Genomic DNA, 144,179 nt, shown 5'->3' with positions numbered 1-144,179 from the left:
ATACTAACACACGACCTGTAAATACCACAGACACGCCGCCATTATACTAACACACGGCCTGTAAATACCATAGACACGTTCCCATTATACTAACGCACAGTCAATAAATACCATAGACACGTCCCCCTTATACCAACACACAGCCTGTAAATACCACAGACACGTCTCCATTATACGAACACACAACCTGTAAATACCATAGAAACGTGTCCATTATACAAACACACAGCCTGTAAATACCACAAACACGACCCCATTATACTAACACACAACTCATAAATACCAGAGACTGGTCTCCATTATACTAACACAAAACCTGTAATTACCACAGACACGTTTCTACTATACTAACACACTGCCTGTAAATACCACAGACACGTCCCCATTTTACTAACACACAGCCTATAAATACCATAGACACGTCCCCATTATAGTAACACACAGTCTATAAATACCACAGACATGTCCCCATTACACTAACACACAGCGTGTAAATACCATAGACATGTCTCCATTATACTAACACACAGTCTTTAAATACCATAGACATGTCTCAATTATACTAACACACAGCCTGTAAATACCATAGACACGTCCCCATTATACTAACACACAACCTGTAAATACCATAGACACGTGTCCATTATACAAACACACAACCTGTAAATACAACAAACACGACCCCATTATACTAACACACTGCCTATAAATACCTTAGACATGTCTCCATTATAGTTACACACAACCTTTAAATACCACAGACACGTCCCCATTATACTGACACACAGCCTTTATATACCACAGACACATGTGAATCATACTAACACACAGCCTGTAAATACCATAGACACGTGTCCATTATACTAACACAAAACATGTAAATACCAAAGACACGTTCCTATTATATTAATTGACAGTCTATAAATACCATAGCCATGTGTCCATTATACTAAAACACAGCCTATAAATACCATAGATACTTCCCCATTATAATAACGCACAACCTGTCAATACCACAGACAGGCCCCATTATACTAACACACATCCTGTAATACCATAGACACGTTCCTATAATACTAACACACAGCCTGTAAATACCATAGACACGTACCCATTATACTAACGCACTGCCTATAAATACCTTAAACACGCACCCATATTATTAACACACAGCCTATAAATACCACAAACACGTCCCGATTATATTTACACACAACCTGTCAATATCACAGACACGATCCCATTATACTAACACACAGCCTATAAATACTACAGACACGTCCACATTATACTAACACACAGCCTATCAATACCACAAACAGGTCTCCATTTTACTAACACACAGCCTATAAATACCACAGACGCTTCCCCATTTTAGTAACACACAGTCTATAAATACCACAGACATGTCCCCATTACACTAACACACTGCGTACAAATACTATAGATACATTTCCATCATACTAACACACAACTTGTAAACACCACAGACACGTCCCCATTATACTAACACACACCCTATAAATACCATAGACACACTCCCATTATACTAACACACACCCTATCAATACCATAGACACACCCCCATTATACTAACACACGACCTGTAAATACCACAGACATGCCCCCATTATACTAACACACGGCCTGTAAATACCATAGACACGTTCCCATTATACTAACGCACAGCCTATAAATAAAATAGACACGTCCCCATTATACTAACACACAGCCTGTAAATACCACAGACACGTCTCCATTATACTAACACACAACCTGTAAATACCATAGACACGTGTCCATTATACAAACACACAGCCTGTAAATACCACAAACACGACCCCATTATACTAACACACAACTCATAAATACCAGAGACACGTCTCCATTATACTAACACAAAACCTGTAATTACCACAGACACGTTTCTACTATACTAACACACTGCCTGTAAATACCACAGACACGTCCCCATTATACTAACGCACAGCCTATCAATACCATAGACACGTCCCCGTTATACTAACACAAAACCTGTAAATACCACAGACACGGCCTCATTATACTTACACACAACCTGTAATTAAAACAGACACGTCCCCATCATACTAACACACACCCTATAAATACCTTAGACATGTCTCCAGTATACTAACAAACAACCTGTAAATAACACATACACTTCCCCATTATGATCTAATGTACAGCCTGTAAATACCATAGACACGTCCCCATTATACTAACACACAATCTGTAAATACCACAGTCACGTCCTCATTATATTAATACACAATCTCTCATTTCCACAGACACGTCCCCATTATACTAACAAACAACCTGTAAATACTACAGACACGCACCCCTATTATACTAACATACAGCCTATAAATACTTTGACACGTTTCCATCATACTAACACACAACCTATAAATACCTAAGACACGTCTCTACTATACTAACAGACAACCTGTAAATACCACAGACACATCCTTATTACACTAACACACAGCCTATAAATACCATAGCCAAGTACCCATTATACTAACACACTGCCTATGAATACCATAGACACGTCTCCATTATACTAACGCACAACCTGTAAATACCATAGACACGTCCCCATTATACTAACACACAATCTATAAATACCACAGACATGTCTCCATTATACTAACGCACAACCTGTAAATACCATAGACACGTCCCCATTATACTAACACACAATCTATAAATACCACAGACATGTCTCCATTATACTAACGCACAACCCGTAAATACCACAGACACGTCCCCATTATACTAATACACTACCTGTAAATGCCATAGACACGTTCTCATTATACTTACACACAACCTGTAATTACCAGAGACGCGTTTCCATTCTACTAACACACAACCTGTAAATACCACAGACACGTCCCCATTATACTAACACACAACCTGTAAATACCACAAACACGTCCCCATTATACTAACACACTGCCTATAAATACCTTAGACATGTCTCCATTATAGTTACACACAACCTGTAAACACCACAGACACGTTCCCATTATACTGACACACAGCCTTTAAATACCACAGACACATGTCAATCATACTAACACACAGCCTGTAAATACCATAGACACGTACCCATTATACTAACACACAGACTATAAATACCACAAACACGTCCCGATTATATTTACACACAACCTGTCAATACCACAGACACGATCCCATTATACTAACACACAGCCGATGAATACCATAGACACGTCTCCATTATACTAAAACACAGTCTGTAAATACCATAGACACGTCCCCATTATACTAACACACAAGCTATAAATACCACAGACATTTCTCCATTATACTAACGCACAACCTGTAAATACCACAGACACGTCTCCATTATACTAAAACACACCCTATAAATACCATAGACACTCCCCATTGTACTAACACACAGCCTTTAAATACCATAGACACGTGCCCATTATAGTAATACACAGCTTGTAAATACCATAGACACGTCCCCATCATACTAACACACGACCTGTAAATACTACAGACACGCCCCCATTATACTAACCCACGACCTGTAATTACCATAGACACGTTCCTATTATACTAACACACAGCCTGTAAATACTACAGACACGTCCCCATTATACTAACGCACAGTCTATAAATACAATAGACACGTCCCCGTTATACTAACACACAACCCATAAATACCAGAGACACGTTCCCAATATACTAACACAAAACCTGTAAATACCACAGACACGTTTCTATTATGCTAACACACAACCTGTAAATACCATAGACAGGTCTCCATTATACTAACACACAACCTGTAAATACCATAGACACGTGTCCATTATACTAACACACAACCTGTACATACCACAGACACATCCCCATTATACTATCACACAGCCTGTAAATACCATAGACACGTTCCTATTATTCTAACACACAACCTGTTAATACCATAGACACGTCCCCATTATACTAACACACAGCCTATAAATACCATAGACACGTCCCACTTATACTAATACACAACTCATAAATATCAGAGACACGTCCCCATTAAACTAACATAAAACCTGTAAACACCACAGACACGTCCCCATTATACTAACACACACCCTATAAATACCATAGACACACCCCCATTATACTACCACACAAACTTTAAATACCATAGACACGCCCCCATTATACTAACACACGGCCTGTAAATACCATAGAAACATGTCCCCATTATACTAACACACACCCTATAAATACCATAGACACCCCCCCATTATACTAACACACGACCTGTAAATACCACAGACACGCCGCCATTATACTAACACACGGCCTGTAAATACCATAGACACGTTCCCATTATACTAACGCACAGTCTATAAATACCATAGACACGTCCCCGTTATACCAACACACAGCCTGTAAATACCACAGACACGTCTCCATTATACTAACACACAACCTGTAAATACTATAGAAACGTGTCCATTATACAAACACACAGCCTGTAAATACCACAAACACGACCCCATTATACTAACACACAACTCATAAATACCAGAGACACGTCTCCATTATACTAACACAAAACCTGTAATTACCACAGACACGTTTCTACTATACTAACACACTGCCTGTAAATACCACAGACACGTCCCCATTATACTAACGCACAGCCTATAAATACCATAGACACGTCCCCGTTATACTAACACAAAACCTGTAAATACCAAGACACGCCCCCACTATACTTACACACACCTTGTAAATACGATAGACACGTTCCTATTATACTAACACACAGCCTGTAAATACCACAGACACGTCGCCATTATACTAACACACAACCTGTAAATACCATAGACATGTGTCCATTATAGTAACACACAACCTGTAAATACCACAGACACGATCCCATTATACTATCACACAACCTGTGAATACTATAGACACGTCCCCATTATACTAACGCACAGCCTATGAAAACCATAGACACGTCCCCGTTATACTTACACACAACCCATCAATACCAGAGACAAGTCCCCATTATACTTACACACAATCTGTAATTACCACAGGCACATCTCCATTATACTGACACACAACCCATAAATACCATAGACACGTCCCCACTATACTAACACAAAACCTGTAAATACCACAGACACGTCCTCATTATACTTACACACAACCTGTAATTAAAACAGACACGTCCCCATCATACTAACACGTCTGCATTATACTAATGCACAGCCTGTAAATACCATAGACACGTCCCCATTATACTAACACACAATCTGTAAATACCACAGTCACGTCCTCATTATATTAATACACAATCTGTCATTTCCACAGACACGTCCCCATTATACTAACACACAACCTGTAAATACTACAGACACGCACCCATTATACTAACATACAGCCAATAAATACTTTGACACGTTTCCATCATACTAACACACAACCTATAAATACCTAAGACACGTCTCTACTATACTAACAGACAACCTGTAAATACCACAGACACATCCTTATTACACTAACACACAGCCTATAAATACCATAGCCAAGTACCCATTATACTAACACACTGCCTATGAATACCATAGACACGTCTCCATTATATTAACGCACAACCTGTAAATACCATAGACACGTCCCCATTATACTAACACACAATCTATAAATACCACAGACATGTCTCCATTATAATAACGCACAACCTGTCAATACCACAGACATGCCCCCATTATACTAACACACATCCTGTAAATACCATAGACACGTTCCTATAATACTAACACACAGCCTGTAAATACCACAGACACGTACCCATTATACTAACGCACTGCCTATAAATACCTTAAACACGCACCCGTATTATTAACACACAGCCTATAAATACCACAAACACGTCCCGATTATATTTACACACAACCTGTCAATACCACAGACACGATCCCATTATACTAACACACAGCCTATAAATACCATAGACACGTCTCCATTATACTAAAACACAGTCTGTAAATACCATACACACGTCCCCATTATACTAACACACAAGCTATAAATACCACAGACATGTCTCCATTATACTAACGCACAACCTGTAAATACCAAAGACACGTCCCCATTATACTAAAACACAGCCTATAAATACCATAGATACATTTCCATTATACTAACACACAACATGTAAACACCACAGACACGTCCCCATTATACTAACACACACCCTATAAATACCATAGACACACCCCCATTATACTAACACACAACCCTTAAATACCATAGACACGCCCCCATTATACTAACACACGGCCTGTAAATACCATAGACACATGTCCCTATTATAATAACACACACCCTATAAATACCATAGACACCCCCCCATTATACTAACACACGACCTGTAAATACAACAGACACGTCCCCATTATACTGACACACAGCCTTTAAATACCACAGACACATGTCAATCATACTAACACACAGCCTGTAAATACCATAGACACGTTCCTATTATACTAACACACAACATGTAAATACCAAAGACACGTTCCTATTATATTAATTGACAGTCTATAAATACCATAGCCACGTGTCCATTATACTAAAACACAGCCTATAAATACCATAGATACTTCTCCATTATAATAACGCACAACCTGTCAATACCACAGACATGCCCCCATTATACTAACACACAGCCTATAAATACCATAGACACGTCCCCCTTATACTAACACACAACTCATAAATATCAGAGACACGTCCCCATTAAACTAACATAAAACCTGTAAACACCACAGACACGTCCCCATTATACTAACACACACCCTATAAATACCATAGACACACCCCCATTATACTACCACACAACCTTTAAATAACATAGACACGCCCCCATTATACTAACACACGGCCTGTAAATATCATAGAAACATGTCCCCATTATACTAACACACACACCCTATAAATACCATAGACACCCTCCATTATACTAACACACGACCTGTGAATACCACAGACACGCCGCCATTATACTAACACACGGCCTGTAGATACCATAGACACGTTCCCATTATACTAACGCACAGTCTATAAATACCATAGACACGTACCCGTTATACCAACACACAGCCTGTAAATACCACAGACACGTCTCCATTATACTAACACACAACCTGTAAATACCATAGACACGTCCCATTATACAAACACACAGCCTGTAAATACCACAAACACGACCCCATTATGCTAACACACAACTCATAAATACCAGAGACACGTCTCCATTATACTAACACAAAACCTGTAATTACCACAGACACGTTTCTACTATACTAACACACTGCAGTAAATACCACAGACACGTCCCCATTATACTAACATACAGCCTATAAATACTTAGACACGTCCCTTGCTACAGACACGTTTCCATTATACAAACACACAACCTGTAAATACCAAGACACGTCCCTATTATACTAACAGACAACCTGTAAATACCACAGACACGTCCCCATTATACTAACGCACAACCTGTAAATACCATAGACACGTCCCCATTATACTAACACACTGCCTATGAATACCATAGACACGTCTCCATTATACTAACGCACAACCTGTAAATACCATAGACACGTCCCCATTATACTAACACACAATCTATAAATACCACAGACATGTCTCCATTATACTAACGCACAACCTGTAAATACCATAGACACGTCCCCATTATACTAACACACAATCTATAAATACCACAGACATGTCTCCATTATACTAACGCACAACCCGTAAATACCACAGACACGTCCCCATTATACTAATACACTACCTGTAAATGCCATAGACACGTTCTCATTATACTTACACACAACCTGTAATTACCAGAGACGCGTTTCCATTATACTAACACACAGCCTGTAAATACCACAGACACGTCCCTATTATACTAACACACAACATGTAAATACCAAAGACACGTTCCTATTATATTAATTGACAGTCTATAAATACCATAGCCACGTGTCCATTATACTAAAACACAGCCTATAAATACCATAGATACTTCTCCATTATAGTTACACACAACCTGTAGATACCACAGACACGTCCCCATTATACTGACACACAGCCTTTAAATACCACAGACACATGTCAATCATACTAACACACAGCCTGTAAATACCATAGACACGTTCTTATTATACTAACACACAACATGTAAATACCAAAGACACGTTCCTATTATATTAATTGACAGTCTATAAATACCATAGCCACGTGTCCATTATACTAAAACACAGCCTATAAATACCATAGATACTTCTCCATTATAATAACGCACAACCTGTCAATACCACAGACATGCCCCCATTATACTAACACACAACATGTAAACACCACAGACACGTCCCCATTATACTAACACACACCCTATAAATACCATAGACACACCCCCATTATACTAACACACAATCTGTAAATACCATAGACACGCCCCCATTATACTAACACACGGCCTGTAAATACCATAGACACATGTCCCCATTATAATAACACACACCCTATAAATACCATAGACACCCCCCCATTATACTAACACACGACCTGTAAATACCAACAGACACGTCCCCATTATACTGACTCACAGCCTTTAAATGCCACAGACACATGTCAATCATACTAACACACAGTCTGTAAATACCATAGACACGTTCCTATTATATTAATTGACAGTCTATAAATACCATAGCCACGTGTCCATTATACTAAAACACAGCCTATAAATACCATAGATACTTCTCCATTATAATAACGCACAACCTGTCAATACCACAGACATGCCCCCATTATACTAACACACATCCTGTAAATACCATAGACACGTTCCTATAATACTAACACACAGCCTGTAAATACCACAGACACGTACCCATTATACTAACGCACTGCCTATAAATACCATAAACACGCACCCGTATTATTAACACACAGCCTATAAATACCACAAACACGTCCCGATTATATTTACACACAACCTGTCAATACCACAGACACGATCCCATTATACTAACACACAGTCTATAAATACCATAGACACGTCTCCATTATACTAACACACAGTCTATAAATACCACAGAACACACAAGTTCCATTATACCACACTCCATTATACTAACGCACAACCTGTAAATACCAAAGACACGTCCCCATTATACTAAAACACAGCCTATAAATACCATAGATACATTTCCATTATACTAACACACAACATGTAAACACCACAGACACGTCCCCATTATACTAACACACACCCTATAAATACCATAGACACACCCCCATTATACTAACACACAACCTTTAAATACCATAGACACGCCCCCATTATACTAACACACGGCCTGTAAATACCATAGACACATGTCCCCATTATAATAACACACACCCTATAAATGCCATAGACACCCCCCCATTATACTAACACACAGCCTTTAAATACCACAGACACATGTCAATCATACTAACACACAGCCTGTAAATACCATAGACACGTTCCTATTATACTAACACACAACATGTAAATACCAAAGACACGTTCCTATTATATTAATTGACAGTCTATAAATACCATAGCCATGTGTCCATTATACTCAAACACAGCCTATAAATACCATAGATACTTCTCCATTATAATAACGCACAACCTGTCAATACCACAGACATGCCCCCATTATACTAACACACAGCCTATAAATACCATAGACACGTCCCCCTTATACTAACACACAACTCATAAATATCAGAGACACGTCCCCATTAAACTAACATAAAACCTGTAAACACCACAGACACGTCCCCATTATACTAACACACACCCTATAAATACCATAGACACACCCCCATTATACTACCACACAACCTTTAAATACCATAGACACGCCCCCATTATACTAACACACGGCCTGTAAATACCATAGAAACATGTCCCCATTATACTAACACACACCCTATAAATACCATAGACACCCCCTCCATTATACTAACACACGACCTGTAAATACCACAGACACGCCGCCATTATACTAACACACGGCCTGTAAATACCATAGACACGTTCCCATTATACTAACGCACAGTCTATAAATACCATAGACACGTACCCGTTATACCAACACACAGCCTGTAAATACCAAGACACGCCCCCATTATACTTACACACAACCTGTAAATACCATAGACACGTGTCCATTATACAAACACACAGCCTGTAAATACCACAAACACGACCCCATTATACTAACACACAACTCATAAATACCAGAGACACGTCTCCATTATACTAACACAAAACCTGTAATTACCACAGACACGTTTCTACTATACTAACACACTGCCTGTAAATACCACAGACACGTCCCCATTATACTAACGCACAGCCTATAAATACCATAGACACGTCCCCGTTATACAAACACAAAACCTGTAAATACCAAGACACGCCCCCATTATACTTACACACACCTTGTAAATACCACAGACACGTCCCCATTATACTAACACACAACCTGTAAATACCATAGACATGTGTCCATTATACTAACACACAACCTGTAAATACCACAGACACGATCCCATTATACTATCACACAACCTGTGAATACTATAGACACGTCCCCATTATACTAACGCACAGCCTATGAATACCATAGACACGTCCCCGTTATACTAACACACAACCCATAAATACCAGAGACAAGTCCCCATTATACTTACACACAATCTGTAATTACCACAGGCACATCTCCATTATACTGACACACAACCCATAAATACCATAGACACGTCCCCATTATACTAACACAAAACCTGTAAATACCACAGACACGTCCTCATTATACTTACACACAACCTGTAATTAAAACAGACACGTCCCCATCATACTAACACACAGCCTATAAATACCTTAGACATGTCTCCAGTATACTAACAAACAACCTGTAAATAACACATACACGTCCCCATTATACTAATGCACAGCCTGTAAATACCATAGACACGTCCCCATTATACTAACACACAATCTGTAAATACCACAGTCACGTCCTCATTATATTAATACACAATCTGTCATTTCCACAGACACGTCCCCATTATACTAACACACAACCTGTAAATACTACAGACACGCACCCATTATACTAACATACAGCCAATAAATACTTTGACACGTTTCCATCATACTAACACACAACCTATAAATACCTAAGACACGTCTCTACTATACTAACAGACAACCTGTAAATACCACAGACACATCCTTATTACACTAACACACAGCCTATAAATACCATAGCCAAGTACCCATTATACTAACACACTGCCTATGAATACGATAGACACGTCTCCATTATACTAACGCACAACCTGTAAATACCATAGACACGTCCCCATTATACTAACACACAATCTATAAATACCACAGACATGTCTCCATTATACTAACGCACAACCTGTAAATACCATAGACACGTCCCCATTATACTAACACAAAACCTGTAAATACCACAGACACGTCCTCATTATACTAACACACAGCCTGTAAATACCATAGACACGTTCTCATTATACTTACACACAACCTGTAATTACCACACACGCGTTTCCATTATACTAACATAGAACCTGTAAATACAACAAACAAGTCCTCATTATACTAACACACTGCCTATAAATACCTTAGACACGTCTCCATTATAGTTACACACAACCTGTAAATACCACAGACACGTTTCCATTATACTGACACACAGCCTTCAAATACCACAGACACATGTCCATCATACTAACACACATCCTGTAAATACCATAGACACGTTCCTATTATACTAACACACAGCCTGTAAATACCACAGACACGTACCCACTATATTAACGCACTGCTTATAAACACCATAAACACGTCCCCGTATTATTAACACACAACCTATAAATACCAAAGACACGTCCCGATTATACTTACACACATCCTGTAAATACCACTGACACGACTCCGTTATACTTACACACAGCCTATAAATACCATAGAGACATTTCCATCATACTAACACACAACTTGTAAACACCACAGACACGTCCCCATTATACTAACAAACAGCCTATAAAACACCACAGACACGACCCCATTATACTAACACACGACCTGTAAATACCACACACACGCCCCCATTATTCTAACACACGGCCTTTAAATACCATAGACACGTTCCCATTATATAAACACACAGCCTGTAAATACCACAGACACGCAACCATTATACTCATGCACAGCGTATAAAGACCATAGAACAGTCCCCGTTATACTAACACACAACCCATAAATACCAAAGACACGTCCCCATTATACTAACACACATCCTGTAATTACAATAGACACGTTCCTATTATACTAACACACAGCTTGTAAATACCACAGACACGTTCCCATTATACTAACGCACAGCCAATAAATACCATAGACACGTCCCCGTTATACTAAAACACAACCCATAAATACCAGAGACACGTTCCCAATATACTAACACAAAACCTGTAAATACCATAGACACGTCCCCATTACACTAACACACAATCTATAAATACCAAAGACACGTTCCTATTATATTAATTGACAGTCTATAAATACCATAGCCACGTGTCCATTATACTAAAACACAGCCTATAAATACCATAGATACTTCTCCATTATAATAACGCACAACCTGTCAATACCACAGACAGGCCCCCATTATACTAACACAAATCCTTTAAATACCATAGACACGTTCCTATAATACTAACACACAGCCTGTAAATACCACAGACACGTACCCATTATACTAATGCACTGCCTATAAATACCATAAACACGCACCCATATTATTAACACACAGCCTATAAATACCACAAACACGTCCCGATTATATTTACACACAACCTGTCAATACCACAGACACGATCCCATTATACTAGCACACAGCCTATAAATACCATAGAGACACTTTCATCATACTAACACACAACATGTAAACACCACAGACACGTCCCCATTATACTAACACACACCCTATAAATACCATAGACACGCCCCATTGTACTAACACACAGCCTTTAAATACCATAGACACGTGCCCATTATAGTAATACACAGCTTGTAATTACCATAGACACGTTCCTATTATACTAACACACAGCCTGTAAATACTACAGACACGTCCCCATTATACTAACGCACAGTCTATAAATACAATAGACACGTCCCCGTTATACTAACACACAACCCATAAATACCAGAGACACGTTCCCAATATACTAACACACAACCTGTAAATACCATAGACAGGTCTCCATTATACTAACACACAACCTGTAAATACCATAGACACGTGTCCATTATACTAACACACAACCTGTAAATACCACAGACACATCCCCATTATACTATCACACATCCTGTAAATACCATAGACACGTCCCCCTTATACTAACACACAACTCATAAATATCAGAGACACGTCCCCATTAAAATAACATAAAACCTGTAAATACCACAGACACGTACCCATTATGCTTACACACAACCTGTAATTACCACAGGCACATCTCCATTATACTGACACACAACCCATAAATACCATAGACACGTCCCCCTTATACTAACACACAACCCATAAATGCCAGACACACGTCCCCATTATACTAACACAAAACCTGTAAATACCACAGACACGTCCCCATTATACTAACACAAAACCTGTAAATACCACAGACACGTCCTCATTATACTAACACACAGCCTGTAAATACCATAGACACGTTCTCATTATACATACACACAACCTGTAATTACCACACACGCGTTTCCATTATACTAACATAGAACCTGTAAATACCACAGACACGTCCCCATTATACTAACACACAACATGTAAATACAACAAACAAGTCCCCATTATACTAACACACTGCCTATAAATACCTTAGATATGTCTCCATTATAGTTACACACAACCTGTAAATACCACAGACACGTTCCCATTATACTGACACACAGCCTTTAAATACCACAGACAAATGTCCATCATACTAACACACATCCTGTAAATACCATAGACACGTTCCTATTATACTAACACACAGCCTGTAAATACCACAGACACGTACCCACTATATTAACGCACTGCTTATAAACACCATAAACACGTCCCCGTATTATTAACACACAACCTAAAAATACCAAAGACACGTCCCGATTATACTTACACACATCCTGTAAATACCACTGACACGACTCCGTTATACTTACACACAACTTGTAAATACCATAGAGACATTTCCATCATACTAACACACAACTTGTAAACACCACAGACACGTCCCCATTATACTAACAAACAGCCTATAAAACACCACAGACACGACCCCATTATACTAACACACGACCTGTAAATACCACACACACGCCCCCATTATTCTAACACACGGCCTTTTAATACCATAGACACGTTCCCATTATATAAACACACAGCCTGTAAATACCACAGACACGCAACCATTATACTCATGCACAGCGTATAAAGACCATAGAAACGTCCCCGTTATACTAACACACAACCCATAAATACCAAAGACACGTCCCCATTATACTAACACACATCCTGTAATTACAATAGACACGTTCCTATTATACTAACACACAGCCTGTAAATACCACAGACACGTTCCCATTATACTAACGCACAGCCAATAAATACCATAGACACGTCCCCGTTATACTAAAACACAACCCATAAATACCAGAGACACGTTCCCAATATACTAACACAAAACCTGTAAATACCATAGACACGTCCCCATTACACTAACACACAATCTGTAAATACCAAAGACATGTCTCCATTATACTAACGCACAACCCGTAAATACCACAGACACGTCCCCATTATACTAATACACTACCTGTAAATGCCATAGACACGTTCTCATTATACTTACACACAACCTGTAATTACCAGAGACGCGTTTCCATTATACTAACACACAACCTGTAAATACCACAGACACGTCCCCATTATACTAACACACAGCCTGTAAATACCATAGACACGTTCCCATTATACTAACACATAACATGTAAATACCAAAGACACGTTCCTATTATATTAATTGACAGTCTATAAATACCATAGCCACGTGTCCATTATACTAAAACACAGCCTATAAATACCGTAGATACTTCTCCATTATAATAACGCACAACCTGTCAATACCACAGACAGGCCCCCATTATACTAACACAAATCCTTTAAATACCATAGACACGTTCCTATAATACTAACACACAGCCTGTAAATACCACAGACACGTACCCATTATACTAATGCACTGCCTATAAATACCATAAACACGCACCCATATTATTAACACACAGCCTATAAATACCACAAACACGTCCCGATTATATTTACACACAACCTGTCAATACCACAGACACGATCCCATTATACTAGCACACAGCCTATAAATACCATAGAGACACTTTCATCATACTAACACACAACATGTAAACACCACAGACACGTCCCCATTATACTAACACACACCCTATAAATACCATAGACACGCCCCATTGTACTAACACACAGCCTTTAAATACCATAGACACGTGCCCATTATAGTAATACACAGATTGTAATTACCATAGACACGTTCCTATTATACTAACACACAGCCTGTAAATACTACAGACACGTCCCCATTATACTAACGCACAGTCTATAAATACAATAGACACGTCCCCGTTATACTAACACACAACCCATAAATACCAGAGACACGTTCCCAATATACTAACACACAACCTGTAAATACCATAGACAGGTCTCCATTATACTAACACACAACCTGTAAATACCATAGACACGTGTCCATTATACTAACACACAACCTGTAAATACCACAGACATATCCCCATTATACTATCACACAGCCTGTAAATACCATAGACACGTCCCCCTTATACTAACACACAACTCATAAATATCAGAGACACGTCCCCATTAAAATAACATAAAACCTGTAAATACCACAGACACGTACCCATTATACTTACACACAACCTGTAATTACCACAGGCACATCTCCATTATACTGACACACAACCCATAAATACCATAGACACGTCCCCCTTATACTAACACACAACCCATAAATGCCAGACACACGTCCCCATTATACTAACACAAAACCTGTAAATACCACAGACACGTCCCCATTATACTAACACAAAACCTGTAAATACCACAGACACGTCCTCATTATACTAACACACAGCCTGTAAATACCATAGACACGTTCTCATTATACATACACACAACCTGTAATTACCACACACACGTTTCCATTATACTAACATAGAACCTGTAAATACCACAGACACGTCCCCATTATACTAACACACAACATGTAAATACAACAAACAAGTCCCCATTATACTAACACACTGCCTATAAATACCTTAGATATGTCTCCATTATAGTTACACACAACCTGTAAATACCACAGACACGTTCCCATTATACTGACACACAGCCTTTAAATACCACAGACAAATGTCCATCATACTAACACACATCCTGTAAATACCATAGACACGTTCCTATTATACTAACACACAGCGTGTATATACCACAGACACGTACCCACTATATTAAAGCACTGCTTATAAATACCATAAACACGTCCCCGTATTATTAACACACAACCTATAAATACCAAAGACACGTCCCGATTATACTTACACACATCCTGTAAATACCACTGACACGACTCCATTATACTTACACACAGCCTTTAAATACCATAGAGACATTTCCATCATACTAACACACAACTTGTAAACACCTCAGACACGTCCCCATTATACTAACAAACAGCCTATAAAACACCACAGACACGTCCCCATTGAACTAACACACGACCTGTAAATACCACACACACGCCCCCATTATTCTAACACACGACCTTTAAATACCATAGACACGTTCCCATTATATAAACACACAGCCTGTAAATACCACAGACACGCAACCATTATACTCATGCACAGGGTATAAAGACCATAGAGACGTCCCCGAAATACTAACACACAACCCATGAATACCAAAGACACGTCCCCATTATACTAACACACAACCTGTAATTACCATAGACACGTTCCTATTATACTAACACACAGCCTGTAAATACCACAGACACGTTCCCATTATACTAACGCACAGCCAATAAATACCATAGACACGTCCCCGTTATACTAAAACACAACCCATCAATACCACAGACACGTTCCCAATATACTAACACAAAACCTGTAAATACCACAGACACGCCCACATTATACTAACACACAGCCTATAAATACCATAGACACGTCCCCATTATACTTACTGACAGCCAATAACTGCCATAGACACGTCCACGTTATACTAACAGACAACCCATAAATACCAGAGACACGTCTCCATTATACTTACACAAAACCTGTAAATACCACAGACACGTCCCCATTATACTTACACACAACCTGTAATTACCACAGACACATCTCCATTATACTGACACACAACCCATAAATAGCACAGAAACGTCCCCATTATACTAACACAAAACCTGTAAATCCCACAGACACGTCCCCATTATACTTACACACAACCTGTAATTACCACAGACACGTCCCCATCATACGAACACACAGCCTTTAAATACTTTAGACATGTCTCTATTGTACTAACACGCAACCTGAAAATATAACAAACACGCCCCCATTATACTAACGCACAGCCTATAAATACCACAGACACGTCCCCATTATACTAAAACACCACCTGTAAATACCACAGATATGTAATCGTTATACTAACACACAGCCTATAAATACCATAGACACGACCCCATTATACTTTCACACAACCTGTAATCACCACAAACACGTCCCCATCATACGAACACACAGCCTGTAAATACCTTAGATATGTCTCTATTATACTAACATGCAACCAGTAAATACCACAGACACGTCCCCATTATACTAACGCACAGCCTATAAATACCAGAGACACGTCCCCATTATACCAACACACAACCTTTAAATACCACAGACATGTCTCCATTATACTAACACACAACCTTTAAATACCACAGACACGTCCCCGTCATACTAACACAAAGCCTATAAATACCATGGACACGTCCCCATCATACTAACACACAGCCTATAAATACCATAGACACGTGTCCATTATACTAACACACAGCCTATATATACCACAGACACGTCTCCATTATACTAACACACAACCTGTAAATACCACAGTCACGTCCTCATTATACTAATACACAACCTGTAATTTCCACAGACACGTCCCCATTATACTAACAAACAACCTGTAAATACCACAGAAACGCCCCCATTATACTAACAGACAGCCTATAAATACCATAGACACGTTTCCATCATACTAACACACAGCCTATAAATACCTAAGACACGTCTCTACTATACTAACAGACAACCTGTAAATACCACAGACACGTCCCCATTTTACTGACACACAGTCTTTAAATACCATAGCCAAGTGCCGATTATACTAATACCCTGTCTATAAATACCATAGACAAGTCTCCATTATACTAACACACACCCTGTAAATACCATAGACACGTCCCCATTATTCTAACACACAATCTATAAATACCACAGACATGTCCCCATTATACTTACACACAACCTGTAATTACCATAGACACGTTCCTTTTATACTAACACACAGCCTGTAAATACCACAGACACGTCCCCATTATACTAATGCACACCCTATAAATACCATAGACACGTCCCCATTATACTAACACACAATTTATAAATACCACAGACATGTCTTCATTATACTAACGCACAACCTGTAAATACCACAGACACGCCCCCATTATACTTACACACAGCCTGTAAATACCATAGACACGTTCCTATTATACAAACACACTGCCTGTAAATACCACAGACACGTCCCCAAGATACTAACACAAAACCGCTAAATACCACAGACACGCCCCCATTATACTTACACACAGCCTGTAAATATCATAGACACGTTCCTATTATACTAACAAACAACCTGTAAATACCATAGACATGTCCCCATTATACTAATTCACAGCCTGCAAATACCATAGACACGTCCCCATTATACTAACACACAATTTATAAATACCACAGACATGTCTTCATTATACTAACGCACAACCTGTAAATACCACAGACACGCCCCCATTATACTTACACACAGCCTGTAAATACCATAGACACGTTCCTATTATACTAACACACTGCCTGTAAATACCACAGACACGTCCCCATTATACTAATTCACATTCTATAAATGCCATAGAGACGTCCCCGTTATACTAACAGAAAACCCATAAATACCAGAGACACGTCTCAATTATACTTACACAAAACCTGTAAATACCACAGACACGTCCCCATTATACTAACACAAAACCTGTAATTACCACAGACACATCTCCATTATACTGACACACAACCCATAAATAGCACAGAAACGTCCCCATTATACCAACACAAAACCTGTAAATCCCACAGAGACGTTCCCATTATACCAACACACAACCTGTAATTACCACAGACACGTCCCCATCATACGAACACACAGCCTTTAAATACCTTAGACTTGTCTCTATTATACTAACACGCAATCTGTAAATACCACAGACACGTCCACATTATACTAACGCACAGCCCATAAATACCACAGACACGTCCCCATTATACTAAGACACAACCTGTAAATACCACAGATACGTCCCCGTTATAATAACACACAGCCTATAAATACCATAGACACGTCCCCATCATACTAACCCACAGCCTATAAATACCATAGACACGTGTCCATTATACTAACACACAGCCTATATATACCACAGACACATCTCCATTATACTTACACACAACCAGTAATTACCACAGACACGTCCCCATCATACGAACACACAGCCTTTAAATACCTTAGACATGTCTCTATTATACTAACACGCAACCTGTAAATACCACAGACACGACCCCATTATACTAACGCACAGCCTATAAATACCACAGACACGTTCCCATTATACTAACACACAACCTGTAAATACCACAGATACGTCCCCGTTATACTAACACACAGCCTATAAATAACATTGACACGTTTCCATCATACTAACACACAGCCTATAAATACCTAAGACACGCCTCTGCTATACTAACAGACTACCTGTAAATACCACAGACACGTCCCCATGTTACTAACGCACTGTCTATAAATACCATAGACAAGTCTCCATTATACTAACACACAGCCTGTAAATACCATAGACACTTCCCCATTATACTAACACACAATCTATAAATACCACAGACATGTCTCCATTATACTAACACACAACCTGTAAATACCACAGACACGTCCCCATTGTACTAACACACAGCCTGTAAATACCATAGACACGTTCCCATTATACATACACTAAGCCTGTAATTACCGCAGACACGTCTCCATTATACTAACACACAACCTGTAAATACCACAGACACGTCCCCATTATATTAACACACAACCTGTAAATACCACAGACACGCCCCCATTATACTAACAGACAGCCTATCAATACCTTAGACACGTTTCAATCATACTAACACACAGCCTATAAATACCTAAGACACGTCTCTACTATACTAACAGACAACCTGTAAATACCACAGACACGTCCCCATTTTACTAACACACAGTCTATAAATACCATAGCCAAGTGCCGATTATATTAACACACTGTCTATAAATACCATAGACAAGTCTCCATTATACTAACACACAGCCTGTAAATACCATAGACACGTTCCCATTATACATACACTCAGACTGTAATTACCACAGACGCGTCTCCATTATACTAACACACAACCTGTAAATACCACAGACACGACCCCATTATACTAACAAACAACCTGTAAATACCACAGACACGCCCCCATTATACTAACAGACAGCCTATCAATACCTTAGACACGTTTCCATCATACTAACACACAGCCTATAAATACCTAAGACACGTCTCTACTATACTAACAGACAACCTGTAAATACCACAGACACGTCCCCATTTTACTAACACACAGTCTATAAATACCATAGCCAAGTGCCGATTATACTAACACACTGTCTATAAATACCACAGACAAGTCTCCATTATACTAACACACAGCCTGTAAATACCATAGACACGTCCCCATTATACTAACACACAATCTATAAATACCACAGACATGTCCCCATTATACTTACACACAACCTGTAATTACCATAGACACGTTCCTTTTATACTAACACACAGCCTGTAAATACCACAGACACGTCCCCATTATACTAATGCACAGCCTATAAATACCATAGACACGTCCCGTCATACTAACACACAACCCATAAATACCAAAGACACGTCCCTAAGATACTAACACAAAACCTCTAAATACCACAGACACGCCCCCATTATACTTACACACAGCCTGTAAATACCATAGACACGTTCCTATTATACTAACAAACAACCTGTAAATACCATAGACACGTCCCCATCATACTAATTCACAGCCTGTAAATACCATAGACACGTTCCTATTATACTAACACACTGCCTGTAAATACCACAGACACGTCCCCATTATACTAATTCACAGTCTATAAATGCCATAGAGACGTCCCCGTTATACTAACAGACAACCCATAAATACCAGAGACACGTCTCCATTATACTTACACAAAACCTGTAAATACCACAGACACGTCCCCATTATACTTGCACACAACCTGTAATTACCACAGACACATCTCCATTATACTGACACACAACCCATAAATAGCACAGAAACGTCCCCATTATACTAACACATAACCTGTAAATCCCACAGAGACGTTCCCATTATACTAACACACAACCTGTAATTACCTGAGACACGTCCCCATCATACGAACACACAGCCTTTAAATACCTTAGACTTGTATCTATTATACTAACACGCAACCTGTAAATACCACACACGTCCCCATTATACTAACGCACAGCCTATAAATACCACAGACACGTCCCCATTATACTAACACACAACCTGTAAATACCACAGACACGTCCCCATTATACTAACACACAGCCTGTAAATACCATAGACACGTCCCCATTATACTAACCCACAGCCTATAAATACCATAGACACGTCTCCATTATACTAACACACAACCTGTAATTACCAGAGACACGTCCCCATCATACGAACACACAGCCTTTAAATACCTTAGACATGTCTCTATTATACTAACACACAACCTGTAAATACCATAGACACGTCCCCATTATACTAACACACAGCCTGTAAATACCACAGACACGTCCCCATTATACTAACACACAACCTGTAAATACCACAGACACGTCCCCATTATACTAACACACAGCCTGTAAATACCATAGACACGTCCCCATTATACTAACACACAGCCTGTAAATACCATAGACACGTCCCCATTATACTAACACACAACCTGTAAATACCACAGACACGTCCCCATTATACTAACACACAGCCTGTAAATACCATAGACACGTCCCCATTATACTAACACACAGCCTGTAAATACCATAGACACGTCCCCATTATACTAACACACAAATCTGTAAATACCACAGACACGTCCCCATTATACTAACACACAACCTGTAAATACCACAGACACGTCCCCATTATACTAACACACAGCCTGTAAATACCATAGACACGTTCCCATTATACAAACACACAGCCTGTAATTACCACAGACACGTCTCCATTATACTAACACACAACCTGTAAATACCACAGACACGTCCCCATTATATTAACACACAACCTGTAAATACCACAAACACGTCCCCATTATACTAGCACAAAACCTGTAAATACCACAGACACGTCTCCATTATACTTACACACAACCTGTAATTACCATAGACACGTCCCCATTATACTAACACACAACCTGTAAATACCACAGACACGTCCCCATTATACTTACACACAACCTGTAATTACCATAGACACGTCCCCATTATACTTACACACAACCTGTAATTACCACAGACACGTCCCCATTATACTAACACACAACCTGTAAATACCACAGACACGTCCCCATTATACTAACACACAGCCTGTAAATACCACAGACACGTCCCCATTATACTAACACATCAAAAGTTTACAGACACTCCCCATTATAAGCACACAGCCGCTATCATTATGACTAACACACATTTACCTGTAAATACCACAGACACGTCCCCATTATACTAACACACAACCTGTAAATACCACAGACACGTCCCCATTATACTAACACACAGCCTGTAAATACCACAGACACGTCCCCATTATACTAACACACAGCCTGTAAATACCATAGACACGTCCCCATTATACTAACACACAACCTGTAAATACCATAGACACGTCCCCATTATACTAACACACAGCCTGTAAATACCACAGACACGTCCCCATTATACTAACACACAACCCTGTAAATACCACAGACACGTCCCCATTATACTAACACACAACCTGTAAATACTAACATAGACACGTCCCCATTATACTAACACACAGCCTGTAAATACCATAGACACGTCTCCATTATACTAACACACAACCTGTAAATACCACAGACACGTCCCCATCCATTATACTAACACACAACCTGTAAATACCATAGACACGTCCCCATTATACTAACACACAGCCTATAAATACCATAGACACGTCTCCATTATACTAACACACAACCTGTAAATACCAAAGACACGTCTCCATTATACTAACACACAACCTGTAAATACCACAGATACGTCCCCATTATACTAACAGACAACCTGTAAACCATAGACACGCTGTAAATACCATAGACACGTCCGTGTACACTCAGACACAGTCTGTATTATTTTTAAGCACACGCTACCGTTACAAACTGGCACGGCCTGTAGATATACGCCATTTTTGTTACGCACAAGACATCGTCTACACACGACCCTGTTACACTCGGACCCAGTTCGTACAGATAGAAATGCCACACCACGCCCAACCCTAATGACTCTTCAACCCCCAACATAGACATTTTTTTAAAGACAGCTTTGATCTCGTCAGTTTATCATAGCCCACGCATCTAAACGAATTTTGACAAGGCGGTGTCCTAGACATGCATTTACGCTCTCAACGTGTAGTTTAAGGGATACGTATCATAGACCTGCAGGTACGATGCAAAAACTACAATACTGATTTGTCCTTCTGGTTTATACAGTACATTCTTTAGGAAAAGCACAAGCTGGAATGTTTGCGAGAGGCAGTACAGACAGGTGTGAAAGAGAGGGTAGCACAAGCTGGAATCGGTGCGAGAGGCAGTACAAACAGGAGTGAATGAGAGGGGAAACACTGACAGGTGTGAATGGCTAAGGCAGCACAGACCAGGGTGAACAAATGGCTGTGCACTGATTTGAGTTTTAAATGCGTTTTTTTATGTCGCCAGTGTATTGGCCGAACGTCTACAGTTGGGATTGATATGTTGCAGTTGAAGTACCGCATCCTAGTTATAGGACATGATGCTCCCACAGTTTGACACAAGGTATGTTTTCCATGTTCTACACATAGTGGTTTAAGTTGTACAGACAAATATATGGATTCATTCCTGAAGGTGTAGCTTAGCCGTCCCTTGCCGCCCCGTTTCAGAGGTTCTTAGCTCAAGGTGCATTGTGATATGCAGAAGACTCGGGAGAAATTTTCATTCATGAAATTCACATTCAGGAAAATTACGAAAGATAGATGAGATAAAATTTCAAATAAGACATCAATACAAAAAGATAAAAGTGCACATTAAATACTTTAAATAAACAAGCGCACAGCGCGTGTGCAACCAGTGACCCACCCGTGTACCATATATCCTAAACCGGATCGGGCTTCACACATTGTACCCATGTGGGAAATCGAACCTGGGTCTCCGGCGTGACGAGCAAATTCTTCAAGCACTATAGGCTGCCTCACCGCCTCTTGGGTTGAGGAGTGCTCACTGGCCTATGTTCACCAGAACATGAACACAAGGACAAGCCGTTTTAATTAGTGTTGTCCAAAGGTTTAGTCAATTTTATTAATTCAAGTCATCGTGCTTTGAATATAGGTAGGAAATTAAAGGATTGTTCAATTATGTTTTCAGTGACAATGTAATCTATATATGGATGCATGTTGGGGTCAGTCAGGTTGGCCACGCTTCTCTGCGTCTGAGTAACGATGAATATGTAAGCTGGTGGCCCCAAGAAGGGACATCAAAATGTGGGTTTATGAAGAAAAGAAATAAATGCAACGGCAGCCTTCAGGATGACATTAGAGAGGAGGGCATGGATCCTGACTACACCTTCAACATACCCTCCACACACCTGGACCTTGTTAAAATGACAACGTATTGGAACCAACAGAAAAGCACGGGGCACTATTCCCTTCTGGATCAAAATTGTTGCTGGGTGGTGTATCATGTCCTTCATGCGGGCGGCGCCCCAATGAGCCAAACAATTCTCTGGAGACCAGAAACTTTACGTAGGTACTTGGTTATTTACCTGGGTGGTGGATCAAGTTTTAGGGCTTATCTGAACATGCCAACCTTCGATTCCTTCTTTCAAAGGTAAGTGTCATCATTATGTTTCGTGTCTTGTGATGATTTCACAAATACCCAAATTTCGACACATCAAGAGCAGAGAGTTCTAAACTGTGGAACTGACATTCATTTTAACATGTTCAGTATGCAAGTAATGAATTACTTCTTGAAACGCACATCGTCAGGACCTGATAGTTTCTTGTCTATGAAGTCCATACATTACCACGAAAAAAAATGTCATCAAAACATACCAACAGTTTAATACAAACTAGGTAGATGACAGAGATGAGACGGGCTTTTACTGCTCTGACTGTAAGTGTCAAGTACGAGGTAACTGAATAAGGTTTCAAAACATGAAAAAATGACTACTTTATGGTACAAGCTAAAACGTCCGTCGCACTCTTTCTGTTTCAGAGAAAATCATTTTGTACACATGGAAGGCCCGAGATGAGACTGAATGCCACTATTCACTATTGCTTGATTACTCAGTGTACGTGAGCTGGTGGCCCCGTTGCTCTTCGTCATCAGAACATGCTGCGTCCAGCTTAGAGGAAGATCGAAGAAACATTGGCAGAGAAGAAGATAAGAGATGTATCCTTCCTGCCTATGCGCTGGAGTACCACTTCATGAGGAGACGTTGGAAGCAAATGATGGGAGAGGATCTTTCTCAAATGTGGGGTGTTTCGTCGGAAGGGGTGATACGACAAATTCTGACAGCAGGCGGCGTTTCTACTTACCTAATGTCAACAATAATAGTGCATAAATTTTAGAAATACTCCACGCGATCTAAACATCATCCATACTCAATTGACCATTACCATTGACCAATGACGATTGGATGGTGTCCATTATCCAAACTTATTGCAGGTTCTGGTTTAACTCATGGACTTTGTCATGCACGCTGAAAGAAAGGAAAACAGACACTTTACTCAAGTCAGTATCAGATCTGGGAATTTTAGACAATAAAGGCAGACAGAGCGGAACTGAAGCGTTTGGACACGGTGGCTTGTATGTTTATTTAAAGTGATATTCATAGGTCCATGATAATCGAATCTTGACCAGACAATAAAGTCTGGACCAAGTCAGCAGGTCGGACCACCCCAATCCAATCTTATGACAATCATGGCTTCCAGAAGATTGTAAACCAGATCTTCACGGTTACACACATAACTATTTCATTAAGAAGAAATGCAAGTGTTGATCCTTTATAACATATTCCAAAAGGTTGTGATTTAATATATTTCTTTTAACATATATAATCATGTCATAATTTCCCATATTATATGGGGAACAAATTATTTCGAAGCCATTGAAAATGTCCATGCATCCTATTTTAAAAGATTTCTTACAGTAGGTACATTTGCCTCCTATAAAGCCATATTTGGCGAAACGGGAAGCTATAACATGCATATTGAGAGTCAAATGAGAGTTATTAGATACTGGATTAAACTTATAAAGTATGCCTGATTATCGCTACCCCCATCAAAGCTATCAAATATTGTTACCACTGGATAAATGTTGAAAGTATTCATGGGCTTCAGATGTGAGAAATATGTTATTTTCAAGCGGGTTTTCTTATGTTTGGTTTAAGCAAGATGTTGGTGATATAAAAATGTTTTTGTCACCATTTTTAACAACGAATAAGTATTTAAAATGCACTAATGATGCCCCCAAACGATATATAATGTACTTAATTCTAATAATGCTGATATTATTAAACCTGTTGCCATTTTCATGAAACATTTGATGTCCGTAAATCACATGTAAAACCATAATTTCATGCCACATGACCAATAGTTGTAATTAAGTAACTTCAATTGTACTCTGGGCCACTCGGCCTTAACTACTGAATAAAACATGTGTGACTATCTGTCTGCCTGTCATTGTCCAGGTACTCCATCAATGTCGGGTGGTTATTTGCAAGCCTGAACTTCAAGGTATCTAGTCGATCCTCCAAATCTCGGTACTTCTTTTGGGGAAAGTCTTTGGCCGGCATTGTACTGAAGCATCTTTGCCTCGTTCAGTCCTTGTTCATCTGCCAAGAACTTTGCCATCTCGCATAGGTTGGGATGTTGTTTTCCGACAACCTTCTTGAGACGGCCATGCCAATTGCAACCCCGGGGGTTTGTGCGGTTTGTGCGGGGGCCGTCAGTATTTTTGGTACAGTCGAAAAGATTCACTTTGACTTCGCTGTGTACAGGTCCGTGGCTGTGGTCTCCAGGCATTTGGGAAATTATGTCGTTCACTGTTAAGACTGATATGCAGTCGTTCTGAATGCATCTCCACGAGATCCATTTCCCCTTTTCTTCTTGTTCACAATAAACATATAACCATTTACATATATGTATGCTCCACCACGAGAAGTATGAAGAAACCAATTGTGCATTTTCCATAACTGAATTTGTGGAAAAGATGATGAAAACTGTCAATTCCAACATTCTTATAGCTTGCAAGTTGGCATTTTAGAAGATGATATTTGATGAACATAGAGATTTTTCTGGGTTACATCTTCTTTTATTCTCGAGTACAACGTTTCAGGGCTTGTTCTGGCCCCATCATCAGGTAAACTGAACAGTAACTGTTAACTCTGGCCGTGACGTCACAATGCTTATGACGTCACAATGCTATGACGACGCAATACATGTGGTGGTCAATAGATACAGATGACATGGCTAATAGAATACATGTTATTATGAATATATAAGATGTCATTTACTGCAAAATTAATGGATCAATTTAGAACTGTGCAGATACTTATACAAAATTGTTGATTGAATTAGAAATGTACAGAGACGTATTTATAAATGTATAGAATGTAAAGTAATAGCAGTGTATACATAGAAATTATGCTTTATACATGGGAACAGTGACGAGGGTAGGGTATTGTCTTATTGTTTTATGTACCATGCATTTGGGAGGTAGACACCCTGGTCCCTGTTTATTGCTGGTTTTGTGCGTTTGATGAAGATAGCCTCAATCAACTTGCGTTTACGCCAGTCACTGATGTTTTTTTGAGAGGACTTCAGTTTCCCAGTCAATTTCATGATCGGGATTAATCATAATGTGTTCAGAAACTGCAGATTTCAGATCTGATTTGTCCACTGAAGTTTTGTGTTCTTTCACACGTGTAGCTACTGGTCTGCCTGTCTCAAACCACCATCCCCAAATCAAGAGAGCAATTGTTGCCACACTTGCGAGACGCGCGAAAAAGATTTGTAGCCCTGACCTACTGCAACAAGAAACAGACCACCTGATGACAACATTCATCACATACAATGGTTATCCAAAGAACCTTGTTGAAACCACCATAAAGAAAACACTACAAGATCAAGTTCAGCCTCCTCCGAAACCTGAACCATCTCCCATCCGCATCAACATCCCGTATGTTGGGCCCATCAGCCACCAAGTCAGCAGACTCCTAAAGAAAATGGCCAGCATTGACACCACTTTCTCGTCTGGCAAAACCCTTAAAACTTTGCTACGTGCAAATGGTAAGGGGTGCAATCACGCTATATCCAACCCTAAAGGCTGTGTGTATAAACTGAAATGTGACTGTGGTGACATCTACATTGGTGAGACAGGCAGACCAGTAGCTACACGTGTGAAAGAACACAAAACTTCAGTGGACAAATCAGATCTGAAATCTGCAGTTTCTGAACACATTATGAATAATCCCGATCATGAAATTGACTGGGAAACTGAAGTCCTCTCAAAAAACATCAGTGACTGGCGTAAACGCAAGTTGATTGAGGCTATCTTCATCAAACGCACAAAACCAGCAATAAACAGGGACCAGGGTGTCTACCTCCCAAATGCATGGTACATAAAACAATAAGACAATACCCTACCCTCGTCACTGTTCCCATGTATAAAGCATAATTTCTATGTATACACTGCTATTACTTTACATTCTATACATTTATAAATACGTCTCTGTACATTTCTAATTCAATCACCAATTTTGTATAAGTATCTGCACAGTTCTAAATTGATCCATTAATTTTGCAGTAAATGACATCTTATATATTCATAATAACATGTATTCTATTAGCCATGTCATCTGTATCTATTGACCACCACATGTATTGCGTCGTCATAGCATTGTGACGTCATAAGCATTGTGACGTCACGGCCAGAGTTAACAGTTACTGTTCAGTTTACCTGATGATGGGGCCAGAACAAGCCCTGAAACGTTGTACTCGAGAATAAAAAGAAGATGTAACCCAGAAAAATCTCTATGTTCATCATGATTACTGCCGATATGTTAATGGTGATAAACAATTTCCAAAAGAAAATACATTGATTTCTACTGATGATGTATTTTGTCCATTTGCGATTATTCAAGCATTCGTTACTAACCCTTGAAGTATTCACTTTAATTTTAAACCTTCCTGGGAACGTGTTTATTTCAGATATATGCGCATAGAAATGTTCTATCAGAAACACGTCGCCTCTATTAAAAATATAGGTTCAGTTGAGTGATTTGGGATAAATGCAGGTTGATTTCAATGTCAGCGTGGTGAGCACGTTCAGATAATAGGCGACGTCTCCTATTTTTTTTAAACAAATGAGCATGGCTATATTGCTGACACACCTGCAACCATCAACAGGTTAAGTTATGGTTGGGATATTGTCTCTTTAAAAACAGGATTCTATCAGTGGGACCACAACACTTTACTGGCGTCTAGATACATAACTACATTACTTTGCACCGCATGGATAAGTTGTTCAGCCTCTCCGGCCATTCTGATGTTTTATCGACATGAGATGCCTGGCACTACTACACAAGCTGAGTACAGCGGACGAACTGCTCAGGTTCAGAAGTGCGTGAATGAGGGAGTGAGTGAGTGAGTAAAGTCACGTTTCGGCCATATTTGGACTTAATCAATACAAGACACTTGATATGGATGTGCAACTTCTTTATTATTTACACACAACGTTTCTGTGATAATACTTGCCCCATCACCAGGTGAATGACAGTGAGTAGTTACAGAGGTATGTATAGTATGTACATGAAGCCACAGAGTTGATATTACAACAGATTGGCGAGGGGATCAAGTTAAATATGGTATACATACTGTTTGTACAACATGTTTACTTAGAGTTTATATCCATAGATGGAAGCCAGTAACGGATATACAGTGATAGAGATTAGGTGATTGGGATGTACAATAATAGAAATTAGGCGATGGGATGTACAGCATGTTTTGGTAAACACTAAAAATCAACAGCATGAGCATCGATCTGCGCTGTTGGGAACTGATGACATGTGAATTCAACCAAGTCAAATCGAGCCTGACCACACGATCCCGGCTTCCTGTTATGAACCCAAGCTGGATTTACACCATCCTTTCAGATGTAGACAAAAAGCTAGTCATGCATTAACATAACACAGATACTACTCCTACAATTATAGATAGCGGAAGATCTAAAGTTACTTGCGTATCCCATCGGGAGGACAATAATTTTACGATATTTTAACCCCCTCTGAGGATACAGCCACTAACAACCTCAGCTGCTAATTTAAACTACCAGTTATAAAAAATACACCTATCTACAAAACATATTAATCAAAATCTATCAATCAGTTCTAAATCTTTTAAAAGATCAACAATTAAACGACAATTGACATTATTAAAAAGATATCTAACCGTTGTTACACTGAAATATTTATCCCCTTTGGTGTACAAGTCAACACAGTCAAGCAGTCTCTCATCACAATGGATACAAAACAGAAGATCCTCCCTTTAAATAAACTTTCAAGCGTGTATCTTGTGTGGTCAATGCGGCATCGTCGTCAGAAGCTATGACGCCATCATTGCCAGGCATCAGAACCATCTTTCAATAAAGCTTACAATTGGACTTCTAAACATGGCCTTAGAAGGGAAGAAAATTTCCGATTCGTCGATATATCCAAGACTCCTCCCCTCCAACAAAGTTGACCATGTATCGTCGTATCATCCCGGGTCGCCATGGTGACCACACGTCTGCCAAAGGAGCGCCTCCTGCAAGAAGAACCTTGTACACTACCCAGCAGCAGTTCTCCCTTTTGGGGTCAAATTTACGAGCTGAAAGAACAGAATACCAGAAGTCTTTCATTTTTTGTAGATCCAAACGCTCTAGAGGTATCTCAAACACATGGTTATACTTGTATCCCATGGTCTGTATATCTTCTTCTACATCGGTACCATTTGATGCCGGTATGGTCTGCTGGGTAAAGTCAATCTTTGCTACTTCAAAGTCTTTGCCATGCTGTGGCCACCAACTTATGTATGTTCCATCGTGGAGTTGCAAAGACACATGACCCCCGATCTGCAAATGTTGTCTTGGCAACCAAATGTAAACCCTGTGGACACTGGAAATTGAAAGAAAATTGGTGAAATCATCTAATGAATTGTATCGTGCATGTACAATGGAAATTATATTATAAACCTGCAACACTTCCGTAATACATCAATCGTGATATTGCTGGATTACTGCTAAAAGCGGCATAAAACTAAATTCACACACTCATTTAATAAATCAATAAGCATGTTTTTTTACCTATCACATCAACTCGTTTAGCAATATTTTCTAATAAAATGTCTTTCATCTTTTAAGATATGCCTCCAAATGTGTTCTCGAGAAAAACACTCACAGAGAATACCACGAATTGTTAATTCGACGGTGGCATGACACCTACACGGCTGCTTCTGTAACCACACTGAACAGGACCTACCTGATCCCGGACGCCATTATCTGTTACGTCTCTTCTTGGCGTTCCTGTAATATACATTCTACGTTAACCACATGTCTGTCCCGTGATCTATGAAACGCGTGGTAAGGCGGTATGTGTTGCGAGGCATACTAAGTATACCGCCGTGCTGCGTGTATCGAATCGCCTGCATTTATGTTTTGGTTTGCAATACAGATAGCTGCAATTGGTCTTAAGAAGACATAGTGAGTGAGTGAGTGAGTGAGTGAGTTAAAATTTATAGTCACTTGGCAATATTTCACCACATCAGACCGAACATCAGCTATTCCAGACAACGTCATCAACACATCACACGTGACAATGCATAAATATTATTTTAAAAAACACCAACAGAAATCTGACAGAAACAGATCAAATGCGCTGACACAGGTCCTCCATAACAAGAGACCAAGGATAGCTCATCCCATCCGCCTAGAATGAACTGGTAAATCAACAGAGCACTCTATTTATCATGGTTTCTTCATGTTATTACCTATGTTTAACATATTTTATTGCGCCTCACGAACAGTTGGCTTTCTCTGTTTGTTTCTGCAGTAATTATTAAATGTCCATTGTTATCCATTTCATGCTATCATTATGCTATCTTTTTTAATCCCTTTTAGTAAGTGAGTTAAAATTTAAAGTCACTTTGGCAATATTTCAGCCATATCGTGACTAAAACGAGTTATAGATTAACAATAAGTAATGATAGATTTTTTTAATCCTGTCAACAAAGGACAGTAAAGCAAACTAGAACATGCAGGATATAAATGTAAAACTAGCAATTAAATCTAAAACATTTTTACTATAGAGGACAACACAATATAAATAGGCTATAGATCGCCAACAACTGAGGGTAGATCACCATACCAGGGACCATGGGGACTTACATTACCTTTGCCACCTGCATGGACCCTTATCCCTGTTAGATGTATATAAGTCTGTACTGTTCTGTAGTACTTCACTATTGCTTGATAACGGTATAAGAATCTATACAGAAACTTCGCACCATAATATAATAAAGTAGCTGTCATCCATAAAGTATCATACTTTCCTTATTTCTCATAAACTTCTAAAATGCCAAACAGATCAGTCTCCAGCATATACTTTAGTTATAAACGCCGTGCAGTGCACACAAGTTGTAAATTACTATAATACTGAGACAGGTTTAAACTTGTGAGGAACGAAATGTGTCCTTACTATTTCTTTGGACTGTTTCCCGACTGTCCGCTAACTGAGGCAGTCATATGGCCTGAGTGGTGGTCGCCAGTGGCTATGTTACCTACGCTGCCCTCATTGGTGATGTACGTTCCTCCTGAAAAAAGTCAAAATCTTTGGTCTTACTTCTGGTTTGTTTCCATTTTCTTTGCATTCAGCAATAATCCAGATAAATGACGGCTATATGTAAATAACTTAAAACAACACATCGAAAGAATCTTTTATCCACAAAGTTTGTTCTATACAATGCGTTTTAGTCAGGCATCAAATGATGAGAATCAAATTATGTATGCCATTCCTTTTCTTTACGGTATTGTTTACACACCCATTACATTAGTCATGTGACGCCTACTTAATTATACAAACGTGATGCATGTGTATATACTAGTATATGGGTGTATGTTTATCTGTATCTATTACAGTCAGATTGTGAAATGACTGAAAATTTCAGCAATTTCGCTTGATAATGGTACATCAGGATGACTTAAATAAGCTTTGCCTATTGAGACCACGGACAACTAAAAGTAGCTGCTGAAGTAGCGTTGCCCCGGTGATCCTCCAATCTGATAATGGATCAGAGTTCACGTCACATGTATTATAGAAATTCAACTAGTCTGGACAGAACTAGCACGAGTACATAGTAAGCCACGCCATCACCAAAGGCAAGGATCAGTTGAAACGGCAAATGACGACATAAAAGACATGCTGGTTATGTGGATGAGTGAACACATGACTAAACACTGCTCGAAATGACTGATTTCACAATCCGACTGACCATATCTACGGGGGGTGGGGGGTTGGTGGGGTTGTGTGCGGTTCAAGTCTAACCAGATCTTGCAGCATCAGAGAATCTATTGATTTCATGCACTAAATGGATGTGTATATGTAATTGTGACTACGCATGTCATATTCTGTAACAATATATATAAACATATCAATGTGGACTTGTCACCTAGTACAAAACCCAGTCTTTAAGTGACGTGTTGGTGTTAATGAACAAGGGATATAGTTATGTGGACATAAAAATTTCACCGTAGCTTATGTAACACCATATCGTCGTAGTTATTGCAATAAGCAAGTTGTATACCCATAGTGACTGAGTAAGTGAGTTTAGGTTTACGCCGTTACGGTGTAACTAATCGAACCTTGACCAGACAATCCAGTGATCAACAAAATTAGCATCTATCTACGCATTTCGGATACGATGACATGCGTCAACCAAGTCAGCGAGCCTGACCACCCGATCCCGTTAGTCGCCTCTTACGACAAGCATGGGTTACTGGAGTTCAGTTCTAACCCGGACCTTTACGGGTCGGATATCCATAGAACCCTATCTTTGTTTAATAAAGCATAAAATGAAGATGCATTGGCGTGCATATTATTTACCTCTTTGGTCCGGACTATTGACGTTCACTTCGAATTTCGGACCCCTTTTCTTTCCCTGGTTTCGCGCCCATTTACGTTTACTGTCTGCTAATGGAAAAACAGTCAACTCACATCGAAAACGGCCTTGTCACTCTGTATCTGCAGTGTCGCCTCAATTGAGTGAGTGAGTGACTCTAGTTTAAAAAACAGAACTCAGCAATATTCCAGCTATATGGCGACGGTCTGTTCATTATCGAATCTGGAGCAGACAATCCAGTGGTCAACAGCATGAACATCGATCTACACAATTGGGAAACGATGACATGTGTCAACCAAGTCAGCGAGCCTGACCACCCGATCCCGTTAGTCGGCTCTTACGACAAGCATGGGTTACTGAAGTTCAGTTCTAACCCGGATATCCACGGGTATCTGGGTCATTTTCACATAATTTCAAGCAATTTCGGAAATAAGAATAAAAGAAAATCATTTCATCTGAACATGACAGGAAACTTTGTAAATACGTCATTACACATACCGTCCTTTGTGTGCCCCCGTGCTCTACAGGTGTAATCACTTCCTGAAGACAGAGTGACTTGAGGGATCGAAATGCTGTTCATATACAGGTGCAGCAACGTGAGTCAGTGTGTTCAAACTGGAATACCCAGTCCTTTGTAAATACATTTGTATGTACGAACATGTATGCAATGCACAATATATCCTACAGACGTACATGATCTCAGGTAGAACAGATCTGCACTTATGTGATCTATCTGTTGCACACGAAGAGAGTCCTGGGTTGAAATGGCAACAATACCGCGGGGAGAGACTACGATTAATGTGAATCCATTATCTAGATTGTATTGAAGACAGAAATAATAATACATATGACACTTTAACACTGGAAAACAAGATTTATAATAAAAAGTTTCAATCAAGTACGTTTAATATAGATGCACCTGTGACACAAATGAATGAAAGTCCACTTCTCGGTGTTTTTCAGAGCAAAACAATTAATGTGTGACGGATAAAACCGAACTCTGAAGATACGACTGAAATTGAATGAACCTTGGTGAGAGCACTGACACAAGGAAACATAGAGGTCGACGACTAGAGTAAAGCCGGGAGTTTTCTTCCTGAGTGTTTTATTGTTTGTCTGAGGAATTTATCTGATAAAGATGTGTTAGAAGAAATTGTGCAAACATTTGAAATAACTACTCGAATGCAAGCAATGATTCATCTGCACAAATACATATAGAGCTGGTGTGTGCATGCGTGTGTGTGCATTCGCGCGCGTGTGTGTGTGTGTGTGTGTTCGTGTGTGTTGAGAGATGGAAGAATCTTGCCATTTATTTTGCAGAAGAGATTTGCAGTAATACCCAACACCTCTCACGGTATTACACATTCATTCTGACAGATAATTTGAGTGGCACTATCACCTTAACACATTTCTTTGGTTACTGATTTAACCGACCTAACAACTGCTTAACACGATATGCATTGTTTCATTATCGAGGGGCCACGTGGAAATATAACCTAGACAAATGACGGTATCGCAGGTTTCAACTATATCTCAGCTGCAGTCCACACTGCACGCGACAACGGATTTTTTATCACCAGAAGTTACATATTTTCCGATCCCTTGAATAAAGTATTTGACTTCCTGGTTTCCTGGCTTTAACGAAGTCAAACGTAATTGAGTGACTGCACAATACATTTATCATCGACATTATTGTCCAGCCAAACATTATTATAGATCCTGTATATACACGCCAAATATAGGCCGGACTATGAAACGATGAAAAAACATACGTACCTCTATAATTCAAATCTGTCTGTAACTTGAACAGCCGTATGACAGATTGTACTGTGCGTTCAACACCCACGCCGTACATCTAGCCTCAAGAACACACAATACTACTGTTGTTCAACCCGGATTCAGGCAACAGAAACATTTCCTCATGACGAAACCGAAGCGCGTTTTCCTCGATCATAAACAGTAGTTTCGAGTTGACGTCACTACTGAGAAAATAGGATTAACTTGTTTAAACTTCGGAGATAAATTTCAGTTCAAGTCTCCATTAAGAAATACTCCCAGAGACACTTTCATGCATGTGAACATTTATTGAACATTTTAGAATGCATTTTGTTTAGATTGTTATTTCAGTACAGTTATAACAATGAACAGTTTTAAAACGGAAACAAGGACATAACACGACATAATATAAAGCATATGAAGATAGCCGAAACGTATGGACTATTTGTGTAATAGGAATTACAGGTGTTTATGGATGATCAGCTTCTGTGTTGTAATCTTATACACCCCTTAACAAAACCATGTTTCATGAACGTTTGCATACAAAGGGTGGTTTCAACATCATTTAGGTGTCGATATTCGGACGGAAGGAAGCGGAGCTTATCTTGTTTTTATGTATTCACGTATTCATGTATGAATATATTCAAATATAAAAAACTATATACTTATATAAAGCAATCAACACATAATGACAAAACTGGACATTTCCTTCCTCGCACTTCAACATAGCTTCTGGGAAAATCATCCCGCGTCCAGAACAGCAAGTGTTCAAGTAGCGTATATAAATTGTGTATCATCTAATGAATTCGCGATTCCCCAACTAAGCTGGACACATACTGCCGTATCATCCACGGTCGCCATGGAGACTGCACATCCGCAGATGCAGCACCCCCAGCCTGTAACACGTTGTAAACGACCCAGCAGCAGTTTTCTTTCATTGGATTAAATTCACATTTCAAAAGAATAGATGACCAGGAATTCTTCATTTTCTGAAGCTTTAAACGTTTTGTTGGTATATGGAATTCCACGTCGTATTTGTACCCCATAGTCTGAATGTCGTCATCAAGATCAGTGCCATTTGTGGTTTCTGTTCCACTCACAGCATGATGAATTCTGCCATTCTTCAGTTCTTTCCTGTGCCGTGGCCACCAGCTTATGTGGGTTCCATCGCTCAACTTCAGAGACACGTGTCCGGTCTTCAAAAACGGTGTTGGCATCCATATATAGACATCGTGGGACCTTCAAATACAACATAGTTTACCAAGAAAAGAAACACTGAAATACTCAAAGAGGGGGTCGCAAACTTCCATGGGCCTTTAGCAACCAGACTGAGGTATTGTCGTCTACAGTCATGTTTAAAAAAATGGTGAATCCAAAGCACAGGCGTTAAGATGTACAACTGTACATAGACCTTCTTTGGTTCAGACAAACTGGTGATCTATAGCATGAACAGTGTCCTAGTCTGTGGTGTACGATGATACATAATCAACCAGCTCGCTCAGAGAAACCTGACCACCCAATCCACTACGTTGCCATATACTATAAGCGAAGACTGAATGGGACCTAATTATACAACGCAGAATGTGCAACGTTACATATTTACATATATATTTTAGATGAATCAGGTTTGACTAATTATATGTTGACGTTACAAGAACGTTACCCGTAATATGAACCAAGAAGCATATCTTACTTTTTACCTCCTGCCATAACAAGTACGTCTCTTTCCTCGAAGGTTGCAGTTATTGGTACGAACGGCTCCGAGTCTAAACAGAAGCAGAGACTCCATTGTACATGTGTCCGTCACACACTCACATTCAGCTTAAATAGTCGCGATCTGCAAACAGGGCCTGTCTGTCACTGGTAGTATATCATGTGAACATTGATTTGCGACTAGTGGAAATCACTGTGGGGGTGTTTTATCCCATTTACTGTCTACAAGTAAACACAATGATCAACGTGACAATCACTGGCATTTTACTCACAAGGTTGGGAAAATAAGACAAAATTGACTGCTTACCTAATGCCAAGTAGAGGACTAAACCTCACTGAGACCCGGGGCATTGAATAACATGTTCAGTTTGTCAGCGATACGGGTAATTATAAACTTGGCATTAGTTTCATGGCGCACTCTTGTCACATTGTAGAGGCGTGAACCACATGTGTGTGAGATGACCTTGTATAGATGTTAGTATGTAAGTGCATACACAGAGGCATTGTTGACGTGATTATCTGAACCTCTTGAATACGTTTCTGCATGGCTTCATACTGACCTTAGATCAACTGACAGACCCTTTACTCGGTGCAGGTAGGACAGCAGGGATATCAACCAGATCACAGCCCTTCACAGGAAGGAATCTTTTCACTTTTGCAGGGAAATCAAACACAGCTAACACAGGAAGGAATCTTTATTTTTTGTACATACATACTCTTATACTGAAATATAAATGGCGGCTGCTACTGGCTGATAAAGAAATGGCTTTAGAAAACGTCATGGGTCAACAGTGATGCATTCCTACCCCCGATATTCAACAGTAAGTGTTCTCCAGCTTTTGGACACATAATCTGATTTGATATTTTAATCAAAGGGAGTCGTCCCTTGTGTGTAGAGTTTGCGAAGCACCCGACATTCGGGTATTTCTGAGTGTACATAGAAGACTATATAAACGCCACACTGTTGTTAAGGAGAAGTATTTCGACTACCATTGCCAGAATAGCATTGAGGCCGATGGAAAGGCGGTGATGGAACTTACTTCTTAACGCGTTGAGAGGTCACGCTAGGCGTCATGGGTTCCGTCCCTCAAATCGGTACAAGTCAAGTTCATGCCGAGTCTGAGTCGGATTGGCAATATTGGATGTCACCCCGGAACGAGTAAAACAGCCTCATGGTCTTCATACATACACGGCAGTGAATGAATAAAGTGTTTACAGTAATACATCTACCTCGTATACAAAGTAAGTGGTAGGTTGCTTAGGTAATCTTGGGGAATACAGTAATAGCCAAACTGTTGGGCGGAGAACTTTACAAAACTAAACATCTGCCAGGAAAATTTACTGTCTCGGGTATTTTACACACGGAATACTTGCAATTGAATACTTTTTAAAGCCATGTTCAATCCAATTGGTCCATATACTCTCTCCCTGAGAATTTTCTCTCAGTTGTGTTCATAGAGGCTTTTTATTAATAGAGTTTAACAGCGGGGTAGACACCACTCTGCGCTACAGAACACAGCGTTTTGAAATATGCGAGAGTGCATTCAACGAAGGGAACGTGACTCATAGATATGACACGATAACAACGTATTTTGATTCTTTATACGACATTTGAAGATTAGTCTTGCTCCTTCATCAGGTGTATGATGACTAATATATTTGTAGAAATGCTGACGTCAATCTGAATATAAACACATCATACACTAGGGTACTTGGATGTACATATTTTCATATCCTTCTCAAAATATATGTGTGACAAAACATTTCAACAAAGATATTGTGGACTGGTATTGCTAACCGGAATGAAAACCTATTGGCGGATCCAGAGGGGGTTCAGGGGGTCGCCCAACCCCACCCCAACCCCACCCCCACCCCTTTTGAAAATGACTTAAGACCACATTGAAGATTTTTTTGCGTTGGCGGAGCCAATGGGGGATTCAGGGGGTTCGAACCCCCCTTTCAAATTTCCTGGATCCGCCCATGAAAACCCAGTTTTATTCTTACATGTATATTAAGCATTTTCAACGTACACCACACTTCACTAACGTACACATGCATAAGGACACACATTTCCCCCGATGAGTATCTGTTGATAAATTGTCTACGATACAAAGATACCAGAGTGGGTTGTTAAGCCCTCGTACACAGACATACCTTGGAAACTGATCCTCTTGAGATCTCTGATAATGAGCTGTAACCAGGTGCTGTTTGTTTGTTGTTCAACAACGTGTTATAGTCAAGTATAAACGAGATTGTGAAAAGAGATACAATTGGAAGTACATGTTAATTTATGGCATTATGGTCGATTGGAAATTAGAAACAAAACCATATGCTAGGTCATTTAGTAGGCGGTGCAGATTTCGTTATACATGTTTTTATAGGAGTCACAGTTAGGAATTGAGGAATTATGTAAAAGCGATCACATGCTACGACGTCTGGTTCAGACAAATGCCTGCGCTGAACGTTTGACCACTTTCCTCATATAATTGTAAATTCTATAAAAACGTTTTATATGATATATTAGAAATTGAATACATTGTTATGATTGTTGTTGTCGTTCCAACAAATGTCAGTAGTATTTGGAAGTTAACCGAGATTTAAAACATTCATTTCAAAATATAACCTCCTCCATGTAAAGGGCGTTGGTCTCTTTTAATTTGCTTTTGTTTATTTGTTTTTGCTTTTTATTATTATTAAGTTTGTTTGTTGTTGTTCTTTTGTTTTGTTTTGCAATCTTGTTTATTTCGGCCTGTCGTTGACTCTATGAGAAACCATTTGTTACGTCGACACCCAAAGGTGAGACGAATGTATGGAAAGGTGAAATCTATGGGTGTTGTTTGGGGTGCAGGTTACAGCTATAAAGCACAACATGGCGGCCTGTACATCATCAGGGAGAGAAATGTACAGTAAGCCACGGGATGCGACACGACCACCCTGACCTTACAGTGTAACTACTTGACACTCAATGATCTACAGTCATGGCAAACTTTTGGATAAACTGTCCTATGGAACTGTGGATACTACCCGAGGGTATTAGAAGGGAGGGGTCACAAATGGGACTGAGAAAGAGTCAACACTACACGTCAGCATAGATTTCCGAGAATTCTGTTCGTCAGCTGAGGTATGGTAGATAGAGCGTGCCTAGTTAAAAGCTCTTCTTACGCAATCGAGCGCTGTACAATAGCATGTATGGGTCATGAGTGAAAAGAGCAACAGCCTTAGAGAATGCACGTTAGGAAGTCCCTCTCATATGTTTTCTCCTCCTCTCGGCTTGATCACCCGATACTGATACCGGCATTACGTGTCCTCTTAGATATTTTTCCTATACTTAAAAATCTTGAAATTATTTTTTTAAACATTTTTGCGAACGAGGTGATGTAGGAAAATTTGTGTATGCCTACAAGTTGAAGATTATGAAGCTGATACGTTTGTACCAAGTGAAAGTATCCAATCACAAAAATTAATCTGTTCTTCAGGGCATGCCAAAGAAAATACATGATAATGGTTGTGGACAAAGGGAATTCACATTTATCTTTGATATCTTAAATCACCATAAAAAGTATCATCAACACATTCACAAGCTAGTTCATCAAAACTCCAGTTTGGAAGCTTTTCAAGTAATTCAGTTCCTTTTATGAATTATGGCCCATACATGGTCATGAGACCGACACAGGTATGTAACGTTTTGCTCATTCGATAACACATTACATACGCGGAACAAGCCCGATTTGAGAGATTACACCTACAATTGTTCAATAGGAGGCCATGGGAACATTGTGAACCTACGTATATTCCCCGAGCTGACTGTAAGGAAAGGCATATTTATTAATCTTGTGGTTACCCTCGTTGACTGTTGATCGCTTCAGATACACCTGACGGCGGAGCTGTAGCGTGTGATATGATTCGTGGCTTCGTTTGGAGAAGACTGAATTCTATGCACCATTGTATATCTTGAATATGCATCGGAATATACTGTTATGACCTAAACATTAGCAACAAACAGTATCCTTGAACAGCACGATGCAGTTCTAACTTGCATATTACATTCGGTCCGCTGTAGTTAAACTACTATTTGTGCTGCTTTCAGCAATGTCCCAGTATTGTCATGGCGAGGAAGTCGGTAACAGTATCACGGGGTGAATTGGCACATACATTCGGCGTGACGAGCAGACGCCGTAAACACTGGGCTGCACCTTACTATCACTGTCAACTGCTGCTCAGGCGTGACTGCCCAAGAGCTATTTCACTGTTCAGTTCAGACTGCGTCATTTATGTCTTAAATGGATAGTCTGTCATAGTTTGGAATCCATATCTTCTGACGCAGACTTTTTCCATTGTTTCGTCAGCATTTATGGTCTCTAACCGAAATGTCTCCATAAATAGCTTTCAAATTTTGTTTTTAATTGCATGCACCTACTTTATGTCATTTTATCTTCGCGTATGATTACATACATCTATGACGGTGACATATTGTTTCACAATACTGGGATACATGTTATAGGTTTGAAATCCTATTTCGTTTGAACGATTTTTCTTTCACATATACCCAGATTGAGTCACGCTTGTAGCGACGGTCGATACACACACACTCATATATATACTGCTCGACTTGCTAACTTTCACTCGTTTTACTCGTATTACTTATGCATGTGTATGATTGTTGTGAATAACAATAATAGTTACATATTTGATCAAAACATTTAGGTATGCCTGTCTATAATCGAGATATCGGCACAAACGTATTGTCTCGATTAGGCTCGGCTCGACCTGACACGAGTTTTAGGAAATCCCTACTTTCAACACCACAAATATCCTGTCTGCACCAAGCGAAACAACGCGGGTCGCCCGTAAGGTCACATGTGTTCAAATACCTGAAAGTCGTCAGTGAATCTAGGTCATCTGATGGCGGACGTTGGCGGTAGGTTTCTTAGTTCCATACATGTAAGGGTATTCCTGTCGAAACTACTCAACGACAGTCATGTCAAAGTTCCGCTTTATCAGCACAATGATATTAGCACTCTCTCACTTCCTGGTCGTGTGAACATGAGAGTGCGAGGTACTTAATTTGTTCTCGCAATGGGAATTGTTGTTCCTCGCAATGGGAATACGGAGATGTTGGGCAAAAGTGTCTCTCTGCGTCTGTCTCTCTCTCTGTATCTCTCTCTCTCTCTCTCTCTGTTTTCTCTACATTTCTCTGTGGGAGCGCTCTCTCTGTCTACCTCTCTGTACGGATCTCACAACACACTTCTATTAACTCTCGCTCAGGCACGTGAGTCTCTCTCTCTCTCTCTCTCGTACGCTGGTCGATCATTGTACTATTTTAAATATACGCTTTCATGTTGCATATTGCAGTTATCAACCAATCATCACAATGTGATGGAGAACAGACACAAGAGGAGATTTAGAAATGGTTCCTTTAAGGTGAGAAATTGTGAATACTTCAGAGTCAGGATATCGAAACAACGATGTGTAATGCTTGAATTACGCCAGCATTACAGGGGATGCATAGGATCTTCAGCAACCCAGAGGGGCATCCTCGATAATCTCCAGGATCGTAACGTATACCCTGGATTATATAGTGGAGAGTGATCGTAACGTATACCCTGGAGGTTATCGTAAGGTATACCCTGGAGATTATCGAGGATGGGGATAGTCTTCAGTCAGCTTATCACAAATGTGTATATCGATGTTCAGGATGTTTCTTTGTTTGTTTGTTTGTTGTTATCAACACCATGAGCATCTATCTACGCAATTGGGGTACGATGATGTCAACCAAGCCAGAGAGCCTGACCACCTGATCCCGTTAGTCCCTCTTACGAAAAGCATGGGTTACTGAAGATCAATTGGAACCGACATTTTCACGAGTCTGTTGAGATTTCAATCATTGAATGTCTGGACTTATTAATTTACTGCATGCCGTTCTACAGCAACAGTGAAACCACTGCAACCAACACCACTGCCGACTTAAATGGTGTTATTCAAGCTTAAGCAACGACTGGGGATGCACTTGATGCATAAAGAGGTAAAAGCACAGAAATTGCAAGGAACCTGCATTCTTTGTCATCTCTATGTATCACTTTGCAGTTACAAGGAAGAGAACACCCACTCACATTCCGAAAGGTAAGTAAAAGCTGATATATTGTTATATTGTATAGCTGGGAAGACGTTCTTACAAAGAATGTTACACCATTCCGGTGTTATATTATACGCCCTTGTCCGGCTACGATAAGAGTGTCATTGTGTGGGGATGCTTCTGTCAACAAGGAGTAAGAATGGATGTACGTGGTCCAGCAGCCAAACAACTCGGTGCTTGATTGAGTCCAAGGAGCCATGACTGCAATATGGTTGGATCCGCCTTGTCAGTGATTCTCAGTTAGTTCGACAATATATGCTGGAGATGTACGGACTTCTCAAAAGCATTACATGTTAGTGACTAACATCACATCATTTCCGTTATGCGACTGCGTTGTACAAAACTTTAGGATCTCCTCTACATTATTGTCCATTCAGGATAAAACCATATGGTGTGTTTGATTATAACAGTTCACATTTCGTCGCTTTGACAATTAGCTTTAACAAGTCTTTGACATTTTACCGTCTGTCAGAAACAAGTCCATTCAGGATAAAACCAATGGTGTGTTTGATTATAACAGTCCGCATTTCGTTTTGGTGTCTTTGACATTTTATTGGTGCATTTTCAAGTCAGTTTCCATTTTCCGAAGGACAGATTTTACTAAGTTGGAAAAAAAACAGGATTAATGTGGTTACTAGGTTAATAATATCTGGAAAATGTTAGGATTGTCATCAGAAACTATAAAGAAAATAGTTTCATCAAAGTAGAGTATTGTATTGGTGTAAACCTTTTCTCACTCACCCACACTGCAATTTGTTTCAGGTTTCATGTGGTATATATATGGATGCCCAAAAAGAAGCAGGTCGGACACGCCTCTCTTGTGTTGAGTAATGGAACATACGTCAGCTTATGGCCACATGACAAGAAAAAGAAATGCGGAGTGATGAAGAAGGTTCTGGGTAAGAGCGACCGTCCAGAAGAAGACATTTACAAAGAAGGATTCGAGGCAGATTATACTTTCAAGATACCTTCTGAAAAGTTAGATGTATCCAGAATGCAAGCTTTCTGGGATAACTGGCAAAACACCGGTCACTATGCTTTACTTTTCCGAAACTGTTGTTGGATTGTATACAAAGTCCTTCATGAAGGCGGAGCCCCTGCAAGTGCAACAATATTTTGGCGTCCAGAAACATTGCGAAGGTATTTGAGGATCTATGAGAATGACAGCCATTGGATCAGGGCCTTCATTAATCTGTGGTGACAAAGTTTCTGGACGAATGGATAATGTTTTTGGTTCGTGACCTCTGCTAAATTGTTGGGGCAAATATCAAGACAAGTTGAGGCCTTAATATCCAGTTCCTTGGATCGTCAGCTTTAACGTTCACCAACAAAGGTGCTGCCTCTATGCCAAGACTCTGGTATCTCAGTATTTATCATAAATTGATTTTCACCTTGTGCTGTAATCTTCCCGAAACTGTTCATATGTTTCCGTGGTATTTCCAGATCTAATTTCTGGCGCACAGTAGTACCACAATCTCACACGTTGTCAACAGCCAATCCGGGAGTAGCTGGTTTACAGTTTGTTATCGAAGTTGATAAATTGTAATACAGTAAACGTTTGACCGAATTAATTACAACCCACATTTCTTCAGCATAAATTTCCAGTTCATAAAATATGTAGAGTTGATACGGGATACGTGAAATGAAAAGTGAAAAATGAGAGATGACCCTATCAGGCTTTAGGTCACGTGATTGTGTTTATTGATGACATCAGCAAGCAGACGAGCGATGTTTGGACAACTTTGAAGCTGATAAGTTTATAGAAAATGTGTGCAGGATCGCACAAAACATGCATTACGTGCTAGACATAAAGTTGCATTTGTTTTGAAATAGAGATGACTGTACGTACGCAAATTGATGAAAGTCTGAACATGTTTTGCTCAGACCCGTGCCGATCAACTGATGAACGTAAACAATCGATAGGTGGCGCATTTTGGCGAGTGGCTCGTGAAAAATTATGTCTTTAAAAATACCAAACGTAAGTACCAGAATCATATGACGGCATGGTACACCTTAGACGGGTTGTCTGTACCTGACTCTGAGGGTGTGGGTTCGAATCCCGCATGGTATTCAACACAAAAGTACTAGAATCTGTACTTTACTAAGAAAGTGTAATCCCAAATATAACATATGTTACATTTGACCACTTTCTAGACTGGCATTGTGTATTTCATACCTTTCGGTCGTGGGAGCCGTGCCAATTAACGCTTATCAGAGGGGTACACAAAGTCTGCAGTCTAGACTACCAGTTGTCCCACTTCCATTTTGTAGAAGCCGCGGTGGTTGAGCGGTCTAGGCGTCTGACTTTGTGTGCTGGCGATTAGGTGCCCGACTCTGAGGGTGTGGGTACGAATCCCGGATGGGACTCAACTCAAAAAGTACTAGAATCTGTACTTTACTAAGAAAGTGTAATCCCAAATATAACATATGTTACATTTGACCACTTTCTAAACTGGCATTGTGTATTTCAAATATAATACATGCAATAAAATATGTCGGTTACACCTACATGGGTTGGCAGTCTGATGCGTAGAAAGATGTTGAGAAGATATTTTATCGATAAACAAATACGTGTATGATACTGTTGGTGTTTCAGTTTTGTTTTTGTTTGTTTCTTTTCTGTTTTGTTTCTGTTTGTTGTGTTTGTTTCCTTGCAAAATGCGATATTCATCTCAGGTCAGGTCCTAGATAATGGAGTCTGATCCAGACAACCCAGTGAAGGGCATCATGAGTTGGATGTAAGCCGTTGACATGCACCTACCATGCAAACCTGACCATCCTATCCTTAACATGCATGGGTAATAGAAAACTAACTCCAATCCGAATCTTACTGGGGTTTCGTACATATTGTTCCTTGGTTTGTCACTAAGCTGTGTAACATTTGTAAAACAATTATGAATCAGTTTTCTGTGTGTTCCTGAATAATCTAACATAACAAATCTGAACCTCACGACGTTTGCGACTCATCATGTTCATCACAACAGTCAGGGTCGGTGGAGTAGCATACTGGTTAAAGCCTTCGCTCGTCACGCCGAAGACCCTGGTTCGATTCCCCATATGGTTACAATGTGTGGAGCCTATTTCTGGTGTCCTCCGCCGTGATATTGCTGGAATACTACACTCACTCAGTGTCCATGCTACATGTACATCTACTGACTGGCATTGTGAGCATGGATCTTGGCAAATGGGGACGTGAATCAACCATGCATGATCGTTTCTCATATCCCAACTTCCATTCTAAGAATAGAGTTATTTTGAAGATTGAAAGCCACTTGCTGTAATTACGTTCCCTCGGTGAAGCAGATAATACAATATGTTTGTGTAGGCTAATTTGCACTTAGTACTTTCTGGTGTCTTTATATATCCTCAGCCCTAACCTTAACACACACAGTAAGGCATGAATTTTCTCAACCCCAACCTGAAGTCAGTGATTACAATATCACTCCGTGCTGTATCTGCTCATTTGATATGCAGCCATGATATTGCTGGACTGTTGTGAAGACCGGCGACAACAAAGTGCTTTAGGATCCACTTAAGACACTGACTTCATGTACTCTTCAGAAAAGAACCGCATGAGGGAGAATGAGAATGTGTTTTATTTTATCTCTTTATTTCTTGTTGAAAGGTACAGGGTATTACATGATTATATACACAATCAAGTGAATAATTTGAGATACATGTACATATAATATTGCATATAATATATGATTTAATATATTTTCATTTGTACATTGAGCGAACATAGAATGAAAAAACATTAAGTAATTTCTTTAATGTTTTCACATGACAGCCAAGGATTGATGAGTAATTTAAATTTATCATATGAAGAGAATATGAGAATGTTGATTTTGTATATGCATGAGACATTCAGTATGAATACAATATATTGTTCGACCGATCGTTTTCACATGCTTATTAACTGGCGTAGTGCGCAAACGTACCGGTTAATTGCTTTGGGGGATTTCGATACTGCAAGTTTTTAACACGTCTCATTGGAATGGCAAAATGCCTAACCTGAATGGTACCAATAGCATCATCACCACAATATATTTTGAACATGTCTGCACTCTGCAGCCATATTTTGGCGTCCAGAAACATTGCGAAGGTATTTGAGGATCTACGAGAATGACAGCCATTGGATCAGGGCCTTCATTAATCTGTGGTGACAAAGTTTCTGGACGAATGGATAATGTTTTTGGTTCGTGACCTCTGCTAAATTGTTGGGGCAAATATCAAGACAAGTTGAGGCCTTAATATCCAGTTCCTTGGATCGTCAGCTTTAACGTTCACCAACAAAGGTGCTGCCTCTATGCCAAGACTCTGGTATCTCAGTATTTATCATAAATTGATTTTCACCTTGTGCTGTAATCTTCCCGAAACTGTTCATATGTTTCCGTGGTATTTCCCTCCGATCTAATTGCGGGCGCACAGCACATGTCACAATCTCACACGTTGTCAACAGCCAATCCGGGAGTGTCAGTGTAGGTTTACAGTAATATCGAAGTTGATAAATTGTAATACAGTAAACGATTTTGTAGAATTAACACAACAGACACATTTCTTCAGCATAAATTTCCAGTTCATAAAATATGTAGAGTTGATACGGGATACGTGAAATGAAAAGTGAAAAAACAAGAGCTGACCCTATCAGGCTTCTATAGTTTAAAAAATAGAGCTGGGATTCCCCCCGTTAGGTCACGTGATTGTGTTTATTGATGACATCAGCAAGCAGACGAGCGATGTTTGGACAACTTTGAAGCTAAGTAAGTTTATAGAAAATGTTTGCAAAGATCGCACAAAACATGCATTACGTGCTAGACATAAAGTTGCATTTGTTTTGAATAGTAGATGACTGTACGTACGCAAATTGATGAAAGTCTGAACATGTTTTGCTCAGACCCGTGCCGATCAACTGATGAACGTAAACAATCGATAGGTGGCGCATTTTGGCGAGTGGCTCGTGAGAAATTATGTCTTTAGAAAATACCATGGGAACGTAAGTACCACGGAATCATATGACGGCATGGTACACCTTAGACGGGTTGTCTGTACCTGACTCTGAGGGTGTGGGTTCGAATCCCGGATGGGACTCAACACAAAAAGTACTAGCATCTGTACTTTACTAAGGAAGTGTAATCCCAAATATACTGTTACTTTTGACCACTTTCTAAACTGGCATTGTGTATTTCATAGGTTTCGGTCTTGGGAGCCGTGCCAATTAACGCTTATCAGAGGGGTACACAAAGTCCGCAGTCTAGACTACCAGTTGTCCGACTTCCATTTTTGTGGAAGCCACGGTGGCTGAAAGGTGTAGGCGTCTGACTTTGTGTGCTGACGATTAGGTGCCCGACCCTGAGGGTGTGGGTGCGAATCCCGGATGGGACTCAACTCAAAAAGTACTAGAATCTGTACTTTACAAAGAAAGTGTAATCCCAAATATAACGTATGTTACATTTGACCACTTTCTAAAATGGCATTGTGTATTTCAAATATAATACATGCAATACAATATGTCGGTTACACCTACATGGGTTGGCAGTCTGTGTGATGCATAGAAAGATGTTGAGGAGATATTTTATCGATAAACAAATACATGTATGATTCTGTTGGTGTTTCAGTTTTGTTTTTTTGTTTGTTTCTTTTCTGTTTTTTTTTTCTGTTTGTTGTGTTTGTTTCCTTGCAACATGCGATATTCATCTCAGGTCAGGTCCTAGATAATGGAGTCTGATCCAGACAACCCAGTGAAGGGCATCATGAGTTGGATGTAAGCCGTTGACATGCACCTACCATGCAAACCTGACCATCCTATCCTTAACATGCATGGATAATAGAAAACTAACTCCAATCCGAATCCGGGTTTCGTACATATTGTTCCTTGGTTTGTCACTAAGCTGGGCAACATTTGTAAAACAATTATGAATCAGTTTTCTGTGTGTTCCTGAATAATCTAACATAACAAATCTGAACCTCACGACGTTTGCGACTCATCATGTTCATCACAACAGTCAGGGTCGGTGGAGTAGCATACTGGTTAAAGCCTTCGCTCGTCACGCCGAAGACCCTGGTTCGATTCCCCATATGGTTACAATGTGTGGAGCCTATTTCTGGTGTCCTCCGCCGTGATATTGCTGGAATACTACACTCACGCAGTATCCCTGCTACATGTATATGTACTGACTGGCATTGTGAGCATGGGGACGTGAATCAACCATGCATGATCGTTTCTCATATCCCAACTTCCATTCTAAGAATAGAGTTATTTTGAAGATTGAAAGCCACTTGCTGTAATTACGTTCCCTCGGTGAAGCAGATGATACAATATGTTTGTGTAGGCTAATTTGCACTTAGTACTCTTTTATATCCTCAGCCCTTAGCTGGGGTAATGGTTACGTTCCTCGTCACGTGAATACCCCGGTTCGATAATGGGCACAATGTGTTTTTCTGGTGTCCCCCGCCGTGATATTGCAGGAATACTGCTAAAAGCGGCGTTAAACTAAACTCAGTCAGTCAGTCAGTCAGCCCTAACCTTAACACAGTAAGGCATGGATTTTCTCAACCCCAACCTGAAGTCAGTGATTACAATATCACTCCGTGCTGTATCTGCTCATTTGATATGCAGCCATGATATTGCTGGACTGTTGTGAAGACCGGCGACAACAAAGTGCTTTAGGATCCATTTGAGACACTCACTTCAAGTACTCTTCAGAAAAGAACCGTATGAGGGAGAATGAGAATGTGTTTTTATTTTATCCGTTTATTTTTTGTTGAAAGGTACAGGGTATTACATGATTATATACACAATCAAGTGAATAATTTGAGATACATGTACATATAATATTGCATATAATATATGATTGATTTAATATTTTCATTTGTACATTGGGCGAACATAGAATGAAAAAAACATTAAGTAAGTTCTTTAATGATTTCACATGACAGCAAAGGATTGATGAGTAATTTGAATTTATCATATGAAGAGAATATGAGAATGTTGATTTTGTATATGCATGAGACATTCAGTATGAATACAATATATTGTTCGACCGATCGTTTTCACATGCTTATTAACTGGCGTAGTGCGCAAACGTACCGGTTAATTGCTTTGGGGGATTTCGATACTGCAAGTTTTTAACACGTCTCATTGGAATGGCAAAATGCCTAACCTGAATGGTACCAATAGCATCATCACCACAATATATTTTGAACATGTCTGCACGCTGCAGCCGAAGGTCCGTTCAACGTTAACCAGGACACCCTATATCGTTTCTGGAATTGGTATACCCGCCTGTATTCAACCCAAGATCGTCCGAGAAGTTATAAAGCAAGAGTTTCATCCCTGAACACGATCGGTACTAAATCCGAGTCTTTCATTGACGTCATCAAAATGATATTGTCACCAATACTTGATGGCAAGACCAAGTACATAGGAATCAACTGCCAGGGGCTAGACCACGAACAGTGGTATTTATTCCTGTATTGAGACCTTTGCATCGACGTAAGATTTCTTTCCATGGAAAACGGCGTGTCTACCTACGTCGAAGTGAACGTTCTACATTAAACCGCTTTCGATCCGTTGGAGGATGTGTGCCAGATCACGTACACAGACATCCGGCTTGATGGTGGTTCTGAGGAATCTGAAAGCAAATCGGGACATCGACATAAATCTTCCTATTGGCTTTTGGTATTCTTCATAATTCCAACGTTAGTGTCTCCGAATCTAGAGCATCAGTGGGATAATATCGATAATTGTGTGCATCAATGTCAACATATGTCACAGGCACTTGCACCACTGGCCTACACATTGCAGGAATAATCGTGGAGAATTCTACAGAATAGACTCTATAGACTAGGAAATGTAGAACAGTGATACCGGCACACGCTGGTCACGCAGGTACTGATCGGGACGACCCCATCTTGAACGTACGTTTTTTGTAACAGGACAATCGGTACTGCAATTGTATCATCAGATCATGTGACAATCATCACTCTAAGCTTCATCTCTGTATCAGCAATTCAAATACAGTACGCACAGTAAAAAACTTTCAACTTGTTTTTTGAGATTGTACTTGGTCACAAGATATTGTTAGGTTTTAATACCTTTCTTTCTTAGATTGTATGTGGTCGCAGCACATTAACAAGTTATGACATTTTATCAGTATAATATGTCAGTTTTCATTTTAGCCATACCCTTGTGAAATGGCCTACAATAACTATGTCATCACATTTATCTTTCTCCAAGGAATGTGTGTAAAAGTTGTTGTAACCATTCTATTGGTGAGTGAGTGAGAGTACTGATATCTCAAACTGTTTCATTTTATGTCACATGTTATGTTTCCATTTATATAAAGCTCTTCAACGTTCCCTTATATTGGTGTTACGTTTCAACGTATCTCAGAAAATATGCACTTGAGTATGTAGGTCAAGGGTGGAAGTAAAGATTTACTGAAAGATCTAGGCAGCAAACGGCTTAAACACAGCTGAACCAGCAAACGCGATGAAGGCTGGTCTTTTCTTTGTTGTATTCCTGTTATTCCCATCATGGTCATCAGCACAGCGTCCTAACATCGTGTTCATTGTGGCAGATGACCTAGGTGAGTGTATATAGTGCAGGAAGTAAGAAAGTGTCTACAGAAACGTACGTCATTCTAAATGTGTCCTGTTTTTAAAGTAAAGATGATAACAGTGGTGTATAGTCTACACATCTGACTATTCAGGCGAGTCGATGTGTTTAAACAGGTTGGAATGATGTTGGTTTTCGGAATCCTGACATGAAGACCCCAAACATCGACAAACTGGCCACAGAAGGAATCATCTTCGAAAATGCATATGTCCAGCCTCTGTGCAGCCCGTAAATATGACATATTGTTGCATCCTCAGCTTAAATGAAAATATATGAAACCACATCGACTGAGATAATACAATTATATGACTCAAATAACTTACAGCAGACATAACCTCCAAACCATGAATTAGAAGATTGTCCGTCTTATAACTGTGTTGTGACAGGAGTAGAAGACCATTTAGCAGACGTTTCCTCAAAGTAGTGGAGCGGTGGGGTAGCCTAATGGTTAAAGCGTTGGCTCGTCACGCCAAAGACCCGGGTTCGAATCCCCACATGGGCTCAATGTGTGAAGCCCATTTCTGGTGTCCCCCGCCGTGATGTTGCTGGAATATTGCTAAAAGCGGCGTAAAACCAAACTCAGTCAGTCAGTCCTCAAAGTAGTAAAGGAGATGAACCACATACATTGTTACATGTACATTATAATAACAATGTTACGATTTGTAATGGAGAATCAAATCTTTAAATATGTAACAACCACAGATGGTCAGAAGAATGAACCCAGTGCTCCAGTACTTTAGTTCTTAGTTGAACTTTCTTCCTCTCTCTTTAATATAGCATTTATGATTAATTATGCATTATTCTAGTATCAAAATACAGTCGTTGTTTCAGATCACGTACCGCCTTTATGAGTGGAATGTATCCATTCCACGCAGGTACACAGGTAATTGTATCGTTCCTTTATTACCATGATCAGTTCACAGTCATGTGTGAACTGCCAGGTTAAATTACATAATGACATATTACATCAGACTCTCATACTTAGTCACAGACACTTATACTTAGTCACGTCGACGATATTTCAGCCAAAAAGGTAATGCCCATATTTTCTTAAAACCTTTATGCTGTGGATGGTATGCAGTTACAAAAAACATAGAAAAGACTGGCACTAATGTAAAATCACAGTTCTGACATGTAAGGACCATTACGATAATGTGGATATCAGTCTATGGTCTCAAGGAGCCACAGTTATGATATGTTACAATAGGACATACAATACCTCTGACTCCTACAGGAGTAGCCTCGGTGCTAAAGAATATAGTGGTTGAACTATCACCTCCTGCATTTTTTGAGGTAACCAGGTGATGATTGAGTTCACACCTCCTGGAAGAAATGCATCATTCACTGTTATTGACATAATGTATGTTTGCGTAAAGATCGGAATGCCCATTTTCAAGAAAATATATGAGTATATAAGGTCATCGAACAAAACCCATTTATCTTCAGCATAGGACGGTGTTCCCTGACCAAGCAGTGTGTGTGCCCCTCAACTATACCTTCCTACCCCAGCAACTAAAGGCACTCGGCTATGCTACGCACATGATCGGAAAGTAGGTATTATGTTGGATTAAAGGGAGGAAAAAACCCGATAAACCGAGAAAACGTACAGCATACACAGCAACAATATAACCTCTGTTGTATATAGACCGCTGTCATTCACATACATAAACGTACGTACATTTAATGTGTGTACTCTTATTTCAGACGTCATTTTGTGTTCTGCAAGTTTAGTGCGGGAATATTTCTAATAGTTATTTTCATCAATGTGCACATATGATTATCAGGAGGAACATGTACAAGCATAATGTGCACTTCTCTTTTAGGTGGCATCTAGGCTTCTGCAAGTGGGAGTGCACACCAACCTACCGAGGCTTCGATAGTTACTTTGGATTCTATAATGCGCATGAAGACTACTTTAATCACACTGTTGGTGGGTATTATTCCACTAGTCAGGTTGTTTTGAAGCTTAATTTAAGGTCAAAGGTTCTGGTTTTAAAGGTGTGCATGAACGCAGATATATAACAGCCTAAATATTTTGTTTTTCATCAGGGCCCTACTTAGATTATAGAGACAATACCCTTCCGGCAAGGAACTATTCAGGACAATATTCTGCTGTAAGTATACAATGCCGATTGACTGTGAAAATATGTCAGATAACAATTTTCACACCATACACAATATTTCACAAAATGCATTCTTTCAAATCTTCGAGGTGACTTTTCTTTGCATAAACGTGCTGTAAGTTACTGTATTTATTTCAGATCACATTTGCCCAGAGAGCCGTTGACATCATCAACCGACATGACGTTTCACAGCCACTGTTTATGTACCTTCCATACCAGAATGTACATGCGCCTATTCAGGTACATGAATGTGTTGAATTCCAATCATTTCTCTTTGTGGCGGACTGTGACAGTAAACAGAACGGCAAACATAAGTTTAGATGATTTAACCCTTAATAGGCTACTTGCATACATTTCAAACGATTCTCTTTGGACTCTTCATTATGGATAATGCGTTACCGTTTGTAACATCATAACATCACAGAACAAAGTGGAGGAGATAAGGGAGTTCATACTAGCATGGAGTGAGTGAGTTAATATATTGGCATAATTTCAGCCAAGTTTACACTTACAAGTTTATACTGGCCTTGCATTATTCATTAAAATTTATATAACCTTTATCGGATTGTGATGGATATGTAATTGTTCAGAATCCCGGATGCATCCTTTGTTAATGTGTTAACATCACTATTGGATATCACAGGTACCTAAGACGTATGAGGACATGTACCTGAATGTGATTAATGAAGGGCGAAGAATTTTCAGTGGTATGTACGTTAAGGATTCTGAATTTTTAAAGACTTTTCTTGAGTTGAATTGCATCAGAATCATGTCCATTATGCATAAGGGGATATGGCGTTCGTGTCCTACATTCCTACTGATAAAACACCCGCGTAAAGGTCACACACCTGGACATATCGAAATACTGACCCACTACTATAATTTCCTGTAGGAATGGTGTCTGCCCTGGATGAGGCTGTTGGAAATGTCACCAAGGCCCTGAAGGATCGGGGCTTGTTTAATAATACTCTCATTTTATTCACTGCAGATGTAAGTAGCTCTGGTCTCAACAATTTTCAATCCATTTCATAGAGAATGATGCTTGTATCTTGTACTCTGTGGACATGTATGTATACACTTACTAATTAATCAGCCTGAAGGTCTCGCTAAATATAATTGATTATTAACCCTTAACAATATTACCTCTTGTCAATTATAACAATAAACTTTCACATCAGGATATATTTACATATCTGTTTTAATTTATTAAATACACACAGATGCATTTTATGCACATTAGGAATTTTGTTTTCTGGACAGTTATGTTTCATCAAACTAGTCATCATATCATCCTCCCTTAGAATAAACCATTGATCATTCAGAATGGCGGTCCAATTGAATGGTATGCGAACAACTGGCCCCTGAGAGGGGGAAAACACACGATCTGGGAGGGGGGCACGAGAGGGACGTCCTTCATATATGGTGCTGGACTCAAGAAAACGAAGACGACATACGATGGGTAACAGCATAGAATACAATTACATCAATGACAATAACAGTATTTTCGAAAACATGTTCCACTGAATATGTTCCAATTATATCATTTTGAATGCTGGACTCTTCAGTATAAGGCTTATTACTCTATAAAAGTCCGGATCTCAGCTCAAATGCTGTAAACTCATTATAGTAATTACAGTACATGACAGTACATGATACCCCTTGCATCTTTTTATAACACCCACTGACTATTGAATACATACACCAAAACTATTTGAAATGTTGTAGTCAGTGTTTGGCGGATTTACGCGTGTGGCTTATTGTAAATGTAAAACGTTTCTACCTAAACAGGATGATCCACGCTGTCGACTGGAAGCCTACTATAGTGTCTGCAGCTGGGGGAACTCCAGGTAGAAACTATTACACGATAGTGTCTCAACTGTAATGAAATGTATTCTGTAAGAACAAAGAATGAGTCATATGATTTTGTGAATGTCGTTTGGTATATACTGTTTCGAAATATTAACGGCAAAGTATCACGAAATGTGTCTGGGGTACAGAGACAACCATTGATGGAATGAGTCACTGGGATTCTATTCGATACGGCCTCCCGTCGTCAAGGACAGAGTTCATCTACAACATTGACGACTTTGAATTCCCAGACGAAGGTCATGCTGGAATAAGGTATGTTAAACTTTTTAGTCAAGCGAAAAAATATTCTAAGTACGTGTATATGGAATTCTACAAGGACACGATCCTTGAGCTTCCGTGAATTTTCATGATAAGCAGCCCCAAGGCAATTTCCATATTCACATGACATCCTGGTTCAAAAGCAATATCACAGAATCAGAATTGCCCCAAATACACTCATTATCAGAAAAGCAAAGAAATGCCCATGGCTGCATCCGTGTGTATCAGAGTAGGAGACTACAAGCTGATCCTCGGATACCCTGGAGGTCCTGATGGCTGGCACAGACCCATGAACAGGACCGAGGACGACAAATATGAACAGAGAGTTTACCTCAAAGGAGATCTGCCAGTCCAGCTCTTCAACATTCGAGGTACATATTGACATATACTATTTCTGAACTTGAATTAACGTTCATTATCTGGTAAATCTCTTTGATGCATAGTAAACAGAGCCATTAACGTGAATATGTACTGCTTCAGTGACAATTCCCAGGTATAATGGCCCCAATTCCTCTTGTTATAGCTGGAACTACCCGCTTATGGGTGATACCTAGGTTAATGCACGTTTTTAGCTCACAAGAACTGACTACTGTTGCTTGACTCCTGCAAACTGATCACCCTTACACTGAATACTATTACAGCTCCACCCCCAAATATTTCCATATATTTTAATTCACATTCAGAGGATCCGACTGAGCACAATGATCTTGCACAGCAGATGCCAGACATGGTTGCCAAGTTGCGTGCCCGGTTTGAGGACTACAAGAAGACGATGGTGCCAGCCAACTTCCCCGACCCGGATCCTGCATCTGACCCCAGAAAGTTTGGAGATGTTTGGAGTCCCGGATGGTGCTAAAGTGAATATGTCAACATTACTACATAATTATGAATCATGCCATAAAGTGTGTTTTTTACTCTGTACGAATGTGCAAAATGAAAATCGTCATTTTGTTTACTCCGTTTCAAACTTATCAAAAAGGATATTTATACGAACAACTACAAAGTATTAGAATGTCTGCCAATGTACACACATCAGAGACGTACTCAAAGTACGTGGTCAAGAGTTACGCCAGCCGAACTTCCAGTTTTGGGGTGTTGGTGCCTCGATTTGAGTTCGAATCCCGAATAGGACTGATCTCAAAGAAGTAATATAATCTGCACTTTACTTTTTGCAAGTGATCAAATTAACAATATTTGGTTAAGGACATTACTGAAGCAGCCAGTAGTTTTTCAGCTATGTCACATGGGCCATGACTTTATGAAAAACACGCCCAATGAAAAAAATCAATTATTGTTATAAATTCTGTAAAAAAAAGTTCATCCCGCCTGTTTTTCATTAGTACAAAGACGTACAGTGCAAAGAAGTCACATTCTGATGTAACGATGACAAAGTAGTAATCTGTGCATGTGTCGAATTGTACATCCTTGGAAATATGTCTGCGTGTTGCTGTCTCTTGTGAACAGTTGACTTGTCTTTGCGCCTGTTTGTAATGGGTACCACACGTGACGTGGGATCGCTTGGATTCATCACTATGATGAACGTGTTTAATAAGGTATCTGACCTAATGCCTCTGCTCTGAGTGAATGGTATATCTGGCATACCATGCCTTGCACGTGCTTCAATTGTTGTGGCAGTCAATTGTTGTGTTGTCAAGGTACGACATCATCATAATAATGGTCGCATTCGATTTAGGGATAATATTTCAGATTGAGTGCGTTCGTCATAGTTTCGATGGAAGCATATATTCCTGAGGTCTGGATTGCAATTATAGCACGGATTCGGTGCATTTCATTCCATAGAACCTGCACCCGATATATGTCATTTCAGAAAGAACACTCAAACAAGAAAGCATATTAACACAAACCCATTACGTACCACTTGACAGCCAAGCTAATAAATGCTACAGCCCAGGGGTCAGGGTACTAACGGTTCTGTGGGGATTTTACCCCTTATATGGGCGGCGGGGTCCCCTATAATGATGACAGCATGCGATGTCTCTTGCAAACATCACAGCTCTTATACTAAATTATAGAAAATGTGGTCCGATTTTCTGCAGAACCGTGAAATATGATTTTTGGTGTTTTAGGCTATCCGTATCTTCAAGTTTCCATACGAGAAAGAGTCATTTTCTTCTCTTTTACCATGTGTAGGTGTTTCCTGTATATAGCACAATGAGCAAACAATTGAACATCATATGAAATAAATAACGATGAGGACAACTAATACAGGGACATTTTTGTTCACAAACAACTTACCCTTTGTCTTCTGTCTGATGAATATGAAGGATCATGTTGACCACAAACTGTAGGTTAAATAAGGATGAAAACTATATAACGTCTAATGATTATTCTGATGATATAAACAAATAATTCCAATGTCACCCCTGAATGAGTGAGTGAGTTAGTTTTACGCCGCACTCAGCAACATTCCAGTTATATGGCGGCGGCCTGTAAATAATCGAGTCTGGACTAGACAATCAAGTGATCAACAGCAGGAGCATCGATCTACGCAATTGGGATACGATGACATGTGTCAACCAAGTCAGCAAGCCTGACCACCCAATCCCGTTAGTCGCCTAGTATTACAGGCATGGGTTACTGAAGAGCAATTCTAACCCGGACCTTCTTGAATGAGCAATAGTATATGTACAATAACATGTACTGGCGACGTTTAATCGTATCTAAATAAACGAGTGGCGTGACAATATACAAGCTCTCACTGTAACTGATTACAGAGTCAGAAGTTGGATCGCTTTATGCAGTTTGACCGAGATTGATAAAGTAATCAGAGATCAGTCATGGAATATTACGCGTACCTGGCTAGACCGACTGAAGACTGAATGATTACAGGTTGAGGTATTGACACACTTGAGGACCTGTCCATCACAATATCTACATATCACATACAATATACGTTCCTATCATTCTAAGTGATAAGCGAGCGAAGGCCACCTGTAAAATGTGAACATAACTTCTGTGTCGTAATCACTTACACATCACCGTGGTAATGGAGAAGTTCATCCTTCTGTTCCTCTCGGTTCTTGTGTCTTGTGCGGCAACACAACCCCCCAATATTGTCTTCATAGTTGCAGATGATTTAGGTGAGTATGTTTTGCTCACTGAATGCCTAAGTTGTTTTATTCATTTTCTTTATCATGTAAAATAATCAGGTTAGACCGGGTCGTGTAATATATGTAACAAACAGATTTACGTGCATCAGCTGAAGGAACATGTGATCACGAAAACCGTTATGTATTCGTCCTCGGCTATTAACATACACCATAAACGTAGGCCGTTGTAAGTAATGATCAGTGAGTCAGTTTAGTTTTTAGCCGCACTCAGCAATATTCCAGTGATATGGCGGCGGTCTGTAAATAATCGAGTCTGGATCAGACAATCCAGTGATCATCAGCATGAGCATTGATCTACGCAATTGGGATACGATGACATGTGTCAACTAAGTCAGTGAGCCTGACCATCCGATCCCGTTAGTCGCCTCTTACGATAAGCATGGGCTACTGAAGATCAATTCTTACCCGGATCTTCACGGGTCGAGTATTAATAAGACTAATAACCAGCGGATTGATTTTGTGCTATGATTGTATGTTAAACGTCAGTGACACTTATGTAGCCACATCATTTCATGTTAATTTTTATCACAATAAGGATGGTACGATGTTGGTTTCCGAAACCCAAACATGAAGACTCCTAACATCGACAAACTGGCAACAGAGGGGATCATCTTTGAGAGCGCATATGTCCAGCCTTTTTGTAGCCCGTAAATATCCATTACTTTTGTTTTTATGCAAACCGAAAGTCACATATAATACAATCGTATCCAAACAAATTACATATCAATGGAACATACTAAATATATAAATAGTCAAAGAGTGATTGTAGAATGATCTGCCTCGGATTTTCAAAGCTGAAAATTATAAATAATATAAAGGAAGAATTTTCTAGATTAGAAGACCGTATCTACTGTGGTTGTTGGTGTGTGTGATGTTAGATACATCATGGTCCCCTATGATTGTTTACAGGTCTCGCACGGCCTTCATGAGTGGAATGTTTCCATTTAAGGTGGGAATGCAGGTGAGTGAAAGGAAAGATTGCCTGTTTCTTATAAATAACATTTATGTTAAGCAACACATATTGAAATTTAATGATAATGGCGCACATAAGGTTTTATGAAACGGCTTTTGACTTTTTGCTGTCATGTAATGCGGCCTTTTATATCTCACATTGAAGCACGAAGTTCTGATTGATAGTCAGGCTGCTTGTGTCCCTCTCAACTACACCTTCCTGCCACAAGAGTTGAAGAAACTCGGATACGCCACACATATGGTCGGCAAGTATGTCCAGCAAACTCATAGTACAACCGTTTCTGTAGAGTGCGATACTGCCAGTCTGACTGGGTGAATGATATAATGATATAATAGTTTATGTTCATCAAATTTACTTTGGTTCAACTTTATCTGTAGGTGCTTATGCAGGCAAACTGTCTTCACATGTATGAATACTCACGTACATCGAAACCTATTTACAATTAGGGTCTGGTTCCTCTGTGGGTTAAGCCTTACGCTAGCGTAGGCGGCCAAATAGTGAGCTAAACACATTGACGTTAGGATATCAGTGGCTCCAAAATATGTTAACAATTTACAATGCTGTTCAACGCAACTTCCTCCAAACGTTTGTTATGACGTTTTCAAGGTGGCACCTGGGTTTCTGTAAATGGGAGTGTACACCAACGTACAGAGGGTTCGATACTTTCTTCGGTTACTACAGTGCAGCGGAGGACTACTTCAATCACAGCAAAGGCAAGTACATTAATACATGTTACAAGACAACTCTATATCCCTAACTCCTGTTCACGCCAGCCACAATTTGTGAATGACGTAGGGCTATTTTCTCATAGTTGATCACCACATATCACTGTTTAAATTTTTGGACGAAATAAATGCAACACCATTCCTTAAAACAGTAAGACGTTAACCCTTTTCTAATCGACATGTCAGTACAACGAACTGGGGCAGTTGAGAAATGTCCTACACATAATATGTCAGGGCTCATTTCTTCAGGTGCTTATTTAGACTTCAATGCAGGCAAATCAAGAATGTGCTTAGGCGTTTGTAATAGCTGCATGCAAATAATGTCGTGAGGAGAATATATGTGATATAGAGACATATATGGTGTATATCAGTGTTCAGTTATGTATTTGCAGGTGGCTATTTGGACTACCGAGATAACAAACTTCCCGCTTGGGATTACAGGGGAGAGTATTCAGCTGTGAGTAATGTACAAAAAAGGGCTGAAACTAAGTAAATATTCACCTCGTCAAAAGTATTCCACCACAATGTAAAGATAAATTGCAATACCATGTGGCCCAAATATTACTCAATTGGCATTCGGTGTAATGCCACACAACCTGCATGTGGAATGGTAGACACCTGAACTTCCACAAATTAAAGTAATCCCTGTGCACAACTCTTGGCTCATACTGTTAACATTAAAGTTTCATCGTTTAGCAAACTTTGCTGTCACTGACTGTGATTGAATGTGCTACCGATCTTTTGATCTTACTTTGCAAACACTTGAAGAAGTGAACTACCTGAAAATCATAGATGGCAGATCACTGGCATGCACCAAACCGAGATGTCAAGTAAGGCTGATGAATCAGTCTTGAACGTTAATAACACTGTAATCAGCAGGCTCATTGGCAACTTGGTGACGCGGCTTAAGCAATATTCACTCCCTCGCAAACGCCACATGACTGGGCAAGTGCCGTTTCTGCAGACATCTGGACATCCACGGAAGACCAGTGCCAGAGACGACCAAGTCCTGGTCTGCCAGGCAAGACTTTTGCCAACTTCAGCGTGCACTGTCCTTCGTGGTCACTGGCATACTAACAATATAGTGTCCATTTGTACCTTTACACCTCGACTCAATGCAGTAGCATTAAGGGGGTAGGAGACCAATGCGACATCCTGTTCTAAGACCTCAAAACAAACAAGCCTGGTGTTGAGCAGGGAGCACTGGAGCGAAAGGGGTGCGGTTTATCGAACACGCAACATATAGGAAACTATGTGATTTGGTGGTGTCGTGATATGGGGCTGCTGTCCGCATGTCTGTATGCTTGACATGGTGACAGTTCGGGGGCATTAAATGCGCAAAATTACCATATTTGAAGATCATGTCGTGCCACATTTTGATTAATCATCCACTGGCGACAGCGCTTGACTCCAGCATGCGGGACCTGTTACAGAACAGCTTCTGAACAATGCCATAGAGACATTACCTTGGTCTGCTCAAGTTCAGATCTATACCCAGTAGAGCACTTCCACCACAGATGCTCCATAACCTGACCCAGACATTGGAGTCCCAAGTTGAGGATAGAGCGTCTAATCTCGAGTATGAGTAATCGACTTGCTAATGTGATCCATGTAAGGGTGAGTTTGTGAGTGAGGTTTTACGCCGCTTGTCACCATATTATAGCTATTTAATGGTTGGAAACACCAGAAATGAGCTTAACACAAGATCCGTGTAAGTGAAAGTCACTCCAGATATAGACAGAAGCTGGCCATTTTGACCCTAAGAAACATGTACGAAGTTACTAAGTCACTTTTGACAGCAACCATACTTTAACCATATGTATTTAGCATAGTCCCTGTCGCCATAGACGATTATAGTTTCTATTTTCTTATCGTTTCTTCGAAAGAACTGTTCTTTGATGTTCGGTAACACAATCCATTGCTTGTGGTTTCGGCCCGACTCTCTTTTCTGACAGACACTAATTTTTGTTTTTGACGATGTGTGTAAATCGATATTGGACGAGAATGTTTCAGAGTAATGCACTCGTCTGAGCAAACATTTTGATCATTCTATGTCAGACGTTTTGTTGGTGTGTTTGACAGAATACCTGCAAACAACCACAGGTAAGCCTGGTTTAGATTGATGTCCAACACTGTATTCCTGCCGTAAGAGGTTATAGAATGAATACCATTGTCATACTGGGTCTTTGTGATCATATCCTGGTTTCCAGTTTGTAGCAGCCACTACTTTCCTGATCCTAATGTTGATAAACTGAACAGCTACCTGCAGCGTAGGAAAACAAACCGAACTCGAATCATGAAATGCACACAATATCGAAAGCAAATATTCTGAATAAACGTTGCGTCTAAGGCTATTTTCGTCCTTGTGTCTCTCGTCTGAAATAACCATTCCCGGATTTATAAGTAAGGGAGACTTTAGTCAGTGTTAGGCAGGAAGGTGTCAACGTTCACCAAAGGAGAAAATGTGTTTTTAGATATAGTATTTTTGCACAAGAAACAGGTATAGTTGCGAGGGCATGTTGTTTTTTTGTCCCTTCTGGCAATACTCCAGCAATATCATAGCGGTCGACACTAGCAATGATCTCTCGTATGACATAATAGAGCAGGGTGTACCTTCTTACCAATGCATTCCTGGTTCCGGGATTTCATGGGAGAAGCCGAGTGGAAAATTGTATTTGAAGTTCTAATTCTGTCTTTCTGTTTCAGTATACATTCGCCCAGAAAGCTATTGACATCATCCATCAACACAATGTTTCCCAGCCTCTGTTTATGTACCTGCCCTATCAGAATGTACATCAACCTCTTGAGGTAAATTTTGGACTGTTTCATCAAAAGCCAAATGTGCATCTTATGTCACACTCTTTTAGCCTGTCCAATATATCATATTTTCAGACTCTCATTCTTGGCTTCAGGCTATTAAAAACGTTCTTGTAAACATCAACTTTAAATTACGATTATTGAACTATACAATGATCTTGCTAATTGCCAATATGACATGGTCTTTTGTTGGTTACCCAGCCATGTTGGTATTTTTGGGAACACAATGGCTGATTTTGCTGCTAAGGCAGCACTCAACAAATCTTAGACGCCACTTCCTATCCCATACTCTGATTACAAAGCTAGCATTAGAACTTACATCCGTGATCTGATGCAGAAAAGTGGGACACCGAAGTAGGTATCAATAAATTACATGCAATAAAACCCTATATTGGTTACACCTACTTGGGTTGTCAGTCCAGATTTGAAGAGGTCATCATGCGACGATGTCGTATTGGCCACACTAGATATACTCATGAATACCTGTTAAAAGGTGAGGATCCTCCGTTTTGTATCCCTTGTGATGAAAGAATCACAGTCAAGCATGTACTGCATGACTGTATTGATTTTTCCATTACAAGGGATAAGTATTTCAATGTAAAAACTGTTAAGGATCTGTTTAGTACTGTTTATTTTCATGTTATTATTGAACTTTTAAAAGAAATAGAATTATTAGATACATTTTGATGAATAGTTTGTAAATAGATAAATATTTTATTATTGGTAGTTTGGATTAGTAACTGAGATTATTAGTGGCTGTACCCTTAAACGGGGTTGAAGTATTGCAAAATTATTGTCCACCTGAGAGGGTACCTAAGTCCCAAACCTTTCAAAGCTAAATTTAAACTTACCATATTTTTAAAACATAGTATCTTCGTTCTTTTAAAGTTGGCTAAATATTTCCTACAATCGCCAGCGGCTGAAGGGATGGTGTAAATCCAACTAGGGTCCATGCAGGTAGCAAAGGTACTGTAAGCCCACATGGTCCCTAGTATGGTGATCTACCTTCAGTTGTTGGCAATCTATAGTCTAATTTTATCTTGTATCGTCCTCTATAGTTAAAGTATTTTAGGTTTAATTACTAGTTTTAAATATATATCTGTGATAGTCTAGCTGCTTTTACTGTCCTTTGTCGACATATATTTTAAATTGATTACCTTGTTTTAATCGCTATGTCGCTGTGATATTGCCAATGCGATGTAATCTTTTAACACACTCACTCACTCTTTCATCACAAGAATAATACTGTAATCTCTGTAAGAAGTTCTTATTCATAGAGACATAAAACCATAAAGGCTTATAAAAACCATGGCTCGTCAGAGAGGAATGCAGAAATGCTGAGAGGTAATTTAAGTTCTGATAAAACAGCACAAGCCCAGTCAGTACGTCTGTTTCAGCGATACCCATGCACATTCATAATCGCCAGTCGTTTTATATTCAGGTTCCTGAAAAGTACTACAACATGTATCCTAATGTGATGAACCCAGGCCGTCGAACATTCTCAGGTACTCTTGCTTTTTGGTTTGTTTGTTTTTCAAACTGTAATACCACCTACTCCATATACAATCTCCGTCTTGTATTGGATAACGCAGGAGGTCGGGGACGATCGCAAGGCTGCATCAAAACAAATTAGGTTTACAAATGGCATAACCGCAGTTGTTGCCGATAACCAGATACAACTTGAGTCTGAAATGTCGGAATAGGGATTAAATGATAAAACTGAAAACATGTTCTAATGTAAAACTTTGTTTTCAGAATGTTATGCTGATATTTTATATCTTCAGGGATGGTTTCTGCCCTCGACGAAGCAGTTGGAAACGTTACAGAGGCACTTAAAGAGAGGGGGATTGTTTGAAAACACACTTATTCTGTTCACAACCGATGTAAGGACTGTATTTAACGCATGTACAGAACACACACACCATATGAAAGGACATGGAGAACGTTAAATACTATAATTGGTAATCATACCCCAACGGCTGTGATTTTGTATTATTGACTGTGCAGGATATGCTGATTAGCAATCACATTTCATTCTAATGTTAAATAATGACATACCTATAGTGAAACATTCAGTGTGAACACATTTATATCCATCACTCCAGAACGGTGGTCCTGTTGGAAACTCTGCCAGCAACTGGCCTCTGAGAGGAGGGAAACACACAATCTGGGAGGGGGGCACCAGAGGAGCATCCTTCATGTACGGTGCTGGACTGAAGAAAACCAAGACAACCTACAATGGGTTCGTTGACGTCATCAAATTGTTGTCAGACATCTTTTAGAAGAATGTTAGTATTTCAAATGTTTGGGTTTGGGTTTGGGGGGAGGGAGGGGGGGGATGTTTGATTAAAGAAACGGGACGGTATGCAAGATCACAAACACTTCCTTACCATGGGTTCGAAGACACCATCAATGTATTGTATCAGTGGAAAGTTATTACTTTAAAGGAGACAGGCATGCTAGACGTAGTATGTTAACGAGACTGGGAAGGATAGAAGGTACAAACACTGAAATAATCACATGTTGTTACAGAATGATGCATGCTGTAGACTGGAAGCCCACCTTAGTGACAGCGGCTGGTGGATCTCCTGGTAATCTGGGCATCTTGCTTTGTTTGTAGTAACTGTTTATCCTTGCACTGAGCAATAGTGAGCGTTTGGTGGCCCCTGACGACCAGTATGGACCACGGTAGAATATTTCTCACCTTCATCTTCACTTGAGCCTAGACAGTCTCCCACAGCAGAACCTGTGTCAGCCGCACGCTGGAACACTGGTGTATAGGCGTCAACAATGAAAACATACCTGTCAACTGCATTAACACCAGCATCAATCTACGAGAGTGCCTTAAACTGCCATCTTCCCACCACGGTTTTAGAGTGAATCATAAGCCTTGCAAAGCAATTCAGTAAACATAATGACTTTAGGTAATCTCCTCTTTGGAAATATATATTTTATATCAGATTTAGCAGAAAGAATAGAGGAGAACATTTGATGATAAAGTGTTTAAAGGAGAATGAATCATATTTACTGTTTACTGCTAGAAATGATGCCGTTAATGTCAGCTAATCCATCCGTGTTGTAGAGACGTCAATCGATGGTATAAGCCACTGGGAATCCATCAGGAATGGCTTACTGTCGTCAAGAACCGAGTTCATATACAATCTTGACAACTTTGAACCTGCAGTGGAGGGCCATGCTGGAATAAGGTATCACGTTTCACGTTCGCTCTTTGAGATCTGCCACTAGCCGAATATATAGACGTCACGAGCAGAAGACCGTCAAATCGTCCTACGTCACCTACGTGACAGATTTCTGCCGGCTACACGAACCAGGGCTGAGATGTTTAGAGGTCGACTGTCCTCACAGACCATTCGAAATCGGTTGCGGGCTGCCAATCTCCATTCTCGACGTCCATATCGTGGGCCAATATTGACGCCGTTTCATCAACGTCAACGTCTGCTGTGGGCCCAACGTCACCTCCGATGGACCCAGAGAGACTGGAATCGAGTCGTCTTTAGCGATGAATCCAGGTTTACCCTCAGATTCGCGGACGGCAGGAACAGAGTCTGGAGACGACGTCGTGAACGGTATGCCCAATGTTGTGTACAGGAAGTCGACAGATTCGGGGGCGGAAGTTGCATGGTGTGGGGTGCTTTCTGTTGGAACAACCGTTCCCGACTTCTGGTCATCCGTGGAAACCTCACAGCTGCTGCTAACTGCGACCAGGTGCTCACCCCTGAACTCGTTCCTTTCATGGCGGCTCATGGCCCAGGTCTACAGTTCCAGCATGATAATGTTCGGCCGCATACCGCGATGTTGACACGAAATTTCCTTCAAAACGCTGGAATCAACGTCATGGACTGGCCATCGAGGTCCACTGACCTTAATCCAATAGAGCACGTTTGGGATGAACTTGGGAGAAGGCTTCGTGGTCTTAGGAACCAACCTCAGAATTTGCAGGAACTTGGCGCTGCCTTGCAAGAGCAATGGCGCAGAATCCCTAACCACGTGTTCACAAGCATCAGGCAGTCGATGAGGAGACGGTGTTTAGCAGTGGTGAATGCTCGGGGCGGTCATACACCATATTGAACTGAGAAATTTCGCATTTTTATTCTTGTGACTTGACATTCTGTATATCCATGTTTTGGAACGGCGGTGTAGCCTAATGGAACTGATTATGGCACTGTCAGTGTATCGAGTACACCACACAGATCTCAGCAATGAAATAATAACAACTTAACCATCTTACCATCTCTTGTTTGACTCAGTATATATCAACACAAGCAATGAACGGTAATAGTACTGTAGCATTTGTTTGTACCTACAAACTGCGATGTAGGACTTTGGGAGATTGGCTCCACTATTTGGACACAGTACTAAGTGTTTTCTAACACTTCATACCAATCAATTGGTATTAGTGCACAGTTGATAAGATGACTGAAGTTTGTTGTTCACAGGGTTGGAGACTACAAGCTGATAATGGGCTTCGCAGGTGGACCTGATGGTTGGTACAAGCCTTTGAACGGGACAGACAGCGGCACTTATGAGAAGAATATATATTTTAAAGGCGATAGTCCAGTGCATCTCTACAATATACGTGGTATGTGTACAGAATATGAATACCCATGCTTATTCGCAAACTATTTTGCTGGCGATTTGGAAAATTATAGGTCAATTACTTGTTCGATATTACGTCATCCTTTTCATAGACACGTCATTTGTCATTTATCATCAACAGAGGATCAAACTGAACATAACGACATTGCACATTAAGTTATAAGGATACTTCGCCTTGGTCAATATTGATAGACACTGATAAGGAAACATGTTGTTTTAAAACACATCAGTGTCAACCCTTCTCCATCAACAGAGGATCCTACTGAGCATAACGACCTGGCAGCACAGATGCCGGGCATTGTTGACAAACTAAGAGCCCGGATTGAGGACTACCGGAAGCAGATGGTACCCGCCCTCTTCCCTCCTGGTGATCCTGCATCTGACCCAAAAAACTTTGGGAACGTCTGGAGCCCCGGATGGTGTTGATCTTTTATGTTTTTTTATCAAATTTTATTATAATGGTGTAATCTGTAACAATATGTTGATCAAAGTTCTCCCTTAGATAACAAGAAATTCATTTCAATACAGTAATCTGTAACGATATACCGTATATATATATATTCATTATTCTTCATTTTGTTCTTATAATATATAACGTTGTCCCTTTTTAAGTTCAATTTGTGTTTGTAACGTATGAAAAATAAAAGGATGTCATTTTACAGTTAGTGTGTATTTGAGCCTTTGAACTTGTCGTATTCCATATTATAAGGGTCATAATTTTCTAATGATGTGCAGTTGTGGTTTGAGTACTCTTGGAAATACAGACTTCGAAGCACACACCTGTGTTCCTGTCATGTATGAAATTGGAGGTTTGCATGTTGACAGTAATGGCCAGCAACACGACAGTACAAGAGCTCTATAAATATCAGTTTCACCACGTCATGCCAATGTAATACTGGAGCATTCCCAAATCTGATTCAAGAAGTGTGTTGACCCTTTGTTGTAACCCATCAGCAAAGTTCTGGTACTCAAAGACAAAAGCTAAAAATCTTGGAAACGTAATTCTGAATATTTAATAGCTGTGACGTAGGCCACAGGGCAAGCATCTGACCATTATAAATAACACTGTCCAACTGATCATTATGATAAATTATGGCATTACTTGTCATGAAGTTTATGTGTGAACTTAGATCCTCGCTGTCCACTTGTTGCTAGATTATCACTTGAGGACCTGTTAAACATTATCCATTTATTTGGTCTTCGTGAATTAAATCTTGACCCGTATATATCTGCGGCTGTCCTTCATAGGTGCCTCATATAATCAGTTTACAAAAACAGCAAATGAAGAAGATTTACCACATCGCAGCACATGCAAAACACATTTTGAGTGATACTAGCTGCAAGTTATTGGAAAATATTTTTTTACTGTGATTTTCACTGATAAGTCAAAGTTTATAGATAACTGTCATGTGAGTGGGCCGGCAATAATCAACAAACACACCCACCTAGTTCAATGAAGGTCCGCCATAGCATATTGAACTATGTATTGTATTATATGTGTACCTTTGTACTTAATCCTTAGGAAAGAGTGCACATGTCATATTTTCGTTATCAAACTGGAATGTATGTATGTCCCTGTTACCTGTATTCCTGATAGGAATGTATGTCACATTCTTCGTTAACATTCTTTGCATAAAGATCAGATTAGTGGTGTTCAATTTCAGTTTCATTAAATCTAACAAATACGTTAAAGTGTTCCGACTTAATTGATTAAACCTGACCAAACGTGGTTGTGTCAAATACCTGAACATGTACATCAAGGCCGAGCTATATTTATGCTTTATCAGTCCAGTCAAGGACACTGAAAGGTCGATATATAGGCAACAAGAAAAGTCGCCTTTGTGATTAAACCGCTCGCCTGATGTGAGTTTGACAGCTCCTTGTTCTGTATCATAGCCTCCAGCTCAAAACAAATTAAGAAAGTACACCTGTACCATCTAGTTTTGTTTCATTGCGAGACATGTTTATATTTGTGATAAATTGTAAATCTTTTGAACTGATACGAAATTACTCAAGACATCAATATAATGTAAGAGAACTAATAGTCCGCCCAATTCAACCATGTGCAGTAAATATGTTAGCGTAATCTATTTTGAATTTTAATTATCTTCAAGGTAGTGGTGCAAAAGGCATCCAGGTATCACACTCGTGAGTTTGGGGATGCTTTATTTACTGCATTAGGAATAAACACTATGTATTTAGCTCGCCAAGGCTCGCTAAATACAATGTTTATTCTTAATATAGGGAAATTAACCATCCGAAAACACACTCGCGTGATAACCTATATGAATCCAACATTAAATTGTGAATGATTACAGGTTGAGGTATTGAGACACTTGAGGACCTGTCCATCACAATATCTACATATCACATACAATATACGTTCCTATCATTCTAAGTGATAAGCGAGCGAAGGCCACCTGCAAAATGTGAACATAACTTCTGTGCCGTAATCACTTGTATGTGACTGTGGCAATGGAGAAGTTCATCCTTGTGTTCCTCTCGGTTCTTGTGTCTTGTGCGGCAGCACAACGTCCCAATATTGTCTTCATAGTTGCAGATGATTTAGGTGAGTATGTTTTGTTTACTGAAAAATGAAAGTAGTTCTAATCATTTTCTTTATCATGTAAAATAATCAGGTGTTTCCGGGCCATATGATATATGTAACAAACAGATTTACGTGCATCAGCTGATGGAACATGTGATCACGAAAGCCGTTATGTATTGGCTATTAACATACACAAATACATATAATCAAATGTTGTAAATCATCATATGGCTGATTATTAGCTGATGGATTTTGTGCTATGATTGTATGTTAAACGTCAGTGACACTTATGTAGCCACATCATTTCATGTTATTTTTTATCACAATAAGGATGGTACGATGTTGGTTTCTGAAACCCAAACATGAAGACTCCTAACATCGACAAACTGGCAACAGAAGGGATCATCTTTGAGAGCGCATATGTCCAGCCTTATTGTAGCCCGTAAATATCCATTTGGTTGCTTTTTATGTCAACCAAAAGTTGCATTTAACATAAGCGTATCCAAACAAATTATATGTTATCGGAACATATTGAAAATATACACGGTCAAAGGGTGATTATAGCATGGTCTGCCTCGGAGTTGCAAAGCTGAAAATTATTCATAATGTAAAGGAAGAATTTTGGAGATGAGAAGAACAGGTCAACTCTGGTTGTTGGTATGTGTAATATTTGATACATCATCGTTCTCCTCAGTTTCCTATGATTGTTTACAGTTCCCGCACGGCCTTCATGAGTGGAATGTTTCCATTCAAGGTGGGCATGCAGGTAAGTGAAAGGAAAGATTGACTGTTTGGTTTGGGTTTTTTGGGGTTTTTTTTTTTTTTTGTTAATAATTCTAAGTTTTAACTCTTTATGCTTGACAAACAACTTTTTGAAACAGAGTTTTATCTTTAAGTAATCGCAGTCCATAAATTTTAGGTTTTGAGGTGGGTAGATACCTAAATGCACCAAGGAATGAATAGAATTTGTAACATTTGTAACTGTGGCTATAATTTTCTTATTTTTTTAGTGTGTTTTTTTATCTGTACAGTCTTTGATAAGCAACATCAAAGATACATGAAGAAATATTATGAATATCCTACTGTGGCAAAATAAAATATGCTAATGTCATCTAACCAAACATCTGTTGCTAGAAATTACCATTTCATTTACCATGCCTCACTTCATCTCACCCATGTAACACCTATACCTGTACACTTATGTGTATTGTACTAACCAATGATGTACCAAGAGCCGCTGGCCCACATCTGTACTGAATAAAGAAACGAGACTGTCCCTTTAAATAACATCTTGAGCAAAGCATGTTTAAAAATAATGATAATAGAAGCTTTATGTAACAGCTTTTCATATAATGGGGTCTTTCATATCTCACTTTGCAGCACAAAGTTCTGGGTGCTGGTCAGGCTGCTTGTGTGCCTCTCAACTACACCTTTCTGCCACAAGAGTTGAAGAAACTCGGCTACGCTACACACATGGTCGGCAAGTATGTCCAGCAAACTCATTATAGTTCAACCTTTTCTGTAGAGTGAGTGAGTGAGTGAGTTAATATTTATCGTCACATCGGCAATATTTCAGCATATCGTGACGAGAATAATTAATAATTATATTATAGATCAATAAAATTAGAAAACAAAAGCCTGTTGACGAAAAACAGTAAAACTACTAGTGTATCACATGTATCAATTTAAAACTAGTAATTAAATCTAAAACATTTTAACTAGAAATGACAAGAAAATGTAAAAACAGGCTATATAGATTGCCAACAACTGAAGGTAGATCACCATACTTGGGACCATGGGGACTTACAGTACATTTGCTTTACTGCATGGACCCTAGCTGGATTTGCCAGCCTTATGGTCCCAGCCGTTAGCAACTTAGACAAATCTAGCGATACATTTAAAAAGACTCATATTCTACGGTTAAAAATAGTGGAGAGTTCTAATTTACTTTGAATGTGTGTGGACTTACGTACCCTCTCAGAAGGACATTAAGTTTACAGTACTTTAACCCCCCTTGAGGATACATCAACTAACACTCTGAGTTACTAATTTAAACTTACAATCATAAAATATTTATCTATTTACAAATAATCTAACAAATCTATTTCTTTTGAAAATGCAATAACTAAATGAGATCTGATTTTATTAACAAGATCCTTCATAGTTCGTGATTAGAAATATTTATCCCTTGTGATGGAATATTCCTTTTCTGTAGAGTGAGATATTGGCAGTCTCACTTGATGAAAGTAATAATGATACATTTATAATTCATCAAATCTCCTTTGGTTCATCTTTGTCTGAGTGTGCTTGTGCAGGCAAACTGTCTGAAACATTATGTATCTTTTCAACCTCAACCTGTATGGATACTGTGTCAAACAATTGGCAATCAAGAGCCGTATCCTCTTTGGGTTCGATCTCACGCTAGCACAGACGACCAAATGGTTAGCTAAAAACCGTGACCTTAGTCAATGGGCGACTCCCAAAATATTTTCGGATCAGAAGTGGTTTCACAATGCTGGACAACGTAACTCCCTCCAAAAACTTGTGATGACGTTTTCAAGGTGGCACCTGGGCTTTTGCAAATGGGAGTGTACACCAACGTACCGAGGGTTCGATAGCTACTTCGGTTACTACAGTGCTGAGGAAGACTACTTCAATCACAGCAAGGGCAAGTACACAACCACATGTACCACGATAGCTCTGTATCCCTTGATTCCATTCACACTAGACACAATTTGGGAATCAGTAAGGGTTATTTTCTCATAGTTTCAATCTGATCACTGTCTATAACTGGTCGAATTATATGAATGTCCTTAAAACCACAAGACGTGAAACCTTTTCTAATCAGAACACCGAACTGGGGCAGTTAGTGAAGGCGGAGAAATGTCCTACACATATTTTGCGGATATCAGAGTTCGGTGATGTATTTTCAGGTGCCTATTTGGACTACCGAGATAACAAACTTCCCGCTTGGGATTACAGAGGAGAGTATTCGGCTGTGAGTAAAGTTTTAAAAAGGTAAAGTTTTTAAAAGCACCTTGTCACAAGTATTGCACCACAATGTAAAGAGAAATTTCAATACCATGTGGCCCATATATTACTCCATTGACACTCTGTGTAATGCCACACAGTCTGCATGTGGAATGGATGGCACCTTAACATTTACAAATTAAAGCAATCAGTATGCACAGCTCAATATCAGTGTCATTTTTTACTTTTGGACTGTGTGTGCCATGCCAAAGAGTGTACTAAACGAGATCAGAGTTAAGACAACGATATTCCATCAAATATGTCTCGCTGACGAAAACATGGAGTCAGTGTTGTGTTTTGTGTCTCCAAAAGCACATTTCTTCCTTTACTTTTGCGATGTGCTGACATGTGCCAACAGCTGTAATAATGTTACTGTGAATAACATTCCACAACAAGCGAAAGTTAGGAATAAATCATTACGTCTTAAGCTATTTTCGTCCTCGTGCTTCTCGTCTGAAAGAGCATTTATAAGTAAGGGAGATTTTGTGTTAGGAAGGAGGATTTCAATGAAATGTACTATTTTATAATATTTTCATATATCATTTGATGTGAAACAGTAAGGCGTCAGTATGGTGATTTCGCTACTGACAACATTCCAGCAATATCATGGCGGTTGACACTAACACTGGTGTCTCGTATGACATAATAGGGTGTACTTTCTTACCAATGCATTACTGGTTCCGGGATTTCACGAGAGAAGCAGAGTGAAAACGTGTATTTGAAGTTCTAAATCTGTTTTTCTGTTTCAGTATACATTCGCCCAGAAAGCTATTGACATCATCAACGAACACAACGTCTCCCAGCCTCTGTTTATGTACCTGCCCTATCAGAGTGTACATGCTCCTATTGAGGTAAAATTGTAGATTTACTTTAAAAAATGTTTCATCAAAAGCCAGATGTGAATCTTATATCAAACCCTTCCAGCCTCATTGAAAAATACTGTAGTCCCTGTAATAAGTTCTTATTCATAGAGACCATAAAGGCTCATAAAAACCATGGCTCGTCAGAGAGAATGCAGAAATACTGAGAGGTGCGTGACTGTTCAGAAACTTACGTTCTGATAAAATAGACAAAACGAATTGGAAAAGCCCAGTCAGTACCTCTGTTTCATAATCTGTTGCACATTCATAATTTAATTCGTCAGTCGTTTCATATTCAGGTTCCTGAAAAGTACTTCAACATGTATCCTAATGTGATGAACGAAGGCCGTCGAACATACTCAGGTACTCTTGCTTTTTGGTGTGTTTTTTCAAACTGTAATACCACCTACTCCATATACAAACTCCGTCTTGTATTGGATAACGCAGGAGGTCGGGGACGATCGCCAGGCTGCATCAAAACAAATTAGGTTTAAAAATGGCATAACCGCAGTTGTTGCAGATAACCAGATAAAACTTGAGTCTGAAATGTCGGAATAGGGATTAAATGATAAAACATGTTCGCATATAAACATTTGTTTTCAGAATGTTATGCTGATATTTTATATCTTCAGGGATGGTTTCTGCCCTCGACGAAGCAGTTGGAAACGTTACAGAGGCGCTTAAAGAGAGGGGGCTGTTTGAAAACACACTTATTCTGTTCACAGCCGATGTAAGGACAGTCTTTTTCTTTATTCATCCACCGCATCACTACACATGCATGTACCGTATACATCCGTAGAAAAGGACATGGAAAAGGTTTATGGATATGTAGTAATATTGGTAATCCTACCCCAAGGGCTGTGATTTTGTGTTATTAACTTTAGAGGATATGTAGATTATCATTCATATTTTATTCTAATGTTACAAACCGAAACATGAGTCTCATTAACCATTTCAGACAATGACCTACTTTACAGCCGATCCGAATTTTCTCGTGTGAAAGTGAAAATAGACACAACAAACAACTATGGTTACACTGAATTCCTTAACCTTAACTAAGGCGTCGCAGAAATGTTTCACAATTCATCTGGCTCACTGGTTAAACCTTTTATGTGTTCTTTGCGCTTATTAAGTGTATTTTTGTAACGTACAATGTCATTGATATAATATCAAGTCCGTACCAGACCGCCAAACTTTTCTAGCGGCCGAGCCTCGTTTTGAGATTTGCACGATGCCCATATAACCATTTGTCAGAACACGCTGTAAAGCAAGCTGCAAGACGTGTTTGCAAGGATTAGAAGGAGTGTAGGTAGTGTTGCAATATATAAGTGATTAGATGTATCAGATAATACTGATTAATATTTATATATCCATTTGAATGAGTTGGTCTCAAAATTTTGGACTGGTTATTGTACTAAGTTGCGCAAGAGGACGGAACCCAGTCAGCAGGAAACGAGACTGTTGTGTAATCAATGTTTTGACTTGATAAAAACATACCTATAGTGAAGTATTCAGTGTGAGCAAGTTTATATTCATCTCCTCAGAATGGTGGTCCTATCGGAAGCTATGCCAGCAACTGGCCTCTGAGAGGAGGGAAGCACACAATCTGGGAGGGGGGCACGAGGGGGACGTCCTTCATGTACGGTACTGGATTGAAGAAAACCAAGACAACTTACAATGGGTTCGTTGACGTCATCAGTGTATTGCTGGACATATGTAAGAAGAATGTTATTATTTTAAAGGAAACTGATTGGTTATTAATGCTGTCTGGGCTAAAGCTGTTTGATTATAGCATGGAAGATCTCAACACTTCCTTACCATGGGTTCGAAGACACCATCAATGTGTTGTACAAAGTGCAATGCTATAAATTTAAAGGAGACACGCATGCTAGAGGTAGTATGTTAACGAGACTGGGAAGGATAGAAGATACAAACACTGAAGTAATCACATGTTGTTACAGAATGATGCATGCTGTAGACTGGAAGCCCACCTTGGTGTCAGCGGCTGGTGGATCTCCTGGTAATCTGGACCTCTTCCTTTCTTTGTTGGATTTTTATCGTTGCATTAGCAAGATGTCAGCTTTATGAGGGCGTTTGGTGGCCTCTGAAGACAAGTATGGATTGCTGTAGAATGTTTCTCACCTGCATCTTCACTTGAGCCTAGACAGAGTACCTGTGTCACCCGCAGAGTACCTGTGTCAGACGCACGCTGGTACACTGGTATATAGGCGTCTACAATAACCCGAAAACCCGTCATCTGCATTCATATACGAGTGTGCCCTATAGTGCCATCTTCCCACCACGATTTTAGTCAAAGTGAATGATATGCATTGCATAGCTATACAGTAACATAATGACTTTAGGTAATCTCCTCTTTGGAAATGTATGTTATATATCAGATTCTTTTATCAGGAAGAATAGAGGAGAAAATTAGCAAAATGCGACATGGTGACAAAGTGTTAGAAGGAGGGTTAACTATTTATTGTTAGAAAAGATAAATGTCAGCTGAATCTGCTCATGTTATAGAGACGTCAATCGATGGTATAAGTCACTGGGAATCCATCAGGAATGGCCATGAGTCGACCAGGACCGAGTTCATATACAACCTTGACGACTTCGAACCTGCAACGGAAGGACATGCTGGAATAAGGTACCAGGTTTCATTTCAACTCTTCCTTTACATCAGTAAATAGCCGAATATTATTAACACAAGCAACGAACAATAATAGTTACTTATTGTTTGTACCTACAAACTGCGATGTAGGACGTTGAGAGATGGGCTTCCCCATTTGAATTCACTACATAGTGTTTTCTAACAGAGCTCCATACCGATCATTTTGGTAGATAAGATAACTGAAGTTTGTTGTTCACAGGGTTGGAGACTACAAGCTGATAATGGGCTACCCAGGTGGACCTGATGGTTGGCACAAGCCTATGAACCGGACAGAGAAGGACATCTATGAGGAGACTGTATATTTTAAAGGCGATAGTCCAGTGCATCTCTACAATATACGTGGTAGGTGCACAGAATATGAATGCCTATGCTTATTCGCAAACTATTTTGCTGGCGATTTCGAAAATCATAAAGTCAATTATTTGTTCGATATTGTCAGACAATATTTATTCAAAATTACGTCATCCTTTTTATAGACAAGTCAATTTGTCATTTATCATCAACAGAGGATCCTACTGAGCATAACGACCTGGCAGCACAGATGCCGGACATTGTTGACAAACTAAGAGCCCGGATAGAGGACTACCGGAAGCAGATGGTCCCCGCCCTCTTCCCTCCTAATGATCCTGCATCCAACCCTAAAAACTTCGGGAACGTCTGGAGCCCCGGATGGTGTTGACCTTTGACCTATTTTATGAAATACTATTTTAATGGCGTAATCTGTAATCTGGCGTAAGTTCTTAAATGATATGTAACTAAGTGTAGGCTGACTTTCATTTTAATACAGTAATCTGTAACAATATGTTCATTATTCTACATTCTGTGCTGGTAATAAATAACGGTCTGTCTTTGTTCACTTTGTGTTTGTTATACATGATAAGTAAAATTTCACAGTTTGTGTGTATTTGTCTTTGAACTTTTCGTATTAGACAAACGGTCGTAATTTCCTAATGGTGCGTAGCTGTTTGAGTAATCTGGGAAATACATTCTTGGAAGCCGACACGTGAGTTCTGGTCGTTTAAGAAACTGAAGGTTTGAATGTCGACAGTAACAGCTAACAACATGGCAGTACAACAAATCTGCAAATGTTAGCTTCACCACGTCGTGCCAATGTAATACTGGGGGAATCCCAAATCTGATTCAAGAAGTGTTTTGACTCTTTGCTGTAACCCACTTGTGAAGAATTGATCCTGAAAGACAACAGCTACAAATCTTGGTATAGCTAGGAAACGTAATTGTTCATAGTTCATATAGCTGTGACTTATGCCACATTGCTAGCATCTGACTACATACTACAGCTAATGATTACATTAAATGATGTCATTGTTACATTATTTTGGCTGGATTTGTCATGAAGGTTATATGTGATCTAAGACCCACTGGCTGCTTCATTAACACTTTGAACCTATTCAACATTGTCCGTATATATGGTTCTCAAAACAGGTTACAAAAACTGCTGCTGAAGAAGATTGACCCAAATGACAAAGTTTCAGTGGTGCCAGCAAGTTTATATTATCCTACCGTGATTATCACTGATTAGTCAAAGTTTATAGATCACTGCCATGCGAGTGGACTGTTGCTGGTCTGTCCATAATCAACAAACAAATCCACATAGCTCAATGGAGGTCCGCCATAGTATATTGAAATATGTATTATATTAGCTATGTATCTTTGTAACTTCCTTAAGTGGCATTTAGAAGCTGGTATGATGAAGTGGAACACTTTTTATGGATAGACAACTACTTCAACTACTGCAACAAATAAGTTGTCTATCCATAAAAGGTGTTCCAGTTCATGTATCTTTGTACTTTAAAATCCTTGCGAAGGAGTGCACATGTCATAGTTATCAAACTAGAATGCATGTCCGTCGCTGTTGCCTATTTTCCTGATAGGAATGTATGTCATATTCTTCGTTAACATTCTTGGCATAAAGATCAGATTACTGTTGTTAAATTTCAGTTTCATTAAATCTAAACAAATACGTTAACGTTTTCCGACTTAATTGTTTAAACCTGGCCAAACGTGGTTATGTCAAATTCCTGAACATGTAGATCAAGGCCGAGCTATCTTTATGCTTTATCACTCCAGTCAAGGACACTGAAAGGACGATATATAGGCAACAAGAAAAGTCGCCTTTGTGATTAAACCGCTCGCCTGATGTGAGTTTGACAGCTGCTTGTTCAGTACCTGTATTTCTTATCGTAATCAACAGCTCAAAACAAATTTTAAAAAATACCCATGTACCATCTAGTTCTGGTTCATTGCGAGACATGCTTTAATTTATGACACAGAATTTGACGCCTTTTTGACGAAACATAAATGGACTATTTTAAGTAATCTTTTGAGTAGATCAATGTTAATTATCTTCAAAGTAGTGGTTTAAGAGGACGTCCCACATATATCCCTGTACCATCCAGTGGTGAACGTCTTGATTCACAACAAACAATGATAGACTAAACAAATTAGATTTCATGAATGATATACTGCAAAAATGTATTTGTTTTGTCAGATGTAGAATTGTAGAAATGTCTATGTCTGCTATATTAGCATGTTGGGGTTTTGCGATGTGGCTGCGATGAGTTGTCACTCTTGGATAGACGAAAGTACATATGTGATCAGGTTGACTACCATTTTGAAAAACCAACTACAATTATCTTATGCATAATGGTTCCAGAAGTGTTGTTGATTAAAGCAAATGCCGCACCAACGTTGCGAGGCATCGTCTCATTCTTTGTTTATGGTATTTCACAAAACATGTGATTTCTGTTATAAAGAGATATTACAATGCCTAATGGAAGACAAGGTACAGATAATGCCCGCCAAGTGTTTTCATTTTGTGGAAATATTCAAGATATATCAAACGTAATTCCTACCTCATGACATGATTCTAAGTCTATTTAAACTTGCTAGGATTTTTAAACGTAGCATTTTTGTCATTTTAATTTTGGCTAACATTTCTTACAATCGACAGCAGCTGAAGGGATGGTGTAAATCCAACTAGGGTCCATGCAGGTAGCAAAGGTACTGTAAGTCCCCATGGACCCTAGTATGGTGATCTACCTTCTGTTGTTGGCGATCTATAGCCTGATTTTATATTGTATTGTCCCAATAGTGCTATTAGTTTTAAACTTTCCACGCTAGTTTTAATTCTAATTGTGATAAACTAGTTGTTTTACTGTCCTTCGTCGACAGGTTTTTATAATGTACATGTGTTTCATTTCAATATCAAATGTTCTCGTCACGATATGGCTGAAATATTGCCGATGTGACGTTAAGTATTAACTCACTCACTCACTCACTCACTCATGACATGAAACTGAGAATGCGTCCTTGACGGACGCCGTTATCAGGCTGTTGGTTGAATGAATGCGACATGACATCACTTCCATCACGAGATGATGTAATCTCACAACTATAACACAGAGCGACGAGCTGACCTGACACTCAACATTCCACCTCGATCTGTTATCACGTCCGACAGCAGAGAGGTCGGAGACCGCGAACCTGTCAGCTAGTCAGGTGTACTGTTGGTAGTCTGTAACAATTATGATATTATGTCTGCATTAGCTTGTATAGCAGAGTTTGATTCTAAGTTTGATGCACAACGTAAATCCTATATGGACAGATTCAACAGCACCATTAGATATATACTGACATGTAAATGCCATTACATTCCTTGATCTTATTAACACTTTATTACTGTTATTTGAGCTGAATCTATCAATGTAGAAAACATCGAATAATATAGTCTCAGTACGTGGTCATCATGACGTCTTAGTCCTCACGATTCATGTTTACCTGCGCTGTATATGTCCCTGTTTTGTCGATAGGTACATCATTTATACAACTCAAACGGCTAACACGTATTTCAGGGGGTTCAGTCAGATGTATTGTTTTTCTCATCTCCAAATGTTTTGTCTGCACATATGTTTTATAAGACAACCCTTTCAATGCGAATATGTACCACGTGTTCTAATGTGAAAGCTTATTTTGTGTCTGTGTTGGGTACTGTTATATCCGGAACATTACCTATATGTATTTAACAGTTGTAAAACAACCCGCAGTACCCAACACAGCCACACAATCCGGACCCGTTACTCATCCACCACCTGAAACGTCTTTTCTCAATGAAGGCATGGCCGTCAGACCCATCTTCTGACTGCCACATGCCAACTATTTGAACATTAAAGCAAAGCAAACCATGAAATAAGACCACGAACGATCTAACTGATATTGAGTATATGCACGCGGAATATAAATGCAACAGCTTCGTACCATTTTTACGACATAGCCATGCACAATTGGTAAAACTATAACAAACAATTCCTTCAAGAACCTTGGTAGACACAAGCTGAGGAATTCGCCCTTGACTGCAATCTGGACGAGACAAGGTCATCGCTGTTAGATTGAGAAGAGATTCGATCCACAGCAGTACAAGGGACAGGGTTTTAGTACAGATAAGAAAGCGTTGTCATGTTCAACCAGCCTATATATGTTCAGGTATGACGAAGCTGAAAAAGAGTCAGCTGCACGTCCTCACAAGGTGAAAGAGATTGAATCAATTTCCAAAACAGCTAAATTATATTTTGTTACATGTTATTTTATTTTTAATTGAGACAAAAATTAAATTGTGAATAGTCAATCTTCATTTCTTTAGATTGAATAGGAAGTGGAATGTGCATCTGTTAAATATTCTTCAAGATATTGTCTGTCATATCTGTTACATTGTATAAGTCATGGTATGAACTACATGTAGTCAGACCCTGGACACATGTCTCTCGCGTATACTACAAACTGACCTGTCCTACATTTCAATATGTCAGATGTGGAGGTCGCTATGCCAGAATCACATGTATGAAAAGGAAGGTTGAGTGAGATAATGTGTTATTGCTAACAAAATACTCATACGCATATATGCGTCATTATTCACTAAGCCTGTTACAATGAAAGTATTTATGCTGGACTAAAAATGACAGCATTTGTGAGAATATATAGTTAAAGGCTGGGGAATTGACGGCTTACATTAGCACTACAGATTGTTAGCATTTCGACAAAACTAACTGCCACGCATCACGTTAATGTGCACATATTATATGCATGCATATCTATCTAGGTGATAAGCGAGCGAAGGCCATCTTACGAATATAAAAAGAACCGCTATTGTGTGTTCATTTATCTGTGACCGTAGTAATGGAGAAGTTCATCCTTGTGCTCCTCTCGGTTCTTGTGTCTTGTGCGGCAACACAACCCCCCAATATTGTCTTCATAGTTGCAGACGATTTAGGTGAGTAGATATGCTATATGTACAAAGTGCCTGTGCACATATATTCGTTCTAATTTCGATGTCATATGATACAGACAGATATAACTATGTATCAGCAGGTGGGACGTATGTGATGAAGATAATCGTATATCACTGATAGTGTTATGCTTCAGCTTCAAGCTCTCAATATACAAACAAACAGATATATTTCGTATGTAGGTTTCATGTAATAATCATAAATATTATTAGTGTGAACACATGATCTTGGGTATAAGAATTGAATGAGGACATATTTTCACATAGCAGATTACGTACACTCTCATATTTGTTTGACGTGTATACGGCTCTGGAGAAAATATATAGTATTAACTCGATTCTATTTAACGATGCACTATGGTATACAATCTCATATCATATCGTGTCACGATTAATTTCAATAACGATCTACCATGTTAGTTTTGGAAACTGAAACCTTAACACGCCTAAAACTCCCAAACTGACTACAGAGGGTCTCATCACCAAAGTGATTCAGAGGTTACACAGAGTGAGCAACGTGGGTGCTAGCATCCAGGCTTATAAAAAAACGGCACCTTAAAATCGACTGAATGTTACACTTCAGTGACTCTTATGTATACTTTAATAATCATACCCTGTCAATTTTCATTACAATAAGGATGGAACGATGTTGGTTTCCGAAACCCACACATGAAGACTCCTAACATCGACAAACTGGCAACAGAGGGGATCATCTTTGAGAGCGCATATGTCCAGCCTTATTGTAGCCCGTAAATAGTTTTTTTCAAAGTCCTTAAACTTGTATTTCTTACATTCGAACTTTGGAACTTTTAAATGTGACATCTAAAATTAAAAGTTAATGTATGCCTTAAATATGCAAATTGTCAAAACGCGTTTCTCAATCATATCAAATAAGAAATCTTGACAAGTTAAAACTGTAATGACAGGATTATCGAGCTGTGGTTGTCGGTATGTGTATATTAGATACATCATCGTCCTCCTCAAACTCCTGTTCATGGTTTACAGGTCCCGCACGGCCTTCATGAGTGGAATGTTTCCATTCAAGGTGGGCATGCAGGTAAGTGACAGGAAATATTTCTACTTTCTCATATAAATTGAGAATACTTCACTTTTATGATGATGGAGAAAAGAGTTATTTTTATTAATCCTGTTTTAACTACGCCAATAGTGTAACTAATAAATATACATATTGAAAATTGTCTTGGTAGGGGTAACAAATATATATAGATTGAAACTTGTCATGGTATAATAGGGTCCTGCTTATATATTTGACAGCACAAAGTTCTGAGCGATGATCAGGCCGTTTGTGTTCCTCTCAACTACACCTTCCTGCCACAAGAGTTGAAAAAACTCGGCTACGCAACACACATGGTCGGCAAGTATGTCCAGCAAATGTTATTGTAGTACTGTTTCTTTTGAGTGCGATATTTCCGTTCTGGTTGTTGGTTGGTACAGTGTTTCTTGTGTCACGTAATCAGGCCATGTTACATGTGAATCAAACAAGTTACACGCATGCAAAAAATGTCTGCTGAGGTGTTTTTATGGATCAGATAAAATATCAAAAGCATGAGCATTGATCTACGCATTTGGGGCGCGACATGTGTCAACCAAGTTTGCGACCCTGGCCACCCGATCCTTTTAGTTACCTCTTACGACAAGCATGGTTTGCTAAGGAATAGTTCACGGATCTTCACGGGTCTAATATCTGCAAAGAACTGTATTAATTCATATAGTTTCACTATGCTGCACCACCCAAGACCCGTCCACTATTTTTGTTTTCAAGGTGGCACCTGGGTTTCTGTAAATGGGAGTGTACACCAACGTACCGAGGGTTTGATACGTTCTTTGGCTACTACAGTGCAATGGAGGACTACTTTAATCATAGCATTGGCAAGTACATCAATACCAATCAAAACCAGTCACAATAAGAAGTAGTTTCGAATACTTTCTAATCTGCATAACGAACAATGTCAATTGGAAACGTCACTGAGAAATATCTTCGCGAGATCATTGGACAATGACACTTGACATCATTCCCATGCAGACAAGATTAAATTCAATCAACAAGTGCAACTGTTATTTCATTGATTTGAGGTTATCGTGTGATGTGACACTTTAGTTGGGCCTTGTCTATAGAATATCTACTGACAATGTGTTCTTCAATACACAACACTCCTGAAAGATATATTCCTATTACTATTCAACATATTTCTTCGAACTGAAAATCTATATGTGAGTACTAATTGGTTGATACATTGTGTGAGTGTGAGTAAATGGGTATGTTCTCATTTCGCCTACAGTCTTAAAACAACATGTCATGGTGTGTTGACTGTTGATTACGCAATGGTGAACTAGTGGCACCCCTATGATATAAAAATGGACTCTTCTAGTTGAAGTAGTTGAAGGACAAAAAGAAAGTTTTTTAAAGAATTTATTTCTGATATATGTCTGTTACTTATTAGTAGCAGAGAACTGAGTAATTTACAGTGAGAAATTAACTACATGTCATCATTGCTTTTACAATTTAGCTTGTTCATTATATTATAACCTTGTTTGAACTTCTAAATTAATCCTGTTTACTCAACTACATATCCTTATAACAACTTGGTATTTCCCAGTGAGAAATTAACTACATCTCATCATCGCATGCATTAATCCCTGTCATTCTATTTTAACCCTGTTTTAATTTCTCAGTGGATGCACTAATCCTGTTTACTCAACTACATATCCTTATAACAACAGTCGATCAAGACTCAGTGTGTCAGGTTCATTATACGAGTAGGGGGGGCATCTCTAATCCCAATTCGCCTACATTGTTTGTAGGCGAATTGAGATGTAGGCGAATAGAGACTAAACCGAGTAAATGTTACACCTATTTCTGTTGCTATAAGACTGGCGTGCAGCATTAACTAACTGTCCTGTTTCCTTTTACACACAACATGAATATGTTTACACTTTTTTTAAAAGATGCCTGCAATAATTTCTAAAGGAATAAAGAAAGGATGTGATCTATGGATACATTTTGTGTATATCAGAGTTCATTAATGTATTTCCAGGTGCCTATTTGGACTACCGGGATGACAAACTTCCCGCTTGGGATTACAGGGGAGAGTATTCAGCTGTGAGTAAAATGGAAACAAGTGCCCAAACCAGTTAGATAAGTCAATATTAAACCGTTATGTCACTGAGGATTACAATGTTCGACATTCTAGTAATCAGCTAATATTGTCTGGTGTCTGAGTTGATGAGATACGTGTTCAGCGTCCAACGTTTGGTTTCTTGAACTGGAGACATCTGCGCAAACTTTGGAACAGCGTTTATACAGATTATTCGGCAAATGACACACTCATGTGCTCCCGATGTTTACAAGGATGTATCTACCACTATATACAACCATGTAACAAATATTTGGGATTAAACTGTCTTAGTCTCATCAGATTGTTTCAGTCGAATTCTAGTGCTGTTTGGGGTTGCGTCCAACATTGGATTCGAACCCACATGCTCAGTCAGACATCTAATCGCTGCAAACAAACTCAGCGCTCTAACCCACTCACCCCCCTTACACAAGAATCTGACAACTGATAGTCCAGACCACTTACTTTGTGTGCCCCTCTGACAAGTGGAAATAGGCATGGCTCCCGCGGCCGAAAACACACATTTGACCACTTTCTGAAAGGCATGTTGTACTCATAGTTTTTGGCACTGGAGCAATGCCAACTTACACATGTCAGAGGGGTACAGGAGGTAGGCTGTTAAAAGGGTTAAATCTATGAATATGGATTCGAATCGACTCAACCACGCAAAAATACTACAATTTGTACTTTATGGAGAAAGTGTAATCCCAAATATGACACTTTTTTAAATTAGGCAACTTTCTTAAAGACGTTGTGGATGATGGAACCTGAGTCAGTAAGCTGGCTGAAGTGTTGACAAATTGGATTAGGATGTCAGACTGAGGTGACTGCTTTGGATGGTATCATAATACAATCTTTCCCAGATCCGACTTTGTGCAGTGCAACTGAATATTGGATGGATGGATGGATGATGGATGGATGGATGGATGGATGGACGGACGGACGGACGGACGGACGGACGGATGGATGATGGATGGATGATGATGGATGGATGGATGGATGATGGATGATGATAGATGGATGGATGGATGAATGGATGAATGGATGGATGGATGGATGATGGATGATGGATGGATGGATGATGGATGGATGATGGATAGGTGGATGGATGGATGATGCATGGATGGATTGATGGATTGATGGATGGATGGATGGATGGATGGATGGATGGATGGATGGATGGATGGATGGATGGATGGATGGATGGATGGATGATGATGGATGGATGGATGGATGGATGGATGGATGGATGGATGGATGATGGATGGATGGATGGATGGATGGATGGATGGATGGATGGATGGATGGATGGATGGATGGATGGATGGATGGATGGATGGATGGATGGATGGATGGATGGATGGATGGATGGATGGATGGATGGATGGATGATGGATGGATGGATGGATAATGGATGGTGGATGGATGGTGGGAGGATGGTGGATGGACGGATGGATGGATGGACGGATGGATGGATGGATGGATGGATGGATGGATGGATGATGGATGGGTGGATGGATGATGGATGGATGGATGGATGGATGGATGGATGGATGGATGGATAAACCTTTTAGCCTTGAAGCATTCCAGCATCATCTCAGCAACCACACACTGGGGAAGTAAAGAATTTAACCTTGCCTTCGGTGTGACGACCAAACGTTGGAATCTCTACGCTGCCCCATCGCTCCCCACGCAAAATGCAAAACATATGCCACCTAGTGTTTCCGGACTCATCAGGTTGAAGCAGAGAGAAAACTTGTATCCGATGTACCCATTCCATCTCTCTGTTTCAGTATACATTCGCCCAGAAAGCTATTGACATCATCAACCAACACAACGTCTCCCAGCCTCTGTTTATGTACCTGCCCTATCAGAATGTACATGCTCCGATTGAGGTAAAGTAGCATTTCAACTGATTTCTTTGCAAACAGTCGGATTGAATAAAGCTATTACTTTTCGAACTACGAACCTTGCACTTGTGTATTAAACTGTATGATGTGACATTATATCTAAACTTGATAGGACACGACTAAATCGTACAATATCTTTTCGGGTTTTAATGCAAATGTGTTTGCATAGAACATAATCAAATATTTAAGTGGGATTTTTTCATGGAAAGAACTGATACAATCATCAAACGTGTCACTTTCTTCAATAATTCTTTAAGATTCATATTCTTATTGGCTGATCGTTCCACATTCAGGTTCCCGAAAAGTACTACAACATGTACCCAAATGTGATAAACGAAGGCCGCAGAACATTTTCAGGTAATCCGAACTTCTTCAAACTGTAACTACACGTACATTCCTCTGCCTGTTCGCTATTCCAACTCCAAAGTTGAGTGAACGAATGGAACTTGTTGTAAGAAGGCCGGGTGGGACAACTTGGGAATGGCCAGCGAGTCCTAACTTGACACATAGAAGGAAGCGAGCTACAAAAACATATTTTATATCATTGGAAAGATCTCGGGGAGATGAACTCAAAAAAGTTCATGTGCCAGTGCGCGCACGTGTTCATAAGCTCACAAATGGGCTCTGAAAATGCATTTCTGCAGAAATTACTGGCAGAATTAACTTTTTCCGCAGAAATTTCTGGCAGATTTTTTTTTTACCGCAGAAATTTCTGGCAGAATTTTTTTTTTTTCCGCAGAAATTTCTGGCAGAAATTTTTATTTCACTACCAGAATTGTCTTAATTGAAAAATATTAGACACCATTTTAGGATAATTCAATATGGACTTTATTTAAATGATGTTACTTTCTCCTGTAAACAACTTCAAGTGGGAGGGGATAATGGTTCCCAGAAGTAGATCGCCGCACAAATCTTACAACGCATATTTTAACATCTTATCAAGACGAAATGAAAATAAAAATAATATGGTGATTTTTTTTATACATCTTTTATTCACGTTCTGTATAACATGAGTTTCACTGGACGAAGTTACAGTCATTTCATGTTAGACATTAGCCCTGTTGCCAAATGTTTCAGAGATAGATCCTCTCGGAGAAATATGTGTCCTATATATATATATAAATATTTGTCAGGGTTGAGATTGCGATCTGATCGGAGATTCTACCAGTAGAGACTTCGCAGTCTTTACCAGTATCCTACTAGTAGAGATTGAAATCGGATCCTACCTGTCAGATGCGATTCTACCAGTACAATTTCCAATTCAACTGGTAGAAACCCTGATTGTTCTGTAGGCAAACAACACTTTATTTGCTGAACAATAATATTCATTTGTTATGCATGTTATTTTAATATGTGAAAAATGTAAAGAAATTCAAATAATTCCATATCAATGTATCTCACTTTAATACAAATTGCATTAATTGATAATGTCCTAATCATGACCATTTTGTTGATACAAACTATGGTTTCACATATGAAAAATCATATGTAGGATCAGAATGGAGCTTCCACTGGTAGAGATTGCAATTGCATAGGTTATTCTATATAATAAGTTTCTACCAGTACTGACTCTGCTTGCAATCTCTACCCTGGCATATATATCATCTCTCTATATACATTGTATATAGTTTAGGTGAATGAATTCATGTATTCAAATCATTGAACGCTTATTATTAGCATATATTCTGAACAACATGAAAAACCCTCAGTCTTTTCCTATAAATATAAATGCATTCAATATGTTTGGACACATACTAGATACATAATAACAATATTTTATCATTTACATATTCCTAGAAATGCCTCCATCAACACGCTCAACATGACCAGCGTACCGAACTGAGATGATAAACAATACCTAAGCGACAATGTATCACTGTTCAAAGTGACAATACCCGAGAAAATCTAATTGTTTTCACACCTGATAATTTGTTGTTTATGGGCTGTCCCTACAAGCGGCCACCGTCCCGGTTCGGTTGTCCCTGGTGGCCACAGCAATTAACAATTGCGTAATCCAGAGAGCGGCCACTCAGGGAAAACACCAAAACAATGTCGGGTGGTGCCGCATGGACAATACACGTCTTTTGGGTTCTATCCAGTAGGTTTTATCGGTTCAGTTAAACACCAGATGATGATATTTTGTTGATTGTAGGAAGACATTAACAGAGAACTTTGTAATGAAACATACATTTGGTCCGCACAATTAAATTTCACAAGTCATAACTTTATAAATATTCTCTTTCATGTATTCAAAATACTTTTTTTCTAAACGATGCATAGTTTGATAGTTTATCCATGTATATTGTGGTATTACACAAATATGCTATTAAGCAGCATGCGCAAACATATTTAAGTCATATGTCTGCACCCCCAAGTACTTACAATGTCGTATCGGAAATATTCATTGTCCTGCAGCAACAACAGGTGTGCATTGTCTGCCGATTTCAAATAACAATATCAACCGGCATACCATGCAGATTTTATGTGGTACAGGAAAAGGTAGGCAACGGCTCAGTGTCCAAGCAAACATATGTTGCTGGGTAATCTACGATAAGGGTTACTATAATTCATTGCAAATGACAAAACTCTATTAGAGAGGGGGTAATCATAATTATCAAAAGGAGCAGGTGCCCACTCTTTGCACAGATCAGACTTTACAGGGAATAAGTAAAACAACATGTAGGCGTGCATCAAAGGGATTAACAGCAACAACTATAGGATAGTGGTAATAAAGCAGTGACAACAGGAGGAAGTCAAATGTCCAAGAAGTAGAAAATATACATGGCTGGAATGCTCTGCTAAGTTGTTGCTCTCAGTTCATTGTATGCAGATGGGATGAGATATCCTTCATCTCTGTTGATGGAGGGCTTGTGTCCGCGGATTTGAACTGCTTAATCCATGTTGATGTATATATAAGTCTGCTACAGCACCTCAGTCTCGCTTGACAACGGTACAATCCTATATAATATAGACGTTGTCATCCATGAAGCGAAAATGTGTTGAAAGAACGATATGAATTTAAGTCACTAACGTGAGGCTCTAAAATCATATGGTGGTGTGCAAATCATATGCGTTTAATTCGTGATTGGTATATTTTCTCATGATATTATTGTATGATTAATCGTTTCCTTTCACACTCGTATTACAACACAAATCATAAAATAGATAAGATCTATATATTATGATCTCGGTAGCAACAGCATGGAGCGTGTTGTTCAGTGACAAAACAATGTGAAAATTCATCGAGGAGATACTTTGTCCTTAACCACCTCAGCATATATACTATACTTCACGGCAATGACGATTTATCTCCTTTAGACAATGAAAACCTTATAAAATCCGTTCAGAATTATATAACTGAAACTAACCGCTTTACGGAATTCAAGTAACAACCTATAAACATAAAATGCACTTGGTGTCTTGTTCTTTATTTTCTTTTCTTTATTTTCTTTTGTTTTGATTCATTCATTAATGTCCTAATGTCTGCTCCATAGAATTAAGTCAAGATAATAACGAACTATATGCGGAGAAGCATTGACATAGGCCATATGGCCTGTTTGCTAATCCTATTTCCATTTTGTCATGTCGTGTATTATGAAAAATGTAAACATTAATGGAAATTTTAAAAAATACTGTTTAAATCACAATACTGTATAAATCTCGAACAACCTCTGCGTTTTGCAGGTATATATCGTAGCTCTTTCCAAACGTATTCATCAAGTTTCATTCACCATTTTATCTAAGAAAATTTTGATACCTTTTCGATAGAACGTAGACATTATAGTTTGTTGGACCACTGACTTCAAAATACCGACTTTATGCATTTCATTTGTGCAATGGTACATTATGTTTAGCACTATCTATGTGCACAAACCAGCCGTTTCAACACATTACCTGAAGAGATATTTTCATAAGCAAGTTTTGCTCTTTTACTGATCCAATGTATAGGTTGTTTATTGCAGCGGCAGTGTTAGGTAAACAAGTCTTAGAGATGTGGATGAATGAATCATTAGGACTGGTATATTTTCAAACAATTTAACACGATATTTTGTAGGAATCCTGGGTGACTAACATCATTTAAAAAAAATCAGTGGTGACTCGACATTCACAATTGTCTCTAATTTCCCAGGAATGCGACAGCAAAATTGCTAATAAAAGCATACGGTCTTTTTGATAGCAACTTCTTGTTAATTGCATAGAGCAACGTTTCTTTGTAGGTTCTCACACCATGTTCAAGCTAACGGTGACAAAAACCAAGTGATTAGAATGATCGAATGCTGTGACAAACATCGTGTACTTGAATAACAAGGGGTAGATAATTGGACGAGGCCAGGTGGGAAGTAAGAACAATAAATAGCACAGCCATGAAGCCGATAAGCAGGACGGATTAAGTTGTAAAAACAGTCATAAAAAAACGGGTGCTGATTGAAGTCTATAGCTTGGTCAGCTCTTCGTAGGCTATGGTATGTAGTACCCTTCGTCAGTCACTACTCGTCACACGTTGCTTTATGCAAAGAACAAGAAGTTGCTATTAAGAAGCCGCATGCTAGAATGCCAATGAAACATACAATCATAATTGCTGTTCATGACGTTGTTGTATAATTTGTATATATATATACAACCTACTTTATCTGACCTCGTACACCTGAAACATAGTGTATCGAATAGGTCCAACACAGAACTGAACCAAAACATCTAATGTCATGATGATATGAATTGCTTAAATTCCTCAAACCGGTCTTTGAGGTAATAACAGAAGTGTATATAGTTTTAGTTTCCTGATTATGAATCAGTTATTGTCATTCTGATGCAAATACCCCAAACCCAACAAGATCAGATCCAGATCAGTTGATCACACTGATTGCTAATTACCTAAAATAAACAAGAAGTGGCCCACACGCAGGTGTCTCATAAATTATCTGATACAGGTGAAAGGACGGTCAAATACACACTCTCCCAAATAATTAGCCATTACGAGTATTTACACAGGATGGTATTTGTCGGGATCGTTTATTACTGCTGTCTAGAACACATGTTTTCTACCCGCATTACGTTATTACACAACATAATGCAGGATTTGAAGAAGTGAAACATTTCAAGTTTTATACAATATGTATATACATACATCCCTGTCTCAGTTCACAACATTATAATACTGTAATCAGAACCCTTGACCTAAACACTCACCTACTACCTATGGAAGATTCGTTCTGTTAGTTCATTCCCGGAAGACGACAACTGTGATGTTTAAAACAACAAATCAGTGAAGCATGCAAGGATTTTCAAGTCGACTGCCTCTGGAGAACACGGAGGTTCTGTGTGATTTTAAGCAGATGGATGATACTAAATTGTTAACCGGTAAATAAATGAAATACTCCCACGAACCATTATTTACACCCCTTTAAAACACATATATGACATTTTTATCCGTGACAAGTTTATCGATAACAATAATTTATATACATTTGAATGTCAGCATTCAACTGTAGAAATAGTTTAAGTGCAGTTCTTATCTAGGCACATCCATGATATCCGCGATGCAGCATTGTGTTTGCGGCTCACTCTAAACATGTATCCTATCTATACAGAGACACCTTCCTCCACGTGAAGTTGGAATGAACTTGCACTCTAACTGCTGATTTGCCATTTCGAAAGTGATGCATTGGATTGCGGATAAGCAGGATATATACCAATAATAACTAGTGAGTAAATATCAACAAATAATATAGTGAATTAAAATCAGTGTCAAAGGCAATCAGTAGTAGTGAGTTGAAATAAATCAATGTCAATCAATAAGCAAACAAATCATTAGTGATTTAAAATCAGTGTCAAAGGCAATCAGTTAGTCGTGAGTTGAAATCAATCAATGTCAGTCAATAAGCAGTGAGCTGAAATCAATCAATGTCAGTCAATAAGCAGTGAGTTGATACCAATGGAAATCAACAACCAGTGAGTTGATATCATGTTCATATTACAATGTGAGTTGATATCATGAAAATGAACACCGATTTCGTTATGCAGTTCAGTTTATAGTATAACCCACCTCACTAATCCATTAAAACAACACGAGTCTACCTCGGCGAAACATCAAAGGATTTTCACTGTAATACCAAATGTCGTCTTAAGGGGAAGACACCTAATCCTGATTCGATTATTGCAAGACTGTTTGAAAAACAGCTTCATTGTGGTTTCAAGATTACACATCTGCCATATACAATTTAGTGTTCCAATGTACAGTTCGACTGACTCTACAAACAATAGAGATACATAAACCATACCAAAGGGACAACGGGACTCATGTCAGAGATGAAATGACTACAACTTAGCGCAATGAAACTCATGTAATACAGAGTGTGAATAAACGATGTATAAAGAAATCATCAAATTATTTTCATTTCATTTCGTCTTGATAAGATGTTAAAATATGCCTTGTAAGATTTGTGCGGCGATCTACTTCTGGGAACCATTATCCCTCCCACTTGAAGTTGTTTACAGGAGAAAACAACATCATTTGAAGAAAGTCCATATTGAATTATCCAAAGATGGTGTCTAATTATTTTCAATTAAGACAATTCTGGTAGTGAAATGAAAATTTCTGCCAGAAATTTCTGCGGGAAAAAAAAATTCTGCCAGAAATTTCTGCGGTAAAAAAAAAATCTGCCAGAAATTTCTGCGGAAAAAAATAATTCTGCCAGTAATTTCTGCAGAAATGCATTTTCAGAGCCCATTTGTGAGCTTATGAACACGTGAGCGCACTGGCACATGAACTTTTTTGGGTTCATCTCCTCGAGATCTTTCCAATGATATAAATTATGTCTTTGTAGCTCGCTTCCTTCTGTGTGTCAAGTTAGGACTCGCTGGCCATTCCTAAGTTGTCCCACCCGGCCTTTAAGCATTATGCGTCTCTGCACTAAGCAGGAAAATATGGACGTATCGGCGTGGAATTCCTTTAGCCAATCAAGCAATGTCTCAGTCAATAGTACTAACAGACCGAGAAAAGTTTATCCAGTTGACATTTTTAAACAATCTGGAATGCGATGTTTCAGTTACGGTCACCTCACGGCTGCCATGCTATGAGGATCTTTAAATGGATCGAACTGATAACTTCAATCACATGAGTTGGTTTATTAAAATATAGTTTCTGAATGTTTACGCTTTGGTCACACTGAACTGCAGGATAAAGTTTAGAAACCCTTTCTTTCATTACGTTGAAATGAGGGTTAAGTGCCACATATGGTCTGTTTTACGTGTATGGAACTCAGAATATCATGTCACAGATTTGAATGAAATCATTCCAAGGTAGTTCAGTTAGGCATAAGAATCACTTATCCCAATAAACAAAGTAACGATACAATAACACATATGACTCTATTTGCAGATTAACATAATGAAACTCGTGAAGGTCCGGGTTAGAATATTGATCTTAAGTAACCCATGCTTGTCGTAAGAGGCAACTCGCTGACTTGGTTGAGACATGTAACCGGTTCACAATTGCCCAGATCGATGCTCATGCTGTTGATCACTGGAATGTCTGGTCCAGACTCGATTATTTACAGAATTCACTCGCTCACTGATACATTATGTATACGTGCTGTATACTGTCAGCGATCAAAACACTAGCGACTTTATCATCCCATAAACACATGTTATGGCATCAAGGTGCTCATGATCATATTTTCTCTTTTTAGGAATGGTATCTGCCCTCGACGAAGCAGTTGGGAACGTAACAAGTGCTCTCAAAGAGAAGGGGTTGTTTGAAAACACACTCATTCTGTTTACAGCTGATGTAAGAAAACAAAATCTATGAACGCATATACAGTTATAATCTCTACATCTATAAGTCTAACAAAACAATGTTGAATGGGTGGCTTGTGAATACAACGTCAATCAAACAAATACCCGACGAAAGTGGTTTTGTTTCAGTGATAATGCAGCACAATATGTATTTCAGAAATCAATTACACCTCAGTATGCAGTGGAACAGTAACAGCAGTACTAAATTGAGTGTGGAGTTTCATATCATTTCAGAATGGCGGTCCTGTAGAAGCCTATGCCAGCAACTGGCCTCTGAGAGGAGGGAAGCACACAATCTGGGAGGGGGGCACGAGGGGGACATCCTTCATGTATGGCGCCGGTTTGAAGAAAACCAACACAACTTATAACGGGTTCGTAGATGCCATCAATTCAATGTTCGACATCTTTGAGGAAAATGTCATTATCTTAAAGGAGTTGAATGGGAATTAACTATTCCAGAGCTAAGATGTCTAGTTAAATAGACTGAACATAGTATATACATATATAAAAACCTTTAGCAGTCCGGTAATCACATTTTCAGAATGCTGCATGCTGTAGACTGGAAGCCCACATTGGTGTCTGCAGCTGGTGGATCTCCTGGTAATGAGGACTTTAGTTTATTGCTTGTGTGGGGGAGAACGTGAACATCAACCAAATCATTCCTGACACTTGATCTCATTCATCGCCTCTTACAGCAAGCATAGGTTGCTCAAAGTCAGCTCTGGCCTTGAATTCCACGGGTCCTGTTTATATATTCAGTTTCTGCAAAGAACTATATGAGTCAACAGTACGTACGTGTACGCTTGTAATATTACGCAGGCGTCCACAATATACATAATCATCTTGCAGCCCTGTCATTTCCAGCATTACTTTTGAGTTCCACTCAGTCTGACATTTCCAAACAGTGTTTCCAGTTACTGATGTAAACAAGCTCTTTACGGCAATACATTCATGATAAACAGACAACTCATGTACATTTGTCCATAGCGCCTAGAAATAGTCATTAGAATTCCAGCATTTCCCCAGAACCTAGAATGCGGCACATATGTGATTTGAGACCACAACAAAGGAATATCACATAATCCAATAAATTGTACTGATAGAGGAGACGGCGTTAACCTAAACTCAATTCAACCTGTTGCAGAGACATCAATCGACGGTATTAGCCACTGGGAATCTATCAGGAATGGGGATCAATGGTCCTCCCATAGGACCGAGTTCATATACAACCTTGATGACTTTGAACCTGCCCTTGAAGGACATGCTGCAATAAGGTAAATACTGTTATGTATTAAATTACAGCAACTATTTAGAAATTCTTTAGCAGATTAAATATCAACACTCGTGATGAACACGTGAGAGACATACCAATCTGTACCGATCCATGCCTATGTAACAATTCGAGAGCAAGATATAGCCATGGAAATGCAAAATCTTCATGTTTTTTCCATCATTCCAAAATATCTAACAATAATACTCAGAAGTGAACTGGTCCTATGTGCTTTTCTTTGTTCACAGGGTTGGAGACTACAAGCTGATATTGGGTTATCCAGGAACACCCGATGGCTGGCACGAGCCTATGAACAAGACACAGGATTACCTTTTTGATTCCTTCATCTACTTTAAAGGCGATAACCCCGCGCGTCTCTTCAACGTACAATGTAGGTGCAGAAGGAAATCATGTCCTTATACATTATACTTTTAACTGGTAACGGGGCGGTGGGATAGCCTAGTGGTTAAAGCGTTGGCTCGTCACGCCGAAGACCCGGGTTCGAATCCCCACATAGGTACAATGCGTGAAGCCCATTTCTGGTGTCCCCCCGCCGTGATGTTGCTGGAATATTGCTAAAAGCGGCGTAAACCAAACTCAGTCAGTCAGTTTTTCTGGTAATGTTGTAATGAGGATTCACCAGGCTCAATATATATACGAGAATGTAATTATTCAAATACATGTCCGTCATCTGTGTGTACACTTTCCCTGTCTGATGCTGTCTGTCATCATGTGAATATCCCCTTGTCCATCTGCAGCTGATCCCACTGAGCGTTACGACATGTCATCAATAAAGCCGGAGATTGTTGACCAACTAAGAGCCCGGATAGACGACTACCGGAAGCAGATGGTCCCCGCCCTCTTCCCGCCTCATGATCCTGCATCTAACCCTAAAAAATTCGGGAACGTCTGGAGCCCCGGATGGTGCTGACATTCGATGTCTTTATTTCAAATAAAATACACTTAAGCAATGTTAAATTCGAAGTAAATGAACGATTCTGTAACCATTATATTATGTTGAATGACGTTATTTCGGATGCAGTAATATGGAACAAGTCATTTTGCTATCTTATGTAAAATAAATACATGTCAGGTCCCCGAGTGTTCTTTTCACTGAAACAATGGCACAGTTATGTTAAACACACTTGGAACCGTAAGTATGATGTACGGAGTACAAGGTTCATGTTTAAACACGTTTCTTAAACCCAACGCCAAGATATGATTCTGACTATCATGTGGTCAATTGTGACAGTTTAGACTCTCTTGTCATGTATGGTACTTCTTGTCATACGCTTGCCACGTCTTTAATCGTTGAATATGTGTGCTTTTAATTTATGGCTAGATTTCTCTTCTGTCGCCAATGGTTGAGGGGATGGTGTAAATCCAACTGGGGTCCATGCAGGTAGCAAAAGTAATGTAAGTCCCCTTGGGTCCCTGGTATGGTGATCTACCTTCAGTTATTGGCGATTTATAGCCCTTTTTATACTGTATTGTTTTCCCCCTATAGTTAAAACGTTTTAGATATAATTACTAGTTTTACATACATATCTGTGATATTCTAGTTGTTTTACTGTCCTTCGTCGGCAGGTGTTTAATAATATGCATATATGTCATTTCAATATCAAATGTTCTCGTCACGATATGGCTGAAATACTGCCGATGTGACGTTAAATATTAACTCACTTCTTGTCATACCACACCATTACGATAGTCAATGGTGTAAATGGTTTCACGATATCAGTCTTGGCTTGCTGGGTTGAACGTGTAGGTTCAGTGTGTGAAATTCATTTGGGATATTCCTGGAAGTGATGAAATACTCGCTACACATGATCCCGACTTGAAGGCCAACGTATTCACTCTCCATTTATGAGATCCACACGAGCCTAATCTGAATCTCTTCATTACTACTTACAACTGGTTGCTTTCTTGCTGACGTCACGATATGGCAGCAAATATCTCCTAGTGAGAGTGACGGTTTACTGATATGACCCTTTAGAACAATATACCTTAAGCGCAGAACTCGCGCATTGAACTTTGATATGACGTTACTTACTGATGATTGGGAAAGGAGTCTTCATTTTGCAACAATGTGTTATAATTTGATGGGTCCATGTGTTTACCAGCGTACGTTAGAGACCAAATAAGCTCTGCCCCAAGACGTCTTCATGCAATATACCTCAACAGCAAATGCGGGTTTTTGAAGAGGCGAACAGCTCGAACGAGTTGGAAAGCTCGGTGACTTTGAGGTCAAGCTTGCCCTTTGTTCATAACAACAACCCCTTATTAACAATCTCCTGACGGTAGTTTGGTGTGTCAACAAACATGAATCACACCAACATACTTGGATTGCGAACAATGGATTGCACGTTATCGTGGACGACAGTAGTCACGTCAACATGTTCCCGTATCACAGAGGAATGCATACCACGGCTTTGTCATATTCCACGGCTCATGGCCAGTGAGTGGCGGTCGGGTAGCCTTGTAGTTAAAGCGTTCGCCGAAGACCCGGGTTCGATTCCCCACATGGGTACAATGTGTGAAGCCCATTTCTGGTGTCCCCCGCCGTGATATTGCTGGAATATTGCGAAAAGCAACGTGAAACCATACTCACTCACTCACTCATGGTCAGTGAACAGATGATTAAAAATGTTGCACATATTTTTCTACACAAAACTGTTAGATAGCAACACCCCCAACGCATTCTGAATTTGAAAAAACGTTCCTAGTTATTGAACAATCGCGAGTATATGAATTACAGGACCAAGTAGGTCAAAGTGGAGAAATAGATATGCCTTACCGATCCTGTACGTCACCAATCTGTGTATTGGCAGGGGTGATAATAGTCTTATTTTCTCTGAACATATACTCAAGAAACCTGGAACTATGACACCAACAATATCAGTAATATTTGTGAGAGATAATTTTGTTTAGTTTTCTGTCCTGTTGCTTAGTGGGATGTTTAAACATGGTCTAAACAATTAGTCACAAAGCATGAAAAATGCATGAACAATTACGTACAGCGAATCAGACATGGGATCTATTGGAATGTCAGCAAATTAAGTACAGGCACACTTAAGCTGCTACATATCACGTTGTACATGTATATAATACATGGGAGATAAGCGAGTGAAGGCCATCTTGTGAATATAACAATAATCTCTGCGGTGTGTTCATTTATCTATGACAGTAGAAATGGAGAAGTTCATCCTTGTGTTCTTCTTGATTATTGTGTCTTGTGCGGCAACACAACCCCCCAACATTGTCTTCATAGTTGCAGATGATTTAGGTGAGTAGATTAATTGTGTGTACAAAGTGCCTGTGCACACATATTCGCTGTTATTCTTCGTTATATGACAGACTCGTCTGTGTATGCTTCGGAAGATTGAACATCGTTTATCACTGCTAGGTTTAAGCATTCTATACTTGCAAACACATTTGAAATGATCAATAAACGTAGACTTTGGATGGTAAAAACAGTTCGTACCTAGAGGTCTCATTTACATGCAATATTCACATAAAATACCAGGAAACGTATGTTTCATCCAGCAAGTGTTTTCATAACTAGGTTTTAGGCACATGGATTGCATGGGGAGATATTTGACACATCGCTTCAGATTGACATCGTAGATTACGTCCATCATATCTGTTAGATCAGTTAGATAATAACAACATGACAAGATCAAGAGAAAGAAACACATTGTTAACGCGATTCTACTTTACACTTCAATAAGGTATAATATATATAAACATACTGTGTCAACTTTAATTTCAATAAGGGTGGTACGATGTTACTTTCATGGAGTGGCCAAGGTTTTACGGCGCTTTTAGCAATATTCCAGCAATATTATGTCGGGGACACCAGAAACGGGCTTCACAGATTTTATGCGGGACACGGCACTTCGCCATGACGAACGAACTCTTTTACCACTAGGCTACCCCAAAGCTCCAGAGGTTACTCGGAAAGCAGCTAACATCCAGGCTTATATGGAAGATCTGTACCGTAAAAACGACTAAATGTTACACTTCAGTGATGCTTATGTATACTTAATCATATCATGTCAATTTTCATTACAATCAGGATGGTACGATGTTGGCTTCCGAAACCCACACATGAAGACTCCTCACATCGACAAACTGGCAACAGAGGGGATCATCTTTGAGAGTGCATATGTCCAGCCGTATTGTAGCCCGTAATTATCATTTGTTTTGTCACAGACCTTACATTTGTATTTCTATATAACGTTAATGCATGTATTCAACATACAAATTGTAAAACGTGTTCGTAGAATTACCTGCCTCACATTCAAAACCTTAACAATGAATAAGTATCATGAATGTATTATCGAGCTGAGATTATCATGGTCGCCTATGATTGTTTACAGGTCTCGCACGGCCTTCATGAGTGGAATGTTTCCTTTCAAGGTGGGCATGCAGGTAAGTGAAAGGAAAGATTGGCTGTTCCCATGATAATGGAACACATAAGGTTTTATGTAACGGCCTGTGGCTGTGTGCTGCCATGTAATGGGCCTTTTATATCTCACATTGAAGCATAGTGTCAGGCTGCTTGTGTTCCTCTCAAATACACCTTCCTGCCACAAGAGCTGAAGAAACTCGGCTATGCCACACACATGGTCGGCAAGTATGTCCAGCAAACTCATAGCAGAACCGTTTGTGTAGAGTGCGATACTGCCAGTCTGACTGAGTGGATGTAGTCATAATGAGCATAATCAACTTTAATGATGATGGAACCAAAGCTCCTTTCCATTAATATACTATGACATAACAGGGTCTAGCTTATATATTTTTAACAGCACAACGTTCTTGGAGATCACCAGGCCGCGTGTGTCCCTCTTAACTACACCTTTCTGCCTCAAGAGTTGAAGAAACTCGGCTACGCTACACATATGGTCGGCAAGTATGTCCAGCAAACTCACAATGATACAACATGTCTATAGAGAGCGATATTGTATTTCTGATTGTGTAGTGTACACTTGCATAATGGAATCGCAGATACCTAACGGACGAGATATTTACATGAATTTCTGCAGAGAATTATATCAATTGACAAATGATCAAGATTTAAATATATCCTTGTGTCACTATGTTGCACCACTCAAGACCATCCCACTATTTTTCACCTGTTTGCAAGGTGGCACCTGGGTTTCTGTAAATGGGAGTGCACGCCAACATACCGAGGGTTTGATACGTTCTTTGGCTACTACAGTGCAGAAGAAGACTACTTCAATCACACCAAAAGCAAGTACATTACTACAAATACGACACGTTATCAGTATATTTCATCAAAGTCAGTCACGTAGTTTTGAATCATGTCTTTAAACCCCTTTTTTAATCAACTAGTTAAGTCGGAGAAATACAAACGCCAGGATCACTATGTAAACAATATTCATACACAAACAGCAAACATTATTTACCAAGTGGAACCATTTTCATTTCATGAATTTAGGTTGTTAGGGTTTGGCCTCCATAGGTGATGTAATAGCTGTATGCCAGCTAGGCTCCATAGGTGATGTAATAGCTGTATGCCAGCTAGGCTCCATGGGTGATGTAATAGCTGTATGCCAGCTAGGCTCCATAGGTGATGTAATAGCTGTATGCCAGCTAGGCTCCATAGGTGATGTAATAGCTGTGTATGTAGGCTGTAATAGCTGTATGCATAGGTGATGTAATAGCTGTATGCCAGCTAGGCTAGGTGATGTAATAGCCATAGCTGTATGCCATAGGCTCCATAGGTGATGTAATAGCTGTATGCCAGCTAGGCTCCATAGGTGATGTAATAGCTGTATGCCAGCTAGGCTCCATAGGTGATGTAATAGCTGTATGCCAGCTAGGCTCCATAGGTGATGTAATAGCTGTATGCCAGCTAGGCTCCATAGGTGATGTAATAGCTGTATGCCAGCTAGGCTCCATAGGTGATGATGTAATAGCTGTATGCCAGCTAGGCTCCATAGGTGATGTAATAGCTGTATGCCAGCTAGGCTCCATAGGTGATGTAATAGCTGTATGCCAGCTAGGCTCCATAGGTGATGTAATAGCTGTATGCCAGCTAGGCTCCATAGGTGATGTAATAGCTGTATGCCAGCTAGGCTCCATAGGTGATGTAATAGCTGTATGCCAGCTAGGCTCCATAGGTGATGTAATAACTGTATGTCAGCTAGGCTCCATAGGTGATGTAATAGCTGTATGCCAGCTAGGCTCCATAGGTGATGTAATAGTTGTATGCCAGCTAGGCTCCATGCAGGTAGGAAAAGTAATGTAAGTCCCCATGGTTCCTAGTATGGTGATCTACCTTCAGTTGTTGGAGATCTATAGCCCGTGTTTTATATTGTATTGTCTTCTTTAATTGGAATGTTTTAGCTTTGCTCGCTAGTTTTATATTATATATGTGATTATCTAGTATTTTTACTGTCCATCGTCGACAGGTTTTAATCTTCAAAATGTTTTCACTTTTTATTGTATAAATTGTTTTCGTCCCGATATGGCTGAGATATTGCCGATGTGACGTTAAATATTAACTCACTCACTAATAGCTGTATGAAAATGATGCCATAACCAATGGAGAATAGATAGGAAATAGGGACACATTTTACGCATATCAGATTTCACATACGTATTTTGCAGATGCCTATTTGGACTACCGGGATAACAAACTTCCCGCTTGGGATTACAGGGGGGAGTATTCAGCTGTGAGTAATGTACAAACTAGTGACCACACCAGTTGGATAAATCAACATTGGACAGCTGTGTGATTGAGAATTGAAATGTTCGTCATTCTTGTCTTCCACTGATAATGAATCCATATCTGTGCTCAGGGGATACATTTTCAGTACCTAATGGCTAGTTATTTTTAACCTGGGATCTGCATAAAATCAGGAACAAAGTTATTGACCTGCGTAGGGTTCAAACACTACGACTGCTCGACAGATGACACATATGCTACCATGACTTACAGGAAAGGGGGGTGGGGGATGGGTGGGGGGTGTTCTACCACTACATACAACCATGTAACAAATGTTATTTTTATGATTACGTTTTCAAAGTAAATTACAAATTCCAGTACCTCTTCAAGTTAAGTCACACCCGATATTACCATTTTGCGGAGTGTGGCATGGATCATGGCCTTTGTGTAATGGCGATCCCTGTCTCACTCTGAGTGGGACTCAACATGAAGCAGCATTTGAATTTGTAATTCACTAAGAGAGTATAATCAAATATATCATTTGTGACATTAGCCCACTAATTGGTGTCTAATTGGATCAAGTTGTCCAACTGAGGTGACTGCTTGTCATTGTATTCTGAATAGGTTTTATCAGTATCAATACAGTATCAGACAACTTGTCTGCCCTGATCCCAATCATCACAGGCGGTAACGAACACGCTACCAGATCGCTCCCCACACACAATGCAGCATCGTATTACATGTACTCGTCCTGTCTCTCTGTTTCAGTATACATTCGCCCAGAAAGCTATTGACATCATCAACCAACACAACGTCTCCCAGCCTCTGTTTATGTACCTGCCCTATCAGAACGTACATGCCCCGATTGAGGTAAAGTAGTCTTTCAACTTGTTTCTTTACAAAACAACGCGTATATTGCACCGGCTGTTTTGTGTTCCCTTGCAGCTGTACATTTAAGCTGTAGTTGCTTTATAACACTTAGAATGAAACACATCTACATAGTACAAAATGTTCAGACATTTGTTTTTTCACAAGAAATGTGTCTGCATAAAACATTTTCAAATATCTTCAATGTTTACCTCTTCATGGAGACAGCTGCAAAATTCATCACAGTGTCAGTTTCTCATCATTCTGTATTCAGGTTCCCGAAAAGTACTACAACATGTACCCTAACGTGTTAAACGAAGGCCGCAGAATATTTTCAGGTAATCCGAACTTCTTCAAACTGGAATTACACATACGTTCCTCTACCCGTTCACTATCCATGGTCTTTAGTGGGCAGGTTGATAGCCCGGAGGTGTTAAGTCTAATGGGGATAAAGAATAGTACAATATGCGTCTCTGCATTAAGAAGGTAAACCACGATATGTCCGGATCAGGTCTAAGCGCCTTGTTCATTCAGTATAGGTCAAGAATATCACGATAAAATGTGAAAAAAAACCATTTATTTACATTTAGTTGAATTTGAGATAAAAGGTATAGGCATATATGGACTATGTGACTCGCCCTCGGGATATTATCTCAAGGAACCAGCACATTCAAAGGAGGGTTGTGAAATGGTGTGAAATGAGATGGTTGAGTTACACATTAGAATCACTTATCACAAAACCAAAGTTACGATACGAGTTTATGATGATATTTTCTCTCTTTAGGAATGGTGTCTGCCCTCGACGAAGCTGTTGGCAACGTTACAAGTGCTCTCAAGGAGAAGGGGTTGTTTGACAACACACTCATTCTGTTTACAGCTGATGTAAGGAAACAAATACTAAGACGATACAGATTACATCCTGAACAAAGATATGTTGAAAAGGGTCACCCGAGAGTACATTGCCAATCATTGGCATTCGTATAAATACCCGAAATGTATGTATGATCTTAACTGTGTGTGCAACACAATCTTATTTTACAGATCAATTACACTTCACTATACTGACGAACAGTAAGAGATATATATTATCATTCAAAAGGAGAGTTTTATATCACTTCAGAATGGCGGTCCTGTAGAAGTGTATGCCAGCAACTGGCCTCTAAGAGGAGGAAAGCACACAATCTGGGAGGGGGGCACGAGGGGGACATCCTTCATGTATGGCGCCGGACTGAAGAAAACCAAAACAACTTATAACGGGTTTGTAGATGTCAGCAATATAAGCGATTATGTCATCGTCATATCAAAAGAGAATGTATAATTCTTGATAATATTGCTTTACATCACATCGGTAAATTTCGATATTCTGGAGCTATTTCTGGAGCTAATGGTGACTGGTTGAAGATCCTAGGCAGCATGAGTATAGACCATCTTTAGCAGTCCGGTAATCACAGACCCATGTCATTACAGAATAATGCATGCTGTAGACTGGAAGCCCACCTTGGTATCAGCGGCTGGCGGATCTCCTGGTAATAACCCCACCCAACTTATTACCGATTCTTTTAAATTCATATGGGTTTTTTTCTAGTATTTGTTTTCATTTATGAAATCCATTTACTTTATCATTCAACTTTTGTAGAGACGACAATCGATGGAATAAGTCACTGGGAATCCATCAGGAATGGCAATCCATCGTCCAGAACCGAATTCATATACAATCTTGACGACTTTGAACCTGTAATGGAGGGTCATGCTGGAATAAGGCAAATGCTTTTATGTATTTAATTACAAAAATAATTTAGTAACAACTGTCCTTGGCACCTTGATAATCGCCAGCACCTAAAGTGATGATGTAACTCGAGCTGCGGTTTAAGCAGATAGTAGTTTATTGTAAACCAAAACTGGTCCCTGGAATGGTGATTTACCTTCAGTTCCTAGCGATCTATAGCCTGATTGTGTTTACATGTTATCGTTCTCTATTTTAATGAAAACATGCTGAGTTTCCATAAATTCAAAATGTTGTACAGTAAATGATCCTGTGTGGTGTTGTTTGTTGATAGGGTTGGAGACTACAAGTTGATACTGGGCTATCCAGGGACACCCGATGGCTGGCACGAGCCTATGAACAAGACAAAGAATGACATTTATGATTCCATCACATACCTCAAGGGCGACTTCCCAGCTCGTCTGTACAATATACGATGTAGGTGCAAAACAGAAACAATTACCTATTGACTATAAACGTATTTGTAAAATTGTAAGGAGGATTTACCTTTCTCAAAATATATACGAAAATGTATATTTTCAAATATGTGTCCATAATCTGTGCAAACGCAATAAGTCCATGCACACATGCTATTTGTCATTATGTTAATAACCCCTTGTCTGTCTACAGCGGATCCCACTGAGCGTTACAACCTCGCACCTAAGAAGCCGGACATTGTCGACCAACTAAGAGCCCGGATTGAAGACTATCGGAAGCAGATGGTCCCCGCCCTCTACCCTCCTGGTGATCCTGCATCTAACCCTAAAAACTTCGGGAACGTCTGGAGCCCCGGATGGTGTTGACCTTCAGAGTAGTTATATGAAATAAACGGAGCAATGATGACTCGACCTGAATAGAATAATCTGTAACAATAATGTGATGCTGATTGAAGATCATTCCTTTGAAATAGTACGTAACAATGTTTTGTTTGAAATTCATTTTGATATGGTACATGTAAAATAAATAGATGCCAGTTTCCCGTGTCTGTATTTTACTGATATCTTTGGCGATTTGTGTTAAACGCCTCTTTGAAAACATAAAGTATATGTTTAGCACTTTGATGTAAACACCAAACGTGAAAAACCGTGGCACATTAAAAGAGCTTGTCACGAAGTGGCAGCTTCTCACCGTACCATACCACACCGTTCCGATCGTCGATAGGATAAACGTTGCAACTATTTTGAGTGCTGGATTGACCATGTCAGCTAAATGTGTGAAACTGACTTTGGGCGTTCTTCGAAGTTATGAAATACAACACCAAAAAGGAACTAATAATTAGACTGACACAAAATAATTATGGTCAACCAAACAAACACCTTCGAATAAACAGATCACATGGGGAATAAAAGGCAAACTAGTGATAAAACATGTGTAACAAATAGAAATTTGTTGTCAGATTCGAATGTATGTCATATCTCGAATGCATGTGCTTCTAAATCACTGTCAGTTGGTGACACGCTACACATCCCTTCGTCCAGTGCATTTACTAACAATGTCTCGGAGATAACAGGGTCTCTAGGGTAAGGTTAAGATAACACGAATATGTGTGAGTCTCAAGATTATATATAGAGAATTCTTGATTTTACCTTACATTGTAAATGAGATGGTATGAGGGTATACTCTTTTGCTTTTTACTGATATCGTCTCCTTTCCCAAGTGTATACTCTATTGTAAGTAATCAGTAAACATCGAGCGATAGCGAATTTCGATATGTCAGCATTAAGGCCTCCAAACATAGCAGTTTCACCTTGAGCACATAGTGAGTCATTCACATCAAATAACTCATCAGTGTCCTTGTCGTCTATTGATATCAGGCTCATATAGGAATGCGACAGCAGATAACATACATATCACTTTCATCATGGGACGATGTAATCTCACAGCTCTAGCACAGTTAGAGGAGCTAGGGAAATCTTCATTCAACCATTCCAAAGGTCCGATATTGTGAACCTCATTCAACCTGTCCACATCATCCATCTAAATGACGGCAGCCTGTAAATAATCGAGTCTGGACCAGACAATCCCGTGACTGACACCATGAACACCTCTCTACATAATTGGGATGCAATGACATGTGTCAACCAAGTCAGCGAATCTGACCGCCCTACCCTTTATGGTTGTTGAAGACCATTTCCAGCCTGGATCGTCATGGGCATCTTTACTATGCTAACATCATAGTAACACAGTATAATTCATTGCATAAAATAAATGTCATGTCACACGTTTTAATGGGTGGGTATATAAGGAACGCATGGAATACAATAAACTTGAAAATGTAGGATGATTGGTTTGTATATGGCAAGAACATTCAACATGCAAATCATCAAGCACAGGACATACAGAGAAAAAGATGATAGACCGTAGTTATTGCATAGTTTACCAAATATACGTTCTTAATATGTGTTTATCATCCCTGTTCATAGTTATGAGCATACGATGAGCACCTTTTTTCAAAAAGGAGTTTGCATGACATTTACATGTTGATGAGAACAATAGTCCTTAGGTCATAACTCTATTTACACGCCCTTTAGTATTTGGGTTCACGATATCGCACCTTCTGACATTTCATAGCCAATTAAAATCTACCACATTTAACTTACGACCTGCATTTGGTGTAATCACACTCACAAAATATGGTGACATAGGCATTAAATCTTTCAAAAAGGTCTGACTGTGTAATACCACACAACAAAATATGATTTAGTTTTGTCCAAATAACCTAAACATGAACGTCTTTTTTCACCAATTATTTCTTCGGCTTTCAGAAAGTCAAAGATCTTATCCTGAACAGCAACTGGTGTTGAATGGATTTCCGTGAAATGCTGGAAAATGTCTTATGTGTATAATACACACTTGTTTTTCCTCATTTCAAGATGTTAGATGCGGAGATCCCAGAGGCAGCTCTTTTACAGTTACAGGTATGAAAATGAAGTTTTCGTGAGATGATGTGTAGTTGCTGACAAAATACCCCAAATATAATTATTCACTAACCCTGTTACAATGAAGAGGTTTTATAAGCTAACATAATCGTAACCAAACAAACTGCAATTGGTTAGTTGCGTTCTGGTTGAGGATTACATTTTAAGGGACCTTTTAAGGTCCGGGGTAGAACTGATCTTCAGTAACCCATGCTTGTCGTAAGTGGCGACTAACGGGGTCGGGTGGTCAGGCTTGTTGACTTGGTTGACACATGTCGTCGTATCCCAATTGCGTATATCGATTCTAAGGCTGTTGATCACTAGATTGTCTGGTCCAGACTCGATTATTTACAGATATCATCTTGGATTGACATATCCACCCAACGTCAACAATCTGGACGATTCACCTTCTACTGCGGGAAGTGAAGTTCATTGTGCAATGTCAATCCTGAGGCCCAAAGGTCCCTTTGAAAATTCGTATGGTACAAAAAAAACTCACCTGTGCATGAAATTGGAAAATTTGAAAAGATGCGTTCGGTTTCTAATATCAAATTTACCGGGATTCTTTAAATGTAAAAGTCAGTTTATTTGTAATCACAGCACGTGTACCTCCTAAATCATATTTAAAACACGTGCATATATGAACAATTCAAACAACTTAGTGCTGGTCGACCTATACATGATTGTAGAAAAACAAGAGGCATTACATTTAAGACATGTAGCTAGCTGCTAGTGCACTGAGAATGTCAGCATGTGCTGGAAAATAAACGGAATGGCTTCCGAAATTTGGACTTAGATTAACATATCAGACACGGAGCATTACATCCACTGAAACAGAAGTCAAAACTTAAACATCTTCCCAGCATGTTAATGTGCACAAATCATATCCATGTGTATTTATCTGGTTGATTACCGGGCAAAGGTCATCGAATGAATACAAGTCCTCTGGGGTGTGTTCATGTATCTATGACCATAGAAATGGAGAAGTTCATCCCTGTGTTCCTCTCGATTTTTGTGTCCTGTGCACGTACAGCGAACCAGACATGGAGTCTACTGGAATGTAAGCAAGTTAAGTACAGACGTACTGACACACCTAAGCTGCTACATATCACGTTATACATGCATATATACCTGGATGATAAGCGAGTGAAGGTCATCCTATGAATATAGCAAGTACCTCTGCGGTGTTTTCATTTATCAATGACAGTGGGAATGGAGAACTTCATCCTTGTGTTCCTCTCGGTTCTTGTGTCTTGTGCGGCAGTACAACCCCCCAACATTGTCTTCATAGTTGCAGATGATTTAGGTTAGTAGGTTAACTTTGTGTACAACGTGACTATCCACACCTATTCGTTGTAATTCTTCGTTATATGACAGAATCATAAATGTATGCATCAGCAGAATGGAACATAGGGGATTCTGGTAATCGTTTATCACTGTTAGTTTTAAGCATTCGTTTCTACATTTACACATACAAACAAATTTGAAATGATCACAAATGTCTGATCTATAAACACAGACTTTTGAAGGTAAAACAACAGTTCGTACCTCGAGGTCTGCTTTACAATACATATTCACATAAAATAACAGGAAACGTATGCTTTATCAAGCAGATGTACTTATAACTTGGTCTTACGCATGTGGATTTAATGGGGAGATATTTGACACATCGTTTCAGATTGACATCGTAGATTACGTCAATTGTCCTAACTGTTTAACGAGTATATCAGGGATATGGAGTGTCATTCGTTGAATGGTATTCTATTTATCAGCTAGATAATAACAACATGCCAAAGGCCAAGGTAAACGTAAAGAGAAAGAAAGAAGGTAAGGTGAAATTGGGTTTAACGTCGTGCTTGAGAATATTTCGCTCATATGACCACGTGCATGCGTGTGTATGTGTATGTGCGGCTCCTTGTACTAGCCCAGACTGAAGCTGGTTTTATAGTGCTAGCCCACTGAGATACCATGCCGCAGTGAAGCATGAATACCCCACTCAGACACAGTATACTGACTCCGAGCCGACCAGTCCTTGTTGTACCCATTAATGCCGAGCGTCAGGCAGGGACCAACAAGTACCATGTTTTAACGTTTTTTTGGTATGACGCGGTCGGGCATTGAACCCGCGACCTTCCGCTCTCCGGGCGGACGCTCTAACCACTACACCACGGCGGCGGTAGAGAAAGAAAGAAAGTTGAACTTTACACTTCAATGAGGTACAAAAATTAAACCAATACTGACTTTACGGCCCTTTTTGCAATATTCCAACAATAAACACGGGACTTCGTCGTGACGAACGAACGCTTTAACCACTACTCTAGGCTTCCGCAATCCCTCCCACCCCCCCACCCAGAGGTTACTCGGATAGCAGATAACATGCAGGCTTATATGGGACACATGTACCGTAAAAACGACTAAATGTTGCACTTCAGTGATGGTTAGGCATATTTAATAATAGCATGTCAATTTTCATTACAATAAGGATGGCACGATGTTGGTTTCCGAAACCCGCACATGAAGACTCCTAACATCGACAAACTGGCAACAGAGGGGATCATCTTTGAGAGTGCATATGTCCAGCCCTATTGTAGCCCGTAATTATCATTTGTTTTTTGCTAAAGACCGTAAATTTGTACTTCGAAATAATCGCACCTTGCAAGTTCCATCTATATGTCATGAAAACATCCAACGTTAATGCATGTATTCAAAAAGTGGATTATCGACATGACATCATTTTGAAAATGCCCACTGTGGTTGTAAGTATATGTTATGTTAGGTACATCATGGTTCTTCTCAACCCCCTACCATGGTTTACAGGTCCCGCACGGCCTTCATGAGTGGAATGTTTCCATTCAAGGTGGGCATGCAGGTAAGTGAAAGGAAATATTGCTTCATTCATATTTAAATTGAGCATGATTAACTTTAATGATGATGGAACCAAAGACTTTCCATGAAATCGGATTTCAACTGTTGCGGCTATTGAAATTGATACTATGATTTAAAAGAATTTTGCATATGTATTTGACAGCACAACGTTCTAAGCGATGTTCAGCCCGCTTGTGTGCCTCTCAACTACACCTTCCTGCCTCAAGAGTTGAAGAAACTCGGCTACGCTACGCATATTGTCGGCAAGTATGTCTCGCAAACTGATTATGGTAGAATATTTCGGCAGAGAGCGAAATTGTTTTACTGATTGTGCAGTGTGCACCTTTTTCAAACAAATTCCAGGGAAGAATTGAATCGCAAATACCTAATAGATACATGGATATGAACATCTGCAGAAAATTTAAGTTTTCAATAAATGATCAAGATTAAAGTATATCCATGTTTCACTATGTACCAAGCAAGACCCTTCCACTGTCAGGTGACGTAATCGGACGCTGGACACTGACGTAATCGGTATGGATCAGACCAAAGTAGAATTGATACATGTATATGAATGCTTGCAAATAACTGTATTAATTGATAAATGATCAAAAATTAAAATTTCAGCATCAGTTCCATGTTTCACTATGCTGAACCACCCGATACCCTTCCACTGTTTTTGTTTTCAAGGTGGCACCTGGGTTTCTGTAAATGGGAGTGTACACCAACGTACAGAGGGTTCGATACTTTCTTCGGTTACTACAGTGCATCGGAGGACTACTTCAATCACAGCAAGGGCAAGTACATTAATACCAGCAAGACACGCTATCAGTATATTTCATCAAAGTCAGTCAGGCAGTTTTGAATCATGTCCTTAAACCCCTGTCGGTGATGCCGACAGGAAGGGATTCTATGAAAAAGAATGTATTATGTACACTTAACATAACAAACACTTATTCTTACATAAGGTTTTAATCAGTCGTATATGAGTCATTCTCAAAAGTTGCAGCTATTTGGTGTACAAAAGACAACATAATTGAAATACAAAATCGTCGATCTTTATTTTGACAGATAGCAAGATACGTTGTTAAGGTTCACAAACCAATAGTATTTGAGGCTTAATTATGTGCCACATTTTTATGAAGACTAATTAAACTAATTAGGACGAAGACACAATGTCTTTCCTGTAACAACAGTAGTATCCACATTTTTCTTAAAAATACATTGATATGTAAAGATATTGTATTGTAAATTCTACTTTATGTGTTATTTTGTTACTCACACTTAAAAAATCAGTTCTAATATTGGATTTGTATTAAATAAACCTGTTCTACACTGTGTCAGATTAAAAAGTGAAATCTGTGGGTACTTTGCAATACTCTTGATATCTTTTCAACTGTCTCCCCTAAAATATCATTGCACTGAAGGTAATTTGAAGAGAACATTTTGATATTTCTGAGTGATTTCGTACAATGTCTTACTCTTTAGATCATAAAACATTTACTTCTTAGTCCCCTTATATGAAAGACAGTAGCGTTATGCCAAAGACACCCTATGTTATTGGAAAGAAAGTATATCAAATATATTTGAAAAACTATCTAATTGTAGCAAATATCTTTGATCTATCTTCAATGAAAGGAATAGTTTTTTGCCTGTTACCCTTAGTTGTATAGTAAGTGTTACATGTTATATTTATATCTCCAAATAAGGCGAGTAACAATGACATGTTTGTTACAGAGAAGACAATTCAATCGTATATTTGAGTTAGGATAAGAATACATCTATGGCAGTGAAGATAAGATAGGTTCACATTAATCAATTTATAAACGTATTGATTTTACCACACTTGAAGTGCAAAATATATTTTGGAAGTTAGCCAGTGTGTTACCCCAAAGACATGTCAGTGTTACTGGAAAGACATTTCAGATCAAGTTGATGGAAGACAAAAAAGAATTAAATTCTGGTGTTCAATAAAGACTTTAGACAGTGTGCTTTGAATAAACAACAATAAAATTAGCAGTTACCATTTTGAAATTTGTTTTCTAGGAACTCAGAAACTCATTTCAGAACAAGTTTGACTGTAATTGCAATAAATTTATCAAACTGTCAAAAAGGTTTGCAACTAGCAAAAGTATCCAAGTTTGGATCACATTCCTGAAACTGTCAAACAGGCTTGCAACCAACAAAAGTATCCAAGCTTTGATCATCTTCCTCAAACTGTCAAAAAGTTTTGCAACTAACAAAAGTATCAAAGTTTTGATCATCTCCCTCAAACTGTCAAAGTAACAAATCAATTATTAAAATTAATCTTCGCATTTGTCATACCCATCTTGCCAGTTCTGAGAACCATACAGAAGTGAATATTTCTTTGAAATTTTGTTTCAGATTATGGCACATTAACTTTAGATAGCAAACCAGAAAGACAAAAATGAAGGATATTTAGTATTAAACTGTCTTTGCAGTAACAACATAAGTCTTTTAAGTAACAGCTATTTGAAAGACATATAGCATACAAATATTTTGGGAAAACGTGAATTGTTACTCAAAATATAATTTTAAAGGTCCTAATATGAGCACATAGCAAATCTAGATGACCAAAGACCTACCAGAGATAATGTTTATTTTCAAATTTGTATTAAATTGTCTTTGCAGTTACAGAATTTGTCTTTCCAATAACGACCTTTGACAAAACTTAGTATGATAGCCTTCAGACAAGAAAGTGTAAAACATGTTTCAGCCTCAGCATATATAGACCTTAGATAATTACCACAAGTCAACTGTTAATGACATTGACATTAACATAAAAGAATATGTGACTAATCAATATTGATGTTTCTTTGACGTAACATTGAAGGTCTTTCCAATAACAAAAGAGCTGTTACAGAAAAGACTGGTTATATGAAAGACAAATTGTAAGAGTAAATTAAGAGAAAAATAATGACTAGTCCCTTTCCCATTTCAGACAACATTCTTATGTTATAATTATGGTTCCGTGGGAAACTGGGTATTTTGTAAATAATTGATGTTATCTAAAAGACACCAATAAAAAATACTCGCAAAGGCTGACCTTTAAACTTGATTTTCTTTGAAACAACACCACATGTTCATCACTCTCAACCAGAAGTTGTTAATAAGCATAACATGTAGTTCCACTTTCACAGGATGAGGGATCATTAATTATTTCATAATTCTATGGAACTGTTACAGGAAAGACATTTTTCTTGTAACAAGAGAAAAAGGTTGTTTTTTTTTATATCAAAATTCAACTTGTAAATCATGAACATCTACCAGTAATGAGAAAAAGGTCTATTCTTTTCAACCACTCCAGAAACAATACCTTTTTATATAAAATTTAGTGCACAGGAGATACATGATGTTAGGTTTTTGCACCTGGATACATGACAAAATGCATGTCCCTCGTTACAAAAAAGGAAAAAATAAATATTATTTGGTCCTTTAGTTTGTGATAAAAAATTCCCAAGTAAGATTAGATGTAGAAATCAGACTTTTAACACACTGATAAAATTTGACGGTTTTATGGAGGTTTTAATCCTGATACGGGAAAAAGCTGCATCTTTTGAGAATGACTCATATCGTATTTGTCCCAGTTAATTGAGTGATTTGCTTTTGAAATATATGTTGATGGACCTCAGCTTAATGTCATCGCCTGCGTGACTATGTAGAATTTCTCCTGACTAAATGTCTTCCAGTAACAGTTTTTCAAGTTTCTTTGAACTGACAAAATATGTTTGAGCATAAATACTTGCTTCATAAATTATAGGGGTGTGAGTCATTTTAGCTGAAATAAGTCGCTATATAACTTGTCAAATTCAATAATTTAACCCATCGTCCTACTTGTATTTCAATGCAGGTAAATCAGGAATGTGCTTAGGCGCTCGTCACGGCTGCTTGTCAATAATGCCATAATAAATAGAGAATAGATGAGAAATACTCGTAGGGATATATTTTGTCCATATCAGATTTCACTTATGTATTTTCAGGTGCCAATTTGGACTACCGGGATAACAAACTTCCCGCTTGGGATTACAGGGGAGAGTATTCAGCTGTGAGTAACGTGCAAACAAGTGACCAAACAAGATGGATAAATCAACATTGAACAGCTGTGACATTCATAACTAAAGTAACCGTCATTCTTGCTATCCACTGATACTCACTCCGTACCTGTGCTGAGGGGATAATTTTTACAGAACCTAATGGCTATGTATCAGTATCAATACAACGACAGAATTGTCTGGCCCTGAACCTAATCGTCACAGGCGGTAGCGAACATACTACATCACGCAACACACAAAATGCAACACTGTATGATAAGTAACTCATTCTGTCTCTCTGTTTCAGTATACATTCACCCAGAAAGCTATTGACATTATCAACCAACACAACGTCTCCCAGCCTCTGTTTATGTACCTGCCCTATCAGAATGTACATGGTCCTATTGAGGTAAAGTATACTGTCTTTCAACTTGTCCCCTTGCAGCTTTATGACACTTGAAATGAAATGAACACATCCACAGGGTACAAATTGTTCAGACATTTTATTTACGTTTTCACAAGAAATGTGTCTGCATAAAACATTATCAAATATCTTAAATGTTTACCTCTTCATGGAGAAAGCTGCACAATTCATCACAGTGTCAGTTTCTCACCATTCTGTATTCAGGTTCCCGAAAAGTACTACAACATGTACCCTAACGTGTTAAACGAAGGCCGCAGAACATTTTCAGGTAATATGACCTTCTTTAAACCTCTTTAGAGGACAGATCGATTGCCCCGATGTGTCCTTGATAATGGGGTTAAAGAATAGTACATGAAGCGTCTCCACATTAAGGAGGTAAATACAGGATGTGCAGTGTCTGGACTTGGTCTAACAGCCATGTTCATCCAGTTGACTTTTTTAAATAATCACCTCAAGCAACTTCATAAAATATTTGAAACGGGTTTTCTTGTAAAAATACAGCTTCTTTATGATTACGCTATTTGTCATATTGAATTATAGGTCAAGAATATCAGGATTTAATGTGAAAAAAAACATTCCTGTACATTTAATAGAATTTGAGGTGAGGTGAAATTGGGTTTAACGTCGTGCTTGAGAATATTTCGCTCATATGACCACGTGCATGCGTGTGTACGTGTATGTGCGGCTGCTTGTACTAGCCCGGACTGAAGCTGGTATTATAGTGCTAGCCCACTGAGTTACCATGCCGCAGTAAAGCATGAATATCCCACTCAGACACATTATACTGACTCCGAGCCGACCAGTCCTTGATGTATCCATTGATGCCGAGCGCCAGGTATGACGCAGTCGGGGATCGAACCCGCGACCTTCCGCTCTTCGGGCGGACGCTCTAACCACTATACGACAGGGGCGGTAAATAGAAGTTGAGATAAAAGGTAAGGGCATACATGTATATGGACTATGTGACTCGTCCTCAGGATACCATCTGAAGGAACCAGCACATTCACAGGAAGGTTGCAATCATGGTGTGAAATCAGGTGGTTGAATTATAAATTAGAATCACTTATGACAAAACCAAACTTAAGATACGAGTTTTTGATGATATTTTCTCTTTTTAGGAATGGTGTCTGCCCTCGACGAAGCTGTTGGCAACGTAACAAGTGTTCTCAAGGAGAAGGGGTTGTTTGACAACACACTCATTCTGTTTACAGCTGATGTAAGGAAAGTGATACTAAGATCATACAGTCTAGATCCTTAACTAAGATATGTTGAAAAGGGTCACCCGAGAGTACATTGCCAACCAATGGCATTCGTACAAATATCTGAAATGTATGTATGTGTGCAACACAATCTTATTTTACAGATCAATTACACTTCACTTTGCGGAGGAACAGTAAGAGATATACACCATCATTCAAAAGGGTACTTTTATCACTTCAGAATGGCGGTCCTGTAGAAGCCTATGCCAGCAACTGGCCTCTAAGAGGAGGGAAGCACACAATCTGGGAGGGGGGCACGAGGGGGACATCCTTCATGTATGGCGCCGGACTAAAGAAAACCAAAACAACTTATAACGGGTTTGTAGATGAGTTTCAGTTATATGAGTGATTAGGTCATCAACTAATTTATGATACTTGAAAATATTGCTTTACACCGCATCAGTAATTGTTTAACGCTATTTCTGGAACTGATGGTGACTGGTTAAAGAGCCTGGACAGACTGAGTATAGACCATCTTTAGCAGTCCGGTAATCACAGACTCATGTTGTTACAGAATGATGCATGCTGTAGACTGGAAGCCCACCTTGGTGTCAGCGGCTGGTGGATCGCCTGGTAATAACCCCACCCCACTTATTACCGATTCTTTTAAATTATATGGGTTTTTACTTCATATGCATTTAGGGTTTTCTTGTTTGTTTATTTGGCGTGTGTGTGCGTTTCTAAACTATCATATTTCATTTATTTCGAAATAAACGAGAACGCGAAAATAAATGTGAACTGTGTCAGACTATGAAAGAGAAACGCCATGAAATCCATTTACTGTTGTAGAGACGACAATCGATGGAATAAGTCACTGGGAATCCATCAGGAATGGCAATCCATCGTCCAGAACCGAATTCATATACAATCTTGACGACTTTGAACCTGCAATGGAGGGTCATGCAGCAATAAGGCAAATACCTTTATGCATTAAATTACAGAAGTTATGCTGGGTTTTAGCCATAATCTGTAGTTTTACTGTCAGTTGTCAACACGTTTTCATAGTCTAAATGTTTTCATTTAAACATGTTTCTTCGTCACCATATGGCAGTAATATTAGATATTAACTCATTATAAATTAACAACCAAAATAAGTGAAGTTTTTATTCTGTACTAACTACGAGCTGAAACAATAAACATACATAACTTTGTTTCCCTCAGTTCAAAATGTTGAAGAGTACATATCATGAACAACATAGGGTGCAGCAAGTGATCCTGTGCTGTGTTGTTTGTTGACAGGGTTGGAAACTACAAGCTGATATTGGGCTATCCAGGGACACCCGATGGCTGGCACGAGCCTATGAACAAGACAAAGGATGACATTTATGATTCCATCATATACCTCAAGGGCGACTTCCCAGCTCGTCTGTACAATTTACATTGTAGGTGCAAAACAGAAACAATTGTCTATTAATTGACTAACGTATTGGTAAAATTGTAAGGAGGATTTACCTTTCTCAAAATATATACGAAAATGTATATTTTCAAATGTGTGTCCATAATCTGTGTAAGCGCCATCCCTGCATATACACATGCTATTCGTCAATAACCCCTTGTCTGTCTACAGCGGATCCCGCTGAGCGTTACAACCTCGCACCTAAGAAGCCGGACGTTGTCGACCAACTAAGAGCCCGGATTGAAGACTACCGGAAGCAGATGGTCCCCGCACTCTACCCTCCTGGTGATCCTGCATCTAACCCTAAAAACTTCGGAAACGTCTGGAGCCCCGGATGGTGCTGACCTGTATTTGTGCAGACAGACTAGAGCAATGTCGGCTAACCCGACTTGCATGCAATAGTCTTTAGCCATATGTCATGTTGTTTTGATATTCATTCGGCTGAAATAGTATGTGACGATGTGTTGTTTGAAAATAAGCGGATGTTGACTAAACTCGATCTGAATAACATAGTCTCTAACAATAATATGATGCTGATTTAAATTCATTTCATTTAAATAGTACGTGTAACAATGTGTTGTTTGAAATTCATTTTGTTATGATATCACATGTAAAATAAATAGGTGCTAGTTTCCCGTGTCTTTAATTTACAGTTGTATTTGGCGAATTGTGTTAAACGCCGTATTGAAAACATAAAGTATGTGTTTAACACTTTGATGTAAACAACAAAGGTGTGATAACGTGGCAAACCTTGGCAGCTTCTCACCGTACCATACCACACAGCTCCGATCGTCAGGATACAAGTTGCCACTATTTCAGTCGTAGCGTGCTGGATTGACCCTGTCAGCGAAATATGCAACCGAGTTTTGGTGTTTCGCAATTTAATGAAATACAACACACCTGGCGTTAAGAAACAAACAATAACAATTATACAGACACTAAATATTTATCGCTATTTCACAATGTCAGAATACATAGCCTGGATTATTAGCTAAACCTTGGGAGTTAAAGGCAAACTAGTGATAACATATATGAAACCTATAACAAATGGAAGATTGTTGTCAGATTCGAATGTATCTAAGTTGGTGATATCTTTCGTCTGGTTTAACACTGGGTGCATGTACTAACAATGTCTCAGAGATATCAGGGTCTCTAGGGTAAGGTGAAGATAACACCGAATATTTCTGTGAGGCTCTGGTAATGAGAGGTGGTTCCGTCACAGTGTTGTGTTAAGTGAGTTGAACTGAGTACTTTGACGATCATGTCATCGGTTTGTTGGATAAATAAGAAAATTTCCTTTAAGGTCATGTCATATGTTGTCATAGAAAGAATCGCTTTTGTCAATAATGGGAAGTTATACTTGAAGTAGGTGAACTAACTCCATCGTGAACATTATTTCAGTAATATCATGCAAGATTATATAATTCTTGATTCTACCATACATTGAGATGGTATGAGGGTATACTCTTTTGCCTTTTACTGATATCTTCTCCTTTCCCAAGTGTATACACTATTGTATGTAATCAGTAAACATTGACCGCTAACGAATTTCGATAATGTTTGGCTCTTTATGACGTAACAACCTTTGATATGTCAGCATTAAGGCCTCCAAGGATAGCAGTTTCACCTTGAACACATAGTGAGTCATACACATCAAATAACCAATCAGTGTCCTTGTCGTCTATTGATATCAGGCTCTTGTAGGAATGCGACAGCAGATAACATACATATCATTTTCATCGTGGGGTGATGTAATCTCACAGCCCCATCACAATTAGACGGGCTAGATGGACAATCTACATTTCACCTAGAGCTGCTGTGATATACACGGGTCTTCATTCAGCATGTGACCAGCACCACGCAATATTCCATCTAAATGACGGCAGCCTGAAAATAATCGAGTCTAGGCCAGACAAGCCCGTGATTAACACCATGCATCAACCAAGTCCTGACCTGACCGCCCCATCCCGGTATCAGTTGTTGAAGACCAATTCTAACCCGGAACTTCACGGGCTTCTTAAATATGCTATCCAGTTAGTAACACTGTATAGTTCATTGCATAAAATACATGCCACGTAACGTTTTAATGAGTTGATATATTAGGAAAGTATGGAATACAATAAACTTGATAATGTTGGATGACTGGTTTATCTATGGCAAGAACATTCACTACGCAAATCATCAAGCACAGGACATTCAAACAAAAGATGATAGACCTTTTCTGCTTCATGGTTATTGCATAGTTTACCAAATGTACGTTCTTAATATGTGCTTATCATCCTTGTTATGGGTATACGATGAGCACCTTCTGTTCACAAATGGGTTTGCATGACATTTACACGTTGATGACAATAATAGAGCTTGGTTCATATCTCATACGAAGGGTATTTGGGCGTTGAATGGAAATGTCAAGACAGTTTTGTGGATAAAAAGACATCCAGATATATGTATTTAGTTCAATAATAACTTTAAAAAACCAACACTTTCCCCGTTTTGATAATGTACCCCCAGTTTTAAGAACAAGTACCATTGTTTATTTCATGTACGCTGTCAGATATCTCTTTTGAAAATACTTTTTTATTGCAGCAGTCATGTCATGAATGGAGACGACCAGGGCCTGACCGTGAATTAAACATACTACAGTCACTGGAATACACGGGGCAAACACGTGTTATAGATGAAGATGTTTATTTTATTGCCAAGGCTGGGAGGAAGGCTGAAGGTATGACACAGCAATTGTGAACTCAACGAAATGGAAACTGTGCAACGGTACTTTGCGCGGCGAGTCCAGAATCTCCACAAGAGGTCGTCTACCTAACTTGCATAGCAACGCCTATGTAATCGAACCGGAAATGGAAGCGCACCTGTTTAAATTTTATCAGCGAAGAGCCAAACACTAAATATGAATTCAATAAAAGCTTATATGGTAAGTATGGTTAATTGCAAACCTGTTGAAGTTTAATGACAGTATGTTACACCTCAAGATTCCATCATCAGTTTGTAAATCTGATGTTTTTAATAGTAAATAACAATATCTATCTGCTCCGGCAAGACTTGTAACTCTCCTGTGTGGAGATGTAAAGAAGAAGATATCACCACGAAGTAAGTTCAATTGTTCAAACGGTATGTTACATGAAACTCTCATAAAATCTAAATCTGGCCTATTTTTAACTTTTGTTTTATACTTAGTATAATTAAGAGAAATTCCATAACACGTTTGTACTTATTTAAACTTACACGAATTGTCAGCCTTATTTCATTCTGAAATGATACGGATAATGAATCGAACTAAATTTGTGGGGAAATGGTTTATTGCTATCAACTATGTTCTACAAGGTAAGAATAGTATAATTATTCCAAATTAATTCATTAATTTATTGATTATGTTTTTCGTTTTGATAAACCATAATCGACTCCTTTCACAGCTGAACCCAAAATTATTATCTAATAATCTTCCCAAACTAAGATAATATTAATAATGACTGTAATGATAATGATAATCATGATATCATATTTTCAATATCAGACTTAATGCAATATCAGGCATATGCCAAAAATCAGAGTCCGCCAGGAGGCTGAAAGCTAAGAAAACTGGTGGTGGACCACCCCCTGATGATCTTACTGTAATGGAAAAGAGGGTAAATAAATACAAAGCAATTATTTTTAATAATGAATACAACAAACTGAGTTTGAGTAACACTAGACATGATTCATGACAATGAAATTGTGTATGCACTAGGAAACTCAAAACATATCTATAATAATAGTAATAGAGCTACCATTTCCTTTTTTTATTAGATTCTACAATTAATTCCTGCCTGTGCTATTGAGGGGATTCCAGGAGGCATAGAAACACCTGGTAATGATGAGACTGTCTTAATGTTGTTCATGTACATGTGTATTAAAGTGACTGAAATATGTAGTTTAATCAAGTTCTAAATGTATTTCAAAGTTATTGTATGAAATGTTGACAGTGTTTTTTATAACATCACAAATGACAAATTTGTTTTACTTTGACAGTCTTCAGCATGATTCCATCTATTGCTGATGAAGCTGAAGAAACAACATTTCTCTTTGGTAAATAATTATGCAAACTCATTTCTTTGTTTTGAAGATGCAAAAATATTTTATTTTGCAAAATTTCAAAACCTACTACTTTTCATTTTAAAGTTTAACTCCTTCTTGTCCAACGTAATAAATATCAAATAATTGTATGTATGGTGTAAAGTAGTTTTGGACATAAAAGCATATATAAAATTTTAACAGTTACATAACTATCATATCCAATGTTATCATCCAGTTAATGTTGTGTGTGAAAAAAATGCGTCATAAACGGTATGTTTCAGATTCTCAACAGCAAGTGTTCTTCACACCAGTAACTGCCACAGATACAGAAGGCAGTTGTGGAGCTAGCACAGGTGTGACATCATTCCAGATATTCAGATGATGAAATGCTACCATTCTTTGCAATTTACAATGACACAGTTAAGCTATTCCACTGATTTTGTGCTAGTATACAATCTATGTGCATACCATAAAATACACTTTTAACATGTTATTAGTTATAGTTATTTTAAAAAAATGCTATGCATTTCAGATAAGGACCAAGCTTGTGTGATGGACACAATGGTAACTCCTGCTATTGAAAAAAGTATGTATTTAACATTATTAAACATTATTGATAAATATTTGTGCACACATAAAAGGCAATTTACTTTGTTAGTATCTCTAGCTAATAACAATAACAAATTTCTTTCAAGGAAAAAACCTAAAGGGAAGCCTCCGGTAAAGAAAACATCAAATGAAGGTATGTTATTGATTGTTTACAGTATTCTAGTATCAGCACTGCAATTGTAATCATAAATATTTCATTGGATGGTATTAATGAACACATCATTGATTATCAAACAAAACTGTCTTAATCTTTTCAGAAGACATTCTGGGAGAAATCAAATCCTTCAAGCACAGGAAGAAAGAAAGATGTATCTTTTGGAAGAAATTCTGTCTGTGCAGCGGGACATCCGGGACATCGAAAGACAAAGGCTGGATCTGGAACGAGAGAAATTTGAATATAAAAAATCATTTGGAAATTCATTGTCTCCAATTATCAAATTTAATTAAAGGCACATGTTCACTTGTGCTGATAAAAGTTTTCATTTGTTTGTTTTCTTATTTGGATAAAACATATGTATGTAAAAAATATATTTTCCATAAACACTAAAAAATATATAATGGAGGATTCACAAGTGTTTCTATATAACAAAACCACAGTCCGTAACCATTTTCTGAACTTATTCAAGTCGCATTACTGCATTTAGTCTGTGGCACATTGTTGCAAACCCATCGAAATTGTTATGGATATACAACTTCTTTATTCTATGTAGGCATCGTTTCGATGGATATACAACTTCCTTATTCTATTAAGGCGACGTTTCGTTGGATATACAACTTCTTTATTCTATATAGGCGACGTTTCATTGGATAAACAACTTCTTTGCACAAACAATCCTACAGACAGCCTCCCAAATCTTCGTCTGAGAAAGAATCCAACATCACCACAAGATTAAGGCTCTCACCTTCAGCACCATAACGCAACTTCAAGAGCAACTCAAGTCTACCCTGAACCCTGACACATGCGCTAAACTAAGAGATCTCCAAACATCGGCCAATCAAAGATTAGACTCAAACCCTCAAGACGAACCATACCTCCAAAATAACAAGATGAAGCCCCTATCAAACCAAAGGCTAGACCGTCCACAGAAGAATACATCCAGAGAACCACCATCAACCTCAGCAGCAGAACCCTTCACAGCCAAGAACTTGCAGTCCTTTCCAAAGGGCTTAAGGTCCTACCCACTATGCGCCAAAACAATGACATGTTCTTGTCCAAGTGGAGAAAGGCCTTCAACAACTAGCGCCATGTGGTAAGGTCGACTACATGAGGCACCAGATTGCCAACATACTGGAAAAAAGCAAATTCAAACCATGGCAAAAAAAATAACAACGCAACAACAGAAGGAAACCTGAACAATGCTCAAAGGCAGATCCTGGGGAAACTCAGAGCTGATCCTTAAATCACTCTCGCCCCAGCTGACACAGGTAGAGCAACCGTCATAATGCACACACTGCCGACTTTGAGACCCTCGCTGACAACATCCTCAGCGACTCCATCACCTACCAGCAGAAGAAGAAAGACCCCACCGCCCGGCCGCAGAGAGAACACAGAGCCCTGCTGAAGCGACTCCTAGTAAACAATGAGATAGGCCCAACCCTCCATAAGAAACTCCTGGTCCAGCACCCACAGCTGCCCTATGTCCGACCCACCATCAAGGTCCAAAAAATCCCATCAAAGCCCGTCTTCTCACGGAATACTGCTCATTACAATACTGCCCTGCACCTGTCAAAACACCTCGCCCCCTACGAAAGACCGTCAAGTCCTTCATCGCCGACTCCAGTGAGTTCTGCAAGAAGATCAGCACCATCACTGAACCCGGCAAGCTGCTAAGTTACGACGTGGTTGATCTTCTCACCAATGTCCCCGGGAAGAAGCCCTCGCCGTCATCAAATCCAGAGTCGAAGAAATCCACTCCACCCTTGACACCCACCTTTTCCCTGACAGCATCGTAAAACTTATCAACGGATGCATCAGTTCCACCTACTTCACATGGAAAGATAAAAAGTACAACAGACCCATGGCCTCCCTATGGGTTCCCCACTATCCTCCCTCATCACCGAGATCTACATGACCCACCTTAAATAGTCATGTTTCACTGATTATATTTTTACTACCACTGTTATCGTATTTTATACATTTGAATAGTACTGCCTTTGCACTCACAATGTGTACTCAGTTATTACCTGATTGATTGTGGCTGTACCCTCGACGGGATGCAAAGTACCATAAAATTATTGTCACCCTGGAGGGGTACGTGAGTCCCATTTCATTCAAAGTATCTACCATCTTTTTAATCTAAGAACATCTGGTATTTTAACGAATTATGATTAAATTCCTAAATAATCGCCAACACCTGAAGGATGGTGTGAATCCAGATGACCAATGCAGGAAGCAAAAGTATTGTAAGTCCCCATGGTTCCTGGTATGGTGATGTACCTTCAGTTTCTGGCGATCTGTAGCTCGTTTTATTTTGTATTGTTTTACATTTAATAACAACAATCAAGTGTGAAACAAATATATGATATTCTGGGGTTTTTTTCTTCTCAATTTACGATTCGAGAGCGATATTCACTGTTATTTTCACCGCGTCCAGCTCTGTGATGGATTTTGCCAACTCATGCAGAGCCATTCGCTTCCCTTCTTGGAGTGAGGGACTTCAGGAGACACGATGTGTATCTGACTTTAAATGCCTGAATGGTACCTTAGTCAAAGGTTGTAACACGGGCGTGGTGTTTGCAGGCAAAAACGTGAGCGTAACATTACTGAATGAAACTCCATGGGCGTGGCTTGGAGCGTTTCCATAAACGACAAGATTTTCCATCTCTGTGTTCGAAAGCCACCCCTATTTAACATCCCTCATGAGTAAGAAATGTCACTTCACTAATTACATGTTCAAGTATACCCATACTGAACTCAGATTATATTATCTTTGTCGACAACCATATAGTTTCAACGCAGGATAAATTGGTGACAATACACATATGGCCGAATTCTCGCCACGCACCGCAATTACTGTAAAACACATATTCGGGCGGCTCATTTCATGCCGAGATCCGGAATTGACAGCTGCAAGAATGCAGCGCATTTAAATGAAGATAAATGAGCTAGACAAAATAAGGACGGGAATGAGATTTTATGCCGGTGCTGACAACGTGCCTGATTGGACAGCAGCCGGTTTTGACAGCTTCCACTATACATATGCGATGCAGCCCTTTGTCCCAATGTCAGCATGTATTGAAATTTTACCAATGATTGACCTGGTAAAAGTAGCGGCCGACAAAATATACATGATATATTATTGAATGTGAGAGGGCAGCCATTGTGCCTTAAGCAGTCATTGTTTAATTATACATTTACCATAACTATTCTTTCATAAAATACTTCGTAATACTGTAATACTGATTAGCAACAAATGTTCATTTATTAAGCACACTAGTTTACACCATTTTAGAATGACCCACAGTACATCTGATTAGCACCACCCTGGGGTCCAAACCTTCCCGTATTTTCTGGGGTCCGCTGCAGGAACCTGTTTGGGGAATTGGCTGGCACCATCGTCTTTTGTACTCTTCAAACCGGGCACGCAGCTTCGCTACCACGTCTGGCATCTGCTGTGCGAGGTCATTGTGCTCAGTTGGATCCTCTGGATACGAATCAGAATATCGGTTAAAAGGATGGAAGAGAGCATTATGAACAATATGTATTCATCCTGTTGTAACATGTATATTGTGCCAGTACTCTTCAGCCGTCCACTCCAGCCTGCATCCAACGTTAACACTATGCAGTATGGATGATAGTGGTTCGGCAGTCATGTAACTATGGTCAGGAAATTTAATGAGAATGACAGGTCTTGAAAACTCCACGGTATGAATTGATCCTCTATATACCACTATGGATCAGCCATACCCATAATTGGAACCGAGTGTACAAACGAGGGACATTTAGGTAATATATTACCATTACTATTACGTTGAGCATTGCCTACCTCGTATGTTGAAGAGATGGACAGGCGCATCACCTTTGATGTAAATCATAGTTTCATATTGTTCATCCTTTGTTTTGTTCATGGGTTTGTGCCAACCGTCAGTACGACCTGGGTACCCAAGGATGAGCTTGTAGTCCCCTACTCTGATACACAAAGAGGCAGACATACAACACTGTATGACTGGATTAATGATATATTATTTGAAATACTTTTTAATTTGGTATGGAAGTATGCAAATGGCCGTAACATATCGTACAGGTAATTGGGCAGCATTTTGCATTTTATCTAATACGATGGTTGGTTGGTTAGTTTGTTGTTTAACGCCGCACTCAGCAATATCTCAGCTATACGGTGCAGTATGTAAATAAGTGAGTCTGGGCCAGACAATCCAGTGATAAACAGTAAGATCATCAATCTACGCAATCTAATGCGATGGTAAAACATCATAATACCTTATTCCAGCATGACCTTCGTCTGGAACTTCAAAGTCGTCAATGTTGTAGATGAACTCTGTCCTTGATGAGGGGAGGCCGTATCGAATAGAATCCCAGTGACTCATTCCATCAATGGTTGTCTCTGTACTCAAATTATAAAAAAGGTATATGGCTACAATACCGACGATTAGCAGCATCGTTTTATCAAACTGAGGGAACATCAAAACTCATCTCACCGATTCTTTGAAGGGACAATTTATTCCTTCATTATGTCACAATTAGCAGCAATTGTGACATAAATCCGTGAAACATGAAGAGGACTCATTGTGAAATTTGGGGTAAACACTTCGCAAAGAAGTAGTCATCCCCATAGGCACCAATTGTGCTTCCCTCCTTTTCTGTTTCTTTTTGCATATGAATCAGAATGTTTGCTTTGGTTGTCAAAATCAACTCAAGCTTCCGGTACATTGGTGATCTAATATCGCTCAATAACCATCAAATAGTCAATTCCATTCCACTGATTTACCTATCTTACAACCGCGATCAAGCCCATCTGTGACCTTTGTAATTATAACCTTAATGAAGACGAGAACCACGTATTTTTTTTTTGTGACAAGTATAATCAAGCCAGACCTCTATATCTACAGAAGCTACAATCAGTCCTCAGAGACCCACTAACCATTCAGGCAATTTTCATGTCACAAAACAGTAATGTAGAACATCTAACAGCTATCTATCCCAATGAAATATTTAAAATAAGATCTATATGAAACTCATATGTTTATGATCACGTGTAATTTATATTGTATTTGTCAACTGTATCATAAGCCTTATGGCCCAAATAGTACTGAATAAACTTCTGTTCTGATTTACCCATCTGAACTTGAAATTAAGGAGACAAGTGAGAGCGCCTAAACTGTTTCATATCTAGATACGCATAAAGATTCAGAGTGATAGAAAAAAACTCTACACAAGGCTGTATGACAAAAGGGATGATTTCAACTTTCCATTAGTCACGTCAAACAATATTCCAACAGCTCCAACCTGTGGTGTTTACATTTCACAACATTTGAGGTACAATCGAGCGTGCTGTTTGTATTAGGATTTTCAAAGAGCGTCATACCACTATTCCTCAGAAGTTGTGTGATCAAGGTTACTAAATTCAAGACGTTTTATGTTAGAGATGTGGAGGAAATTTCCAAATTTAATGCATCAGTCACAAAAATGATGTCCGATGCCATTCCCCATTTTGACATATACAATACGTTCCAAAATTATTTCAGGTAAACAACTGACTAGACTTAGCATATGTTTATGACGGGTGCCACCGGTGGGGCAAGATACGGCTTTTCGCAAACACCTGGTATCATAACTATTTCATAGTGATTCACAAACACATCCTATCGCATGGTGACAAACACTGGATTGTCTGGTCCATAATCGATTTGTTTACAAACAACATTGTACAGCTGTAACACTGCACAGATTTCTTATGGACGTGGAAAGGATTTGTGGCTTCTATCACACTACCTGGAGTTCCCCAGCAGCAGACACTAAGGTGGGTTTCCAGTCGACGGCGTGGATCATCCTGTAAAGAGGTAGAAGCGATTCCTGTTTTCAAACACCACATTCTTGAATTGACTACAGAACTTCAACTATCTAAAGTTTAAGCACAACCGAATCGATTAGGGGTATATCTAATATAAAGGTGTGCAATAAGAATTTCATTGAAGTTGAATTGTATACACTAGAATGCAAGGAATATACAATAGTGGAGTAACAAGTGTGGCAATAGAGGAAGACGTGTTTTGTATCTTAGGCCTCCGGCCCACATACAAAATAACCAAAATACAGAGTAATTTACACAATCGAATATTGCAGGCAGTGTGTAGCAATACTGACACACATAAATGGAAACATAACACCGATATTTCTCACATTCTATCTTTTCCTAAACTCCAGTTCCGATCATCAGTTCTGATATTTTTTACTTACTTACGATAATGTATTATGTGAAACTTTGATTTAGGGTTATATAATATAATTTGGATCATCATTAATTATACACGTATCAAAAATAGGATTATTAAGCCCGGTGTCTTATTTGGTGTTACCCTTCATATGTAGTTTTTATCCTTTGGAGCCCCGCTCCGTACATGAAGGATGTCCCCTCGTGCCACCCTCCCAGATGGTGCGCTTCGCTCCTCGCTAGGGCCAGTTGTTGGCATACACGTCGAGAGGGCCTCCGTTCTGAATGTTTCGTATTGTAGTTCGTAGTAAAATGACTTCATAGGCAGTTTCATGAAAGGCAACGTTTCCAGCAACGTGAAGAAACTGAATTTATATAACTTCACTAAACATGCACACAGAGCAGTTCAATTGATACCTCAAGCAGTTTTACGAAGAATGCTTTTGTTTCTTTTGTGTAACATGTACATGTTTGGAAATAATGAACAGGAAATAAGAGATCTATATATTCCCGCTGCTGACTACAATGAGGTTATTTCACACTGTCATAATCTGAACCTAATCTCAATAGTAAAATTACCGGGTTCAAGATACGCAAATCGTTTTGTAATTTCTGTTGTTTCTTCCTGTTAATCCTGGAGCTGTAATGTACTCACGTCAGTAGTAAACAGAATTAGGGTATTTTCAAACAAGCCCCGATCTTTCAAGGCTTGGGTAACATTTCCAACCGCTTCATCCAAGGCAGATACCATTCCTGTAGACATTGAAAGTAACTGGCAAGTCATTTTGAACAGTATCTCAGATGTAGTGTCGGTCGTTATTGCTCACCCCGATACGTTGATAGCAGATTTCATACTCTGGTGAAACCAACTTGCTTAACTGGGTAATACTCTTTAAAGTGACGGAATAATTGTGACAATAATTGAATATTAATAAACTCAATAACCGATCTATGATAACTTGCTGTCTCAGAGACAAAATAGAAAACCGGGATTGAGACTAAAAATGATCCAATGCATAACTTTTATTAGGAATAGTAACTTGAATGTACATACCACTGTACTTTCTTCGGCCTTCGTTAATGACGTTCGGATACATATCCTCGTACTTCTTAGGCACCTGTGATGTCACAAAGTTGAGGTACATATATTGAGAAACGGAATGTATTCATTACATTCTAAACAAATAACGAAAGTATTTAAATTGGGTTGGGACAAACGATACTGCGAAACTAACAAGCACGAGACAGGAGTGGAGAAACCTTGATAAATAATCGGGTCGAACTAGCATTCAAACCCACGATTATACGCATCCGACGTTCCCAGAGACGACATGGCCACCCGTGTCCCTGAAATGATTCATGCAATTGTGACTACAGATATAACTATTTTAACGATTTTCTTTCGACGGTAATCACACTGACACGCTGATGAAACCTGTATACGTTTTCAGTTCTCTCTTACCTCAATTGGCTCATGTACATTCTGATATGGAAGGTACATAAACAGTGGTTGTGATGCGTTTTGTCGATGGATGATGTCAACTGCTCTCTGGGTGAACGTGTACTGAAATGATAATACGAATTTATGCAACAGCCAAACTAATATCCGACTGATGATTTAGACCTGTAACATAAAGTATAATACATTTCAAGAAACATGTTCCTCATTGGCATAAATACTATGAACAATTACCGACGAATTTCCCTTACTTACGTACAGCAGAATATTCCCGGAATAGTTTCTTGCCGGAAGCTCATTGTCCCTGTAGTCAAGATACCCGCCTAACAAAGAGGGAAAATACCTTTGATCAAAATGCATTTGCCAGCACTGTATACCAAAACTTAAATTAACAAAACAACGCCCACGAGGAGTTTACATGAAATCCCACAAGTAGAATAATACGTACCGATTGAGTGATTGAAATATCCTTCATTCCCATTATAGTATCCAAAGAAAGTATCGAAGCCTCGGTAGGTTGGGGTGCACTCCCACTTGCAGAAACCCAGGTGCCATCTGGAATGACATTGCAGATGGCGATGCTTCAGAAGGTCATTAAGTAACTGTCGTGGATTTGCCATTATCACATATGCAAACACGTTGTCATAACAACATGCACTTACATGTGCATCCCGGAACTTTGCATACGCAGAATTCCTTGGATATATTTTGACACACATTCAAAGTGTCACGATGAGCTGTAAATAGCTGAAGACGTTTTATTTACAAAAAAAACACACTTTGCTGACCACAACGATGTGACAAAAAGGGGTAGCGTGCAAGTGGAATATTAGAGTGAGTGAGTGAGTGAGTGAGTTAATATTCATAGTCACATCGTCAGCCATATCGTGACTAAGGAATGTTTGAAATCAAATTTGCCCTAAACACTATTACTGAGCAACGTTCTGCATTCGCTGATTGGGGCAACATGCTGTGGAAAGGCATAACTCCACATCTCAGGTCACTGTTGATCATCCTTCAGACACAAGGAAGTCACATGACTTTAAAGCAGGACGCCATCAACTTCGTGTGTACATTTATCGCCCATCTAACACGTGTGCGCTGAGACGAATTCACACCTACTTCCAAACTTACCGGTGACGTTGATCTAACTGGGACAGACATTGCTGCTGGCCTGCAATGACTTCACAAAATCCACAAATCTCGTGTCGTCAATAAGGTGCATCGTCGGTATTTTATCACTGCTGATGGTGGTCAGCAAATAAACAAATGAACCCAAGCCACTTTCAAACTTGGATGACGTTTACATAGCACGTGTACTTAAATTTCACATCACAGTGCATCTACTGGAAGGACATGACATGCTCACCTAGTGTCATCACTGATATTCAGTGATCCATTAACATAACGTCATGACTAATTCACAATTTATTATTATCGAGTCTTGCTAAAAGGTTTGGGATCATGCATATACAAATGTATTTGTTAAAAATGGGTTTACAGAGACGACTAAGTTTGTCCATATGTGTACGGTATGTAAAATCTTTCATGATATATGTTACAGATATTTAAGATTACATATATTTCGTTGCAAAAGCGTTTGATTTTTTGTTTCACTTTTAATATATGATTTGAGATAGGATCGTTATTCCCACGACTAGAATCATGTACGAAATGGTCTATGACAATACTTATATAGTTGTCATCTAAAGGTTTGATTATTGAGCTTTGTCCAAAGATATGTCTTCATTAGATCCAGTGAGTGTCAATGGTCGTTTCTACCTTTGTGTAACGCAGTACTTACTTTCCAATCATGTGTGTAGCATAGCCGAGTCTCTTTAATTCCTGGGGCAGGAATGTATAGTTGAGAGGTACACATGCTGCTACAGCTTCAGCCAGGGTGAATTGTCTCATGCTAAATAACATTTATATTTTTTAAGAAATTGCGATATATTCATAAAGGTGACAGCATGAGAATTAGTTCTCAATCAGCAACGTGAATTATCAAATATATAACAACGAAAACCACACAATGTACACAATGATACATTCTTTAACAAACTGCTTTAAGAAACATTATGGTGAAAATCAGGACAATGCATCTCGTGATATAGTTTGTTTTAAAAAGGAGAGTCAATTGAAAGTGCGTAAACAGCAATGAGTAACGATATTCCTATTCATGGAGCAGGAGAATATTCCTCAAGACAGCTTGCAATCGCTCGATGCCTTTCGGCCTGTATCATGTTATGTTAAACGACATAATTACCTGCGTGCCTGCGTGGAATGGATAAATTCCACTCATGAAGGCAGTGCGGGATCTGAAACAATGAGTGTGTAGGCACGTGTGTAATCCGGTCACATAATCACGTAGACAGATAAACACAGGTTGACCTAAAACATGTTCATTTTTCAGCTGTTTTGGCATTTGTTTGATTACTTTATTTGGCAATTAGAAATTGCAATATACAAGTTACATATAGAAGTATCTGATTCGCGTGGAGTTTTCTTAGTATTTCATGACAATGAAGACTGAACAATATGACTGCAATTTACGGGGTGCACAGAGGCTGGACATATGCATTCTCGAAGATGATTCCTTCTGTGGCCAGTTTGTCGATGTTTGGGGTCTTCATGTCAGGGTTTCGGTAACCAACATCATTCCAGCCTGTATAAACACAGATTGTTAATCATCGGATATGTAGATTATTCACCGCTAGGTTAATGTGTATACTTGACATGGAACATTTCAGTATCATTTCGTTTCAGTATGTATTTTACCTGAATTGTATTCTAGAGGCCTTCCCTATGTCCACTCACCTAAGTCATCTGCCACAATAAACACAATGTTAGGACGCTGCGCTGCTGACAGTGGTAGGACACACAGGAACAGAGCAAGGAGCTGTCGAACCTCCATCACGTTTGGTTGTTATTCAAAAAATAAGACAGTTGGTTTTATCCTCTCTGTACATAGGCATTTCAACGTCTCGGACGTGACTGATAAATGTTATCTCAACCTTTGACATACTTCCTCTGGTAATTGATGTAATCAGGCTTAATCAATCAAGGAGGAACGTGTGAGTACATTTATTGATATTTCAGTATTTTGCGATTGCATAATTAAGTGTAAGATTCTATCTTAACAATTTAAAGATCGGTTTTATAAACCATGAAACATGGAATGTTTACGAAGGTTCATCTATACATTCCTCTCAGATAACGAAAATATGCTGATTAGTGTACTGTAGACATGTGCAGTCTTTCGCAAGCGTGGAACATAACTGCCTACTTGTGGGTCATAACATACAAGCAGTGGCTTGTGCCACTGTCATTGATCCAGTACAATATCTTTCGACTACCAAATAACAGCTCTATTTTCACAGCAGAAGCTAACGCCTTATTAACAGCTCTTAAATATATTAATAAACACCGTAAATATAAACAATACATAATCTTTTCCGATTCTCTTCGTATCTTCAGGCTATTAAAACTCTTTCTTGTAAACATCCACTATTGTTAGAAGTTATTGAATTGTATAATGAGCTTGCTACTGGCCAATGCAACATCGTCTTTTGTTGGTTACCCAGCCACGTTGCCATTTCTGGGAATACAACGGCTGATCTTGCTGCTAAGGCAGCAGTAAATCCGTGACACCTCTTCTTATTCCAAACTCTGAATGCTGCCATTTGAACCTACATCCGGGATCTGATGCAGAAGAAGTTGGACACCCAAGTAGGTATTAACAAATTACATGAAATAAAACCCTATATCGGTTATAGGTTTTTATAATTGGTAGTTAAGATTTTCAGCTTAGATTGTTAGTGGCTGTATCCTCAAAGGGAGTTGAAGTAGCGTAAAATTATTGTCCTCCTGAGAGGGTACGTAAGTCCCCAAAACTTTCAAAGTAAAATTTTCACGTACCAAGTTTTTAAACGTAGTATTTTGTTCTTTTAAATTTCGGCTAAATTATCCTAAAATCGCCAGCGGCTGAAGGGATGGTGTAAAATCCAGCTAGCCTCCATGCAGGTAGCAAAAGTAATGTAAGTTCCTAGTATAGTGATCTACCTTCAGTTGTTGGCGATCTATAGCCTGTTTTATATTGTATTGTCCATATAGTGCTATTAGTTTTAACTTTCCACGCTAGTTGTAATTGTGATTGTGATATTCTAGTTGTTTTACTGTCCTTCGTGAACAGGTTTTATAATATTCATATATTCCATTTCAACGCCAAATATGTTTTCGTCACGATATGGCTGCAATATTGCCGATGTGACGTTAAATAATAACTCACTCACTCATAACATACAATCTATATCTCAGATTGACATGTTGCCTATGTTTTCCTGTGAACTTAAACTACATGGATGTGGGCCTTGTTTATCGATGTACCTACCAACAGTCTCGATCCATATCGCACTGACGTGTAAATTGTCATGAACAATGAACTATACCAGGTAAAACATGTACCGAAGTCACCAAGCCTGCCGAAAGTCACATCTTACAAAAACATATGATGTAGATGGAGAGTGTTCCAACCTGGAATAACCATTGCGATTTGGATTGCCACACATTATGAAGCTAAACTTCATGGAATGTGAACAACTACCTCTGACGTCACAAATACTAGTATGTGCGTAGTAATACGTTACGTGACAAGCTCAGTGACACAATTTCCTACTGATCACTCAATTGACAGCGTTAGGTGATCTAGTTCCCAGTACGTTTTTATGTTACAGCACGTATTGTTGTCAATAAATCTTAGCTTACGTTTGAAACATAACAACAAACCCGTGTGGAAATTCAGAACCCTTCAAATAACCTTTCGAACAACTAATACACTTTAATGTTCACGTGACATTTGCGAAACCTGGATTCCTGTGCCGTTTGCTCGCCAACACTGACAGTCGGTCGGGCAACTGGTCTTAGTGTCTTCGTATGCATATGAATTTCTATCCTCCCTTCGTAATCTCCACAGCCATCATTTCCAGACATGAATTTCCTTGGATCAAGGCACTGACAGTACCGTAACCATGGTCGTCAATCCGGACACGACAGAGGAGCGTGACGCCATGTTTGTGTACACTGTGAAAGCAGTCCCTGAAGTTACATATAACCTCTAATTGGCATCGATTTCCGCATTAGATCCAAAAGGATACCGAAAATATCCGTTGGCTTTATCCTGCCGAGAACGCTATCCATTGTATGGTAAATGTCCTTCCTGTCCCGTTCATAGGCTGTTGATGGAGAAGGGTTGGCAGTAACTTGGCACTGGGGTGTTTTAATATATCTGCGTGCGTACGCGTGTGCATGTGGCTGGTGTGTTTTAAAACATAGATTTCTTTACATAGAATGTACAAATTGATTTCACTTCACACACTGTTTGCAAAATATTGTTGGTATTGTTCCTGCACCCACCACTTATACCGTATAGATTTACTTGGGCTATCATCATCACAATATGCTTTCAGTTCAGTGTCCAGTTCGTGGCCTGTGCTAACCATCAGGTCCTCCAGGGTAACCCATCATCAGCTTGAACAAGCAGCTTCAGTTTTATTACTATTTATTCAATGTAGAACTATGTTAGACTATGCAATGTCCATCAAGACATTCAAGGCGTCTACGAAGCCATTGTACGTTGTCTTGCCTTCTTTCCGTCCAGTACCATAACTGAAGTATGTCCAGTTCGTGCCCCATCCCCATCCCCTACATTGTGTGCTTCCCTTCGCTCTAATGCCAGCTACTAACATAACCAATACGACTGCCATTCGTACGTGATATGAAACAGCTCAGTGGACAGAATTTATTGTTCCACGGTTTAATGAGTCGTCACTGATAATAGAATTCAGCTTTTCAAAGAAATAAACAGCGGAAAACTCCAGGAATTCGCATCATCCAGAATGTATGTATTAGTAAATACATACTCATTTGTTATGAGTGTATACAGTATATATATTCTCAGTATTTCGGTCGATAAATTGAGAAAACGACCTTCCTTTCACCATAACTTCTTTGAGAGGAATTTAGAAGTTGGAGCAGTAGGGAAGGATAACAACATATGGATGAACAACTCCTTTATTGCTGAGAGCGACTCGACGTTTCGGTGTAGGTTCTAACACCCTTTATCGATCATTTATTTCAGCAAATGTGCGATCGCATAATTTAGAGCAAGAGTCTATTTCACAGTGTAAGAACATGTTATATGAACAATGAGCCATGACATGTTAACAACGGCTCGTCTATACATTCCTGTCAGATAACGAAAGTATGCTGAGTATTTTATTGCAGACATGTGCAGCCTTTCGCAAGGGAACATGGACTTTAAAGTCATACTATACAGTCCATAGGTCAGAATGCCATGTTGGCCAGATCCCCCATCGAGTCCTTAACCTATATCGACATCTGTCTTGTTTACCGATACACTTGCTAACAGGTTGTATCCATATCGCACGTCGGTGATCTTACAACAACCTTATAATGCACAGGAAACTGTCCAGATTTTCCCGCAGTGTAAATGTTGCAAGAATACACCGTCTTCGGTTGGGAATACATGTATCTGTCGTTATCAACTGTGCTCATCTCACTATAGGGCTTTATGGATGAGTAATAGGGTATATTAATCAAATTGGAAATCATTAAATCGAAATATTGTTAGCTTTTTTAATAACTGAGGTAAGAATTAAAACAGCTTTCCGCACGAATCACAAATGTAAATTCAGAATGATAATTGCATTTGGATGAATTCCAGGTAGAAGAGTACGGTTTTGAATGAAAGGTACATAACATATACTTTAACGATTACCAGGAATGTGGCGATTCACTCGGCGTCTTTAAACAGACAAAGAAATATGTGGGTAAGTTGTTTTGCATGAGACACACATGTTTACCGTTAACAACTAGTATTCAGTGTATATATTACCCGAGCAAGCCTAAGCCGTGGTGCCTAAATCAGCCTGTACCAATTCTCAACAGAGGTCTGAATGTGTACTGAAACTGCAAGGTGAACCAGAACAGATTTCAAGAATCTGGGTGCATACTGTCCGTGTTTTCAGTACCTACACTACCACTGATACATTGTGGGTATGATGAACCATTATGCATACTTCACACTTACCACTGGGACACCTACAAGCATCAGTAAAAGACAATATAAAATCGATAAAAAATTTAGTCTTCCCAGTGCGAAGAAACATAGTGCACATCCTGTTAAATTAGCTTTGCGTCCGTGCAATCGCCTGCATCCTTCAAAATTGTCAGTATTTGATCGGTTCCGTCGGGTTTTAGTCTCGCTGGAATTGTCAAAATGTAAGTAGGAGCAGGGCACGTAAATAGTTCACATCACGCAGTAAACCTTTGTTTATATCATACGACAATTGCACCTGATTTCAATCCAACAGAGAATTGTGTACAAACGTCTGATGTTCGTATTTGTTGCCCTCAAACATCAAGTTCCATGTTATCCCTAAAACCCCATTACAAAGAATCGGCTATGGAGAATGCTTATCCGCTTTCTCTCAGCAACTAACTGTGCAGAAAAACTTCGAACGTCATCCTTTGGTGAGGTAGGCCCAAGTCCGCTGGAATGAACTTCCAGATCACATACAGCAAATCACTGACTTTCTGACATTCAAGCATAAAGAGTTTGCTGTTTCAAAGAGCCAGTGATCTGCGCCTTTCAGTAACGTTTAGATTTTAGGCGTCATATAAACGTGAACATTACTATTATTATGTTAATGTAAAGCAAATTGCCCTTTATCATGAGCATGCAACATATCATCGTTCAGTGATACATTTATTGACAAATGTGCAACTGATTAGCACCATCCTGGGGTCCAAGCGTCTCCAAAGTTTTTGGGGTTAAATGAATTATCTGGATCGGGGAAATTGGCTGGCACCATCGTCTTTCTGTATTCCTCAAGCCGGGCACGCAACTTCGCCACCATGTCCGGCATCTTCTCTGCAAGGTCGTGGTGCTCAGTTGGATCCTCTAAGTGTGAAATGAGGTTGTTAGTTAACATCTGGGAGAAGAGTGGGGATTTTAAGAACAACCTGTGTTTATCTGCTGTTTGATCTGAATCTGCTCTGGGATCTGAATCAATTATTATATAAGATGTTAAATGCTAAAATCTTTTGACAAAGCATCTCTTGGACCAGTATGAGTGGGTTCATTTGAATACAACTGTGGGTTGAAAATTATATCACCGGTCAAATTCAAACACACGGTAAGTTGTTTTGTAGTATTACAAACATTACATATAGGTGCTGAATATTCAGCAACTAGGGAAACACATGAAGCGTGTATGTTAATTGCGCACCTCGAATGTTGAATAGATGGACTGGTTTATCGCCTTTGAGGTAAACTATCTGTTCATATGTTTCATACTGGGTTGTGTTCATTGGTCTGTGCCAGCCGTCAGCAGCTCCTGGGTATCCCAGCAACAGCTTATAGTCTCCTAATCTGAAACACAGGAGACACAGCAAATGCACATCAAATGCATATTTCACTACATTTAAGACCGTTTCGCAAAGCTCTCGTAAGCCTAAGATCTCGTAACTTTTTTCGTAGCATTCGTACCTCCAAAATTCATCCAGGGCAGAAACTTATTAACATAAGATCTCGTAACTTTTCTAGTAGCATTCGTACCTCTTATAACAGAGGAGGTACGAATGCTACGAGAAAAGTTACGAGATCTTAGGGCTTACGAGAGCTTTGTGAAACGGGGCCCAGGAATCAGTAGAGAGAAGTGACATGTTATATTGCCTCTGGAATAGGCCATTTATCAGGCAAGTAACGCATCGGTAGAGATAATTGTAGCAACTGATTGCAAGTGATCTTAAAAATAATTTGTGAAATACCTTAGTCCAGCATGCCCTTCGACGGGAACTTCCATGTCGTCGATGTTGTAGATGAACTCAGTCCTTGATGAGGGAAGGCCATTTCGAATAGAATCCCAGTGACTCATTCCATCAATCGTAGTTTCTATAGTATAGAAAGAATTGTTTTAACAACACTTTGTTGTCCTTAACCTAGTATTACTTATTCGGAACTGTTCTAAATTCAAAATAATTATATTCTCAGTGCTCATAAAATAATCGTTTATGATTGTAATTGTGACTAAATTTAAGGAAATTGCGAATCTCCTTACCTGGTGTTCCCCAGCAGCTGATACTAAAGTTGGCTTCCAGTCTACAGCGTGGATCATCCTGTTTATTGATAGAAGCTGTGTTACTTATACATAAATAGAATCCACATGCCCAAATCTGTCTACCATTGACTTCCCACATGGGTACAATGTGTGAAGCCCATTTCTGGTGTCCCCGCCGTGATGTTGCTGGAATGTTGCTAACTGGTGTAAAACCAAACTCAGTCAGTGAGTCAGTCAGTCTACCATTGACTGAAAGACTTGAATTTGTTTTGGTTAATGATTTAAAAAAGTAAGGAGAGTTAAATTGATAATATATTAAAGCTGTGATTTGCAAAAACAAAATCTTAAAATGCAATAAAATTGTAACAATTGTGTAATGATAAAAGCTAGGTTATGTTGACAGGAACATGATTTGTTTCAGATGCTATGCGCTGTGCGAGATTTACGGACTAACCACATGTCTATGAAACATGCTAACCTACAAATCATATGATTATAAATGGAACGCTTACAAAATTAGGATGTTTGAAATTGGCCTGACTGTATTCTATGTTGTTACCCATCGTATGTTGTCCTCGTCTTCTGGAGTCCAGCGCCATGCATGAAGGATATGCCCCTCGTGCCCTCCCCAGATAGTGTGTTTGCCTCCTCTCAAAGGCCAGTTGTTTGCGCATGCTTCGAGCGCGCCTCCATTCTGAATGGTCAGTGGTATATTACTATTACTGAGAATGAGTGAGTGAGTGATTGAGTTATTATTTAAAGTCACATCGGCAATATCTCAGCCATATCGTGACGAGAACATTTGACATTGAAATAGAATATATATAGATATTATAAAACCTGCTGACGAAGGACAGTAAAACAACGAGAAGATGACATATATACATGAAAAACTAGTAATTAAGTCTAAAACATTCTAACTATAGGAGACAACACAATATAAAAACAGGCTATAGATCGCCAACAACTGAAGGTAGATCACCATACTAGGGACCATGGGGACTTAGAGTACCTTTGCTACCTGCATGGACCCTAGTTGGATTTACACCATCCCTCCAGCCGCTGGCGATTGTAGGAAGAGTTTAGCCGAATTTTAAAAGAACAAATATACTACGTTTAAAAATCAGGTAAGCATAACTTTAACTTTGAAAGTTTTGGGACTTACGTATCCTCTCAGGAGGACAATACTTTTACGCTACTTCAACCCCCTTCGAGGATACAGCCACTAACAATCACAGTTGCTAATTTATACTACCACGTTTAAAATACCATTTATCTATTTACAAATCATTTAACAAATCTATTTTTTTTAAAAATGCAATAATTAAATGAGAACTGACATTATTAAAAAGATCCTTCATAGTTTTTACTTTGAAATAGTTATCCCTTGTGATGGAATATTCGATGCAGTCAAGCAAGACATGCTTGATTGTGATCCTTTCATCACCAAGGATACAAAACGGAGGCTCTTCGCCTTTCAATAACTATTCGTGAGTATATCTAGTATGGCCAATGCGACATCGTCGCATAAATGACCTCTTCAAATCTGGACTGACAACCCAAGTAGGTGTAACCAATATAAGGTTATATTGCATGTAATGTATTAGTACATACCTGGGTATCCCACTTCTTCTGCATCAGATCACGGATGTAGGTTCTAATGCTAGCTTTGCAATCAGAGTATGGGATAAGAAGTGGTCTCACAGATTTGTTGAGTGCTGCCTTAGCAGTAGGATCAGCCATTGTGTTCCCAGAAATGCCAACATGGCTGGGTAACCAACAAAA

At 39.1% G+C, this 144,179-nt stretch overlaps 11 protein-coding genes and 1 long non-coding RNA gene across 20 annotated transcripts; 8 read left to right on the top strand and 4 right to left on the bottom strand.

Moving 5' to 3' along the window:
* Positions 1-24,737: 24,737 nt before the first annotated feature.
* Positions 24,738-26,838, top strand: LOC124270876. Its single transcript, XM_046705940.1, has 3 exons — positions 24,738-24,845; positions 25,431-25,892; positions 26,280-26,838. The coding sequence occupies exons 1-3, from the start codon at positions 24,820-24,822 to the stop codon at positions 26,314-26,316; spliced, it is 525 nt and encodes a 174-aa protein (XP_046561896.1). The 5' UTR covers positions 24,738-24,819; the 3' UTR covers positions 26,317-26,838.
* On the bottom strand, positions 26,829-43,488 carry LOC124270878. Its single transcript, XR_006896898.1, has 3 exons — positions 43,475-43,488; positions 36,287-36,288; positions 26,829-26,937 (listed from the first exon to the last, which is right to left on the bottom strand). It is a non-coding gene; the product is annotated as an uncharacterized LOC124270878 (long non-coding RNA).
* Positions 30,768-40,943, bottom strand: LOC124270875. Of its 6 annotated transcripts, none has more exons than XR_006896894.1 (8): positions 40,862-40,943; positions 38,688-38,760; positions 36,995-38,233; positions 35,717-35,833; positions 35,203-35,286; positions 33,799-33,913; positions 32,584-32,627; positions 30,768-32,220 (listed from the first exon to the last, which is right to left on the bottom strand). XR_006896894.1 is itself a non-coding variant. In XM_046705939.1 (3 exons), exons 1-3 carry the CDS (start codon positions 39,056-39,058, stop codon positions 37,792-37,794), a joined length of 552 nt encoding a protein of 183 aa, XP_046561895.1. In that variant the 5' UTR covers positions 39,059-39,320; the 3' UTR covers positions 37,283-37,791. The 6 variants fall into 6 exon arrangements, 1 of the variants encoding a protein (XP_046561895.1); XR_006896893.1 differs by lacking the exon at positions 40,862-40,943 and adding an exon at positions 39,015-39,320; XR_006896895.1 differs by lacking the exons at positions 35,717-35,833; positions 40,862-40,943 and adding an exon at positions 39,015-39,320.
* Positions 43,235-46,275, top strand: LOC124270874. 2 transcript variants are annotated; one of them, XM_046705938.1, is made up of 4 exons: positions 43,423-43,625; positions 44,060-44,128; positions 44,792-44,827; positions 45,603-46,275. In XM_046705938.1, exons 2-4 carry the CDS (start codon positions 44,115-44,117, stop codon positions 46,039-46,041), a joined length of 489 nt encoding a protein of 162 aa, XP_046561894.1. In that variant the 5' UTR covers positions 43,423-43,625; positions 44,060-44,114; the 3' UTR covers positions 46,042-46,275. The 2 variants fall into 2 exon arrangements, with proteins under 2 accessions (XP_046561893.1, XP_046561894.1); XM_046705937.1 differs by lacking the exon at positions 44,060-44,128 and having other exon boundaries at positions 43,235-43,625.
* A 7,037-nt stretch (positions 46,276-53,312) lies between these two features.
* On the top strand, positions 53,313-58,665 carry LOC124270866 (arylsulfatase B-like). Its single transcript, XM_046705926.1, has 14 exons — positions 53,313-53,431; positions 53,577-53,688; positions 54,292-54,343; positions 54,907-55,010; positions 55,284-55,390; positions 55,510-55,574; positions 55,722-55,823; positions 56,227-56,290; positions 56,476-56,573; positions 56,906-57,042; positions 57,372-57,430; positions 57,581-57,704; positions 57,939-58,081; positions 58,394-58,665. Exons 1-14 carry the CDS (start codon positions 53,335-53,337, stop codon positions 58,564-58,566), a joined length of 1,437 nt encoding a protein of 478 aa, XP_046561882.1. The 5' UTR covers positions 53,313-53,334; the 3' UTR covers positions 58,567-58,665.
* A 1,946-nt stretch (positions 58,666-60,611) lies between these two features.
* Positions 60,612-70,632, top strand: LOC124270872 (arylsulfatase B-like). Its single transcript, XM_046705934.1, is given in 15 exon segments — positions 60,612-60,811; positions 61,377-61,488; positions 61,751-61,802; positions 61,959-62,062; positions 62,421-62,527; positions 62,932-62,996; positions 65,246-65,347; positions 66,798-66,861; positions 67,141-67,199; positions 67,201-67,239; positions 67,462-67,598; positions 67,889-67,947; positions 68,439-68,562; positions 69,814-69,956; positions 70,227-70,632. Coding segments are annotated over 15 exon segments (1,434 nt in total). The 5' UTR covers positions 60,612-60,717; the 3' UTR covers positions 70,400-70,632.
* Positions 70,633-72,433: 1,801 nt separating this feature from the next.
* LOC124270870 (arylsulfatase B-like) lies at positions 72,434-99,588 on the top strand. 2 transcript variants are annotated; one of them, XM_046705933.1, is made up of 14 exons: positions 72,434-72,542; positions 85,022-85,133; positions 85,390-85,441; positions 85,660-85,763; positions 86,168-86,274; positions 87,441-87,505; positions 89,312-89,413; positions 89,722-89,785; positions 97,117-97,214; positions 97,457-97,593; positions 97,764-97,822; positions 98,367-98,496; positions 98,741-98,883; positions 99,251-99,588. In XM_046705933.1, exons 1-14 carry the CDS (start codon positions 72,449-72,451, stop codon positions 99,421-99,423), a joined length of 1,440 nt encoding a protein of 479 aa, XP_046561889.1. In that variant the 5' UTR covers positions 72,434-72,448; the 3' UTR covers positions 99,424-99,588. The 2 variants fall into 2 exon arrangements, with proteins under 2 accessions (XP_046561889.1, XP_046561888.1); XM_046705932.1 differs by lacking the exon at positions 72,434-72,542 and adding an exon at positions 84,214-84,369.
* Positions 72,856-79,981, top strand: LOC124270873 (arylsulfatase B-like). The gene is made up of 13 exons (XM_046705936.1): positions 72,856-72,963; positions 73,236-73,287; positions 73,902-74,005; positions 75,083-75,189; positions 75,455-75,519; positions 76,301-76,402; positions 76,711-76,774; positions 77,044-77,141; positions 77,956-78,092; positions 78,373-78,431; positions 78,938-79,061; positions 79,285-79,427; positions 79,592-79,981. The coding sequence occupies exons 1-13, from the start codon at positions 72,884-72,886 to the stop codon at positions 79,762-79,764; spliced, it is 1,308 nt and encodes a 435-aa protein (XP_046561892.1). The 5' UTR covers positions 72,856-72,883; the 3' UTR covers positions 79,765-79,981.
* Positions 99,589-101,639: 2,051 nt separating the features above from the next.
* Positions 101,640-121,365, top strand: LOC124270869 (arylsulfatase B-like). Of its 2 annotated transcripts, XM_046705931.1 has the most exons (15): positions 101,640-101,778; positions 102,571-102,682; positions 102,875-102,926; positions 103,304-103,407; positions 103,642-103,748; positions 105,132-105,196; positions 105,958-106,059; positions 106,331-106,394; positions 106,841-106,938; positions 107,177-107,313; positions 107,524-107,582; positions 107,693-107,816; positions 108,114-108,256; positions 108,449-108,654; positions 121,215-121,365. In XM_046705931.1, exons 1-14 carry the CDS (start codon positions 101,673-101,675, stop codon positions 108,619-108,621), a joined length of 1,446 nt encoding a protein of 481 aa, XP_046561887.1. In that variant the 5' UTR covers positions 101,640-101,672; the 3' UTR covers positions 108,622-108,654; positions 121,215-121,365. The 2 variants fall into 2 exon arrangements, with proteins under 2 accessions (XP_046561887.1, XP_046561886.1); XM_046705930.1 differs by lacking the exon at positions 121,215-121,365 and having other exon boundaries at positions 108,449-108,794.
* On the top strand, positions 111,879-121,365 carry LOC124270868 (arylsulfatase B-like). Its single transcript, XM_046705929.1, has 14 exons — positions 111,879-112,042; positions 113,219-113,330; positions 113,554-113,605; positions 113,765-113,868; positions 114,292-114,398; positions 117,603-117,667; positions 117,961-118,062; positions 118,282-118,345; positions 119,196-119,293; positions 119,518-119,654; positions 119,851-119,909; positions 120,126-120,249; positions 120,576-120,718; positions 120,904-121,365. The coding sequence occupies exons 1-14, from the start codon at positions 111,937-111,939 to the stop codon at positions 121,074-121,076; spliced, it is 1,446 nt and encodes a 481-aa protein (XP_046561885.1). The 5' UTR covers positions 111,879-111,936; the 3' UTR covers positions 121,077-121,365.
* A 7,469-nt stretch (positions 121,366-128,834) lies between these two features.
* LOC124270864 (arylsulfatase B-like) lies at positions 128,835-136,168 on the bottom strand. Its single transcript, XM_046705924.1, is given in 14 exon segments — positions 128,835-129,050; positions 129,393-129,535; positions 129,845-129,968; positions 131,357-131,457; positions 131,941-131,995; positions 131,998-132,076; positions 132,451-132,548; positions 132,850-132,913; positions 133,258-133,359; positions 133,514-133,548; positions 133,703-133,809; positions 135,059-135,169; positions 135,808-135,919; positions 136,072-136,168. Coding segments are annotated over 14 exon segments (1,434 nt in total). The 3' UTR covers positions 128,835-128,844.
* A 4,855-nt stretch (positions 136,169-141,023) lies between these two features.
* LOC124270865 (arylsulfatase I-like) lies at positions 141,024-143,111 on the bottom strand. The gene is made up of 5 exons (XM_046705925.1): positions 142,907-143,111; positions 142,395-142,452; positions 142,105-142,228; positions 141,564-141,706; positions 141,024-141,235 (listed from the first exon to the last, which is right to left on the bottom strand). Exons 1-5 carry the CDS (start codon positions 143,066-143,068, stop codon positions 141,063-141,065), a joined length of 660 nt encoding a protein of 219 aa, XP_046561881.1. The 5' UTR covers positions 143,069-143,111; the 3' UTR covers positions 141,024-141,062.
* Between the last annotated feature and the right edge of the window lie 1,068 nt (positions 143,112-144,179).

This window comes from Haliotis rubra, unplaced genomic scaffold (assembly GCF_003918875.1).
Source record: "Haliotis rubra isolate DU_JTF1 unplaced genomic scaffold, ASM391887v1 Scf1553, whole genome shotgun sequence".
Lineage (NCBI taxonomy): Eukaryota > Metazoa > Mollusca > Gastropoda > Lepetellida > Haliotidae > Haliotis > Haliotis rubra.
The sequence above is the reverse complement of the archived record's forward strand: the minus strand, read 5'-3'. Positions and strand labels throughout refer to the sequence as shown.

Bases quoted from the DNA above. Each gene is read 5' to 3' on its own strand.
- LOC124270876 (XM_046705940.1), top strand. From the start codon at position 24,820: ATGATGCTCCCACAGTTTGACACAAG. The intron at 24,846-25,430 runs GTATGTTTTCCA...TTATGTTTTCAG, and splicing joins CTCCCACAGTTTGACACAAG to TGACAATGTAATCTATATAT. The intron at 25,893-26,279 runs GTAAGTGTCATC...TTTCTGTTTCAG, and splicing joins TTCGATTCCTTCTTTCAAAG to AGAAAATCATTTTGTACACA.
- LOC124270875 (XM_046705939.1), bottom strand. From the start codon at position 39,058: ATGCCCCGGGTCTCAGTGAGGTTTAGTCCTCTACTTGGCATTAG. The intron at 38,761-39,014 runs GTAAGCAGTCAA...GCTTCTGTTTAG, and splicing joins AGTCCTCTACTTGGCATTAG to ACTCGGAGCCGTTCGTACCA. The intron at 38,234-38,694 runs GTAAAAAGTAAG...TTGTATTTGAAG, and splicing joins CGTACTTGTTATGGCAGGAG to GTCCCACGATGTCTATATAT.
- LOC124270874 (XM_046705937.1), top strand. From the start codon at position 43,414: ATGCCTGTCTATAATCGAGATATCGGCACAAACGTATTGTCTCGATTA. The intron at 43,626-44,791 runs GTAGGTTTCTTA...ATCACTTTGCAG, and splicing joins TCTGATGGCGGACGTTGGCG to TTACAAGGAAGAGAACACCC. The intron at 44,828-45,602 runs GTAAGTAAAAGC...AATTTGTTTCAG, and splicing joins ACCCACTCACATTCCGAAAG to GTTTCATGTGGTATATATAT.
- LOC124270866 (XM_046705926.1), top strand. From the start codon at position 53,335: ATGAAGGCTGGTCTTTTCTTTGTTGTATTCCTGTTATTCCCATCATGG. The intron at 55,011-55,283 runs GTAGGTATTATG...CTTCTCTTTTAG, and splicing joins GCTACGCACATGATCGGAAA to GTGGCATCTAGGCTTCTGCA. The intron at 58,082-58,393 runs GTACATATTGAC...ATTCACATTCAG, and splicing joins CCAGCTCTTCAACATTCGAG to AGGATCCGACTGAGCACAAT.
- LOC124270870 (XM_046705933.1), top strand. From the start codon at position 72,449: ATGGAGAAGTTCATCCTTGTGTTCCTCTCGGTTCTTGTGTCTTGTGCG. The intron at 97,823-98,366 runs GTAATGAGGACT...AACCTGTTGCAG, and splicing joins TGCAGCTGGTGGATCTCCTG to AGACATCAATCGACGGTATT. The intron at 98,497-98,740 runs GTAAATACTGTT...CTTTGTTCACAG, and splicing joins GAAGGACATGCTGCAATAAG to GGTTGGAGACTACAAGCTGA.
- LOC124270873 (XM_046705936.1), top strand. From the start codon at position 72,884: ATGAAGACTCCTAACATCGACAAACTGGCAACAGAAGGGATCATCTTT. The intron at 73,288-73,901 runs GTAAGTGAAAGG...CTCACTTTGCAG, and splicing joins CATTCAAGGTGGGCATGCAG to CACAAAGTTCTGGGTGCTGG. The intron at 78,093-78,372 runs GTTCGTTGACGT...ATGTTGTTACAG, and splicing joins ACCAAGACAACTTACAATGG to AATGATGCATGCTGTAGACT.
- LOC124270869 (XM_046705931.1), top strand. From the start codon at position 101,673: ATGACAGTAGAAATGGAGAAGTTCATCCTTGTGTTCTTCTTGATTATT. The intron at 106,060-106,330 runs GTAAAGTAGTCT...TTCTGTATTCAG, and splicing joins ACGTACATGCCCCGATTGAG to GTTCCCGAAAAGTACTACAA. The intron at 107,583-107,692 runs GTAATAACCCCA...CAACTTTTGTAG, and splicing joins AGCGGCTGGCGGATCTCCTG to AGACGACAATCGATGGAATA.
- LOC124270868 (XM_046705929.1), top strand. From the start codon at position 111,937: ATGACAGTGGGAATGGAGAACTTCATCCTTGTGTTCCTCTCGGTTCTT. The intron at 113,331-113,553 runs GTAATTATCATT...CATGGTTTACAG, and splicing joins GTCCAGCCCTATTGTAGCCC to GTCCCGCACGGCCTTCATGA. The intron at 119,910-120,125 runs GTAATAACCCCA...TTACTGTTGTAG, and splicing joins AGCGGCTGGTGGATCGCCTG to AGACGACAATCGATGGAATA.
- LOC124270865 (XM_046705925.1), bottom strand. From the start codon at position 143,068: ATGCGCAAACAACTGGCCTTTGAGAGGAGGCAAACACACTATCTGGGG. The intron at 142,453-142,906 runs GTAAGCGTTCCA...ATCAATAAACAG, and splicing joins ATTTCAAACATCCTAATTTT to GATGATCCACGCTGTAGACT. The intron at 141,707-142,104 runs GTATTTCACAAA...CCTGTGTTTCAG, and splicing joins GAAGGGCATGCTGGACTAAG to ATTAGGAGACTATAAGCTGT.